Source organism: Orcinus orca, chromosome 21, assembly GCF_937001465.1.
Source record: "Orcinus orca chromosome 21, mOrcOrc1.1, whole genome shotgun sequence".
NCBI classification, from domain to species: Eukaryota; Metazoa; Chordata; class Mammalia; order Artiodactyla; family Delphinidae; genus Orcinus; species Orcinus orca.
In genome coordinates, this window is record NC_064579.1 from 18411145 (window position 1) to 18555323 (window position 144179).

At 39.1% G+C, this 144179-nt stretch overlaps 2 protein-coding genes and 1 long non-coding RNA gene across 5 annotated transcripts; 1 reads left to right on the plus strand and 2 right to left on the minus strand.

The window, feature by feature from the left end:
• Positions 1-6014: 6014 nt before the first annotated feature.
• ASAH1 (N-acylsphingosine amidohydrolase 1) lies at positions 6015-48423 on the minus strand. Of its 3 annotated transcripts, none has more exons than XM_049704141.1 (15): positions 48265-48423; positions 31579-31625; positions 23450-23540; positions 22954-23040; positions 19239-19317; positions 15935-16009; positions 15052-15097; positions 14337-14481; positions 13742-13796; positions 13529-13610; positions 9193-9339; positions 8461-8592; positions 8233-8356; positions 7745-7801; positions 6015-6571 (listed from the first exon to the last, which is right to left on the minus strand). In XM_049704141.1, exons 1-15 carry the CDS (start codon positions 48340-48342, stop codon positions 6482-6484), a joined length of 1335 nt encoding a protein of 444 aa, XP_049560098.1. In that variant the 5' UTR covers positions 48343-48423; the 3' UTR covers positions 6015-6481. The 3 variants fall into 3 exon arrangements, with proteins under 3 accessions (XP_049560098.1, XP_049560099.1, XP_004277233.1); XM_049704142.1 differs by lacking the exon at positions 48265-48423 and adding an exon at positions 43378-44093; XM_004277185.4 differs by lacking the exon at positions 9193-9339 and having other exon boundaries at positions 48265-48420.
• A 56-nt stretch (positions 48424-48479) lies between these two features.
• On the plus strand, positions 48480-56940 carry LOC117195648 (uncharacterized). Its single transcript, XR_004475415.2, has 3 exons — positions 48480-48933; positions 53576-53762; positions 56240-56940. It is a non-coding gene; the product is annotated as an uncharacterized LOC117195648 (long non-coding RNA).
• Positions 56941-65558: 8618 nt separating this feature from the next.
• Positions 65559-79279, minus strand: FRG1 (FSHD region gene 1). Its single transcript, XM_033400684.2, has 10 exons — positions 79129-79279; positions 78943-79020; positions 76849-76919; positions 72471-72596; positions 71615-71672; positions 70937-71051; positions 69569-69673; positions 67411-67502; positions 66798-66908; positions 65559-65661 (listed from the first exon to the last, which is right to left on the minus strand). The coding sequence occupies exons 2-10, from the start codon at positions 79002-79004 to the stop codon at positions 65625-65627; spliced, it is 777 nt and encodes a 258-aa protein (XP_033256575.1). The 5' UTR covers positions 79005-79020; positions 79129-79279; the 3' UTR covers positions 65559-65624.
• Positions 79280-144179: the final 64900 nt, after the last annotated feature.

Here is a 144179-nt window from a genome sequence, read left to right on the forward strand (position 1 = left end):
CTATACAATTTGCTAAGTTTTTACATAGGTATACACCCGTGATACCCTTACCACAGTCAAGATAATAAACGTACCCATCATCCCCCAAAGCTTCCTGAGGCCTCTTGGGAATCCTTCCATCTCACCTCTGCCCTACTTCACCTCATCTCCAGGTAACCACTGATTTGCTGTCACTATTGATTAGCTTGCATTTTCTAGAAATTTATATAAATGCAGCTGTACAGCGTATGTCTTTGGCTTTCTTTACTCAGCATATTGAGATTCATGTTGTAGCATGTATCCATAGTTCATTCCTTTGAATTGCTGAACAATGTTACATTGTATGGACATACTGAGACTGCTAGGTGGTGTTTCGGGGGGCTCCGAGGAGCTCCGGTTCTTTATGTCTCAGTGAAAAATTCAGCGAAGGCAAAGTGATACTACTAGAATAGGACGCTTGTGAGGCTTACAGGCAGGCGGGCAAGAGGGTGCCAGGCTCTGAGAACTTAGTGGGCTACGGCTTTATAATCAAAGGAAAAGTGGGGAGAGAGACCCCCCTTCTTCCTCACTCCCGAGTAGACGTCAGGCTTCCATCATCAGCTCCTCCTCCACGTTCGGGGGGGGGTGTCTTCCTGTCCCTGCCTGGTCAAGCCAAGCAAAAAGATATTAACATGTACTTAAATATGGCAGATCATCTTAGGTTTTGGTATAATGTCACCTTTTCCTCACATTTTGTTTTTAGTGTGCGCAGAAGAGCATGTGCTAGGCATCATTTAACTTACTGAGCTCACTGTATGGTGGATGGATGTGGGTCTCTTGCCACCATTGTTTTATTGTTTTGGGGCATGTCTCATGCTTCTATTGCATGGTTTTGTTGCTAAGCAACCCTGCTTTCTTGAGTGATCATTAACTTACAGGGGTCTCCCATACTTTTTTCTTTACTTACAGACCCTAGTGGGATTCACTCTTTAATTACCTAATTTGTCCCTTTACTCTGTCCCTATCAATAACACCATTGTTTATCCGTTAATCTGTTGATGCACACTGGATTGTTTCCGGTTTGGATTTCCCAGTGTAGCTGTACCATTTTTCATGACTCCTCCATTACACACTGAGGCTTCCACTTCACTTGCTCCACGTCCCAGCCAACACTTGGTATCATCAGTCTTTGTAATTTTTAGACATTCTAATACGTGTGTAGTGGTATCTCATTATGGTTTGACTTGCGCATCCCTAATAACTAATGATCTGGAACATCTCATGTACACACTTGCCGTCCATATGTTGTCTTTGAAGTGTCTTCAGATATTGTGCCTATTTTTAAAATTGGGTTGTTGGATTTCTTATTTTTGAGTTGTAAGAGTTGTTTATATATTCTAAAGTCTTTTATTAGATCAGTGATCTGCAAATCTTTCCTGAGGCTTTCTATTCTTTTTTCAGTGCTTATTAAAGAAGTTCTCAGTTTTGATGGAAGCTGATTTACTATTTTCTCTTATGCATCATGCATGTAGTATCATATCTAAGAAATTTTTCCATAACCCAAGGTCACATAGATTTTTCTTGTTTTCTCCTAGAGGTTTTATAGCTTTAGATTTTTACATTTAGGTCACTGATTATCATTTTGAATTAATTTTTGTATATGGAGATATGGATCAATGTTCCTTTATTTTCTGATTAGTATCCAGTTGTTCCAGTTCCATTTGTTAAAAATACTATCCCTTTTCTCCTGAACTGTACGTGCACCTACTGAATGAATGTTCGCTCAGTTCATTTCTTTGTCGAGCTGCAGGAAGTAAGAAGGATATAGAAAAGGGAGCCAGACCTGTTTGTACTTAGGATAAAATGTAATCATGACAAAAGCAGTACCTTGAAAGCCTTGCAAGCAGAGCACCACTTAAGTATTGCCTTTATGAATAAGGCCAAGGATCACTCCAGCCTGGTTCTATCCATCTCTGGGCAGACACTGTGGAAGGACAGAATAGAATCTTTTTCTTATTCCAGTGCTGGATAAGTTGTTGTCCCCAAAGGCTTCTGGAATTCAGTGACTCAGTAGCCAGAAGGGTTGAATGTTATGTAAGTTGGTATTTCCAGAATGACTTGATTTACGAAATGGTAACTGTAGAGCCCTGGATACACCACTCAGTGTTGAACTTGTTGACTTCAATGTGAAGTGCTTCAGTTACAAGCTGTTGATTCTGTCTAGGTGGAAAATACTGTCTTGGAACACAGGGCCAAGAGTCACAATTCCTAGATTTCTTCCCACCCTTTCAGATCAGATTTTCCAGGTTTAGAGGGTCCTCCATCGGGTTTTCCTTCTTTTTTTCAGTTGCCCTGACACAGGCACCTGTTACCAGTACTCATAGTGGACCCTTTGCCAAATTGGAGTTGTAGCCCACCTGACCCCGTCTCCCCAGGAATGTCTTTACAGGATGCCCCAGGGATTCTCTGAAAATGAATCTGGCAATGGAAATAGAGTAACTGTACTCACTCTTACAAATGTGTTCACCGATGTCATTTGACAACAATTACTGTCTTGGGAAAAGGCGTTCTCCCCACTGTTGGTGGAAGTGTATAAAGATTCCAGCATGGCAGGCGCTTCGGTAGTAGCGTACAAAGTAAGTGTGCACCTAAACACATCTTTATTATCTGCTCTGTAAACTTTCATATACTCGAAATATGTTCACTGTAGCATTACTTACAATTGCAAAACTATGAAAAACTAAATGTCCACAAAATGTATTTTAGAATCCTACAAAGCATTTTAAAAGTATGATGAAAATTGATAGTGACATGGAAGGAGATTAATACTGCTAAACGAAAAACAAAAATAAGCATAGGACATAGCACAGAGTATGTGTGAGGGGTTACCTCCCAGGAGAGGAGTGGAATTAGGGAGAGTGAAATAAAGAGACTTCTGTTTCTTTTCATTAAAAAAAATTTTTTTCTAACCAAAAGGAATAAATTACTATATTGTTTGTATATTCAAAAAAATATTAAAATAACCTAGCCCACTGGCTTCTGTACAGAAGCCATCAAGTAGCTTAGAGGTGTAACTGATAAAAAGTAGGTCTGACACAAATTTAATGTGGTATTCTCTGTACACAGACAAAATCCTTTATTTTACTATACCTAGTATAGTAGGTATAAACCCACACACCTATACCTAGGTTACATAACTTTATTAATAAAATTTTAAAATTACTGTTAAGTAAACCTTGTGGCAGTATCTAAAGCAGAACATGAAAAAAAATTCCTTCTAAATCAATGTCATAAATGTCACTTGATAAAAAAAATTGCACCTTCCTGTTTTTCTATGCTAAACTCTAAAATATTAACTCTAAAATACTGCTGCTCAGTGCTAGAAGTTTTAAATTTGTTTTAATTTGAAGGGCAAAAAAGTTGCTCTGTAGGAAAACTAATGGAATTGTCAAAAATAAAATTATAAAAAATTCTTCAGTAAAAGTTACACTTCTGTTTTCTAACTAACTTGGCAAAGCTGCAACTGGTTATTTAAAAATTTATTTCAAAGTATTTTACACAAAATGATACACCAAAGGATAATCGCTTTGATTAAAATTCTAATAAACAACTTGAAAATTTTATTAGCTCTTCTCTGTGTTTTTAGTGCTGAATTTGTCACTGTTTTAAGTAGCTTAGTTGAAAAAAAAAAGTTAAAAGCACTTGTACTCAACTCTTGAAATCTAGGATCTAGCTGGATAGCCTATCATCAATTCTATGATTTTAAAAAAAGAAAAAAAAATAGCTCTAATCTCTTCTCCTAAAAAGAACTTAACGATTTTTTAAAAATCCATCATATTAGCTCTTGGCATATTGAGAGCTTAAGGAGATGACAGAAAAATATTTTCAACATCAGATTATTTTGGCCATGGCAGATTTTCAACGTGAAAATGATTTGAAAAATATAAATTTTTACCTGGCTTCTAAGACAACGGTATTGTTCAGTACATACTGATTTGTTACAGATTCCCTTATTCCATCTAGCAACTGTAAATTAACAGGATAAAACACACAATACTGAAAATCTATTTTCTACAGTCAAGACGATAAACTTAATTCTCTACTGATAATGACAGGGCAAGCCAGTCATTAGGTGTTAGGTACACAAGGAAATATTTATTTTCAGTAACTAAGATGGAAAGTCTTACTTATTCCATTTGGCGATAATGGTTCATTGTACCTGAGTATGTGAATAACAGAAACTGTTATTAACATCAAGTTTTTTCTCCTTGGTCATTGCTCCTGGGGGTAATGAGATTTCACTCACCCACACATACATGGGTATGCATGGTCTTGCAAGTTGATGTGTTAGAACACCCATCTCTTATCATATTTTGAAATAATGCTCTCACCCCAGTCTCATATCTGTATGTGGGAGTTGAAATTGTTTGTTTAGCCCAGTGGGCTACTATAGAGCATAACTTGAATTGATTATGTTTTCCTGAGACTGAAATAGGGTTGGCATTGAACTCAGGTGCTACATGTTTTCAAAATGAAACAAATTTACTGTCAGTATGTAAGATATACATATGTATTATACAGATGTTATCTGTGTATAAAAATAACGTCCACTTCCAACTGACAGGCTATTTGGAGGCATCCGAGCTAGCTGCCCATGACTGCTTTAACAATGCACATGCTTTCTGCAAATTAGTGTGTCGTCATTATTTTGAAATACTTATTAAGAAAACTTTTGATTAGATTCACCCATGCATGTTTGTGAATAAAGAAAACTACGACGGTTCTGACGTCTCCAACAGCACCTGGCGGTCGGCTGCTACCTAACTGCCTCCTAACCTGAGATGCATTTTAAATCTGGATTCATAAAGCTAGAAGAAAACCCTGGAGAAAACTGGGGTTAAACCCTCACTTGACAAAGGCAGACCTGAGGGTGTAGGAAGGCTTGGTGGCTTGTCCCAGGGCACGCAGCTGCGATGAAAGGCCTCCGGGTTCACTTTCCACCCAGAGCTCTGTGATGGTGCTTTCCAACCTTTTCGCGTGCCATGGCGCACATAGAAAATGACAGTGTTTTAAGACACACTGAGGTAAACTGGAGGGGACAAGGGACTTCATGAAAAATTCATGACATTTTCTATTAAAAAGTTATGAAACGTGTACATTACAAAATATTTTTTAAAAAATTAATCGAATCTTGTTTTCAACACAAATCCTCTTGTAATTCTCCTTGCTTCACTAAGATAATACTAGCATCACTGCAGTCACACCACCTGTCGGGGAGAAGCTGCCTCTGGACACACACTCGGTTGATAGCACTGAGTTAGGGTTAGTCATGTAAGACTGTGACCATTTAGTCTTAAGTTGAATAACCCACTTCCATAACCCTTGTAATGTTAATTCAAATATTATATTCGGCTCAGATTTCTCCATATCCCCACCCTCAAACCAACACGTGAGGTACACACTCAGCCCACATGACTGCTGACTGACACTTCTTCCAATGACTGTTTACTGAATGTCACGAATACAGCTGACATTATACAGAAATGGAGTAGCTACAGTCTTGCCCAACTGTCATACATTTCAAAACTGAAGGTCTGAAAGGTTAACAAGTCCTATCAGCACTTCTCATAGATTTCTGAAAAACATTTTTAGTAACTATACTTAGTTAAAAAAATACATATTTATCAGGAAAAACTAAAAATCTATTTATTAAATGAATGATACTTAGGAGAGTTTAACAGTTCACCTCCCATTTTCCACTAGTCTTTGACCTGCTTATTTACTATTGATTCATAGAACCCAGGATTGTTTTTGAAATTTATTTAATAACTTCCTGGGGTTAGTGGGTGGTAGGTTAGTTATGAAAAAGCAAACACTTCAATGCTGAGTATAAAAGACTGCCTTGCAAAGCTGTTACTTCAAGAACCCCAGAAAATACTTCTGTTCAGTCAAAAGCCCATGTGCTGCCCATGAAGAGAAACATACAGCTGAATGCCTGTCTCATCCCCCTCCAATCAAAATTAGTGAAATACACTGCTGTCACAGACAGCAAAAACAATGGTATATTAATTTTAATAGTAAGAGCCAGGAAGAAAAGACAAAAACATACAAATATGTAAATAAAAGTGAAAAACTGAATAATATGGACTATTTAACTATTACACAGATGTACAGGATTCTGTGCTCACAGAGAATCTTGCTTTATTCCATGGGGGTGGGTCCCGCAATAGTTGTAATTACCCATCCCCATCCTCAAATGAATCAGACTGAAATGAACCACAGTAAGTTCTGGATGATTGTTGTACTTCACTAAAAGGAGTTAATTTGTATATAAGAAAAATCAACCATTACGGCAAAAACAGCCTGTGAATTGTAAACATACCAAGCAGGACAAGCTCACACCTCAGAGAACCCGTCCTCAGTCTCAGTCTTCTGAAGGAGATCAGACAGCTGTACTTCTCAGCCCCGTGTGAGCTCCCATCTTGATGTCATACAGGTCGCACCCTATAGGCCAGGTGTGTGCTCACCAACCTATACAGGGGTCTGGGCAGTCCCGCAGGTATGTTTCAAATTGACCTTTGGTAACGTCTATCAAGGCTGTGTATACCGTCAGCTGAAAGAAAAGTTATTTTTACTTTGAGGATGTTTTCAATTCTAAGATGACCTGCCTCATATTAGCATTTCTTGTGGAATTGCTTATGAAGTTTCTTAACATTAAATAATTAATATGTAATATATATGTGAAAAGATACAAAATAAGTATCATATAATACAAAGATCCCAAAAATTAATAAGTCAATAACAACTAAAATAGGTCATGATATAAACAGGCGTGGGAGAGAATCTTCAGTTCTTTACAAGGTCTTAATTCTGAGCAGTATACTGCTTCACCACCAAAGCTTTCAGGCTCACTTAACCCTCCTCAATGCATAATTTACAAAGACGAATGGTGTACTATGGAGTATAAACAGTTTAGCTTTGGCTATCCTTATCCTGAAAGCATTTCTCACGCAGTGAGGGAAACTCTGCAGACATGCAGAAGGCACACACCCAGCTCACACAGAATGTGTAAGTAACCCAACCGTGAGCTCACACGAAGATGGATGGGCAAAATGAGAAGTATGGCAGGGTCAGTGGGCATAAGGAAGGCTTCCCTCAGGGCCGGGTTCTCAGTCACATGCTAACGAACAGGACAGTTTGTTCTGGCAGAGGTGACGGAGGCACACTGATTTCAGGGAGGGTTTAGGAAAAGGACCAAGGAAAAGAAGAGAAGGAACAAATGGGGAAAATCAGAGGATCAGAAATACACAAGAAGGGGCTACTGGCAAATTGGATGATTAGGACACTTTTGCATATTTTAGCTATAGAGTAGGGATAAGATAAAAGGATGTAATAACGTTTAAGAGAAACCCTAATCCACTAAGCAAGCAAGTTGTCTGAAAAGATACTTCAGACTTTGTCAAGTATCAGGTGCAGCATACAACATTCGGTTCCCCACAGACGGAGAAGTCAAGACTGACATGCTAGACTCAGTCCAAATGCCATGTAAGAAAAGCTGGAAATAACACTCTGACCAAACTGCATTATCAAGCTGCAGTGACCAACTTCTTTGTCACATTCCAAGAGTTACGGCTTTGGTCACAAAAACATTTTAAAAAGCAGCCTTAAGCTGAACATGACTTGGGATTCTAGCTCTGATTAATCCAAGACAACAGGGAAAGATAAAACATGGGATCAAATTCTTTTCCTAAAAGCAAATTAATTAATTAATTATTTAAAAAAATACCTTGTTGAGGACAGGTTTTGTTGACAGGACATCGTACATGGTTGCAAATGAGATATTCTAAAACACAAAAATAGTTGTTTTCAGTACATTAAATACAGATGTTGGCAGCCTTATCCACACAAGTGGGTCATCAGACCAAGACATTCTTCAATCAACCTCCCTGCTCCTCCATAAAAGAATTTCCCTTGGGGTCACTGTTACAGGTGATGATTCTAATATATCACATTTTCTTTCTTTCTCTTCCTCCCCTCTTGAATTCTTGCCATTCAACTCCACAGAGTGGTGTCCGGCATTAACTAAGAAACGAAAAAGTACGGCAAAATTTTGCTCTTTACATTAAAAACAAAACAGAAACTCAGTTGGGACTGTCCAGAGACAATGACTAATGGGAGGTTTATAAATTCTTCAAAGGCCAATGAAAAATGCCAGAATGGACATAACCTTTAATAGTCACCATTTCTTTCTGTATAATGACACTGTGAACGTACCTCTTGGGTTGTCTGGTTTAGACACATCTTTGCAGGTGTTCTGCGATTATCAAGGAAGAAGGGATTTTTCCAACGGTCATAATTTGTTTGCACCACATACCATATACCCTGCTTGGGGTCGAGTCTAGATACAAAAACAGATTCCTCCTAGGTTTCATGCCTTAAACCTGTACACACGTCAGTCTATGCTTTACTGTCTGCTTATTTTGCTTTAACAAATGTACTTACTCATATATATCCAAAGACTGTTCTCTGTCTCGTGTAATCACACAACCCTCCCCAGACTTGTTGCCTCCCAGGATAAAGTATGCTGGGGCCAATACTTTGGTTTTGGTCAATATAGTCTTGGCTTCTTCATAACTATACAGAAACATTTGAAACAAAGGAAACATTTTTAGTCGACTTGGAATGGGAATTTTTTAGCTGTGGAAACTAAAGGGAAACAAATATCTGAGGAACACCTTTTTTTAAAAAGGATAGTGAACAATGGCTCAGGAAGAAACAATCGCTGACTCCTATGTGGTGAAACACTGAGATCTGAAATGTTCCCTCTAACCTGAAGGACAAAAAAAAAAACGGTCTCAAGAGATCACCTTTCACCCTTATAGTCTATACCTTTCACTCAACAATAGAACTAGGAAAAATAATATAAATTTATATATATATATATATATATATATATATATAATAGGTGGTAACAAAGCACCAAGCTGATCTCCCTGTGCTATGCAGCTGCTTCCCACTAGCTATTTTACATTTGGTATGTATATATGTCCATGCCACTCTCTCTCACTTCGTCCCAGCTTACCCTTCCCCCTCCCCGTGTCCTCAAGTCCATTCTCTATGTCTGCGTCTTTATTGCTGTCCTGCCCCTAGGTTTGTCAGCACCATTTAAAAAAAAATTTAGATTCCATATATATATGTTAGCATATGGTATTTATTATTCTCTTTCTGACTTACTTCACTCTGTATGACACTCTAGATCCATCCACCTCACTACAAATAACTTTGTTTCTTTGTATGGCTGAGTAATATTCCATTGTATATATGTGCCATATCTTCTTCATCCATTCATCTCTTGATGGACACTTAAGTTGCTTCCAAGTCCTGGCTATTGTAAATAGTGCTGCAATGAACATTGTGGTACATGGCTCTTTGAATTACGGTTTTCTCAGGGTATATGCCCAGTGGTATTGCTGGGTCATATGGCAGTTCTATTTTTAGTTTTTTAAGGAACCTCCACACTGTTCCCCATAGTGGCTGCACCAATTTACATTCCCACCAACAGTGGAGGGTTCCCACTTTTCTCCACACCCTCTCCAGTATTTTATTGTTTGTAGATTTTTTGATGATGGCCATTCTGACTGGTGTGAGGTGATACCTCATTGTAGTTTTGATTTGCATTTCTCTAATGATTAGTGATGTTGAGCATCCTTTCATGTGTTTGTTGGCAATCTGTGTATCTTCTTTGGAGAAATGTCTATTTAGGTCTTCTGCCCATTTTTAGATTGGGCTGTTTGTTTTTTTGATATTGAGCTGCATGAGCTGCTTGTATATTTTGGAGATTAACCCTTTGTCTGTTGATTCGTTTGCAAATATTTTCTCCCATTCTGAGGGTTGTCTTTTCATCTTGTTTATGGTTTCCTTTGCTGTGTAAAAGCTTTGAAGTTTCATTAGGTCCCATTTGTTTATTTTTGTTTTTATTTCCATTTCTCTAGGAGGTGGGTCAAAAAGGATCTTGCTGTGATTTATGTCATAGAGTATTCTGCCTATGTTTTCCTCGAAGAGTTTTATAGTGTCTGGCCTTACATTTAGGTCTTTAACCCATATTGAGTTTATTTTTGTGTATGGTGTTAGGGAGTGTTCTAATTTCATTCTTTTACATGTAGCTGTCCAGTTTTCCCAGCACCACTTACTGAAGAGGCTGTCTTTTCTCCACTGTATATTCTTGCTTCCTTTATCAAAGATAAGGTGACCATATGTGCATTGGGGTACTATGATCTAAATGAAGATTTTATTATACAAATTTTTATTTTCTGTATGGGTGGGGATTTTTTTTTACACCAAGAAAAATTCATAGATGCCCTTCATAGGGGCACTATCCCCAGAACTTTTTAAATAAATCATTTCATTTTCTTGCTATAAACATACACACACAAAACATGAAGAATTCCATGAGTGTCAAAGGTTCACCTAAGAAATTCTGAAATAGTTCCTCAGTGGAAGATAAAGCTGGGAAATAATATGAGTAATTTAAAATAAACTATATTAAAAGGATCATACAGCATGATGCAATGATGGTTCAACATCCACAAATCAATTTGATACACCCATTAACAAAATGAAGGATAAAAATATGATCTTAATAAATGCAGAAAAAGCATTTGACAAAATTCAACATCCATTTATTCAACATCTCAAAAAAGTGGGTATAAAGGAAACATACCTCAACATAATAAAGGCCATATATGACAAGCCCACAGTTAACATCATACTCAGCAGTGAAAAGCTAAAAGCTTTTTCTCTAAGATTAGGAACAAGACCAAGTTGCCCACTCTTGCCCTTTTTATTCAATACAGTATTGGCAGTATTAGCCAGAGTAATCAGGCAAGAAAAAGAAATAAAAGGTATCCAAATCAGAAAGGAAGAACTGAAATTGTCACTATCTGCAGATGACATAATACTCTATATAGAAATCCCTAAAGACTCTGCCAAAAAAACTGTTAGGAATAATAAATTCAGTAAAGTTGCAGGACACAAAATCAGTATACAAAAATCAGTTGTGGTTCCATACACTAATAACGAACTATCAGAAAGAGAAATTAAGAAAACAATCCCATTTACAATTACATTAAAAAGAATAAAATAGGGCTTCCCTGGTGGCACAGTGGTTAAGAATCCACCTGCCAATGCAGGGAACACAGGTTCGATCCCTGATCTGGGAAGATCCCACATGCCGCGGAGCAACTAAGCCCATATGTCACAACTACAACTACTGAGCCTGCGCTCTAGAGCCCACGAGCCACAACTACTGAGTCCACGAGCCACAACTACTGAAGCCTGTGCCTAGAGCCTGTGCTCCGCAACAAGAGAAGCCACTGCAATGAGAAGCCCGCTCACCGCAACTAGAGAAAGCCCACACACAGCAACGAAGACCCAATGCAGCCAAAAATAAAAAAAATAAATTTATATACATATATATAAATCTCTATAAAGAAGAATAAAATACATGGGAATAAATTTAACCAAGGAGGTGAAAGACCTGTACACTGAGAACTATAAGATACTGTTGAAAGAAGCAGAAGAAGACACAAACAGAAAGATATTCCACTGTCATGGACTGGAAGAATTAATGTTAAAATGTCCAAACTACCCCAAAACAAGCTACAGATTCACTGCAATCCCTATCAAAATTCCAAAGGCATTTTTCACAGAAATAGAACAATCCTAAAGTTTGTGTGGAATCACAAAAGGCCCTGAATAGCCAAAGCAATCTTGAAAAAGAAGAATAACTATATTCCACACTGTATTACAAAGCTATAGTAATCAAAACAATGGTACTGACATAAAAACAGACACATAGATCAATGGAACAGAATAGAGAGCCCATAATTAAGTTATGAAAAAAGAACCAAGAATACACATTGGAGAAGGACAGTCTCTTCAATAAATGGTGTTTGGGAAACTGCACAGCTACATGCAAAAGAATGAAACCAAACCACTATCTTACACCATACACAAAAATCAATATGGATTAAAGACTTAAATGTAAGACCTGAAATCATAAAACTCCTAAAGGACAACACAGGCAATAAGCTCCCTGACACTGGTCTTGGCAATGAGTTTTTGGATTTGACACCAAAACAAAGGCAACAAAGACAAAAATAAACAAGTGGGAATACCTCAAACTAAAAAGCTTCTAAACAAATAAAACCATCAACAAAATGAAAAGGCAACCTAGTGAATGGGAGAAAATATTTGCAAATCATTTATCTGAGGAGGGGTTAATATCCATAATATATCTGGAACTCATACCACTCAATAGCAAAAAAAAAGACAACCTGGTTAAAAAATGCACAGAGAATCCGAATAGACATTTTTCCAAAGATGGCCAACAGGTGCATGAGAAGGTGGGAAATGCAAGTCAAAGCCACAATAAGGTATCATCTCACATGTCAGACTGGCTATTATCAAAGAGACAAGCGGTAACAAGTGTTGGCCAGGGTGTGGAGAGAAGGGAACCCTTGTGCACTGTTTGTGGGAATGTAAATTGGTGCAGCCACTATGAAACCACCAGTATGGAGGTTCCTCAAAAAGCTAAAACCACCATTACCACCACCACCAATCCCACTTCCAAGTGTTTATCTGAAGGACATGAAAACATGAACTCAGAAAGATGTCTGCAGCCCCACATTTACCACAGCACTATTTACAATAAGCCAAGTTATGGAAACAACCTAAGTGTCCATCTAAGGACGAATGGATAAAGAAGATGTGGTACATATACAAGAGTATTACTTAGCCAAAAAAAAAGAATGAAATCTTGCCATTTGTGACAACATGGATGGACCTTGAGAGCATTTTGCTAAATGAAATAAATCAGACAGAGAAAGACAAATACCATGTGATCACACTTATAAGTGGAATCAAAAAACAAACAAAGGAATTCATAGATACAGAGAACAAACTGGTGGTTGACTGGGGGGGGTGGTGACAGGTGGGCAAAACGGGTGAAGTGTCAAAAAGGTACAAACTTCCAGTTATAAAATAAGTATAAGTCCTGGGGATGTAATGTATATCATAGTGTATACAGTTAATAATACTGTACTGCATATTTGAAAGTTGCAAAGAAAGGAAATCTTAAAAGTTCTCATCTAAAGGAAAAAGAGGGCTTCCCTGGTGGCGCAGTGGTTGAGAGTCCACCTGCCGATGCAGGGGACATGGGTTCATGCCCTGGTCCGGGAAGATCCCACATGCCGCGGAGCGGCTAGGCCCGTGAGCCATGGCCGCTGAGCCTGCGCGTCCGGAGCCTGTGCTCCGCAACGGGAGAGGCCACAGCGGTGAGAGGCCCGCACACCGCAAAAAAATAAAAAAAGAAAAGAAAAAAAAAAAAGGAAAAAGAAATGTGTAACTATGTGAGGTGATGGATGTTAACTAGACTTATTGTGGTAATCATTATGCCATATATACAAATATCTAAACATCTTGTAGTACATCTTAAACTAGTATGTCAACTGTATCTCAAGAAAAAAATAATAAATATTAAATCTGATAATAAAGCAACCAAACAGATTACCTTGTGCTATTTTCCAGAACTGATCTAATGATAAACCCTATCCACTTGGCATCTTTCTTTCCCAAAATCCATTCTATGACACCTGGAAGAGATCAAACACACACAGTGTCACAGGTCCTAGAAGACATTAAACTATTAACCAGAAGGCACAGTCTAGCCCTCCTCTTAAAACAGCTATGAAATTCCCATTTTATGTAAGAACTCTCTACTCACCCATAAAACCGCCATTTGTACTGAAACGTTCATTAAGCGTAAGACTAAGTAGTCCCTGAAAAGAAAACCAAGCAATGTCAGAAACCTCAGCCATCCTGTTTAAGGCCCCCTCACTGTGCTATTTTACACTGTTATATCAGGTCCTGGATTGGGAAATTGAGCCGGGGTGGGGGGAGAAAAATCAAAACCATGATACTCTCACCTTCTATTAACAGAGCTTTTTTAGAAGTTCAAAGCATTTTTCACATATACTGCGTGAGATAAGTAGGTGGGATGCTGTTGGCCACAATTTTCTGACCAGGAAACTTAAGTGCAGAGACTTAATGACTAACTTGCTTAAGGGGCAGACCCATGGCCAGATCCAGATTTACACTCCCAGCCCTTGAGACCCACCACATGCTTTATCTCCACAAAAGGCTCTGAAACCCCCGCTTCCTACTCTTCTCTACCATGTGAGCTCAAACCTAAGAAGGAAGGTAACAACAAGTACAATGCGATGAACTGGGGCTTCATATTCTTTTTAGGTCCTCATTTCCTTAGACTCCACCTTTCACAGAGAGCTACCTGTAAAATTATGTAACAACAGATTCCTTACTGGTTTGAATCCTGTTAACATGCCCACATAGCCAGCAAAGCCTGCCGCCTTGAAGACAGTTTTATTGTTTCTTTGGAAGTCCAAATTCACTGTTAAAGGTTTTAGTTCCTCAGTTACGACCCAGGTATTATTGTTTACATTCCACCTACAAAAGACAAATTTCAGTTGACATTTGATAACAATGATAATAATGATGAATATGATAATGATGGTCAGGCATTATACCATGTGCTTTATCTACCTAATCCCTAATGATCAATCCTCACAAGGATTTTTCAGTATGGGTAGTTTTAGCCTCCATTTTCCACATGATAAAACTGAGGCTCAGAGAAGTTAAGTAACTCCCCCAACATGGCACAGCCTATATTAGCAAACCCCAGGTTAGTATTTAGGTCTCTAATTACAAAGCCCTGTTATATTTTTTTCAGAAAGGTCAAGAAGACACATGAAATAGAATGCTACTCTTCCTTCTAAGCAATAAACTAGATGTGCATCTAGGGCCTTCAAGCATGCTCCAGATTTCTGTCCACTGGGTGCACCTCAGCTACAAACTCTCAAATAAATGAATAAGAGTGTGCCCACCTGGTCTCAAAACTACGGAATCTAGGATCTCTACTTCTGGTCATATTCTGGGAATGACTTGGGACTTACTTTTCATCAGTGTAATACAACCTACTCTTCTCAGGGACTGAGACACACCACATGTTTTACTTACCCAAGAAATACTCCAAAATCCATGTTTCGGGCATGTAGTAGATGACCTAATTCAAAGTAAGCAGAAGAGACATGTAACAGCAATTATGACAGTATGACTGATTCTAAACCAAAGCTGGACACTTAATTTTGTTTAAGTGATATTCCCAACTGTTCAATCCAACAATAAGAATTAAGCAGCATCTGATATCATAGGCTGTAACAAGATCAAACTGCTGTCCCTGTCACACTGGCCAGATTCCCCCCCAATACCTGAGAGCACAGGGTTCCAGAGAACTGAGACTGGAATATGGGACAAGGGTAGGTGGTCATTTTGTGGTTCACTATGACACAGTCCTACTCAGACACAGCTATCTCAGCCTCATCTAATGCAACTTACCAACATGCTTCCCTTCAGGGATTGTCACCTACAGCTATACCCAGAGAACAGGTCAAAACTAAGAGTGAATCAGGGTAAATCATCCTGTGCCTTGTACACTGGGCACTTGTCAGGAAAAACATGGAAAAGTGAGCACAGGGTCCCTTGGCTGGAAAATGATGGGAGAAAGTCTGTCCTGCCCCTGTGAGTACTTATATCAAATCATAAATAGGGGTATAAGTAGACTATGAAGAATAGTAAGAATGTTTATAATCCTGAAACACTTCTTCCAAGAGTTTTGCATACCTGAATTAAACTTTAACAGGCATTACAGTGGTCTTAAAATAAGAACAGCTTTCAATTCACTTTCAAAAACTTACCAAGATCTATAAAACCATATGCAACATGCACATGGTATTTACATAGCAAGCCTGTATTTTACAAGTTCTAATTTCATTTAGTTAAAGATTTTTCTTCTACTTTGTACCTTGTACCACCCACCTTCCCTCAGCACACATTTATTTACCTTCTTTGTCTTCTGTTATTATTGAAGTACAAATGGTAAAAAATTCATAGAAAATATTGAATGAAATAATCTCTCCTATGAGAAAAGACAGGAAACTTTTGGTCAATATATAGAACTATGACATTGTTAGAAAATTCTTTTTTTAAGAAAAGGTTGAGATATGGGGAGGGGGAAGGGTAAGCTGTGACAAAGCGAGAGACAGGCATGGACATATATCACTACCAAACGTAGGGTAGATAGCTAGTGGGAAGCAGCCGCAAAGCACAGGGAGACCAGCTCTGCTTTGTGACCGCCTGGAGGGGTGGGAAGGGGAGGGTGGGAGGGAGGGAGACGCAAGAGGGAGGAGATATGGGAACATGTGTATATGTATAACTGATTCACTTTGTTATAAAGCAGAAACTAACACACCATTGTAAAGCAATTATACTCCAAAAAAGATGTAAAAAAAAAAAAAAGAAAGAAAAGGTTGAAATATCATCGCCGTGTGAGTTTCTGCCTGGGCATACGTAAGTGTCCGCAGACAGTCTGAGTGAGTCTGAATGGCTGGTTGGGTGCAGGTGTCTCAGTAGCCTGTACTTTCTGCAGATTCAAGATAAAATGAGTCCCCAGAGAAGCAACTATTGGACAAGCTGAACATCTGGGCATGCTGGAATTATACGGCAACATAATGTCCATATTTTCGACAATATGCTTCATTTTAGTTTTCTCTGGAGGGCTCAAATATGATAATTTAATACATCTGGGTCTTGGTTGGATGCCGAAAATGTATTTTGCTCAGGTTTTTAGAGTGTGACTAATATTTCTAAGGTGAGAAAAGAGACAGTAAAATAAGTGCTGAGCTTATCAAGAAATTCCATTGTAAAACATTTTTAATTTTTGAACATTTTTCCTAACCTGTACAATAATAATACCACTCAGCTTTTAATTTGAAGGTATACAACACACTTTTTCTCTGTTCCATTTCATGTTAACATGTTAAGCTTAATATGTTTTTTTCCCACCCTAATGTTTATTTTATTTCCATTTGATTTCTATTTTGGTGAAATTCCACTCTTATTTTATTATGACTCATCTGTTAATCTTCTCAATCCATTTTTCTCTTGAGTTATACGTGGTATTCATTTGCTAGAGTCCTTTACATAATAAAGGAATTAAAGACATTTCTCATATAGACTGAAAAAACATATTTCTAGTATGTTAATTATCTTTTTAAAGAAGCAAAAACAAAAAAAATCTAGCCACTTTTGTTGATAAATACTATTGATTTTTAGAAATTCTCAGTCATCTGTTGTAAAACCAAGGTATATAGAGTTTACTTAAAATAACAACTCTATTGATTTGATGGCTTAAAAATAAAACTTTTGGGGCGACAGAAAAAGTCTTTTTCATTAAATTAAGTGCTATAAATTGGAAATGGAAAATTTAAAAACAGCTTCCAAAAACATCAATACTTAATTTAAGGATATGATGAATATGAAGAATATGATAAATGATATAACAAAGGATTTGATGAATGAATGATATGCAAGACCTCTTCCCTGAAAATAAAAAAATACTGCTCAGAGAAATCAATAACCTAAATAAATGCTGAAATCTCATATACCAAGTTTGTGGCTTGGAAAACTCAGGATTATAATCCCACTGAAAATATCAGTAGGTTCTTTTGTCAAGTTGATTCTAAAATTTATGTGGAAATGCAAAGGGTCTAGACTACCTAAGAGAATTTTAAAGAAAAAAAGAAAGTTAGAAAACTTACAGTACCTGATATTAAGACTTACTATAAAGCTTTAGTAATTGCAGTAGCATAGTATTGGTGTAAGAAAAGACAGACAAATGAAACTAGGTGGAAAGTCCCCAAATAGAATCAGATACACGCAATCATGTGATTTATATCAAAGGCACCACTGCAATTTACTGAGGGAATGAGAGTCTTTTTAATAAACGGTATTGTCAATTGGAGAAAACTTGAACCTTGATCCATAATTCATATCATATGCAAAAGTTAATTCAAGATACACAATGGGCCTATATGAAAAAAGTAAACAAAAACATACAGAAGAAAACACAGAAGAATATGTTTGGGGGTAGGCAAAGATCACTTAAATGGGCATAAAAAGCACTACCCATCAAAAAATTGAAAAATTGGACTGCATTAAAATTAAGAATTTCTGTTCATCAAAAGACACCAATAAGAAAATAAATGCAAGCTACAGTGTGGGAGAAGGTTTGGCATACATATATCTGACAAAGGACCTGTATCAGTATACATATAAAGAATTCCTTCAAACCAATAAAAATGGGCATTTGATTTAACAAGCACAATGAAGGAAGGAAGGAGGGAGGGAGGGAGGAAGGGAAGAAGAAAGCAAGGAAGAAAGGAAAAGGTCAAAAAACTGTTCAATCTCATTAGTCATCAGGGAAATGCAAATTAAACAATAATGGGCGAATATAACACACTCGACAAAGTGGACCAAATAAAAGACTGAGACTATCACGTGGAGAATTAGCAAGTGGAGAAAACGAAAACTCTTGTACCAGGTTGACTGTCAATGGGTACAATCACTTTGGAAAACTGGCTGGCAGAGTGTACAAGGCTAAACATATAGCTACCCTATGACCCAGGACATATCGCAGAGAAATGAGTGCGTATGCCCATCAAAGGACATGTACAAGAGTGTTCATAACTGCTTTATTCTTAATATCCCAAATCTGGAAACAAAAAATATCCTATTCATACAATAGCCTACTACCTATAATGATAAGTGCAAGAAACCAGACAACAGTTCATACTGTTCGGCTCTGTTTGTAAGACGTTCAAGAGGCAAAATTAATCTACAGTGAAGTCAGAACAGTGGTTAACAGGGGACTCAGAACTGTGCGAAAGTGCAGGATGGAGCATGCTGGATTGCTGGAATTTGTTTCTGTATCTTGTTCTGAGCTGTGATTACACGCATGTATGCATTTAAAAACCTCGATTGCGCTGTATACTTAATATCTGTGCACTTTATTGTATGTATACCATACCTCAATAAAAAAAATTTTAAGTACTTTATTCAATGTTTTAAAAGCTGCCAAGTGGGGGCTTCCCTGGTGGCGCAGTGGTTGAAAGTCCGCCTGCCGATGCAGGGGACACGGGTTCGCGCCCCGGTCCGGGAAGATCCCACATGCCGCGGAGCGGCTGGGCCCGTGAGCCATGGCCGCTGAGCCTGTGCGTCCGGAGCCTGTGCTCCGCAACGGGAGAGGCCACAGCAGTGAGAGGCCCGCGTACCGCAAAAAAAAAAAAAAGCTGCCAGGTGAACTTTACCTAAAGGTATTTCAGTAACTGCTGCAATCCCCTTCATTTCCTCCTCGAAAGGCCCGGGAAAGTTGCCAAGTAGACCAGGCTGAAAAACAAATACACTAACAGTCATTCAGCCTAAAGTGCGGCTTTGAGATTTGGTTCTTTTACATATAATTTGTACTAGCTATTGCTGCCATAATAGATGATCAAAGCTTACTTTTGAAAGCACTTTCACATCATGTATTTCTAAAAGATTCTATATAATACTCAATATTGGGCCCCTATAACTCTTGCTTGTGTACCCCATAAACTCATCTCAAGTACTAGGCAGAGACCTATGATTCTCAGATTGTTTTTTCCTGCCTTATAGTTCACCCTATTCTCTAGAGAGATGAACTAGAATAATTCCACTTGGATGTCCTACCATGGCTCACAACACAGGAACATCACAACAAGCATTCCTCATCTCTGCTCAAACTTGCCCTCTAGCCATTAACATCACACCCTCATTACTGCTGTCCTTCCTTGACCGTGGTCTTGCTGTCTGAGGTTTGTTACCCATGGTCAACCACAGCCCAAAAATATTAAATGGAAGATCCCAGAAGTAAACAATTCATGAGTACTAAACTGCATGCCATTCTGAGTAGCACGATGAAATCTCCTGCCATCCTACCCTGTCCCACCTGGGGTCCCCAACCACTGACACTGTCTGCTCCTGACATTCAACCATCAGCTTTGTCATGGCTTGATGATCCAGGATCACCAGAAGCAGATGCTCCTGCTTCTGAAGTAACGTCAGGTCACTAGTAGCCTAATGGTACGTCACAATGCCCACTTCATTCACCTCACTTCATCTCATCATGTAAGCATTTAATCATCTCACATTGTCACAAAGAAGAAGGGTGAGTACAGGACAGTATGATAGCTTGAGAGAGAGGGCACATTCACGTGACTTTTATTACACTGTACTGTTATAATTGTTCTATTTTATTATTAGTTGTTGTTAATCTCCTACTGTGCCTAGTTTAAAAATTAAACTTATAGGTATGTACTTATAGGAAAAAAACAAAGTACACATAGGGTTCAGTACTATCTACAGTTTCAGGCATCCACTGGGGGTCTTGGAATGTATCTCCCAAGGATGAGGGGTACTAATGTACTATTCCCTTCCCACACTCATAGCAACAAATCTGTATTCTAGTGATTCACAAAACACTTGTAAGGTTAACAGCCAATCTTAGGCTGAGATGCATTACCACATCCTGTTAGCAAACAACGGACACATGAGCAAATTCAATGGTGGACATACATACTTCTTTTGCATGGTCTGATTTATATATGTCATTTAGTGATTACCAAAATAAATTCAGTGAACATCCATCATCTCAAATAAATATAAAATTTAAAAAAAAAGAAAAAAATTTTTTTCTTGTGATGAGAACTCTTGAGATTTTCTCCTTTAACAACTTTCATATGTAACACACAGCAGCGTTAATTACAATCATCATGCTGTACATTACATCTCTAGTACTTATTTATCTTGTAACTGAAGTTTGTACCTTTTGACCACCTTCATCCAATCCACCTTCCCTAATCTGATCTCTTTTTCTATGAGTTACTTTGTTTTTGAAGTATAATTGACCTACTAACACTATGTTAGTTCCCAGTACACAACACGGCGATTCAATATTCTATACATTTAAAAATGATCAAGTCTAGTTATATCTGTCACCATAAAAAGACGTTAAATTATTATTATTAATTATATTCCCCACACTGTGCATTTTATACCCATGACTCTTTTATTTTGTAACTTTAAGTTTGTACCTCTTAATCTCCCTCACCTGTTCCTCTCCTCCCCCCCAACCCCTCTCCCCTCTGGCAACTACCTGTTTATTCTCTGTATGTATGACTGTTTCTGTTTTCTTAACGTTTGTTCAGTTTTTTAAATTCCACATGTAAGTGACAACATACAGTATCTGTCCTCCTCTGGCTTATTTCACTTAGCATAATACCGTCTAGGTCTTTCCATGTTGTCACAAATGGCAGGATTTCATTCTTTTTTATGGCTATTATTCCATTGTATGTATATATATGCCACATCCTCTTTACCCATTCATATATACTTTTATTCTCAACTGCAACTATTCACTAACAATTAGATAAAGAATTAAGCTTACAGCCTCTTGCTAAGATAATGTGTTTAAGATTTGCAAGTCTCATTTTTCACTAACTTGGTAATTATATGTAATGTTATCTAACTAGGCAAATCATTTTTTTGCCTAGGAATTCAAAGCATTGCACAAGTGGAACACTCCTGCCAATTTAACAAACGAAAATGACTTACTGAACAGTTGTTTACCATTTTTTACATGCAAGCACTGGGCTTTACATACAGTAAGTCGTTTAATCCTCACAACCACCATATGAAATATGTATTATTAGTAAATTCTCCCTGGTGAGAAATCTGAAGTTGCATATGTTAAGAAACTTGTCGAAGGACACACAGCTAGTGTGTGACTGATCTAACCTTAAAATCCAATGTTTAAAGAACAAACAAAACCCCTAATGTCTGATTGCAAAGTCTGGGCACTTAAACCTTCTGCATGCTGCCCTCCCTGCTGACACGCAGGTTAGGGGGATTAGGGCACCTGGGGCACCTGGGGGCCTCTTCTGCTACTGCTTCTGCCAACGTTTGTATTTTGGGGAAGTCTGGTGAGTATGAACATAAAGGATAGCCTTAATCAAAGGCTCTGAGAGCATAAACATGAGGAATAACAGGTTTGGTGGCTGGCAGGTACAAGTGTCATAGGAATGGTATGCCCGGAACGTCCAGCCTCTAGGACAATGATTCTCAACTGGGGATGGCTTTCCCCCCGGGAAGATCTGGTGAAGTCTAGAGACATTTTTGGTTGTCACAACTGAAGGGGTGCTACTGGCATCCAGTGAGTCGAGGCCAAGGACGCTGCTCAACACCCTACAATGCACAGACAGTGCCCACGACAAAGTATTATCCAATCCCACATGTCATCACTATTGAGGTTAAAACATCTGCCCTAGGGCCTTGGTTTCCTCCCCAATCCTTTCCCCAAAGCAAAGACTGAAAGAGGGTGATGAGGATCTCTCTGGGGGCTCTAGGGCCCAGGCCCTAGATTTTCTACTGGTTTCATTTAAATAAAAAAAGGGTCTGAGAAATGGAATCTTCCTGCAGGACCAAGAAATGAAATGGTCTGGTGAACGCACAAAGACACGAAACACACAACCCAAGTGCGTTTCAATGGCCACAGCTACTGAGGGGCAGGGCTGGGCTGAGCGTGTCAACTGGTCATATCTAGAACATCGCTCAGTGTCTTGACATGCTCAGGCAAAGTACTTAAGAAAAACCCAAATTTTCAATAGTGAACTTGCAAACCTAAGTACACATAACAGAAGGAAATGCTGTACTCCCAGATGAAACACGGATATTTGCCCAATGCTCTGTAAAACAGTTCATACTTTTAGAAAACATTAAAGAGCAGCTAACTGCCAAAATTTGCCATGCTATTTTATGTCCTATTACTGTAATATTACCAAGCCCCAGAATTTTAAGTCCCTCTGAAGTTTTGACAGTAGTCTGGAATAAAAGCACACTTGTCCAAATTATGCCTTTAAATAAATAACAGAGCCTTTGCTGAACTCGTGTGTGTATATGTGTACCTGTGTGTGTTTAACATTTACTGTAGGAAATAATATTTCTTACCAACTTTTGATCCACTAACTGCACAATTTTTCCACTTGGCTCAAATGCATTTATCATATTTTTCAGGGAATTCACTATAACTTTTAGCTGAAAAATAAATTTAAAAGTTGATAAGAGACATAAAGAAGTGTTGACATTTAAGATTAATACTGGTATAATGAAAACAGATCTAGACCTTTTGACTTACCCATATGCAGCTAAATAGAGGAGTACTATTTAAAAACGTGTAAGTAAACACATCTTTAACATGACATTTGATTAACCATTTAGATGATGCATATGATATGAGCTAAAGAAACAAAGGCAAATGCTAGTAAAAAGAGCAAGACGCTACAGAGAAATGACATCTTTCCTCTACTATCATTTATTGTAAATGGCAGAGAACCATGGAAAGCAGATTCTTAAAATACTTGGTACATAATATCATGACGTGTTCTTTCAAATGCAATTATATCCAGTAAAGTCAGAAACAAAAGATTTAAGAATCATAGCATACCGCTGGTGCCTTGTCAACCATCAATTCATGCCATCTTTTGTACGGTGGTAAATCGAGATTTATAGTGTACCACGGAACCGGACCCCTATAGCTGTAATGAGAGGTGTATCATCTTGAAATGTTAAAAGCAGTTTTTTGATGATGGTCAGACAGTTACATCTATATGGATATGTTAGAGACATATTCTTACTAACAATAGAGAAACTGGTACTCAAACCAAAACTCGTAGAAAAAGCTCATTTCCCACCCAGCACTTCTGCCCTATGTTGTATATACAATCACAAGACATTTTAGAAATCCTAGAATAGAATTATATGTTCTAGAAGGTTAATGTGTTGTGGTGATAGGCAAAAAAATCAACTTTGGCTCAAGAGCTATACGTAAGCTGAATATCACTGCTGGAAAATATCTGCCCTTTTTTCCCTCCTAAATCTCTACGAAGATTCAGTCTAGGCTCTGGGCACTTCCCCAGTTGGTTTCCCAGTCTCAGAATTCCCTCTTAGACGGTCTTAACACTACTGTCAAACCACTGACTCCAGCGCTGGCTTCAGTAAGGTCACTTTTTAAGCCCCCGGAGTGGCAACACAGTGTATGAGCTTCCCATGACTGACTTCAAGAAACTTTACCATTCCCTCGGTCATGCTACTCTTCCTACTGTATTTCCTCTCTTTCCTCTCTTCTCAGTTGTAGTGGAATAATTGAGGACATGGAAAGGAGATGTGACCCATGAGCTCCCCCGCCAGCAAACTGGGGGCTGGCGAATAAGCCAGAACTGCAAACAGTCCTGATTGCTTTGAGCCCCCCCGGCAAACCGGGGGCATGTGAGTAAGCCAGAACTGTAAACAGTCCTGGATGTTTTGAGCCCCCCCACCCCCACCCCGGCAAACCAGGGGCCTGCGAATAAGCATTGAGTGCTTTGGGCACTGATCCATGAGATGTCCTCAGTATAATCAGAATGGTGGGAACGCAAGGAAATGTCCTTGTGCTACTTCAGTATAATCAGAATGGTGGGAACGCAAGGAAATGTCCTTGTGCTGCTTCAGTATAATCAGAATGGTGGGAACGCAAGGAAATGTCCTTGTGCTGCTTCAGTATAATCAGAATGGTGGGAACGCAAGGAAATGTCCTTGTGCTACTTCAGTATAATCAGAATGGTGGGAACGCAAGGAAATGTCCTTGTGCTACTTCAGTATAATCAGAATGGTGGGAACGCAAGGAAATGTCCTTGTGCTACTTTTGCGCTCAAGGACGAAGCACGGCATGTTTTCAAGAAAGCCCATTATTGCTTGTATAATCAATAAAAGCATATGTCGCTGCTTTGACATTTCTGGAATGTTAAGAAAACAAGTCTTAAAATGTAAACATAGATAATACTTAAATAAAAGCTACCACAGCAGGACAGACGGCGCTGTTTTGCCTGAGCCAGCGGCAGCCCTCTACTGCTGTGTTTCGGCACAATTCATCTCGTGTGATGAGCTTGCTTTCGGAAACCCTGACATAAGAAAAACTACAACACTCAGTCTTCTGTAGTAAGTCCAAGCCCAAGCACTGTTTGATCATACCCATTCCTCAAAGTCCTACTCCTCAGTTTACACACAGCAATTTCTACTATGAGGATATAGCAACACCCACTCCCGTACCAGTGGACTTGGGCCTTATTCCTGATGGATGAACTCTACAACTATTCTCTGCCGCCACAGAAACATTATCTTCTGGCACTTGCTACTGAACTGAAATAGCCTCTAAGGGTGTGCCAGTCAGTGACTGATCAGCCTAAAGTGGCCTAAAAATAGCCAGCATTTGCTCCCTTACTGCCCTGCCTCAGAGAAGCAGAAGGTGGGGTCTGGTGGGTGCTACAATGTTACCAGGCTCTTAAATATACAGACATAAATCCAGACTTATGTGTACAGCGGGGATGGGTTAAGGGAGTATGAGTTCGTTCCTAAAAGTCAAGAGTTGCAGTCCTATTTATACTTCTAGAGTCATGAATAATTACTTGATTCACGTTGCTGAGCTTGGGGCCTGGGCGTATGTATACGGTTCTATGAAACTGTTAACCAGAAGCCACTCACGTTGTGATTTAGACAGAAAAGGAAAGCACAGGCAATTCTGGAAACATACATCTAAACCAAATCACAAGATTGAATTTTGTTTTTCTCAAAGCACTTTCAACCTCCCATTTCCTTAGTAGCTGATATCTATATTAAATACTGTAACACTTAAATCCCAGAAAAAAGCTTTATATAAAAACAAATGAATTCCGCTTCTAACCATAATTTCACACGTGAAATTCTGTCCCACAATTCAGTAAAATAATGACTGTTCCTCCTGTTATGGCAGGGGCTATAACTCCCTCGCCTCTCCGCCAGCACGCATTTGGATTTCCTCGTCTAGTAGCAATGATAAATCAGCAGCCCGCCGGACGCAGGCACGTTGGTGGCACCGTCATAAGACACGTGTTCTACCTGTGAACTCCAATCAGCTGCTTCTCCCCGCGTAACTTCCAACAAAACCCAAAACATGCCCCTATATCTGCGATGAACTCCTGATTCTTTTTCAGTATAGGATTCCAAAGTAAAAATGGAGAGGACAAACTCATTACAGCAGAGGATTATGATTAAGTGGGAGTGGGAAGACCCCAGAAGCCTCTCTACAGTAAAATCTCCACTCATCAGAATTCCTTGACAAAACTGTTATTAATCTGATTCAGAAAATTATTTTAATAGCTAAAGCCTACTATGATTTTGGCTAACTATAATCCCATGTTTCACTTCTCATTCAACACTTTTCTAAAGTATTTCAGTATTTAACATCTGCACCTCAATTTCCTAGAGAAATAAAGAGTATTTACCTTATGAGAGTAGTGAAGATTACATGAAATATGCAAAAAATACTTAGCAGCATCGGTATTTATTTATCTATTTAGGCTGTGCCGTGCAGCACGTGGGATCTTATTAGTTCCCCAACCAGGAACTGAACCTGTGCCCCCTGCATCAGGAGCTCGCATTCTTAACCACTGGACTGCCAGGGAAGTTCCATAGCATTGGTATTATTATTATTTTTTTGAATTTTACTTTTTTTTTTATACAGCAGGTTTTTATTAGTCACAGATTTTATACACATCAGCGGATACATGTCAATCGCAATCTCCCAATTCATCACACCACCATCCCCAGCCCCCCACGGCTTTCCCCCCTTGGTGTCCATACGTTTGTTCTCTACATCTGTGTCTCAACTTCCGCCCTGCAAACCGGTTCATCTGTACCATTTTTCTAGGTTCCACATACATGCATTAATATACAATATTTGTTTTTCTCTTTCTGACTTATTTTCCTCTGTATGACAGTCTCTAGATCCATCCACGTCTCAACAAATGACCCAATTTCGTTCCTTTTTATGGCGGAGTAATACTCCATTGTATATATATACCACAACTTCTTTATCCACTTGTCTGTCAATGGGCATTTAGGTTGCTTCAATGACCTGGATATTGTAAACAGTGCTGAAATGAACACTGGGGTGCATTTGTCTTTTTAAATTATGGTGTTCTCTGGGAATATGCCCAGTAGTGGGATTGCTGGATCATATGGTAATTCTATATTTAGTTTTTTTGTTTTTGCGGTACGCAGGCCAATCACTGTTGTGGCCTCCCCCGTTGTGGAGCATAGGCTCCGGATGCACAGGCTCAGCACCCATGGCTCACGGGCCCAGCCGCTCCGCGGCATGTGGGATCTTCCCGTACCGGGGCACGAACCTGTGTCCCCTGCATCAGCAGGCGGACTCTCAACCACTGCGCCACCAGGGAAGCCCACATTCTTTATTTTAAAGTCTATTTTATCTGATATGAGTAGCTGAAAGCTACTTCAGCTTTCTTTTGATTTCCATTTGCATGGAGTATCTTTTTCCATCCCCTCACTTTCAGTCTGTATTTGTCCCTAGGTCTGAAGTGGATCTCTTGTAGACAGCATATAGATGGGTCATGTTTTTGTATCCATTTAGCGAGCCTGTGTCTTTTGGTTGGAGCATTTAATCCACTCACGTTTAAGGTAATTATCGATATGTATGTTCCTATGACCATTTTCTTAATTGTTTTGGGTTTGTTTTTGTAGGTTCTTTGCTTCTCTTGTGTTTTCCACTTAGAGAAGTTCCCTTAGCATTTGTTGTAGAGCTGGTTTGGTGGTGCTGAATTCTCTTAGCTTTTGCTTGTCTGTAAAGCTTTTGATTTCTCCATCGAATCTGAATGAGATCCTTGCCAGGTAGAGTAATCTTGGCTGTAGGTTCTTCCCTTTCATCACTTTAGGTATATCATGCCACTCCCTTCTGGCTTTCTGCTGAGAAATTTCTGCTGAGAAATCAGCTGTTAACCTTATGGGAGTTCCCTTCTATGTTATTTGTCATTTTTCCCTTGCTGCTTTCAATAATTTTTCCTTGTCTTTAATTTTGGCCAATTTGATTACTATGTGTCTCGGCATGTTTCTCCTTGGGTTTATCCTGTATGGGACTCATTGCGCTTCCTGGACTTGGGTGGCTATTTCCTTTCCCATGTTAGCGAAGTTTTAAACTATAATCTCTTCAAATATTTTCTCAGGTCCTTTCTCTCTCTCTTCTCCTTCTGGGACTCCTATAATGCAAACGTTGTTGCGTTTAATGTTGTCCCAGAGGTCTCTTAGGCTGTCTTCATTCCTTTTCCTTCTTTTTTCTTTATTCTGTTCCGCAGCAGTGAATTCCACCATTCTGTCTTCCAGGTCATTTATCCGTTCTTCTGCCTCAGTTATTCTGCTATTGATTACTCTAGTGTAGTTTTCATTTCAGTTATTGTCTTGTTCATCTCTGTTTGTTTGTTCTTTAATTCTTCTAGGTCTTTGTTAAGCCTTTCTTGCATCTTCTCGATCTTTGCCTCCATTCTTTTTCCGAGGTCCTGGATCGTCTTCACTATCATTATTCTGAATTCTTTTTCTGGAAGGTTGCCTATCTCCACTTCATTTAGTTGTTTTTCTGGGGTTTTATGTTGTTCCTTCATCTGGTACATAGTCCTCTGCCTTTTCATCTTGTCTATCTGTGAATGTGGTTTTTGTTCCACAGGCTGCAGGACTTAGTTCTTCTTGCTCCTGCTGTCTGCCCTGTGGTGGATGATGCTATCTAAGAGGCTTGTGCAAGTTTCCTGATGGGAGGGACTGGTAGTGGGTAGAGCTGACTGTTGCTCTGGTCGGCAGAGCTCAGTAAAACTTTAATCTGCTTCACTGCTGATGGGTGGGGCTGGGTTCCCTCCCTGTTGGTTGTTTGGCCTGAGGCAACCCAACACTGGAGCCTACCTGGGCTCTTTGGTGGGGCTAATGGTGGACTCTGGGAGGGCTCACGCCAAGGTGTTCTTCCCAGAACTTCTGCTGCCAGTGTCCTTGTCCCCACGGTGAGCCACAGCCACCCCCCACCTCTGCAGAAGACCCTCCAACACTAGCATGTAGGTGTGGTTAAGTCTCCCCTGGGGTCACTGCTCCTTCCCCTGGGTCCCTATCCACACACTACTTTGTGTGTGCCCTCCAAGAGTGAAGTCTCTGTTTTCCCTAGTCCTGTCGAAGTCCTGCAGTGAAATCCCATTAGTCTTCAAAGTCTGATTCTCTAGGAATTCCTCCTCCTGTTGCCGGACCCCCAGGTGGGGAAGCCTGACGTGGGACTCAGAATCTTCACTCCAGTGGGTGGACTTCTGTGGTATAAGTGTTCTCCAGTCTGTGAGTCACCCACCCAGCAGTTATGGGATTTGATTTTATTGTGATTGCGCCCCTCCTACTGTCTTATTGTGGCTTCTCCTTTGTCTTTGGATGTGGGGTGTCTTTTTTGGTGAATTCCAGTGTCTTCCTATTGATGACCGTCCAGCAGCTAGTTGTTATTCTGGTGTTCTCACAAGAGGGAGTGAGAGCACATCCTTCTACTCCACCATCTTATTTCAGTAGCCTCACTGCATTGGTATTTAATCAGTAGTGATCACTATAGAATATTTTCCTCCTTTACTGTGAACAATAAACATCATGAAATTATTTTTGAAACTTATCATTTCCTGTGCCCTGGTCATCATAAGCAACATTAATCATTGACTGAACCCACCTGGTTGTTTGGTAACTAGTCCAAGTGACACAACACACACAGATACACAAATAAGATAGCAGATGCTAGCACCAGTGAGCAGTAGAAAAGAAATGATAATGGGATTCAGTTGGATACAGGAGTGCCCTTGTTGTCAGTCCCTTGACCTCCAGCACTGATTTGACCGGTCAGGCTGGATAAACAGGTATTTCTCTCCTCCCTCACAACTGCCAATGCATACATCCAGAATCTGTGCACTTGATTAAAAAGGATGGTCTTAAAGGTACAGGAGGGACTTCCCGGTGGCACAGTGGTTAAGAATCCACCTGCCAACGCAGGGGACATGGGTTCGATCCCTGGTCTGGGAAGATCCCACATGCAATGGAGCAACTAAGCCCGTGCGTCACAACTACCGAGCTTGCGAGATGCAACTACTGAAGCCCGCTCGCCTAGAGCCCGTGCTCTGCAACAAGAGAAGCTACTGCAATGAGAAGCCTGTGCACCACAACGAAAACTAGCCCCCGCTCGCTGCAACTAGAGAAAGCCCACGTGCAGCAATGAAGACCCAACACAGCCAAAAATTTTTAAAAATTAAAAAGGTACAGGAGGATGTGTTGTCATTCAAAGGTATACGAATACCACACTTCTCTCCGAGTCCTCAACATCCATTTATAATTCATAGAGAACAAAGATCAGAGCGGAGCTAAGGACTTTCGTCTTGCGAACAAGCCAGTGAGGTAGGAAGGAATCCAGCAGAAACACCAGGGCAAACATATTTATATTATGTAGATGTGTAAATATAAGAAAAATGTTTATTTGCATATGTGTGTATGTACGTGCATGCACACACACACACATGCTAACGTGGAACCAGTTAAATGCCCAAGCAGGGACAGTTTGCAGGGCAGTCAATTCACTGACACCTACACATAAAAGGGAGTAGGGACAAAAAAGCCTTAAATGTGGCAGGTACTCAGTAAATGTTCAATGAACTGGGGCAGAGAGAGCAGCCAAGAGACAGTCGCAATCAGTAAGGCACTGAAGATCAATACAATGCCAGTGGTGATGAAAAGGAAGAGCCTCACAGACCGAGCCATGCTAGAGGGCTGGAGTGTGCACTGGCTTCATAGCAACATAGAAACTGGTAACTTCTAAATACTTCCTGCCAAATATTTGCTTCTTTCTACAGAAAGGTGAGTAACTACCAAGAATTTAGTTTATTATGGTTTCACTGTATCTAGGACAGAGGCTATTTAGAAAACATAATCCAGACAAGTGTAGCACAATATATATATACTTGAAGTGCCATAAAAACTGAAATGTTATCTTGATATTACTGGTTAAAGTTGTACGTACTCTGCCTTCCCTTCCCTGCAGCAAGCTTTTAGCGAGAGGGAAGAGCAGGGATAGTACGTTACCCTTCCCGACACACCTCTTCCTTCTTTTTCACATTCTTTACCCTCTGGGCCAGTGAGCTGTTTTTATGTCTTTCCCACAGGCTTATTTAGCCACATAGGATATGAAAAGGTCAAAACCCTAAACTAAAAATATTAATGTAAACACACTAAAACACGATATTGGCCCATCCCTATGTTTTCCAATCCTGTTTTGTCCTCAATAGCTTTGATTATCATGCCAGGGTTAATTTTTTTAATGTTTCACGTGAGACCCTACACTTTTTTGTTTCAGTATGATCCAGTAGTTTATACTCAGGCACCACAGAAAATCACAGGTCACCTCTGCATTTGTCATGATGAGAAAAATACTCAGGGGTAGATAGAAGAATTTAGTGGAGAATGGAAATCGTTTTTTTTCTCCTATGATTTCAAAAGGCTAGAAATGGACATTTTCATCATGGGGTATTTTCATATTTGTTCAAAGTCTTAGCCAAATGCATAATACACAAACCTGAGGGAAGAAAAATTTGTCTCAGGATAAAAGAAGACATGACTTAAGTTTTTATTCACTGTCATTATTATTATGAGATCATCACATGGAGAAAAGTCTCCACGAAGGTCAGAGTGAGTCTTGATCATCTGATGTTTACTCACGTTGGTCCAGAGGGAGGATAGGTTGATTTTCTGCAGTCTTCTGTCCACTAAAAAACAAAGACAATTAAGTTTCAGAAAAACAAACTGAGTAGGCAATCTGCAAAAACAGTTGAAGCTTGTGAAGACAAAATCAAGTATGATCTGCCACTTTAGACCATTTCAATGCCTCTTAAAAGTCTTTTCCTCCCCTGAAAACTTCTAGAATCTCAAACCTAAGTGCACTTTCACTCAATGCAATTTGCACTATTTGCCAGGTATTGTAATTTCCCTTTTCTACTGCAAATATATTGAGTAAAGAGAAAATATAAGAACGTAGATGGACCGAGTTCCCTGGTGGCCCAGTGGTTAGGGTTCTGGGTGTTCACTGCTGTGGCTCGGATCCAATCCATGGTGGGGGAACTGAGATACCCCACAGTGATTTATCATTCTTTTATTACTAGTTCATGTCTCCTTTCTGCTGGAGACCCAATATTGTAAAAGACAAAAAAATTTTTTTTAAGAAGTATAAATCCACAATAAGAGGAAGGTGAAGTAGGGAAGGAAACTACTAGAACTGTAGTTTGAGCTCAGAAAATATATCTGCAGCAAATTTGTGTGGGAATGAGATCTCACATCCTGTTTTAACTTTTGATTGTATGGGAAGTATATAAGGTAGCTTGACATGACCTGAGATGCAAACACTCATTGTTGTCAAAATACTACAGTATGTTTCCCATATAAGTACTGTTTTGCCTTGTAATTTTAGGTGGACCTCATTAAGTAACAGCATCAAGTGTAAACTTAAATTATCAAACGATAATTTAATTAGCATTTAAATTCTGTTTCTAAATTATTAGAATACAAAAATTAGATATTAAATAATATCAATTTGATAATTCAGTATCAAATTAGCAAAAGCTAATTTCCAAAGCCATTCAGTGTTCGATAATAGTGACTGAGGGTGGTTCTTCTTATTCAGAAAAATTTCAGTCTCAACCTTGAGCTCAAAAGTTGTAGTAAAACTTCACTGCTGCCAACCTATCTAACTGTTAAGTGGTAGGGGCAGTCAGGATATTCAGCATCTATTTCTTACAAAATTCACTCAAGTGAAAATCTATGAGAGCAAAAGAACTTCATGGTTGAATAATAACAGAATGATCGATTTAAGTATTGTCCACAAAGTACCTGCCAATCAACAATATATTTGATAACCACAAGCTTTAAACATCTTGCATTTTCAGAAGTTTTGTACATTTGTCCAACTAAGCTTTTTTTTGCTCCACACAAATTTTTACCACTGTCAACTGTTACACATCATGGCAGATTCCACTTCAGGTTTTTCTGAATTACTCAATTCTCAACTTCTTTGAAAACGTCCCTGCCTGTCGTTGTTTTATGCAGACTATTCATAGAGACTAATTCTTTAGTCTCAAACTTGGCATCGGATGCTCTAATAAATATTGATAACTGATCAGTATCAAGAGTCAAGAAAAACAAGTAGGAATCATTTGCCTTGTTCTTTAATTGATGTTGATGTTGCTGCCAAAGTCCCAGGCAACCGTTCTCGGCTAAAAGCTTATAGTGTGAAACAAATTTTCTCAGGACACATTTCTTCAACTTCTACAAGCAAATGTGATTTCATCAACTCATCTTTGGCAAATGGCTTTTCTTGCTTTGCTAACAAATAAGCTACTTGGAGACTTACTTTGGCTGCAGCCTCATTTTACTTTGTAAAATGTGTAAATAAATTCTGCTGTGATGAGATACTCTAGATCTTGTTTTCCTAACCACTTTTTTCCCTAGGAGTTGGGAATACTGTGATGACTGCTCGGTCTCGTAATGTCAACATACACTGTATTCTTTTAGCACAACTCTAGCGTCACTGTGTAATAAACACAATGCTTTGCCAGCTAATTAACAAGATAATCCCTACTCCGCTAGGCCTGAAAGCAAGTCTGAAGTCCACTTTTCTCTTCTTTTCTTGTTTTGACGTGATAGGTTTAGACTAGTAATTTTCTTAAAGATTAAAAATAACCTGGTGCATTGATACATGCGGCACTTAAAATGCAGCTGAGTTACAATTGCATAAGTGTCATCTGAAGTGTGCAGAGCAGCAGTGAAAGCTACGAGCACACTGCATTCAGGCTCTGCTGCAACAACCCAACTGCTGTAGTGCTGAAGCAGCCAGACAAAATGCAAACGAACAAGTGTAGCTGTGCTCCAATACAACTCAGTTTATAGACCCTGACGTGTAAATTTTACAAAATTTTGACGTTACAAAATATTAATCTTCTTCTAAATTTCCCCCCAACTTTTAAAAGACGTAAAAACCATCCCTCACTCGCAGACTTTAAAAAAACAGGTGCCAGGCTGTAGTTTGCCAACCACCACTCAGGGTACTAACACCCATACAAGTTGCCTTTGCTCTTGCCAGATGATCTCTTCAGTTTCTGTCAAGGAAAACCCTTTGAGGTGGTATGTATGTGTGAAAAAAAGAGAGAAGAGGGGAAGAGAGTGTGTGGGTTTAGTCTTTTGCTTAGCTATAATGTTATATGCAGTTCTCTGTGCAGAGGTTGGGATGGGGGTTATTTTCTGTTTGCTGGCCCCTCAACTAAACTCTTTTCATCCTCATCTATTATTCTTACTCTCCAGAATAAATGCTACTCTGAGCCAGGAACCTCTCTGGGATCTCCTTTCCTCAAAACAGCTTTGTCCACTTTGTTTCATCGGTCAAAACTCCTCCACTTACTACCTAAATGCCGAGAAGTAACTAAAAATCTCTCGGACATACCGCGACTCAATTAAAATCATACGCTCGTGGACTGATATTAGACTTCGGTGGCACTTAGTTGTATTAGTTTCCTATTGCTGCTGTAACAAATTACTGCAAACTTAATGCTTAAAACAACACAAATTTATTATGTTACAGCTCTGAAGGTTGGAAGTCTAAAATGGTTCTGCACAGCTGAGTTTCCCCTGGGTCTCCAAGGCAGAATCTGTTTCCTTGACTTTTCCAGCTTCTAGGCATCACCTACATTCGTTGGTTTGTGCCCCCCTTCCTCCATCTGCAAAGTCAGCAGTATAGCATCTTCTCTCTTCTTTGGCCTCCTGCCTCCCTGTTATAAAGATGTCTGTGATTATATCGGCCCCCTTGGATAATCCAGTACAACATCCCCATCTCAAGATTCTTTACTAAATCACATTTGCCAAGTTCCTTTTGCCATAAAAAATAACATGTTCACAGGTTCTAGGAACTAGGACATGGACATCCTTGGGAAGCCATTATTCATCCTACCATATATCTATACAAAAAGACATTTTCAAAGATGAAATATGTAAAATCTCATTACAGATCAGGAATAACATAGAAACATTTGCAATCACTTTGGGACACTAACCCTAAGTCCCAAAAATCAAATGCCCAACCCACAAGAATTCAATTCTTCTCATTAGCAGAACTCTATTACAAAAAGTGTACTAACTTGTTATTAAAACATTTTCATCAATAAGAATTTTGTGGGAATTTGTCTTCTCTCTTGTCATATAAATATCTATATAACATCCTTGATTTTGCCTCTTGGCCCACAAAGCCTAAAAGATTTACTATCTGGCCCTGTGCAGGAAAAGTTTAACGACTCCTGCCTGAGAGTAAAGGCCTCCTATTCTAACATTTAGAAAAATACAAAGAAAACTGGGCTTCCCTGGTGGCGCAGTGGTTGAGAGTCCGCCTGCCGATGCAGGGGACATGGGTTTGTGCCCCGGTCCGGGAAGATCCCACATGCTGCGGAGTGGCTGGGCCCGTGAGCCATGGCCGCTGAGCCTGCGTGTCCGGAGCCTGTGCTCCGCAACAGGAGAGGCCACAACAGTGAGAGAAAAAAAAAAAAAAAAAGAAACAAAAAAAAAAACTAGCTCCAAAATATTCCAATACTTTAAGGAACAGAGGAAAATATAAAACAAAATAATATAAATTAATATCGGATTCAATACTCTAATAGTAACCTCAAGAGAAATTCAATATGCTGTTATATCTATAAAACAAAAACAAGATGTTATAAAAAATAAGTTCAACCAGGTAATTAAAAACATAACTGCTGGGCTTCCCTGGTGGCGCAGTGGTTGAGAGTCCGCCTGCCGATGCAGGGGACACGGGTTTGTGCCCCGGTCCGAGAGGATCCCACATGCCGCAGAGCGGCTGGGCCCGTGAGCCATGGCCACTGAGCCTGTGCGTCCGGAGCCTGTGCTCCGCAACAGGAGAGGCCACAACAGTGAGAGGCCTGTGTACTGCAAAAAAAAACCATAACTGCTCATCCATCAATAGATGAATGGATAAAGAAGGTATATAAACATAATGGAATACTACTCAACCACAAAAGGAAAGAAATTTTGCCATTTGCAGCAACATGGATGGACCTGGAGGGCCTTCTGCTTAGTGAAATAAGTCAGACAAAGAAAGACAAATACTGTATGATCTCACTTATACCTGGAATCTACAAAGTACAACAAACTATTGAATATAACGAAAGACAAGCAGACACAGATATAGAGAATAAACTAGTGGTTACCAGTGGAGAGAGGGAAGCGGGGAGGGACAATATAGGGGTAAGAAATTAAGAGGTACAAACTATTAGGTATAAAATAAGCTACAAGGATATACTGTACAACATGAGGACTACAGTTATAGTTATTTTATAATAACTATAAATGGAGTATAACCTTTAAAAATTGTAAGTCACTATATTGTACACCTGTAACTTAAATAATATTGTACATCAGTTATACTTCAATAAAAAATGTAACTGCTGAAATAAAAAGGATAGGAAAATAAAGGCGAGGAAATCTCTCCCAGAATACAGGGGAAACATTATATAGAAAACACAGGAGGGAAAAAAAAAAGAAGAGAATTAGAGAATCAGTGCATGGGGCCCAACATCCGATTAACTGGATTTCCAGAAAGAGAGCAGAGATAATAAAGAGGAGAAAATTATGAAAGAAATAATATAGGAAAATTTCCCACAGCTGAAAGGAGATGAGTCCTGAAAATGAAAAGACCTACTGATTATTTGAAATAATGACTGAATACAAGGGCTTTCAGTCAGACACATCACTGAGTTATTTCAAAACATAAAGGATAAAGAGAAAAACATAAAAGCTTCTAGCACCGCGTTTGGGCCAGGGGAAGTGGGTTTCCTACAAAAGAATAAGAATCACACTTCCACCAAACTTCTCAACAGCTATATAAATGCTAGAAGAGAGTGAAGCCTCCAAACTTGGCAGGAAATTGATTTAAAACTAGAATTTTATAGCTGGTAAAGGCATCGATCAATTTTGAGTTTATTTAAAGTCTTTACTATTAGGTCACTGCAAGGACTCAGAAAGTTCACCTCCCATACATTCTTTCTTAAATTACTTCAAGATGTACTCTAGCAAAACACTGGCATAAACCAAGAGAAAGATGGGACAGGATCCAGAAAAGAATGGCTCCCACTTAACATAGAGTGGTAAAGGGAGCCCTTAAGGTGACAGCTAGTCAACAGACCTAGAAAGCAATAGTGCAACATTATATCAAGGAGACAGGTGCCCTAAAAAGTGGGACTCTACAGAATAAACTGTACAGTTGAAAGGCTGGAAGAATTTGAGAATATGATAAGAGGCACACAGTGTAAGAAAAAAGAAAAACAACCAGAAACTATAGGGGGAAGCTACAGTCTTGGAAAAGAATGGTCCAAATAAAAAGAAAATGGTCTCAACTAGAAGCGGAATTCAGTAGGTTTCAAGAAGAATAGACAGAATATTGAGAAGATATGTCAGAAGCTGAAAAATATACAGGATACAGTGATGATGGCATAGGTTTGTTTTCTTCTTCTAATGAGAAAAAGGGAAAGAAATTAGAAACTCCAATGAAAAAGTTTGTACAAGGCATAATATAAATATGAAGCAAATTAAAATGAAGCAAATTAAAAGGAATATGAGCATTTGGCATGAATATGAGTATTTGATAGAAAATATATTTGAATACATATATTTTATATATATATAAAATATATATATTTTAGTGCCGTTAGAGTTACGGCTTTAGAATTATAGAGAAGGACATGTAATCACAGCACACTGAGCAATGACCAATGTTTTCAAGTCACACTTCTTTAAACATTGTTTACCGTCTTCATTCTTTGAAAGGAGACATACGAAGCATAGATGACTCAATTACAGTTACAATTATGTTACCAATGTTTACTAAACAAGACTGAAAGCACATAGAACTGAAGAAGAAAAGGGAGAAAAAGGTAGAGGGGTTAAGGAGTCCACTTGCCCCACTTCAATATTGTGCTTAAGTATTGAGCCATGGCAATTAGACAAGAAAATGAAATAAAAGGCATCCAAATTGGAAAAGAAGTAAAACGGTCTCATTTTCAGATGACACTATCTTCTACAGAAAACCCTAAGGAATCCATTAAAAACTTTTTAAAAATAATAAACAAGTTGGGCAAGGTTGCAGGATACAAGATGAATGTACAACAATCAAATGTATTTCTATACAGTAACAATGTGCAAACTGAAATGAAACTAAGAAACTACTCCACTTACAACAGCATCAGAAAGAATAGAATACTTAAGAATAAATTTAACCAAAGATGTGTAAGACTTGTACACTGAAAACTACAAAACACTAGAAAAAAAATTAAAGACCTAAATAAATGGAAAGATATACATTGTTCATAGATTGGAAGACTTAATATTGTTAAGATGGCAATGCTCCCTAAATTGATCTACAGATTCAATGCAATACCTATCAAAATCCTAGATGGCTTCTTTGCAGAAATAGACAAGTGATCCTAAAATTCACATTGAAATTCAAGGGACGCAGAACATCCAAAACGTTCTTAAAAAATAATAACAAAGTTAGAGGACTGACACTTCCTGATTTTAAAACATACTATCAAAGCTACAGTAATTAAGATAGTGCACTACCAGCATAAAGATATAAATCAATGGAATAGAACTGAGAGTGCAGAAATAAACCCTTACATTTATGCCAATTACAAAGCATATATTTGGTAAAAGATTTGTCTAGAATATATAAAAATCTTACAACTCAGTAATAAAAAGACAACTCAATTAATAAATGGGCAAAGGATCTGAACAGACATTTCTCCACATAAAATATAACTCAATAAGCAAATGAAAAGATGCTCAACATCATTTGCCAATAGGGAAATGCAAATCAAAAGCACAATGAGGGCTTCCCTGGTGGCGCAGTGGTTGAGAGTCCGCCTGCCAATGCAGGGGATGTGGGTTCGTGCCCTGGTCTGGGAGGATCCCACATGCTGCGGAGCGGCTGGGCCCATGAGCCATGGCTGCTGAGCCTGCGTGTCCAGAGCCTGTGCTCCACAACGGGAGAGGCCACAACAATGAGAGGCCAGCGTACAGCAAAAAAAAAAAAAAAAAAAAACCAGCACAATGAGATACCACTTCACACCCAATAGGTTGGCAGTTATAATAATAAAACAAGTGTTGGCATGGATGTAGAGAAACTGGAACCCTCATGTACTGCCAGTGGGAATATAAAATAGTGCAGCTGCTTTGGAAAACAGTCTGGCAGTTCCTCAAAGAGTTAAACACAGAGTTATGATGTGACCCAGCAAATTACTCTCCTAGGTATAAACCTAAGAGACATGAAAACATGTGTTCACACAAAAACACTGTACAGAAATGTTCACAGTAGCATTATTCATAATAGCCAAAAGCAGAAACAACCTAAGTGTCCATTAAGTGATGAATGAACAAAATATGGTATATCCGCAAATGGAATATTACTCAGTCATAAAAAGGAATGCACATTTACTGTACTGATGCTACAATGTGAATGAACCTTGTAAACATTATGATATGTGAAAGAAGCCAGTCACATGTATTGTATGATCCGCTTTATAGAAAATGTCCAGAATAGGTAAATCTATAGAGACAAAAAGTAGATTAGTGGCTGCCTAAGACTGAGAAGTGGGTTTCAGGGTTAAGGCTAAGTGGTGAGGGGTTTCTTGGGGGTGATGAAAATGTTCTAAAATTGATTGTAGTGATGGTTGTACAACTCTGTGAATATACTGAAGCCATTAAGTTGTACACTTTTAGTGGGTGATTTGTATGGTGTGAATTATATCTCAGTAACACTTAAAGAAAAAAGAAAGGTTCAGGGAAGATTGTTGAAAGTAAACTAAATTTTTATCCATCATTGAGATGGATACGTATGAGAGCAGACAATGCCTCAAGTGGATTCTGACAAATTCAGCATAAACACATTATCAGTAGCAGTATTCATAAAGCTAACCAGGGGTGATATTTGGATCTTTCGGCACCCAATTTGGCATGGGCACCAATTAATCAAAACAGAATGAGCTGCAAATAACTAGTAGGACAGTAGAGGTGGTATCTGGCTGAACATCACTTGAGTACAAACAGTTAAAAGTGTCTGCTTCCAAGATGAAAACTCTAATTTGAAAAGATACATGCACCTCAATGTTTACAGGAGCACATTTACAATAGCCAAGACGTGGAAGCAACTTAAGTGTCCATCAACAGATGAATGGATAAAGAAGATGTGATGTATATATACACAATGGAATACTACTCAGCCATAAAAAGGAATGAAATATTGCCATTTGCAGCAATACAGATGGACCTAGAGATGATCATACTAAGTGAAGTAAATCGGAAAGACAAAGTATCATGTGATATCACTTATATGTAGAATATAAAAAGTAATATCAATACAAATGAATCTACCTACAAAACAGAAACAGACTCACAGACATAGAAAACAAACTTATGGTTACAAAAGGGGAAAGAGAGGGAGGTAGGGAGGGATAAATTAGGAGTATGGGATTAACAGATACGTACTACTATATGTAAAATAGATAAGCAACAAGGATTTACTGTATAGCACAGGGAACTATATGCAGTATTTGTAATAACCTATAATGGAAAATAATTTGAAAAAATATACATAACTTAATCACTTTGCTGTACACCTGAAACTAACGCAATATTGTAAATCAACTATACTTCGAAAAACACGACAATTAACAACAAAAACAACAAAAAAGTGTTTGCTTCCAGAGAAGGGGGATGGGGTAGGAAGAATAAGCAGGGAGACGGCTGGGTTTTTTTTATCATAAGCCTCTCTATATTATTTGATTTTCTTTAACTATGTATACTTTGATACACATTTTAAAATATCAAATTAAAAAACTGCATGATTTCATTTACATTATGTTGAGGATTTTCAGAGTGAATCCCTGACATGATTTTTTAAGTTTTTTTAAAAAAAATATTTATTTATTTATTTTTGGCTGTGTTGGATCTTCGCTGATGCATGCGGGCTTTCTCTAGTTGCAGGGAGCAGGGGCTACTCTTCGTTGCAGTGCGCGGACTTCTCATTGTGGTGGCTTCTCTTGTTGCGGAGCACGGGCTTCAGTAGTTGTGGCACGCGGGCTCAGTAGTTGAGGCTCACGGGCTCTAGAGTGCAGGCTCAGTAGTTGAGGCGCACGGGCTTAGTTGCTCCGCGGCATGTGGGATCTTCCCATACCAGGGCTCAAACCCGTGTCCCCTGCGTTGGCAGGCGGATTCTTAACCACTGCGCCACCAGGCAAACCCTGATTTTAAGTATTTTTAGCTGCCAGTATCTAAAATTATTTTAAGATAACAACATATGACTGCGTTGGAGGGCAGGGTATTCTAAATTCACTAGTCCTTGCTTAGTGAAATTGGAAATGGACACCAAAAAGCAACACTCTACTTAAGAACATCTTGATTTAAAACTATGAATTTTCCAAACAGCACTTAATAAGAAGGGCAAGTATTAACTTTAGAAATACAACTCTTACTTCATTCTAACTTACTCACTATAAGATTCTTCTAAATATCAGAGCTTTTGGTGAGTTTAAAATGTGATTTGATTCACAAAAATCTAATTTATGCCCTTTTTACTGAATTTCAAGTTTTCAGGAACTTTAGGGTCATGGGGTCATGTTCTGGATGCAAGGCCCAGCTCCATTAGTGACAAGGTTACACAGCAGGTGACAGAGCCCCAGTTCAGGCTCCCCCTGATCTTTCTCATAGCTTCCCACAGAGATAACAAGAAGACCTCAATTTAATTCCTAATAGGGAACAATCTGCATTCCCTTCAGGGCTTTTGATGATCACTAGAATCAACTCAGTGAGTAAATGAAATGTAATGACGCTCGTCCTTCCCTAGTAATTTTATCTGCATGACCTGGGTTCCAAAGCCAATATAAAATTAATCTACAAGGCATATTTCTTACGACTGTGAGGGAAGTTACAAGTGCTCTATCAAATATTAGGAGAGAGTTCAACTGCCCCAGAGGTAACAGAGCAACCTAATCATATATGCAAGAGTCTGAGATTGATAAGACATTTTACTATGATAATGCTGACAGCAATAAATAAACATGAAATACAAAGACATGAAATCTGCATAGAAATTGGCTGTAAGAGTAAAGGGTAAATGTGATTGCAATTTTTAAAGCTAGCAGCCATAAGATCAGGGTACTTCAGGTGTTCATAAGGTACTGACACTGAAGTCATTTTTTTTGTTTTTAAAATTTTTTTAATTAATTTTTTTATTGAAGTAGAGTTGATTTACAATATTATATTAGTTTCAGGTATACAGCATAGTGATTCAAATTTTTATAGCTTATACTCCATTTAAAGTTATTATAAAATATTCACTATATTCCCTGGAGTGTACAATATATCCTTGTAGCTTATTTATTTTATATATAGTAGTTTGTATCTCTTAATCCCCTACTCCTTATTTGCCTCTCCCCCTTCCCCCTCTCCACTTGTAACCACTAGTTTGTTCTCCATATCTGTGAGTCTGTTTCTGTTTTGCTATATTCTTTTGTTTGTTTTATTTTTTAGATTCCTTGTATAAGCGATAACATACGGTATTTGTCTTTGACTTATTTCACTAAGCATAATAGCCTCTAACAACAGTCATTTTAAACAAAAAGATTAGATTTGGGGTAGAGTGGAGACAGGTACATCCTTACTTTCAAGGGAGACCTCAACAGGGAAAGACGGCTTCAAAAATCTATGTACAGACCTGAAATAAAATTACAGTGAGCTCATTTGTTATTTAAAGTTTCTTACTATCTCCAAATTTAACTATACATGGTTTTAATAATAGACAACCCTATCAAGGTAAGTAAAAATTTAAACAGATGATAGGTATAGAATGTAAATAGATGAAAGGGAGCGATATTAGGTAGTCTGCTTGGTATACTGCGCTGCCTTGTCAAAGGGTGAAAAAATACAACCAACTTAAAATCTCAATCTTTCACGTGTGTGCTCTCTCATTTTTGCTTCCTAAAGCCAAAGAAAGTGGTGAAAATCTCCGTAAAATGTTTTGTTAATACTTCCTGAGGCAGCGAATTCTCTAATTATTCTAGTTATTTGATAAGAACTTGAACGTCTTCAAAATTAATCATTCTTTACGTCCTCCCCACTCACTAAAAAAAAAAACTAACTACAGAGCTACTTGACAAAACTGTATTTAGGAAAATAAAATATAAAGTGAAAATTATTCCATTAGCAACCTGAACGCTCCATGCCTAAAAGAAATGAGATAATTCATCCAGCTCCCTAAAATATTTGAGTCCTCCGGAATGAGAACCTCAATGAAATGTATGCTTCTAAGACTGTACAAAAGAGTTCAGAAAGCCCTCATGTGCTTGTCTTATTCACATAACCAGAAAAAGGCAGTGAAAAGTAATTTAATTATATAGCTCACACCAGTGTTCTTACCATCGGAAAAGAAGCTGAACAATTTCAGCAAGACAACTTTCTTTCTTCCTTCCTTCCTTCCTCCCTGTCCTTCCTTCTTTCTTTCTTCCTTTTTTTCCTTCTTTTGTTTCCTTCCTTTCTTTTTTTATTCCTTTATTTATTTATGGCTGCGTTGGGTCTTTGTTGCTCTGCACGGGGGCTACTCTTCGTTGCAGTGCACGGGCTTCTCACTGCAGTGGCTTATCTTGTTGCGGAGCACAGGCTCTAGGCGCGCGGGCTTCAGTAGTTGCGGCACGCGGGCTCTAGAGTGCAGGCTCAGTAGTTGTGGCACGGGGGCTCAGTAGTTATGGCTCGCGGGCTCCAGAGTGCAGGCTCAGTAGTTGTGGCGCACAGGCTTAGTTGCTCCGCAGCATGTGGGATCTTCCCGGATCAAGGCTTGAACCCGTGTCCCCTGCATTGGCAGGTGGATTCTTAATCACTGCGCCACCAGGGAAGTCCAACAAGACAATTTCAATTCAATTCTTTAATTCACCGACAACTATTTTCTAAATAAGATTTATTTCTTAAAGTGTTCTCTATGTAAGACAGAACAGACACATATTCAAGACACACTTGAATAAGAAAAGGCATGTTTTCTTGCATATATAACAAATTCAAATGAGCATGCAAAGTTTTTCACTTGTTTTCTGACCTCTGATGGAATGGTACCCTATTAAATTGAGAATATTTAGGTAAAAGGAATGTGAACAAACTCTCCATAAGGGCAAAGACCTCTCTATCTTGTTCACTGACCTGTTCCCAGCATCTGTAACAGTCGGGCCCAGAGTAGGCGTGCAGTATTTGTTGACTAAGCAAACATATGGTATCTGTGTATTCCTTCCTTTAAAGTACTGGGTGGAAAACAAATGCAGTACAGTAAAACTGGCCAGGCCAGACGGGGTTTAAGTGATTTGGGAAAACGTTGTAAAAATCATTGCTAAAACCTGATTCAGTGGCTAATGTCAACAATGTTATCACTCACTTGAAAAGCTGATGCATAAAAATAAGTTCGATTCAGTAATTCACTACTGAGCCAGTGTGTTTAATTTTCACACATTTTAGGGATCTGCTTAGATTTATTACTGAGAACAGCCATCTCGCCTACTCTGATTCCTTTCCTTCTGATGACTACATAGGCTACTACAATCTGTTTTCTGCTCCCAACATGCTCTGGCCAAGGTGACCAATGACCTCTAGGTGCCAAGTGCAACAGATACTAGACATCTCAATGGCATTCAACACAGGTGACCTGTCCCTCTCTCCCCTGAGCGTCCCTAACACTTGCTCTCCAGTTCTGGCTGCTGCTTTAATTTTGCCAGTTCTTCCTGACCTGACACATGCATGTCCCCTGAGCCTTTCTCTAAGCCTCTTCTTCTCTTCTATCTGCTCATTGTTCACTCCAGTGGGCTTCAAAATAATATGCCTGCGACTTCCAATATCCTCTTCTGAGCTCCAGTCCCAAAGGTCTGCTGGATGTCTTGGTGCCATCTGAAATTCGACATAACCAGAGTGAAAAATGATCTTCATTCTTCCCTCCTCATATTCCTGTAGTGATGCCACTATTCTCCCAGCTAAGCACTTCAGAAAGGTGCCAGTCCCTCATCCCCATCCAACCCCTCCTTCTTCTCATTCTACCTCCGAATCTTCTCCGGAACCATCCACTTCTTTCCTTTTCCAATAGCACAACCGTCCTGTAAGTCAGGAGGCTTGTGCTATTGGACTAGTCTCCTCATATCCACCCTTGCTCCCTTCCAATCCAAATTGATCTTTTGAAAGTGAGAAATTTATCACATCTTTTTTAAAACCAGTCAACAGCTTCCAATTGTTTTTAGGATGAATTCCAAAATCCTTATCAAGGTCTACAGAGCCCTGGATGATGTCATCTCCATCTCCCTCTCCAGATTTTCTTGCACCACTTCTGTCACCACCATCTCTCTTTTTAAAATATTTTTTAAATTTATTTTTTATTGACATAATATTGGTTTATAACATAAGTTTCCAGTATACATTATATTTCTACTTCTGTATACACTACAGCGTGCTTACCACCAAAATTTTAGTTTCCATCCATCATGATACAATTGATCCCCTTTACTCATTTCACCCTCCCTCTGCCCCTTTCCCTCTGATAACCACTACGCTGCTGTTCTCTGTATCTACGTGTTTGTTTTTGTTTGGTTTGTTCATTTATTAGACAGATACGGTATCTGTCTTTCTCCGTCTGATTTATTTCACCCAGCATAATACTTTCAATATCCATACATGTTGTTACATATGGCGAGATTTCATCTTTTTTCATGGCTGACTAGTATTCCATTGTGTGTGGTGGGTGTGTGTGTGTGAGAGTGAGAATCACATCTTCTTTATCCGTTCATCCATTAATGGGCACTTAGGTTGTTTCCACGTCTTGGCTCTTGTAAATAATGCTGCAATGAACATGGCGGTGCAGGTATCTTTTCAAATTAGTGTTTTCATTTTCTTTGGATAAATACCCAGAAGTGGGATAGCTTGTCACCACCATCTCTTAATAGAATCAAATAACTCAAGAAGACCTTAAAATATGCCATAGTCTGAAGCGCCTCAAAAACAAAACAAAACAAAATCCACAGACATTCCAAATCCAATGATTTTTGTTTGTAATTTAAAGCCAGTTCCCACTATCATATTTATCAAAAGTAGTTTTGAAATATATTTTGTTACTATGTGTGGCTACAGTTTATCACAGAACAATTCAAAATGAAAAAAAAAATGCTTATTCTTGTCAAAGGATGAGGTCACTGAACTTCTGTGAAGTTCCCAAAATCCTGTCCGCCAGTGGCCCCCAGGTTTTCCAGATCAGTTAAAAAACTGAGAGGAGTCCCAGTTTTTGTTCTACAAAGTGAAGATGTTAAAACAAACAAAACAACTCACACACATAAAAGAACATTTTAACAACAAAAATTGGAAGGTCATAATCAGAATAAAAGCTAACATTCTAAATTATAATTTCAAGGCCTCATTTTTCTCATTTCATTAAAGACTTGTGGAAGCAGCTTCCCAAATTGACACCAGAGGCCAGACTAGAATTTGACAACCACTGTTCCAGATAAGAACTATGAAATTCATGGAGGGGCTGTTGATTTTTCCTGTTCTACAAATACCTTTTAAAGTACTTTTGCTTGAAAAAATAAAGTACTGACAACGAAAATAAAAGGCAGATATTGATATACGAAACTGTTCTGAGGTCCACAACTAGACCTCTCAGTATTAACTTGCTGCTCTGACACTCAAAAGCCAGGCCGTTTCTCTTCTCTTGTTAGACACAACTCACAGAATACCCACCTCAGTGAAGGTTAATCTGAGACATGATCAAATGAGACAAAGCAAGGCCACTTCATGACTCTAAGCACAGACAAAAACAAAGGTACGTGTAACACGCTAAACACCAAACACCTCCTTCTCTTGCTAAACAAATAACTGTTTCTTCTTTACCCATAGTGTTGCCTCACTTTCTAAAAGCAACCAATCTAGAGCAAATCCCCGATTCCTTAGACCTGCCCCTGAAACACACAAAGTCCAAATTATAAAACAGGTTTTCTCCTAATGCCCTTTTACTGAGAGGCCCCACGGTTGCCCATGGCATGCATTCTCACTCACTGCAAAATAATAAACCCAATTTCTTTAACTACAGGTGTGTTTCCTGGGGTCTTTGGCTGAAAGCATTGACAGTATCAAAGTATAAAATTCTTTAAAAATTCCCATAATCCCAACCACTTTAAAGTAAATTAACTCCCTACTCACACTAAAGCAGACTAATTTTATTTTTCCTTATACCCTTCCAATCCTCACCCACATATATATACTGTGTATTTTTCTGTTACTGAAATTGCTGTGTATACTATTTTGTATTCTACTTTTACTTGCTTTATCTTGTATCAGTTTTGAATGGCTGAGTAATATCTCACCATGATCTTACTCTTAAAGCTTTTCTCCGTAGAGAAATAAAATAAAAGAGGAGAATGCACATCTTGCTCCCAAAGTCAATGTTCTACCTAAACTATTCAAAAACATCCTCAGCTAGTCTTAGGTCACATGCACCCAAGTTCCTATTTATCTGATCTGTTGATAAGAAAAATGCAGTCTTATTGCTTTTAAAGAAGAGAATTATGCAAGACCACGAGACCAGATGTCCAGAAGCCTGAGTTCAGTCATGCTTCTAGACATTTTCTCACTCGGAATCAACTTCCTCCCTTGCAAAGTAAGAGTGAAACTGGTCCCTCATTGTCTCTTGTAGTTATCAAGTCTGTGTTCCTGCTACTTCCCTCAAGGGGAAATAGCCACAGGCCCAGTGTTCACTTGACTCGGATATAAAGGCCAGGCATCCACATCTAGGTTGGCCTGGGCTGCTCCCATTGCCCTGACTGGGGATGCCTCGCCCTTTCCCAGGGCCCTCAGGATCCTTAGCTAATACTTTTCCTTCAGCACCTCGTCACCAGGCAGAGGATGCCAAAGTCCTCAGGAAGTTCGTCACTTAATCATGTACACAAATCAACTGGAACTTTTTCTCTTACAGTTCTGGATGCTCGAGGCTGGTACTGGTAGAACAGATGCAATCCATCAAACGTGAGGGTATGCAAATCATAATCACCAATCCGCAGAGATCAGGATTTCCCCAAAAGGTTTCCTTGTTCCAGCTTGTACCGAATCGACCCGGGGTGAAATTCCCCAGCCCGCTCTGCACCCACACCTCTGCTCAGGAAAACACCGACCCCTGTAAAGATGCTGCCGGGACTAGGTGTCCCTCAAGCCCCGCCGGCCCCGCACCTGGGCACCCCACTTCCCCGTGCTACCGCGCGCCCCTCTCCGCGCCCTCGCCGCCAGCTCACCCACCGGTGGCACGTGCTGCGCCACCGAGCCGGTGACGGTCACGCTCAGTAAGACGAAGGTTAGGCGACTCCAACCCAGCATCGCTCCTGCTGCGAACGCCGCTACAAATGACGCCAGAAGAGGCCGCACAAGGTACCACCTGAGCTCAGAGCAGACCACGCCCCCGCCGCCGCGTGACCCGCGGGCTGGACCGCACCACGCGAGGCGGGGGGAGACGGACGCGCAGGAGATGGAGAGGGCCGGGATTTTCGGTGGCACGGCAGGACAAGGGAGCCTTCCGAGAGGAAGAACGAACCCACAGGATGGGGGTCAGCGCTTGCGTTAGGACCGTGGTGTTTGTCGGTCCCCTCCACCCCCCCACTGCTCCGCGAGCAATGGTTGCGCCGAGCCTGAGCTCCAGCCCCCAGCTTCGCGCCGGCGGGTGCGTCTGAGGAACTTATAGCCGATGAGTTGCCTCATGAAGGGCCGCGCCCACCTCCGAGCTTGGGGCTGGGCACCTTCTCCGACTCCGGTGCGGCCGTGCAGCGTCCGCAAACAGCCCAGGGCGAAGTCCGCCTTCGGGCAGCTCGATACCAAAAGCCCAGGAAACGGGCGCAAGCCACGAGAGTCTCAAAACGCGGCGTAGCACGCGAACGCGACCCGTCTTTGCGCTCTAAGGACGGCAGGGCCGAAGTGAGTGAGGTTTTTCGTCCTGACCGTGGGGTCCCCGAACAGGTGTCGAGGCGGGGGGATACCCCGGAGGGGGGATAATTAATTCTCACGGATAGTAAAGACTGGGAATTACCCATTTAGACTTTAGCAGCCGAGCTGACAAGGCACAGAATTTAGGCTTCAGTTCCTTGCACTTAAGACAACAGGTGGAATGACCAGGTAGAGCCGCGAACCTTCCTTCACTGATGGGAAGCAGCTGTGTGTTTTCACTTAACTGATGAAACGCTTCTGGTTGGCAGAGCCGGGGGTGAACCTGGGAGGAGGGTAGGCTTTCGCACCTGAAAAACAGCTTTACAGATGTATTTGCTTGGCATTCGTCCCTTGTATGGACGCCGTCGCCCTAGTAGGATGAGTTACTTAGAAGTCCAACAGGAAATCCTACCCTCTGGGTTCTACTTTCTGATTGAGCCTCTTTGAAATCCAGCTAGCTTTTTTTTTTTTTAAATGCTTCAGTAAAACTCAGAATACTATCACTAAAATCTTCATATATTCTTTTTTTTCTTGTGTGTGTTTGAAATTGCAATTTTACCCATTTGTATTACTTGGTTAGAAAAACCAAACAATCCTTTTGCTGGAGATTGGGAAACGAGAATTGATGTTTGAAGGCTGTTTTCCTAGGGTTTTTTGTTTGTTTGATTGGTTTTTGGTAAATGACAGGGTTCCTGTCTCTGAGGAGGAAGTTTGACTTTTGAAACATATCACATGATTCTGAAACATATCAGTGGTGCCTGATTGAACAGTGAGCAAGCAGATCATAGAAATGTTCATTAATTGAAAAATATTTACTGTCCACCTACAATGTGCTAATCATTTTTCCAAACATTGGGGATAAGCAGGGAACAAAAAAGACAGGAGGTTCCTCCCTCATGAGGCTTACATTCTAGATGAGAAATGGACAATAAACATCATACCCGAGAAAATTTATATAGGATGTTGGAAGGTAATAAATGTTATAGAGAAAAAGCAGAGTAAGGGGGATCAAGAGTAGGGAGAGTCACAATGTTAAGTAAGATGAACAGGACAAGCATTATTGAGAAAGTGATGTTTGAGCAGAGATTTGAAGGAGGTGAAGAAGTTAGTTTTGTGGATGCCTAGGGAAGAGTATTCCAGGCAGAGGGAGCAGCTGGGGCAAAGGGTTGACAGTGAGAATGTGCCTGGCATGTTTGGCTACAGTGAGGAAGTCAGTGTGTGTGGAGCAGAAGGAAGAGGGGGTAAAAAAAGTGGAAGAAGTCTGAGAGGTAAGGGGGGTAGGGCAGATTATATAGGGTATAAGGAGCTATTGTAAAGACCTGGGCTTCTCTGTGCAAATGTGTAAATAGGTTGAATTATCTTCGACCTTAAAATAAGTCTGAAAAAAAAGAAAAAAGAAGTAGAGGATTCCCATCTTTTGTATAAGTAGCTATTTGGTTTGAAGATCATTCATCTTTAAAAACATTTTTTTAATTGAATGAAAGATTCTTTAAATTCTATGGTGCTTTACAGTTTTCAAAAGTTTCATGCACATGATTTCATATAATCCCATTATTGCCTCTCCCCTTTCCCTTCTCCCCAGCTGGTAACCACTAGTTTGTTCTCTATATCTTTGAGTCTGCTTCTTTTTTGTTTTATTCCCTAGTTTGTTTTATTTTTTAGACTCCACATTAAGTGATATCATACAGTATATATATTTCTCTGTATTATTTCACTTAGCATTATGCCCTCAAAATCCATCCATATTACTACAAATGGCAAAATTTCCTTCTATTTTATGGCTGAGTAGTATTCCATTGTATATATATGCCACTACTTCTTTATCCGTTCATCTTGATGGATACTTAGGTTGCTTCCATACCTTGACCATTATAAATAATGCTGCTATAAACATAGGGGTGCATGTATCTTTTCAAATTAGTGTTTTTGGTTTTTTTTGGGTATATAGCCAGGAGTGGAATTGCTAGATTATATAGTAGTTCTATTCTTAGTTTTTGGAGAAACCTCCATACTCTTTTCCACAGTGGCTTCAGCAATTTACATTCCCACCAACAGTGTATGAGGGTTTCCTTTTCTCCACATCCTTGAAGATCATTCATCTTAAATACTACCGAGAGCACTTTAAACATGTCACCAAACACATTTTTTCCCTATGAGAGGATATTAATTGCTGGTTAGATGGTCTGGCAGAATCAGAATCTTTATACAGAAAATTTACATCAATTAGCATGATATTCTTAGGCATGAAAAATTCTAATTTTCATATAACTTTGCATTTAACTTTCAAAGCCCTATTATATACCATTGATTCTATTTTCAGGCAAATTAAAATTTAAACCTATTTCCCTAAAATTATACCATTTTATGCTTTTTTTTTTCCCGGTACGCGGGCCTCTCACTGCTGTGGCCTCTCCCGCCGAGGAGCACAGGCTCTGGTCGCGCAGGCTCAGCGGCCGTGGCTCACGGGCCCAGCCGCTCCGCGGCACGTGGGATCCTCCCGGACCAGGGCATGAACCCGTGTCCCCTGCATCGGCAGGCGGACCCTCAACCACTGCGCCACCAGGGAAGCCCTATGCATTTTTTTCTTACACCTACATCTTTTTTCTTAATCTACTCGATTCTTCAGTACTAGAAATGTACGGAAGGCCAAGGCAAAGCATGTGGCTATAGGAAACTTTGCTATGGTTTATGGCACACTGACATATTCATGGAAATGGTATTTAAGTGTACAAAGGAATGATTATGTCGGCAGGAAGGGTGGTTCAAATACTATCTTCACAGCAAGCATCAGGTGTAAGACTTGGATAACATATTTAATGTGCAAGAGTCAGCATCAGAATCGAATTGTTTATCAGAATAGCTGAAGTTCTTGGCAAGCTGTGGACCTTTTCTAATCTCCTACCTAACATTCCTGGGTTCCTGAGGTGATTTAAAATCATTGCAGTCTAATCACCCAACCCTTAATGAAATCTACCGCACATAACACATTACCTAGAACAGCTATGACTTGATTTAATAAAACTGAATGTTCAAAGGTTTGCACTAAAAAAGAAAGAAATATGGAAATAATGTTCCAGTTTAAAAAAAAAAAAAAAACATTTTAGGGAATTCCCTGGCAGTCCAGTGGTGAGGACTCCTGAGCTCTCACTACAGAGGACCTGGGTTCAATCCTTGGTCAGGGAACTAAGATCTTGCAAGCCACGCGGTGCGGCCAAAAAAATAAATAAAAAATTTTAAAAATAATAAATTAAAAAAATTTTACCAGAAGTATTTACCAATGAATTGTTTAATTAAGAAGAAAAGACTTAGTATATCTAAAATGTAATCTGAGTTTCAAAGCTTTGATTTTTATCCATATTTTCAGGAAGGAATCTAGAGAATGAAAGATGAAATAGATGGAAAATCAGAAATCTTGCAAAACTGTTACATGATTCTTTTCCTCCAGGAGCTTTATTTATCACACTAAGCAAGATTACTTGCTTTATGTTTTACTTTTATAAAGAAAAATATGTCAAATTATTACCTTTGGCTCAAGGTATAATGATATTTTATTCCATTACAAAACTATAAATTAATTGCTCACATTTAATCTAATTGCCCCCCATGTAATGTCAAAATCAAAAGGTTGGGCTTCCCTGGTGGCACAGTGGTTGAGAGTCCGGCTGCCGATGCGGGGGACACGGGTTCATGCCCCGGTCTGGGAGGATCCCACATGCCGCTGAGCGGCTGGGCCTGTGAGCCATGGCCACTGGGCCTGCGCATCTGGAGCCTGTGCTCCACAGCGGGAGAGGCCACAGCAGTGAGAGGCCCGCGTACTGCAAAAAAAAAAAAAAAAAAAAAAAAAAAATCAAAAGGTTATCTTAATTATCCTTATTTTGCACTTATCTTTCTGTTACTTTGTTAATCATTTTTGATGTCTTACTGAACCCCTGGTACCACAGACATGTAAGAATCTGAAGAGACACTTTACAAAAAAATCCTTTTGTCTATTTCTACTTTCTTTGATAAGACATATAGTTCTGACCTGAAAATTATTCGTCAATTCAGTTCAAATTCAATAATCTCTAAATCTTTTTTTCTTGTTCTGACTTCATATTCCTGCATAGTTCCATTTTACATAAACCATTATAATTACCTATTTAATGCTTCCCACCAGTTGTTTCTCATAAGTTTGTGGTAAATGCACTTTTCCCTCAGTAAGCTCTGAGTACTTACTCTAGGTGCTGGGTAACTAGCGAACAAATGATCCCTGCCCTGGGGCTTTGTCTTGTGGGAGAGAAAAATGAAGATGGAAGGGAAAATGTAAATCAAATGACTATTTTGTAAAATATCAATAGATTTAACTAATTCCATGCTCTACCCTCTTGTTTAATATTGTGGATGTTTTGCCAACCTCAGTTCCACTCCTCCATTATACAGCAGACATGCGATTTGGATGAACCATGTCCCCATCCTTAGCCTCATCTCTGGAGGTGGGCCCGGGTTGGCCTGATGTTTAAGGTTACCCTAGTCCGCTTGCCACCATGCTTGGCTTCGGCCTTAGTCACTCGGACTCTTGAATTCAGTAGGCCATGGTTTGAATCTCAGGGTTTTTGCTCTATGATTGAGGCAATTGTCCTTTCTCTTTTACCAGGAAAGAGTAAGCTATTAGTCTCCATTGCTGCTGGCATTCATGCTGTAAACTTGAAGGGAGCTGCCTAAGGATGAATAGGTACTGTGGACAGCACAGAGGAGAGAAGGAAAGAAACTGGGTCATTATGACATTAAGCTGATAGATGACCAAACACAGAGCCTGTCCAACAACTGGACTCTTAATTATGGTAAGCCACTACTCTTCTTTATTATTGAAGCCAGTTCAAGTTGGTTTGCTTGCAAGTTGAATTGTTGTATCTGATAGCATCCTAGGGGATGCACACATAAAAATAGATATGTCTACCTTCTGAAGAGCAGAGGAGAATTTTTAAAGCTATAACGCTTAAGTTTCAGGACCTTCACTTGCTCAGGTATCTTCCAAACCTTCTACCCAATTTTACACTTGTAATTTTGTATTCTTGTCTTTAAAGAGGACCATCCAAATTGTATAAGCTTTAGGCCTTACAAAACTGTCAGATGTTAAAAAAAAAAAACAAAACCATCAGATGTCTTGGGGGAGAAAATTTCCACCTTTCTCCCCAATACCTTTAATTCATGTTTCCCTAGGGGAAGAGTGACTTACCTAATTGGTAAATAGCTGGATGGGTCACTGCACATGTGTGGCCTGACTTCTCTAGCTCTCTCACTCAGATCTCTGTGCCCACAGTGGTAAGTCCTGGATGACAAGAGTGGAGGGGGAAGTAATTGCTGTCTTTGACTACATCTTCCAAAATTGGCACCTATCCAACAAATTTTTAAAATACTATGTTAATGTCATGGCTGTGAAGACTTTGAAGAAAGCATCATGAAAAGGTGGCTCTGGGAGACATTGAGAGAAGGTAGTAAAAAAAAATGGAGCCTTTTGTATGTACTTGCATCTGCTGCCCCCCAACCTGGCCTACTCTGCCCTCAGTTTACTCCCTGTCATGTTAGAAATTGGCTGTGCCCCTGGGAAGCAGTTTGCATTTGTCAAATGACTGAGTGCATAAATTCATTCCAGAGGAGAAGGAGTTGGCATCCCATCTTGGCCTCAGGTCCAAGTTGTTTTCTCTTTTCCAGCTTAATCAGCAGTAAAGCTGATGTTTATTGCCACCCAATGCCTGTGTATATTTCTCAATCATTTCCCAAACAGGAAAGGTGAGGCGAATGATTATTATCCTGAAATGACAACATACGTCAGCAGTAGCAATTATAGTAATATATATATATTAAAAGTACTAAATGACCTACTAAAAGTACCAAGCAGACCACTAGGTGCCATGAAAGACACACATGCAGTAAAATAGGAATTCCTAATCAAAGGGAGTTTACAACTGAAAAATACCACGAACATAAATATATATCAACTTATGAGGCCAACTGCAATTCAAATGTATGTTTTATATATTCAGTTATATTGGGTTGAACCATATGAGACTGCCGTTTTTGTAGGTTAATAAGTAGTTGACTACCGATACTTTCATATGGCCTACCTGATGTTACCGACACCCAAAACATTCACAGTCATTTGGCTTGACTTGGAAGCTGGTGCCATCATACTACGTCATCTGTAGACCTCTGATGGCTCCTGCTTTTCCTCACCCCTTGAAGATTTTTCACATCTGGCTCACTGCCACTCTTTTAAATTTGATACCTGTCAGTATTCTCAGTGATTGCAATTTCCACAAAGACAATTTTTCCAATATTCTGGTTTTTCTCGGTTTCTTGACCTCTTCCCTTGCAATGTTCTGTATTTTACCTCAAATGCCCAATTCCATTGTCATATCTTAGACATTGGAACACTTACTTGATTTTGCTTCTGGAATAACACTCTTTTTTGATTCTTATATTCCTCACTGGACACGTCTTCAATATCCTCCGTTGGTTTCTACTCATCAACTGACCTTTTTATGTGGGGTGCCCCAGAGCCTGGTCTTCAGATGTCTTTTCTTCTTCACGCATGTTCTCACTTCCCCACTTAATATCTTTCAGTGATTTCCCATTACTCTTACAGTCAAGTCCCGCATTCTCAACCATAGCTCAGAAGGCTCTGCTTAGAAGCTGGATTGCTTCTGACTTCCTCTCTGGAAGGAATTATTGCTTATCACACCCGCTCGCTCATTCCCTTAAAGCAATTTTTCCAAAATACTATGCTTTTTCCCACCTTAGTGTACCTACTCACTGGCTTTCTATGCATGGAATATTCTTTCTCACGCCGCCTTCACACATATAACTCCTGAGAGTTCTGCTTAAGTTATATCTTCCTTAGCAAAGGCTTCCCTGACTTACATCTTTCCAAACCAAGTTTTGATACCCTGTTAATCAATTCTCAGATATCCTGTACTTTTCCTTGTCCTTTGCACACGTAGTTATTTGATTAATTACTATTTGTTTAAAGTCTGCCTTCCTTAATCTATAAACCCTTTCAAGACAGGGGTCATGTCTATGTTGTTATCATGGTATCTGCAATATCCAGCACAATTCCTGACATAATGATGGTGTAGAATAAATATATGATGATTAAGTGACTTATTACTTACAGAGCTCAGGATCCTAACTTCCGTAAGTAACAATACTTTGTGGGGAATGCATTCAAGTGCTAACTGGGGTTCTACAAGCCTATCCTTCCCTTCTCCTCCCTCAATCACATTTCTTTCATTTTCTCTCTCTCTCTTTCTCTCTCAAGTCTCCAATTTGTGATGGACTTTGGAAGAAGTGTGAGTTCTAGAAAAAGGACTGGGTCAAGGACCTAGGGTAAGACACCTTGGCTTTTATCTCAGAATGTCTCAGAGATAAGCTTTCTTTCTATTCTTCAGGCTCTAAAATAAAGCTTTAGGGATCTTGTTGTTGTTCTATTAAAGATACAAGAAGCACAACCAAACCAACCATAATCCTATACTTCATTTTATCAGGATCATGTAGGAAAAGACCAAATCTAATCCTGGATGTTAATATTGCATCTGTACCTAAAATACAAAGATCTGAAGGAGTGGTATCTGTGAGTTGTAGGATATGCATATATTCAGCCAAAGCGATTAACCCTATTTACTACCACAAACAGTGGATTAGAGTTCCTAGTGTTTCATATATTTGCCAACTCTGGTATTGACTGACTTTTAAATTTTTACTAGTCTGGTGGCTGCAAATGCTGTCTCACTGTAGTTTTATTTTGCAGTGTTGGGGTGGGCTCTCATGAGCCAGTGACATCACAGTGTGATTGTGTTCAGTGACATCATGTTGGTCGTTTGATTCATCATATGATATTTACCCCATGGAAATCAGCAAACATTACAAATCAGGGCTTTCCCCTCTGGAGAGCCAAGTGTTAAAGATTACCTACCTATATACCATTGTTGATAAGGTTAAATATTTTCTCATGTATTTATGGGCTTTTGTAATTCTTTGAATTATTTATCTTGAGTGGCTTGGGCTGTTATTACAAACTACCATAGACTTGGTGGCTTATAAACAACGGAAATTTGTTTCTTGCAGTTCTAGAGGCTGAAAAGTGCAAGATCAAGGTGCTGGCACATTTGCTATCTGGTCTGGGCCTGCTACCTGGTTCATAGACCACCGTCTTTTCTCTATAACCTCACCTACGAATACCATCACATTGGCAATTAGGTTTCAACATATGAATTTTGGGGGAACATAAACATTCAATCCATGTCATATCTGTTTGTGTCTTTTGCCTATTTAAAAATTTTTTGGCTATCTTTTTTTTTTGATTCATTCACAGTTGTTTTTCATATCTTATAAATACTTTACTCATTATTATCTTCAGTATATTTGCTTCACATTTCTTATTATACCTCTGACCTTCCCTCTGGGATCATTTTTGTTCTACCTAGACTTCTCTTAATGGTCATCTAATGGTGATAAATGCTCTCAATTTTTATGTTGACAGTGTCTTTATTCTGCTTTAGTGCTTTTCTCTTATTCTTGAAAGATAGTTTCATAGATTATAGTATTCTAGGTTGACAATTTTTTTTTCTCAGCTCATGGAAAATACTCCTCTGCTGTTTTCTGGCTTCATATCTGCTAGTGAGAAGCTAGCCATCAGCTGAATTGCTGAAGTTTTGGAGTGATCACTCTTTTCTTTCCAGCTGCTTTTAAGATGAAACTTTTTTCTCTGTAATTCTGTAGTTTCACCGTAATGTGTTTAGGTGTGTATCTTTATTTATCATGTTTGGGATTCACTGGTATGCCAAGATCTGATGTCTGAAAAGTTCTCAGTTGTATGTCTATTATCTCTTTCTCATTCTTTTTATTACCTCCTTTTTGTACCTGAGGTAGGCATATATTAGACATTCTCATCATGTTCTGTGTCTCTCGATCTTTATTTCATTGTATATTCTATCTCCTTGTCTCTGTGAGCTGTATTTGGGATCAATTACTCAGTTATATTCTGGCTCATTATTTTTTTCTTTGCTTTTGTTTAATCTGATGTTTAATCCATCCACTGAATTTTTAATTATGTTTTTAATTTTTTTAAGTTCTTATTTTTATTAAGTTCTTGTTTCAAATCTTCTTAGTCTTTTTATAATCTTTTTTAATGAGGGTTTTTTTTAAATTAATTTATTTTTTGGCTGTGTTGGGTCTTTGTTGCTGCGCACAGGCTTTCTCTAGTTGTGGCGAGCAGGGGCTACTCTTCGTTGCACTGCATGGGCTTCTCGTTGTGGTGGTTTCTCTTGTTGTGGAGCATGGGCTCTAGGCACATGGGCTTCAGTAGCCGTGGCACAGGGGCTCAGTAGTTATGGCTCGCGGGCTGTAGAGCGCAGGCTCAGTAGTTGTGGCGTACGGGCTTAGTTGCTCCGCAGTATGTGGGTTCTTCCCGGACCAGGGATTGAACTCGTGTCCCTGCATTGGCAGGCGGATTCTCAACTACTGCGCCACCAGGGACGTCCCATAATCTCTTATTTCCTGCTTATATCCCAGAAATAAGTTTTATTTCTTTAAACATGTCAAGTATAGTTATTTAATATTATACATTTGATGATTAATTTTTGTTTTTGCTTCTCCTGATTCTCATGAATGGTTCTTTGTTTCTCTGTGTATTTTTATTTTTTTCCTTTCCTTCTACTCAGTGCCAAACAAAAGAAAAACTTTCTTTGTCACCCACCTCTGTGCAATAAGATTTATTTCTCATGCACTGTTACCCTTGAAGGCATAGCCCTTTATAGTCATAGATTCCCTGCTGGGTGAGTCCAGGCTCCTACCTCCCATATCTTGGACGCTTGTCAAAGCAAAAGCTCAGTCTCCAGGATTTGGAAGAAACTTCCAGGTGAGAGTGAGGTTTGGTCCTCATTCATCTCTGTGGGTTCCTGTTTTCCCTTTGTTTGATATCTGTAGATTCCTTTCTTTTGTGTGGATGAGTGGTGTTTTAAAAGATATTTAAAATATTTCACCCAGTGTATTAGTTGTTTTAATAAGGAGTGCCATTCATGGTGTCTAATCTGCTATATTACTGAAAATGCAAGCCCTGGTTTTGTAAAATCATGGTGAAACTACCCCACTTCTCCTGGGTTTGATATGAGTGAGATGAGAAATCCCAAGAAAGAAGAAAGAAGTCAGTGCGTTTAGTACTTATTATTTTGTGACTCTGTGTAGTTAATGGTAGGTCTATTAGCACCATACCCCCCCAACTCCTGAGTATGCATTAGAATAGTGGGGGGAGGCAGAAAGCAGAAGGAAAAATAGTAAATGTGTTCTTAGACCTATAAAATGACTTTTTATTCACTTCTTATTTACACATGGTGAATTGATCAGTAATTTTCTAATATTAAAGAGAAAACTGAGGGTCCTGATTACAGTTGGAATTGGGCAAGATGTGGAATTTCTTAGAGGTAATATATTTGTTATATGTTTCTTTGTTATAAGAAAATATTAGTATTGGATTGAAAAATGATACTTTATAGTCTATGAATTCAGTAACTATAAAATAATGTATTAAAAAGCAAATCATTTATTAGGTTTAGAAATAAAACACTAACTGCAAGAAAATTAAATCTAATAGTAAGAGAGGGCTTGGAACTGAGAAGGTATATTTCAAAACTTTTAAAATTGAAAAGTGTACTTGGTAAAAGAATGGACAGTCATGCTCCTGGAGGGTCGTTCAGAGTTAGAGATAAGGATTTCCAATGCAGGATGAAGGTGTAGTAGAAGCAGTGTTTAACCTTGCTGGTCTGTAGATAATTTAAGGTGGAGCAAAAGATCAGCTGAGCTGAGTCGACAGAATCTTTGGAATGAATCGTCACGAGAGTGTCAATGCTGAAGTCAGTGAAACAGAGGATGGGAGGCTCAGTGAAGAGAAAGACCAGGAACTAGGTTCCGTGTGGGTCGAGGACCCTGATGTACAGCAGTGTAGAACTGCATTGGTAATGGGTGTGGATGGTATGTGCTACAAGGCCTGAGTTGATGGGCAGGGGTAATGAGAAGCTTCAAAACTGGTACTTGGGCTCTAGTATATGATTCTCTAACTCTGGGTGCACTGGGATGAGAGCTGAATTCAGCATGGAAAAAGTCAGAAGGGGCATTTTCATGGGAGAGTCAAGAGGAAATTTGTCTATTAGAAATTTTTGTTTACCTTCTGCTAAATGCTTAAGTTTTCGTCCATTTTTCTACATTATGGAAAGGGCACACTGGTGTGAAATGAGGCTATGGCAGTAAAAGGAACATGGAAAAAGAAGAGTTGGTAATCATAGGTGGAGAGGTGGGAGAGGCTGAAGAGGCAGTGATGGATATACAGAAGGTCTTCTAGAGGGGATTTTTGGGCTAAAAATGAAAAACAAGGGAGCATACAAGAAGGTTCTGTATCTGTAGGAATTTGGGGAAAAATTATTTTCCTGAACAACAGTAGGAAGGGATATATTTAAACAATTCCTGCTGCTCTGCTTTAAAGCTGATCTATACTAGGATTTAGGGCTGAGGAGCTGCACAACAGCCTAGATTGGTCTGAGGTCCACTGGCGATTTCCAAACAAGTCACCACACTTTAGAAAGCCATTTTGCATACACAGGTAGCATCAGACTGTATGAATGCTGGTGGCCTGCTAAACTATTATCTTAAGTTTTCCCTGGTTTTTTTCTGGTACCAGGTTACAAAACAAACAAAACAAACAAACAAAAAGCCTTGGGGGATTATATTTAGCAGGATAAAGAAAAAACAAACAGGGAATAGTACTTACACAAGCATAAGGGATAATAAAGAAAAAATAAGACATGAGAAGACATTGCCTATTTTCCCCCCATGTGAATGACTACAGCTATACAACTTAATTTTGTCAGGTGGTGTGGTTAGGGAACTAAGGTTAGAAGTCATGACTTGATTCCTTACCTTGGAGTCTATTTATATTTACGTTTACACCTTTCTAAAGGAGTAAAGAGACATGCTCTGTTTTCTTTGTTCTCTTCCTTACGATTCCACTTAGTATCTAACGACCAGTATTAGGAAATAGCATGATGGAAAAATAAACACTAATAAGTAGTGCTATGCCCCTTTTTCTCTACTAGCAGCACTAACAGGATTGCAGAACCTCATTAGGTTTGCAGAACACTGTAAGAAGAACACCTGCAGATTTTAATTTATAAGTCCTTGCTGTGCAGTCTGAAAAGAAAATCTATTTTTTTTTAATGAAATACAAAGGCAGGGTTGAAATACAAGGCCAAATGGAAAGAAGGCTTGTTTTTTCTCCATCTTGGAAAATAAGCCTCAGTAATGTTTTAAGTAGCCCAGTGGCAGAAATACATCAAATAGTGCCAGAGATTTTCCTGGGGTAAAGTACACAGGAAATGTCATAAAGCAAAACCTGCCTTAACACCATCCAGTTCACTTAATAAAATATGCATTAAAAAAAAGCCTGTAAACTAATAGGTGGGTGAGAAAAGGGAAGTAAAGGTATGAAATTGTTCTTTTTCTCATTTTGTTTCTAATCTTTTAATTAAATGAAATGGATTTCAAGATGAGTGAGCTTGAAAAAATTATCACAGAGGTTACCTGCATTAATCTCCTTAGGCTAATATTGATGATAATAATACCATAAAAGAACAATATCTTGAAAAGTAATTTTTGATGTTTTTCACCCATTATGAAAGCTATCATGTCATAATAATTTGGTTAATAAAATATGATGTTAAGCTAGCATATTTTAATATATTCTTCTGTGTTATAAGAGTTTAGAATAACTGAGTAAATATAATTCCTACAATAAGGAGTTGAACCCATGCCCTGATTAGCTCTACACTAGAGCTGACCCAGGGACTCCGTAGCATTTGGGTGGGTACTGGGTCATCTGGTATGCTGAGTCCATTTTAGGAATTCAGGCCTATTTTAAGATGTATGAATGTATTCATTGATTTTAATGATTTCTTTATTAACATTTCTGTAGGATGTTGGTGAGTTTTGTATCTGTATCTAGGAAAGTCCAGACAGGTCCTTAATTTGGGAAGAGGGAAAGGAAAAAATAAGAGTTTGAGCATGTCACGGTGGAGTAGCTTGACTAGACTAACCCTCTCACACACGCAGAAATTAAACTTTGGACAAAATATTAAAAATTATCTAAAGGTAATGGAAAGTGACCAAAAGTACACAGAAACTTGAGGGGAGTTAATTCTAGTAAGAAGGGAATCATATTTTTTTTTTTTTTTTTTTTTTGTGGTACGCGGGCCTCTCACTGCTGTGGCCTCTCCCATTGCAGAGCACAGGCTCCGGACCCACAGGCTCAGCAGCCATGGCTCACGGGCCCAGCCGCTCCGCGGCATGTGGGATCTTCCCGGACCGGGGCACGAACCCGTGTCCCCTGCATCGGCAGGCAGACTCTCAACCACTGCGCCACCAGGGAAGCCCGGGAATCATATTTTCAACATTTTTTCAACTTAGGGCAGGCCCCAAGCAGTGCCATTAAAACTCATATAGAAACTTTTAGTCTTAGTAGTTGAGGAATCTGAGGACAGAGTTCAGAGTAACCAGAGTCTAGAAAGTGAGGAGGAAATCCTGAAAAAAGAAGAAAGCCATGGAGAGTAACCATACTGCCCAAATCTCTCACTGATCTCAGAACTCCAAATCTTTGGGGCAGACTTCAAGCAGCCCAGCTAAAACTGAAAGAACTGAAAGGATATTTCAGCTGTAGCCCACTGTGGGGAGATAGAATTTGGAGCTTGAGGTCAACCATATTAACTGCCTACTAAACAACAAAGATTCTTCAGAAGGACAAAACAGAATCCACAGTTTCTATAATGTATTATTCACAATGTCCAGGATACAGTCTAATTATATCAGACATATGAAGAAACATACTAAAAAGAAAAGGCAATCAGTGGTGACTGATCCTGAGATGACCCAGATGTTGGAATTAGAAGACAAGGATTTTTAAGGTAGCTATTATAATTCTGCCTAAAAAACAAAACAAAAACACCAATAAAAGACTTTTAATGAATGGATAAGAAATTTCAGCAGAGAAAAAGAAATTATAACAACAGTAGCAATAACCACAAGATCAAATGGATTCTAGAAGTGAAAAATAGTGTCTGAGATTAAAAAATCATCAGTTGGGTTTAGTAGCAGTTTAGAGATAAGAGAAAGTCAGTGAACTTGAAGATAAAAAATCAAAATGATCTAATCTGAAAATGTGTGAGCAGTCAAAATTGGGTGTGGGGAGCTTTTTGTTTGTGCTATTATTGTATATAACCTTCCTTTTGATAAGGTTACTAAACTAGTAAATCAGGGGAATGTTTGATCAGAATGTATCTTGATTTTGATAGTGCTTTAAACAAAATTTCTCATGATAACGGCTCATGCACGAGATGGAAAAATGTGCACCACATGACTATATGTAGAAACATTCATTCTTGATCTCTGCCACTCTCCCAGACTAACTTCATTGCATAATGGGGGTTCTATAAAGTGCAATGCTGGAAACAGGGAAGGAACACTCACCTATTACCTGCAATTTTTATTCATTTGTTGTCCTCCTTCACTAGTGTATAAACTCCATGAGGGCAGGCGATGCCTATTTTTAATCTGTATCCTCCAGTTGCCAGGACCTGTAATTAGTCCTGCTCTCTCAAATGGGGGCAAGAACTGGGTGAACATGAGGGTGAGCATGGTGACAAGGAGTACAGGAATATACTACGTTCAAAAGTTCAGGCAGACAGAATGTTTGTTCCAGGGAAATCAGTTGGCCGGCAGATGGTCTTTGGTACCAGGCTACCGTTGGAAATAAGACTTCAGTCTCTTGAGGGTAGTGTTTCTCAAAGTGTGGTTCAGATCACTTGCTTCCGAATTACCTGGAGTGCTTGTTAAATGTCAGTTTTGGGGACTAATCCTAGATATGCTAAGCCTGTACCTCTAAGGATGGGTCTTGGAAATCTACAGGTACCCTAGGCGATTCTTTTTTTTTTTGTGTGGTACGTGGGCCTCTCACTGTTGTGGCCTCTCCCGTTGCGGAGCACAGGCTCTGGACGCGCAGGCTCAGCGGCCATGGCTCACGGGCCCAGCCGCTCCGCGGCATGTGGGATCCTCCCGGACCGGGGCACGAACCTGTGTCCCCTGCATCGGCAGGTGGACTCTCAACCACTGCGCCACCAGGGAAGCCCCCTAGGCAATTCTTATGTATATAAATTTGAACTGTTTCTTTTTAGAGGTTGGGGAGCTGACAAAAGCAAGGACTAGACTAAGTCCTAGGGCAGGTTTCACAATCTTGGCACCATTGACAGTTTGGCTGGATAATTCTTTGTTGTAAGGGAGTGCTGTCCTGTGCATTGTAGGATGTTTAGCAGCATCCCTAGTTTCTAACCCTCTAAATGCCAGAGTACCCCCTGTTCTCCCAGTTGAGACATCCAAAAATGCCTCCAGAAATTCCAAAATGTCCCCTGGAGGGCAGAATAGGCCCTGCTTGAGAACTGCTGCTTTGGGGGGATCAGAGCAGTAAGTATCCAAGGATCAGAAGAAGGAGAAAGCAATATGGGGGAATGTCCACCTATTGGAATTGGAATGCCAAGTTAGGGCCAGAGCTACAGCAAGAGCTTCTCCTTTATAAGGCTGATGTTGGTAGCTTAGCTACCTCGCTGTAGAGGGGCCATGTAAGTCTAGAGTTGGTGACAGATGGAATATAAATATAAAAGCTGAGAATTAGACAAGGTGTGGCACCAGGTCTCAGTCATGGCTGTGCATTGGAATCAATGTGGAATTGTAAAAACAAAAATGCCTCAGCCAGCCTTAGCTCTTCTGAAGCAGAATTTCCAGTGGTGAAGTCCAGGCAACTGGTACACAAGCTGGTTTGGGAACACTCACAGAGTTAGATGACATCCTGAATACAGTTTTCAGGAACTCAGAAAGAGACAGGCTAGGAATAAAACTGTCTCAGCATAGCAGACCTCAGCAATGCTTAGTGTCTGAGCCTCTTTAATAGCTCCCATCCCATCCCACACGTGAGGATGAAAGCATTATATAAATACATATCCACTGTGGCTAAACTGTCCTAAGTAGGGAATTTCCCTAATTTTACTCTTATCCTCTGTTCTGAACCTACTTGCTCTTTTGTAAAATGTTTCCTGTTCCCATCCCACTGCTTAATACCCGATTTCTTTCTCTCTGTGCAGTCCCCTTGTCCTGATATTTGTTTGGCTTGTGTGTGATTTGGGCAATATTTAAGAGGTAGAATCAAAGCCTTGCTGACTGATTGGATTGGGAGTTTCTAATTTCCTTTTAAAGGTACTGATTAGGCACCTATTGTACTGAGTAATGCAAAGTAAGACTGTAAAGCAATAAGACAGCTTCCACAAGCTGCACAAGAAGCATCAGTTTCACAGAGTAGCACTTCATGCTTTATGACAGGAAATCCAGAAGAGAATTCTGTGGTACTTTAAGTGTGTACTCTAAGTTTCATTTCCATGTGAAACACTGCGGTTGACTAAAAAAGTACATCCATGGAGAATCTCAATTAAACTTGATTAATCTTGGTTAAATCTAGCAACTGGTTCAGCAGTAATTCCATAACAGCCCAATAATTCTGTTAAAACACTTCCACTGATTTTTTTATTCAGAAAAAAAGAAGACAGAAACAAAAATCCTGGTCATTTGCAATATCTATCAGCTTTCAATTTGGCTCTCCTGTTTAAACAAAAACAAATAATAAAAATTAATCTATGCAGAAACATGTCATATATAGCCAACTGCTACTAAACATAAACTCATGCTCAGAAATTGTGCTCTCAATTTTGGTTATTATATTACCACACTGCCTATATTAAAATAGTTTAATTAAAATTTTACTTTTCAATTTTATGTTTCATACTACATGGATTTTATTCTTACAAAAAAAATCTTTTCCTGATCTTTAACTCATGTTGCTTAAGGGCTTTTTAAATCCATAACAGCGATTTTAATTGCCTCTGAATTTAAGCATGTCCTAAGCTTCTATTTAACAAGGTGGCAATGTTGTATTTTCATAAGTGATAAAAGTTAGAGGACACAGGCCTTACTCTTTTTTTTTCTTTTTTTGTGATACGCGGGCCTCTCACTGTTGTGGCCTCTCCCGTTGCGGAGCACAGGCTCCGGACACGCAGGCCCAGCGGCCATGGCTCACGGGCCCAGCCACTCCGCAGCATGTGGGATCCTCCCGGACCGGGGCGCGAACCCGTGTCCCCTGCATCGGCAGGCGGACTCTCAACCACTGCGCCACCAGGGAAGCCCTAAGCATTTTTTAAATGTTGTAAATCTAGGACACTACTTACCTAAATAGGAATACTAATAAATAAATATTAATAATGTGCTATGATAAATATCCTGCACACATCTGAATTCAACTTAATAAAAGTGCTTCAATTTTGTTATTCAATTTTATACTTAGAAATTTTTAAACTGATTTTTATCTCATTTTTGGAAAGCTGTACTACTTTAACAGAACTCACTGAATTTTGAAATTAGTCAAAGAACTTCTTTCTAGCCCTGGTTCTAATAGTTATAAAAAGTTGATGGTAAATAAATTTATGAAACAGTTTCAGTCAGACCTGAATTTCTTGCAATAAAATATATAAGCACTTGGAATCTGGCTATTTCCAGATATTCTTTCTTGGTGATCTTTTCCCAGCCTTATGATGTCCTTTTAAGGTAATACCACCACATTCAAAAATTAAAAATAAAGACAAAAATTTGAAAATTACAGTAATTAAAAAAGAACATGGGTTTATATACACTACTTCTATTGGCCACTGAAAATAGTTGGAAATGATTAAAAATATGCCTACCTGTCCAGAAGTGTTTCATGCAAAAATCCGTCTTTCCGGGCCTTTTTAAGAATTTTACTGTCTTCTTTACTTATTTTAAGTTTGTGGTCTTGGAAGCTCTGGAATTTCTTTCTGTTAAGAAAATATCTTTCTTGAAAAATATCTCAAACTTTGATTATACATGTTTACTGATGAGCTTAAAATATTTTTAAAAGTTTTTTGTTTATTTAAAAAAAACTTTTTCTTAAATAATATACAACTTTTCAACAACAAAAATGACTTTAGTACCCCACCATCAAAGAGGCAGTTGTTTGGACAGCTCTACAAATTCAAGATTTGGAATACTGGCTGGAGTCTCCTGTGTCCTGGAAGCATTTGGTTGGCATTATGTACTGACAATGACAGACACTCTATAGAGTAGGGGGAATAAATTAACTCAAGTGATTTGAGCATTGAAAGCTAGCAGGATGATAATTCCAAAATTGAAGCCTTAAGAGAAGCATTCGGTTTAGTGCTCTGTCCTAGAGTCTACATTATGTTGTCTCTGCTTGTCCTTCAGGTTATTTTATTTTAGGTGCCTTGAGAAGCATCTCACTGCCAAATCTACAGTTCTAAAAGGAAAAAATATACGTACACATAATTGATTTCACACTGTTTAACATTTCCTTTGTCTTCTTCTGGAATATCATCTTTTTTCTTAGTTTCTCTTTCAGCACAGGATCTAATCTGGATATTGGAGATGAGAACCCAACAGGTTACACATTTATCTTCCCCCTGCTCCACCTTACTTATTACAGAAGAACATTCTAGGTGATTTCTTATGCAAAAGAAGAAAACAGTTAACTTAGCAATTAGATTCAGAAAAAGACAGATTCTAGATATGTGTTTTTATTTATATATATAATTTATCTAAATAATTGCTATTATACGTTTCTTTAGAGCCCTTACATCAGAAACACTGAAGAGAAACTTATTTGAAAAGCATTTTACAGATCAGATCCCACTAAGCCAATTAGGCAATAATTTAACTAATTTAATTTTGGCTGCAAAAGTAAATACAGTAGGATCAAATTATCCTGCAATTTAGTGTTCATTTTATAACACTGAAAGGTTAAGATAGTAGCTATTTTACTATGCATAAGATAATTACCAACACATTAAAACTTTTAACATAACACAATTTGTTTTCATCTAATTGGAATCTATCCCTTTTAAATCCTCCTTATACTTTCATCAGTTTTGACAGATACTTACTATCACATTCCATAAATTAATTGATACAGATACAGCAATTAGGATCAACTGAGGGGGGTAAGAAGAGGACAGAATTCAGGGCCATGAAACTGGCAATTTGCAACCCAAAGGACCCACATTGGAAAGGGATCTCTGTGCCTTAGAGCACAATTCCAAGATTGCTTAGAAACTGGTGAGCAATAGGCATGTGCAAATAATATGTGTGTGACGGTTTTGGCTGGAGGAGTCCTAGAAGACCTGGGGAAATTCTGGGCCAGGTCTGTGACACAATACTGCTTTTGGCAGGAGGGAATGTGTTCTGGTAGATAAGGCTAGGCTATAAAGGTGGATGCTGACACAGACTAGCAGAGCCTGCAATGTAAAAGGCAAGGTGGAAAGAGTCCTGGATTATCACTGCTCAGAGCTTTCAGGTACCTGACTAACCAGACAGACCCAGGGAAATCTGACAGGTACTTCATATAAAAACGGTTGTAATTATTGATAAATATAGGACAGTGTTTTTTTATTTCTGTAGATGTGCAAAGTACTGCACATACATTTGTACTGCTTGTCTTCAATAATCATACTTTTATAATGTAATCCAGATGAAAAACAATTCAAGCACGATACAATAATATTAAATATAAATAAAATTAAAAATAGGTGAGTCAGAAATCCACCAGCATTTTTCTAATGACTGCTTCCTGAGAAGCAGTGTGGTGTGGAACGTAATTTCTAGAGTCAGTTGGGCCTGGGTACACATCCTGTCTCCACTTTATCTGTGTGACTTCATGAAGTGACTGATCAAAACAGTGAGGATGTAGGGAAGGTCAAAGGTTGTTTCCTCCTCTGTAAAGTTAAGAAAACCTCACAGGAACACTATGAAGATAAAAGACAACTATGCATGTGCCTCACTCAGCAGAGTACCTGCAGCTACTTGCTGTAGTTTTGTTTATATAATTGAAAAATATTACGACTAATACTTTTTAAAATATAACAAGAATATCTAGGTTTTAGATTTAAATTTTTTGAGATTTTGGCAGTGAAAATGGCTTTTGAGAAAACTATGGAAGATAGACCGAAACTTCTAATTCCTGAGCTGTCTAGAATGGTATTTTTTTCTCCATCAGTCAACTCCAAATAATGAAATGAAGAGTTACTGGTATTAATATTCTTGTTTAAAAAGATTAGTGATATTTTTCAAGGTAAAAAGAATACTGTAAGACTGTAAAACTGAGGATTATGAAAATCGAGAACATTTTAACAATAAAATCAAATATATGACACAGAATTTAAAACAAAACATAGCAGATACTTGATAGATGTGTTTAAATTATGCTGATAGTAGAGAAAATGTAACATGGATTTTTATGCTTTATTTATAAGGATTAAAGCCACCTTACAAAAGGCTTTTTTCCCTCGTTTCTTTAAGCCTTCCACTCTGGCCCTCACTAATGCATTACACACAGCGAATCTGGATCAGATTACAACATTTTAAAGAGAAGCAGTCACATCATACATGTGACATGTATTAGTCTATAGAAAAGTCTCATGATTACCTTTATCATTTCTTCTTCTCCTGCCGTTTTACTTTTTGCTTCTATATCACCTGCTTCATTGCATCTAATAAAGCAGCTATTTGAGGCCAGTAAAGCCATTTTCCCCTAAATGAGCAAAATAATAAGAAATAAGTTATGAGAATACCTGTGAAAAAAATTCTTAAGTCTTGAGACTAAACTGAATTCTTCCCATGTCTAAAAGTAATCAGGAAAAATAATGTGAAGAAAACCTGGAAAAATAAAAAAACATACAGAAAAGAAAACCAAAATCACCTATAATCTTACTACTCAAAGATAACCACATTAAATATTTTCAGTATATTCTATTAGTAGGACTAAATTCTAACTGTATGGAATAGAATTATTTCCCTTGGCCTCAGAGATTTATTGAGGATATAACTGATTTAGTGTTTTAAAAAGTTAGCTTTAAAGACAAAAAAAATTATAATAGTAGTGTTTTAAATTTTTCTCCATAATTAGAAAATATAAAAACATATCATAGTTGATTGAAGTATAATCAACTATACTTCAATAAAATAAAAAAAAATGCAGAGAAAATATATCTCATAAAAGCTAGCCTTCGATGCCTTTGAATTTATTGCTCAGAACTTTAAGAATCAATATCTGAGGGACTTCTGGGTGTAGGAAGAATTAAATCTTCTATCATATCCAGTTACAAAAGTGCTAATAACATGGATTTGACTTAATTTCTTATTTGAGGTGGTAAGGGCTGGGTTTTCTGTCACCTGGATGACTTTTGGTAAGCTTGGATGTGGCTGTATAGTCTAAGGTGATTTAAATATGTGCTGCTGATCTTTCTGCTGAGTACCTTTTTGTAACGAAGTTTTACTTGTTACATCAGGGACTTTTAAGTCTTTCTTTCATTTAAATTTAAAATTTTAAAACTTAAGTGTTTTTCCCAAAAATAAAGTGAAATGAACATCCCTCAAATTCTGTATAACTGGTAGTATCTGACTTATCATCCTGGCCTTATCATATGTTGGTGTTTTCTGTTGATATAATGAAAAATATCTATTCAGTTTCTTTGCCCATTTTTTAATTTTTCTTTCTTTTGCTATTGAATGAGTTTCTTATATAATTTGGACATTAACACCTTGTCAGATATATGGTTTGCAAATACTTTTCCCAATCCATAGCTTGTCTTTTCACTTTGTTGATTTTTTCTTCCCCTGTGTTGCACTATTTTTTTAGCTCTTTTTAAGGTTATGAACTCATGTTGGTTTTAAAAAATTTAATGCATTATTGCAGTCTACTTTTTTTGGTTTTTTTGAACATATGTTCTCAATGAATTTTAGAGACTTTCCCATTCACTGACAAGGAACTTTTATAAACAATAAGAGTACTTACATCTTGAAAGACTGGTTCCCATTGTTCTCTTGGTCCAATTGCATCTGAACGCCCAACAACAAGTCCATCTGAATTTATACCTAGGTATTTTCCATAGCCAGATTTCAGGGCAATTCTTCAGATCAATAAAATAGATCAATGTTAAAAATGGAGAGAAAGGAAATTAAATATGGAACATAAAAATAGTATGTGTGTGTATAAAAATTCAAGACTAACCATAGTCCAAATGTTCAAAAGCCATGTGTGGCTAGTGGCTACCGTATTGGACAATGTAGTTCTATGTATACAATTTAATATTCTACTTTCTTAATACAAGTATTATATAATACCTTATATAGCAAACATTTTCCAAATTCATTATTCTTCAAAAACACTACTTTTTTTTTTTTTTTTTGCGGTACGCGGCCCTCTCACTGTTGTGGCCTCTCCCGTTGCAGAGCACAGGCTCCAGACGCGCAGGCTCAGCGGCCATGGCTCATGGGCCCAGCTGCTCCGCGGCATGTGGGATCTTCCCGGACCGGGGCATGAACCCGTGTCCCCTGCATCGGCAGGTGGACTCTCAACCACTGTGCCACCAGGGAAACCCCAAAAACACTACTTTTAATCGATATATAATATTCCATTACAATGTATCATATTGTATTACAATGTATTAATTATAGTTCAACTCAAGCTTACCTGGAATCAGATAATTTGACAGCTGTAAACTGCTCTGGAGGACTAGGACCCTCATCAACTACAGGAGAAAAAACAATCTGAAATAAATTTGACATTTCTTATAAATATAAAGATACTCTTTAGCTTGAAGGAAGTAGCTCTTTTAAAAACAAACATAAGAATATTATATTATGATGTAATTATAATACAGTATTCATAGTATCAAGAGTTACTTTATCTTCTATATAACTCATGTTTAGTTTTACATACTTAACAAGATAGGTCAGCATGATGCTTATTTAGTCACTTCCAAGATACTATCTCTTTGTATTTTAAAATGCAGTCAGCACATAGACAAATAAGCACTTAATATTTAAAAAGCTAAATGCTTTAAGTTATTCAAGGGATGGCCATTCAGACAAAAAGCTACTGCTTTTTAATCTTCTAATTTCTTCGTATCTCATTAGTGCTTCTTCCCATGGGCTAAAAGGAATGAGAAAACTTTAAATTATTAACAGTTATTTAATGCTCCAGATTAGTTTTGGCAAAAGGTCTAAAGAATAAAGGAATTCAAACCTTTGACTCAACCAGGTTTTCTTTTTCTTTCTACTTATTATTTCAATTATTCATATTGTTTTTGATTCCCATGGATACTCTTCTGGAACTATACAGAATGTTTTCAAATGCTTATACTGGAAAGAGGGAGTTGCCAATAACTGGTAAATAGTGAAGAAGGAAAAAAAATGGAAGAGTCAAATCAATGGATTCATTCCTTTGGAATATATTCGAGATTTGTTAGAATTTGGCCTAAGTGAATGAATGTTATAAAATATATACTGTAGCCTTTTCCCTTCCATTGCTTCTACCAGACACAAACCTTCTTTATGTGGAGCTCCCAGTGTAAAAAGTCCATTGTCAAGTGCATGTATGTAGGTTCCTTTATCCATTTCAATCGCTATGGTTCCTGAAATTTCACCAAAGTTTGTTACTGTCCACCAGATTCCTAAAAAATAAAATCAGTAATTTAAATTTATATTCTGGATTTGACAGAAGGTTCTTACTTGTTGCTGTTGTCATTATAACATATTTAAAATTTTTATTTTGTAGTTGTAAGAATAATACAGGGAGATCTCATATACCTTTTAATCACTTTCTCCCAATGGCTAACATCTTGCATAACTATAGTCAGTATCAAAACCAAATCCATGAAACTGATACAATCCATGAAACTTATTCAGATTTCATCACTTTTACACACACTTACTTGTATGTTTCTATGCAGGTATGTAGATCTAGGTTACTACCACCACAGTCAAGATTAGGTTCTTTTAAAATGTAAAATAGCAGTACACATGAAGGGACAAAATGATATATAGAGAACAGACTCTCTCATATCAGCCTCCAGTCATCCACGACTGGTTTCCAGAGGCAATGACTACTGCAAGCTGTTTCTTATGTATCCCTCCAGATTATAATTACAATTGCTAAGACTGAGGTCAGAGAGCTTATTACGTATTTTTTCTTTCTAGTTTTATGGTTTCAGGTCTTACATTTAAACATTTAATTCATTTTGAGTTAATTTTTGTGTATGGTACAAGATAGCAGTCCAGTTTTCCCAACATCATTTATTGAAAAGACTGTCCTTTCCTCATTGTATATTCCTGGAATATGCATGGGTTTATTTCTGGGCTCTCTATCTGGCTCCATTGATCTATGTGTTTGTTTTTATGTCAGTACCATACTGTTTTGATTACTTTAGCTTTATAATATACTTTGAAATCAGGAAGTGTGATACCACCAGGCTTGTTCTTCTTTCTCTATATCGCTTTGATTATTTGGGGTCTTTTGTGGTACATATAAATTTTAGGACTGTTTGTTCTACTTCTGTGAAAAATGCCACTGGAATTTTGATAGGAATTTCACTGAATCTGTAGATTGCTTTGGGGTTAGTTTAGACATTTTAACAATATTAATTCTTCCAATCCATGACCATGGCATATCTTTTCTACATGTCTTCTTCAATTTCTGTCATTAATGTCTTATAGTTTTCAGTGTACAGGCCTTTCACCTCCTTTGTTAATTTATTCCTAGGTATTTTATTCTTTTTGATGCAGTTGTAAATGGGACTGTGAATTTCGCTTTCTGATAGTTCATTATTAATGCATAGTAAATGCAACAAATTTTTGTACATTCATTTTGTATTCTGCAACTTTACTGAATTCGTTGATCAGTTCTAACAGTTTTTTGGTGGCGTCTTTAGGGTTTTCTATATATAATATCCTGTCATCTGCAAATAGTGACATTTTTACTTCTTCCTTTCTGATTTGGACTTCTTTTTCTTGCCTAATTGCTCTGTAGGACTTCCAATACTATGTTGAATAAAAGTGGCAAGTGTGGGCATCCTTGTCTTGTTCCTGATCTTAGAGGAAAAGCTTTTCACTGTTGAGTACAAACCTAAATTGTATCCAATTTTTGTTGGGTCTGATAATGAGATAGTGTTATGTATTAAAAGAAAGAGCAAAACAGAAGGAAGAAAAGAGAGAAAGAGAGAGACTGATCTTGTAAGAAATGCACATTTATAATGACTTAGTATCTGTTATTTATTTTAAAATTCTCCAGAAAAATGTATGAGAGATTATCTCACAGTGGGCATGTGTGTAAATGAAACAAGACTGTTAAAATATTGATTATTACTAAAGCTCAGTGATTCATTATATTCCTGGAAGATTCATTACATTTTTTTCTCTACTTATGTATTAGTTTGAAAATTTTCCATAATAAAATATTTTTAAAATTGAGTTAATCACACTGTACAAAATTATCTATTCAGCTAAACAGGTCAGGCTTTTCATAACTAATAAAAAAATTAGTAAAAGTTTAGCTTAAATGAAGCTGGACCTTACCTAATATAATATACACATACTAACTCAAAATGCATCAAAGACCTACATGTAAGAGCTGAAACTATCAAGATAAAACTCTAAGAAGAAAGCATATGGGAGAAGCCTCATGACACTGGATTTGGCAATGATTTCTTGGATATGACATCAAAGGTACAAACAACAAAAGAATAAACAGACAAACTGGACTTCATCAAAATGAAAAATTTTTGTGCATTAAAGGACACTATCAATAGAGTAAAAAGACAACCAGAAAATATTTGTACATCACGTATTTGATAAGGAATAAATATCCAGGATATGTAGAGAACTCTTAAAACTCAGCAACCACAAGAAAAGCAACCCAATTCAAATGATGGGCAAAGGACTTGAATAGGCATTTCTCCAAAGAAGATATGCAGATGGCCAATAACCACATGAAAAGATGCTCAACATTACTAATCATTAGGAAAATGCAAACCAAAACCATAATGGGATACCACTTCATACCCATTAGGATGGCTATTATCAAAAAACCCAGAAAATAACAAGTGTTCATGAGGATGTGGAGAAACTGGAACTCCTGTGTACTGCTGGTGGGAATGTAAGATGGTACGGTGGTTTCTCACAAAATTTCAAATAGAATTACTGTATATGATCCAGCAATTCCATTTCTGGGTCTATACCAAGAAGAAATGAAAGCAGAGTCTTGAAGAGATATCTATACAACCATGTTCACAGGCAAAAGGTAGAAGCAACCCATGTTTTCATTGATAGATGAATGGATAAACAAATGTGGTATATACGTACAAAGGAATATTATTCAGCCTTAAAAAGGAAGGCAATTCTGACACATGCTACAACATGGATGAACCCTGAAGACATTATGCAAAGTAAGACAGTCATAAAAGGACAAATACTGTATGATTCCACCCTTCTGAGGTACTTAGAGTAGTTGAATTCATAGAGACAGAAAATAGACAGAAAATAGAATGGAGGTTGCCAGGGACTAGGGGGGAGTAAGGAATGGGCATTTATAATTTAATGGGTGCAAAGTTTCAGTTTTGCAAGATGAAAAAAATTCTGGAGATGGATGGTGGTGATGGCTGTATAACAATGTGAATGCACTTAATGACATTGAATTGTACACTTAAAAATGGCTAAAGTGATAAATTTTGTTATGTATATTTTACCACAATTAAAATAATTTAGTGAGAGCTTTACATAATTTATTTCTGACTTATAGCTATAACTGTTTTCAGTAAAAAAAAAAGCTTTACTCAGAATCATTATCAGCATCCTATGATCATTAAAACTTTCTTAAAAATGTAATAGTTAATGATTTTAAATTATTTGTATTTTATATGTTCTGTGCCATTTTGACCAGGTACACTTAATGTTGATTCTCCCCAAATGACCTAGATTCAATATAATTCTCCCAGAAAATACAACAGGATTTATGGTAGAAAATAATAAATTGTAAAATTTATATGGAAACGCAAAGGATCTAGAAGAGTATAAAGAAGTATATTAGTATAAAGAAGAAGTATAAGTTGGGAGATTCACACAACCTAATTTCAAGACTTTATGAAATGACAGTAATCAAGACAAATATATCACTAGAACAGTAGACAAATCGATGGAACAGAGTCCAGAAATAGACTTAACACATATAAAGTCAATTGATTTTTGACAAAGATACCAAAGCACTTTAATGGTGAAAGGAAAGTCTATTTATCAGTAATGCTGGGACAACTGGATATCAATATGAAAAAAAAAGAGAGAAAGAGAAAATAATTTGTAAAATGTATTTGGTTAAATAATATTTATTGGGCTTCCCTGGTGGCGCAGTGGTTGAGAGTCCGCCTGTCGATGCAGGGGACACGGGTTCGTGCCCCGGTCCGGGAGGTTCCCACATGCCGCAGAGCGGCTGGGCCCGTGAGCCATGGCCGCTAAGCCTGCGCGTCCAGAGCCTGTGCTCCGCAACGGGAGAGGCCAAAACAGTGAGAGGCCCGCATACCACAAAAAATAAAATAAAATAAAAAATAATATTTATCTATATTAGGCCTTTTTTAAAATGATATATCAGAATCTCTGGGTTATTAAGCAGTGTAATGATTCAGAGAACCATGTTTCCTCTCTCCTGTGCTTTGTCCTGATGATGAAGAAAAGGCCTCAGCAGTGACATCTACTGTGCTAGAGCATAAAAGCAATCTATAACTATAAGTAATATTTGAGCACTTTAAGACAAATATGAGTCGGTCATAAATTCCTTCTACTTCCTTTTTACTACTTATCCGTACTAGGAAAATAGCTTTAAAGGGATCTCAACCAATGTTAACTTTTCTCAGAATAAGGTATACAAAACTGACTCACCAACAATATCAAGTTGAATTTCTTCATCTTCTTCTCTTTTTCTCTTCTTCTCTTTACTCTTTTTCTTCTTACTATAGGAGATAATTTATATAGATGAGTTTAAATATATTGATTTGCATACTGTCATATGATGGAATCTTAGAAGACTTTTAAGATGTACATTGATATATAAATTATTGATTTACAATGATATACATTGATATGCCCCCTTACTTCTAATCCTGAGAAGTCACTTCTGATCCTGTACATACTGTGTTACAGTTAAGAGAACAGACTCTGGAGCCAGACTGCCTTTTAAAAGCCTGATTCCGTCATTTCTTAGCTCTGTGATTTTTGGAAAATAAGTCAGTTTCCCCACCTACACAGTGAGGATAATAATTTAACCCAACTCTTAAGGCTGTTGTGAGGATTAAGAAAATGCGTATCTTCATACCTTGCTCATGAAAACGTAAAATGGTGCAGCCACTTTAGAAAAGAGTTTGGAGTTCTCAAAAAGTTAAACGCAGAGTTACCATAGGACTTAACAATTCTACTCCTAGGTATACACCCAAGAGAAAAGAAAACATATGTCTGCACAGAAACTTGTATTAAGAATATTCATAGCAGCATCATTCACAAGTGCCAAAAAGTGGAAACCCAAATGTCCATGAACTGATGAATGGATAAACAAAATGTATTGTATCCATACAATGGAATATTACTCAGCCATAAAAGGAATGAGTACTAATATAACATAGATGAACCTTGAGAATGTTATCCTAAGGAAAAGAAGCCAGGTACAAAAGGCCACATTTTATGATTCCATTTATATGAAATATTTAGAAGAGGCAAACTGATACAGACAAGTGGATTAGTGGTTGCCTGGGATTAGGGGATGAGCAGAATGGGGAGTGACTGCTAATGATTGTGGGGTTTCTTTTTGAGATGATGAAAATGTTCAGCAACTTGACAGTGGTGAACCTTGTGAATATCCTAAAAGGCACTGAATTCTACTTTAAAAGGGTGAATTTTATAGTATATGTATTATATCTCAATAATTAAAAGAAAACCCAGAGTGACTTTAAAAAAAAGTTAATATGTAGTACTTAGAACAGTTCTTGGCACATAGGAAGTGCTATGTATGTGTTAATTATATTGATAGTTATAATGATTATAAGACACACTTGTTTGTATTTTCATCACAAAATAAGCTTTCAGAAGCTAACTCTCCCCTCCCTCCTATGAATTCAGACAGTAACAGTTTCACATGTATTCAGGATAAATTCTTGATGCCAGACCCCTAGGCAGAGTTCTCAAGTGCAGTGGCTTCAGTTTGCTCCTTGACACTTTCTTTCCATCTCTCATAAACGTACCTAAAACTCTATCAGACCAGGATGAAATGCTCAACATTTTTGTGAATAATCAACCCCGAGCAAATATAGCAGTTAAAAACGAGGTGGAGGTATGAGTGGGCAGATATCTTCTCCTAAAAATCTAATACTCATAAATCACCACTGTAACTTCTTCCTTGTATTTGGCTCTAGTTACTTACTGTACATATTATCTCACTTAATCCTCATAATAATCCTTTTAGAGTATCATTAATCTCTCCCAATAAACGAATAAATGGAAGCTCAAAGATATTAACGTACCTGCCACAAATCACAAAATTAGTATTTAGTGGAGTCCAGGTTCAAACCCATATCCTTTTCAAAATCCACATCTACATATTGCATTAAAAGCTAATTTTTTCTAGGTGGGAGGGAGACAATGTTGAAAATAATTATTCCTAATAAAGGAAGCTACTGTTATAACCTACACTATCACACTAATACAGACCCACCAAGCATAGATCTGGAGGTGGGGGGGGGGGCTCATCAAGAGACCCGAACTTGTGGCTCCTTGGCTATCGGTCCGCCCAGCTAGGGCGAGACTCTGGCGGTGCGTCTCCGCACCCGCGCCGGGAACTGAGTCCATCTCGGCAGGAGGCCAGGCCCAAGGGCTGGGAGCCTGAATGACAGCTCCCGGCGGCTTCCACAGCCTAGCCGCAGGGAGAGGAGAGCGGAGGGTTGTCGGAAAAGAGGGGCAGATTCTCCCGCACAAACTCGCGTTTACCTCTTGGCCTTGGTTCCCTTGAGCACGAGTTTGGTGGGCTTCACGTAGGAATATTCGGCCATGGTCGCGGTGACGCTTCTGTATTAAGACAGGGAGCTGGCTCAGGGCAAGATACGTTAACCGGGGCAGAAGCGGGCGAGGGAGGCACAAGAGTGGGTATGGAGTCCAAACTCCCTGAGAACTTACGCAGCAGCGGAGTGGGCGTGTTTCCCCCGAATCCCTGGCCTTTCTCTCCCGAATAATGAGCCCCAAATAGAATTCTACTTCCTGTTGACAGGCTGGGGCTACGGCGACCGCAGAGGGCCTAAATATACCAGCGTTCATTTGCTCCGTCCTGAGAACGGGAACCTTAGGGCCTTTCTAAGCGAGGAAACTGGGGAGACGCGCCCTCTGGTGAATGTGGCGGGTCTCACAGCCCTGCTCGGCGTCTTGAGCCACTCTGGAGAGAGCCGCCTGCTAGGTCTCGGGAGGAGGCGATAGTTAGATCAGAGGATGAAATAAATGACTCCGTCAACCCTCCGGACTCTGCGCAGCAGACGGGTCCTGACTGCGCCCCGCGGCCGAGGGCTGAGCCAGCATGTGGGAGCGGGGCGGCGGAGGCGCTGGGTAACACAGAACGCGTTACCTGGCCTTGGACGACGTCACGAGCCATCTCAATTACGTAAACGTTTATTGTACTGTTTTAATTAGGGAGTCTCGAGTAATGTACAGGAAACAAATAGGGAATAAAATAAAAGACAATTAAGTGCCAACATTTGGGCCTAAGATTTCACTAGTGCTGCAGGAATTTGGGCGGAGGTAGAGTGGGAGGGTGACTGTGGAAACTAATGTAATCAGAGAGGTCTTTCCATATAGGGGGGGTCTTGAGAGGCTTTCACAACTTCAATCACCTGTTCCGATCTCATCAGTTTGATAATCCACCTCCCTGATTGCATTTTCTCCACCTTCCAAACCGTCCTCTGTAGTGCTGAGTGATCTCTAAATAAATCACTGATCATTATTCCCCTACCTAAAATCTATTAAAGGGAAGCCTGTTGCTTTCTGGAGGGAAAATTCTAGCATCACTTAGTAAACTGGTGATCGTGACCTCTTTACCCACCACTGAACCCCTGCCACCTTAATTCCAGTCACACAAAATTATTGGAAATGTTGGAGAGCTCTGTGTTTGCTTCTGCTGCCTAGAATGCTGCTTTAGACTCTTACCCACCCTCTTCATGCGACCCTTTTTTTTCAGGCTTTAAGACAAACTCAGGCTTCATTTTCTTCAAAAAGCCATCTTTGAATGACTTCCTCTATTTCCCCAAACAGTCTTCGTTTCTCACTCTGTAGTTTAATACTGTGCTTTTTAAACGCAGGAGCCATGGCTTATTTATCCTTGTTTCACCTACACCTGTACCCAATGCCTGCTTCACAGTAGACCTTGCCTAAATGTCAGTTAAAATAGTAAGAGTCTAAATCCTGGTGTGGGATAATGAAGAGAGTGGAACAGAGTGTGACTTGACTAGATAGGATGGGTTATGATAGAAAAACACAAGTAGACATATTGGATGGGTAAGGAATAGCAGGCCATTGGAAGCCAATTCCTTATTTATTTATCACCTGTCTCTGCAAAGACACTGCTTGGTGATAGGAGAATACAAAAGATGCTTAGACTCAGGGCCTGATCTTAAGGGCCTTCATCTAAATAAATAATGTGCAGTGAGAGGCAGTATAACACATAATTAAGAGTGTAGCTTCTGGAGACAGACTGCTTGGGTGGACAAACCTTGCTGTCTTCATAAGTTAGATGACATAGTCATTTAACCTCCACATAACTGTGTTTTTTCAGCTATAAAATGGGATGATACCTCCTAGGGTTATGATGAATATTAAGAGAGTTAATATAGGAAAATACTTTTAAAAGTTCCTGATAAATAGTACATCATAAATGTTAGCTATTATTATTAGATATCAAAGTGTCCTGAGAAAGATATAAACAAAACGTTGTAGCAGGATGTGGTGGTGACATGTTATAGGAGTTTGTGCTTCTGTCTTGCTCTAGGGATCAGGAGAAGATTAATAGTCAAAGTGGCATCTGAGAAGGGTCTTGAACAATGGGTAGGGTTTTGATAACTGGAGATGGGGGAGGATAGGCATGTCTGATAGTGGCAGCAGTATTAGCAAAGGCATGGAGATAGACGAGTAAAGGGCTTGTGTACGGAGCAGTGGGCAGCCCTGTTGTTTGGAGTACAGGGCATGTAGATTAGAGTGGTGGGAACTAGGATTGAGAAGGCAAGTTGGGGTCATTTTTTTTAACTTATTTAAGATTTTATTTTCATAAATACATTTATTTTTGGCTGCTTTGGGTCTTCATTGCTACGCACAGGCTTTCTCTAGTTGTGGTGAGCAGGGGCAACTCTTCCTTGCGGTGCATGGGCTTCTCATTGCGGTGGCTTCTCTTATTGCAGAGCACGGTCTGTAGGCGTGTGGGCTTCAGCAGTTGTGGCGCGCGGGCTCCGTAGTTGTGGCTCGCGGGCTCTAGAGCACAGGCTCAATAGTTGTGGCGCACAGGCTTAGGTGTTCCGCAGCATGTGGGATCTTCCCAGACCAGAGCTTGAACCCGTGTCCCCTGCATTGGGAGGCGGATTCTTAACCACCGTGCCACCAGGGAAGTCCTTGGGGTCATTGTTTGGCTGAAGAAATTTTTTTTTTTTTTTTTTTTTTTTTGGTACGCGGGCCTCCCACTGCTGTGGCCTCTCCTGTTGCGGAGCACAGGCTCCGGACGTGCAGGCTCAGCGGCCATGGCTCACGGGCCCAGCCGCGCCGCGGCACGTGGGATCTTCCCAGACCGGGGCATGAACCCGTGTCCCCTGCATCGGCAGGTGGACTCTCAACCACTGCACCACCAGGGAAGTCCCTTGGCTGAAGAATTTGCATGAAATCAGTAAGCACTTTAGAGTGATTAAATAGTAGTGGGGTGAGATGAACAAAGTGGTATTCCAGGACACTTATTCTGCAGCAGTGGGTATGATGGGTTGTGTAAGTGATGCCAGGATTCTCCCACTCAAGCCATAGCTCTTTGTGACATAGAAAAAAAATGGAAACCAGTTTGAATATTAAAGAATCTTTGGCAATATTAAACTCTTGATTCCTGGTGGCACCACAGAATCAAGATGGGCCCAATTCAAACCTAACTCAAAGCAAAACCATGACAAATGGTTTAGTAGATTAGTATCCAGTCTAGTTTGTAGAATCTAAGACGATGCTTTGTACTGGAATAGAGATAAATTCATGACTCTCCCTTCTAGTCCCACCCTCTGTTTTGAAGTTAAACAGCCGCTTTTTTTTTATTATTATTAATTTTATTTTCAACTCCTCCAGGTTTCTGTGTGTTTCAGGAGTCACATAAGTCCTCTAGGATCTTGATGAATTGAGGAGGTGTGAGTAAACATGTTTTTAGCAAGGGGAGAAATTGGAAATTCTGTTAACATATTTTCCATTAACATTGCCAAGTTTTCAAGGTTATTCAATGAGAGGGATCCTTGTGCAATTTTCCAAACTTTACTGACCTTAAGAATCATTGCAGGGAATTCCCTAGTGGTTCAGTGGTTAGGACTTGGTGCTTTCACTGCTGTGGGCCCGAGTTTGATCGCTGGTCGGGGAGCTAAGATCCCACGAGCTGCGTGGTGCGGACAAAAAAAGAAGAATCACTGAAGATATTTTTTAGAAACACTTACCCCCAGGCCCCTTATCTAGAGATTTTTATTCAAGAAGATCATTGATGGGACCCAGGAATATGTGTTTTTGGTAAGTGTCACAAATGATTCTTAGTGGTCAGGCAAATTTGGGAAACATTGACCTAGAATTTATGTTTTCATGACTGGCAGCTGGAGAAGGTTGTTCCCCAAACTTCTATATTTTCTGAAAATTAAATATTTAGTTTTTAAAAGGAAAATTTTTATAACTAGATACAATGTTTATACACATACTATATGTATTGTACTATACTGTATCTTTTGTCATTTGTATACTTAAAGATGGGTAAGAATACTATGAGAAAAATTAGATATTAAATGAAAAGAGAAGTGTATGGAGGTAGAGAATAATAGGAGACGTGTGTTTATTGCTGTGCAAAAGTAAAGTCCAAAATGATAGAAGTCTGAGGTTGCAAATAGCACTTAGTAAGGTGCAAGAGCTTCAAAATCATTTCTGAAATCTTTGATGTTCAGTTGTAAATGGTGGCTTGGGATTAGATTTAGGGGAGAAACCAATTATGCTTTAAAGTGTTCTTGTAAAAAGGGCTTTAAATGAAGGAAAATCCTTATATTTACTTGAGTTAATTTAAATGGGAAGTTTTTAACAAATTACTAACCCTCCCCTTCTTAAAAATTTTCATTTGAAATGAAAATTTGAAAAACTGATGTTTATGCTCTATTAGCATCCTTATGCAAAGACTTAACAACATATTTTACATTTCCAAGTTTTTATTTCTTAATTTTTCTGGAAGGAATTGTTTTACCTTGAGTTTTTAAAAGCAAGGTAAAACAATTTATTTTGACAAGTGCATATGGTACATTCTTCTCCAGTGTTTTTGTGGCAAAAGATTAGGTTTAACAGTGATTGCAGTATGAGAGCAGTGGGTCCAGACTAATTTCACTAACTACTAAAATTGTGTTCTGTTGTTTGGACTAAAAGAAAATGGAGGCAAAACATATAGATCTGACATGAAAACATCGACTGTTCTACTCTCTGTTTCTATGAGACAGTACACACACACACACACACACACACACACACACACAGACACATATATATACCACATCTTATTTGTCCATTCATTCATAGACAGACATTTAGGTTGTTTCCATCTTTGCTATTGTGAATAATGCTGCATCGTACATGGAAGTGCAGATATCTCTTCGAGATACCGATTTCCTTTCCTTTGGATATATACCCAGAAGTGGGATTACTGGGTCATATGGAAGTCCTATTTTCACTTTTTTAAGGAACCTCCATGCTATTTTCTACAGTGGCTGCTCCAATTTACATTCCTACCAACAGTGCGTAAGGGTTCCCTTTTCTCCACATCTTTGCCAGTACTTATTATCTCGTCTTCCTGCTAATAGTCATTCTAACAGGTGTGAGGTGATATTTCATTGTGGTTTTGATTTGCATTTCCCTGATGATCAGTGACATTGAGTGTCTTTTCATATACCTGTTGGCCTTTGGAAAAATATCTATTCCGTTCCTTTGTCCATTTTTAATAGGTTTTTTTCTAATGAATGAATTTCTTATATGTTTTGGATATTAATCCCTTATCACATATATGATTTGCAAATATTTTCTCCCACTCTGTAGATTGCCTTTTTAATTTTTTGATTGTTTCTTTTGCTGTGCAGAAGCTTTTTGGTCTGTTGTAGTCCTACTTGTTTATTTTGCTTTTGTTGCTTGTGCCTTTGGTGTCACATCCAAAAAATTATTTCCATGACCAATGTTGAGGAACTTTTTCTCTATGTTTTTGTTTAGGAGTTTTATGTTTTCAGGTCTTATATTTAAGTCTTTAATCATTTTCAGTAGAAATATTTAATATTTCAAGAGTGTTATGTAGGCTATCATGAGCACATCTTCTAAGGACCTAAGCTGGGACATTCTGGACTATACTCTTTATGGATTTACCCCTTCAACATGTAACATTGGCTAATATACACAGAAGATATATAGAGTACAAGATGACAGGACAGGAGATATATGACATTCTGCCACATTCTATCATTATTTTCTCACTTATCAAAGCCTCAAAGCATCTTCTTTTTTCTTTTTTTCTGTTGACACATTACTAAGCAGAGCCCTATTTACTTGTGCTGGAGAGAAGGAACATTTAAAATACATGTCTTAGAGAGAGAGGGTATGAAGAAAGTGGTTTCAAATAGGTTGATGACATTGAAGGGTGCTCTTTGTAGAGAAGTTAATAAATAATTCCCACAATATGGAGCACTTCCCCATATGAGGGAGGCCTGGAGTAGAGAAATAGTTTCTGGATTTTGCAACACAGCTTGGGTGAGGGGGATGGGAGATGATCAATCAAGTATTGTCCTTAAGAAATGGAGTAGGTGGAAGCTACTTCAGAGAGTATGTGCTTTAAAGCGTCAGGTCTCAAACTTTTTGGTGTCAAAAAGTTTATACTCTTAAAAATTATTGAGGACCCTATAGAAGTTTTTTAAAATATGGATTATATCTATCTATATTTACCATACTAAAAATTAAAACTGAGGAATTTTAAAAATTATTAGAAAATAGACCTATTACGTGTTAACATAAATAACATTTTATTAAAATTGATGAGAAGAGTGGCATTGTTTTATATTTTTGCATATATATCTTTAGTGTCTGGCTTAACAGAAGAGATTTTGGTTCTCCTATCTGCTTCCACATTCAATTTCTTGTGATATCACATACCGGGCAGCTTATGGGAGACTCCAGTGTACCCTGGGGAGAAGATGGGGGTGGGAGAGGCAAGTAACACCTAAGTACTGTCACGGAAAGCCTTTTGACCTTGCAGGCTTCCTGAAAGGGACTCAGGGCCTCCCAGCGTCCCCTGGACCACGTGAGCACAGAGTAGAGGGTAAGTTCAGATGAGAAAGCAGACTTTGTGGAGCGTTTTGTTGACTGGCAGGGAGAGCGGGGTTAGGGAGTGTGGAAATGAAGGTTGTGCTCTTCTTTCCTTTCATTTTCCTTTACACTCTTGTTAGAATTTACTTTTTAGATTACAGTATTGCCAGAAATTAGGAATTGTGTGAATGGACATCATTGATACTGCTTGATTAAAGACTTATTTTGTCCATCTTCTAAGTTTTTGGTGCATTCAAAGAAGCTTTCTGTCTCATTTTTTCCCACACCCCAATTTGGAATTTAGAAAGTGCCCTTGAAGGTGTATTTAGATGATGTGTCTCCCTGAATACACTTTGAGATCATTTATAAATCTCTATAAGCAATGCTATGCTGTCCTTAAAATACAAATATGACACTATTCCTCATGTAGGAAGGACTACAGAAACCTAAAAAAATTATACTTTTAATACAACCTGATGCTACTTGAACAAAATGTGTCTACTTTCTTATGTGTCCACAAGGTGCTGCTGTTTCCCTTCTAATAACACAAGGCAGCTGCTCCCAAGAACACAAGGTACTCAAAAAATTACTGTCGTTCCTCTTCCATAATTATTAAGTTTTCAGGGTGCAATTAGGTTTGTCCCATAGAAGAAACGTGTAGGGTTTTTCTTATAGAAACATAATTTATGAGTTAGTCTAAAATTTGGCATTGTTAGAGTGAAGATTTCTCTTTTTTCCTTATAATTTCATTTATAATAATTATATTTTTAGTGATATTAACGGCTTCTTAAAAACATCATTATATTATACACCCAATGACTGTGAAATCATCTGCCTTGAAGCACAGCGAAATCATTAATCAGCAAACTGGGTCTGAAATGGGGCCATTTTAAGAAAGCTATTTACACTCTGATTTTCAAGTTGGTTTTCTTTTTTTTTTTTTTTGAAATTAAAACATTTCGAAAATGTACTAACTCTGTTTTAAAAAAGTAATGGTTCCTTTTATGGTAAGGAGATAAATTGAACCGCTATGTTGGAAAGTGCAGAAAACAAATCAGCATTCTTTATAAATAGATTTTACTGCTGGTTTAGAAATTACCTAAAGTGCTTTTTAGATGATGGAAAAATGAAATCAGCCTCTGTTTGCACTGTGCATGCAGCATATTTGCTGTGTCCCTTTCAAGAGGATTACGGAATGTTGGGGGTCAGGATTCTCAAAAAAGAGAATTCTAAGAAGTGGCAAAATGAGAAAATGAAAATAAAGCAAGCCTGGTTGTTTAATATATATACTGATGGAGTTGAGGGAAGACCCTGGACTGGGAGCCAGCAGATCATGTTCTGACTTGGATGGAGTCATAGGTGGACCCAGCAGGCCTGATATTCGGTGAAGGCCAAGGCTGACTGGGAGTCAGGCTGATGGGCATTGAAACAGGGAGAGAGGCCACTGGCCAGAGGTAATGGCCAAATGTTCACTGTTCAGTGCTCAAAGCTAAGCAGGGCATTAATATGCATTCTGAGGGCAAAGTTGATACCAGAATCTAGACTTCCCAGCTGAATCCAAGACCTCAGTCTGATGGGCAGGATTAAGTAGTCTCAGCAGTCCAACAGAACCCACAGAGGTGTGCTCTGCAGATGTTGGCTGGCGAGCAGCATGGAGATGTTTCATTCCACTTAGTAAACATTCTTTGAGAGTCTAAGTTTGACAGAAACATCCTTCAGGAGCAGAGACAAACTCTTCAGATTTGGGTTAGAGGTCTGGCTCCTTGGAGCTGTAGCCCTAGAGCTTATATTTCAAGGGAGGAGAGAGGAGACAGCATCTCAGGATGGTAGGTGACTGCAATTAAACTGGATTTTTTAAAAAAAGAGAATTCTTATGTCTTAGTCTGCTTGAGCTGCATAACCTATTATCATAAACAAAAAAACATTTATTTCTTTCAGTTCTAGAGGCTGGGAAGTCCAAAATAAAGGCAGATCTCATGTCTCGTCAGGACCTCTTCCTGATCTGCCAATGGCCAGCTTCTCGTATCCTCATATGGCAGAGAGAGCTCTCTTTCTCTTCTTATAAGAACATTAATCCCATTATGAGTTCCTCACCCTCATGACCTCACCTAAACTAAATTACCTTTCTAAAACCCAGTCTCCTAATATCATCCCATTGTAGGTTAGGGCTTTCACATATGAATTTGGGGAGGACACAAATACGTAGTCCATAGCACCTTAGCTAATGAAATCTAGTCCCTAAAAGAGACGTAAAATTATGACTTGATTTTTGTCCAAACTGTCAGTCTGGATTTCTTAAAAACAAACCATACTTTACTATTTCATCTAAAGATTTATTCATTCTTAATCCATTATATTTACAGAATTTTTAAAGAGTTGCATACATGAGACTTCTAATAGCTTTATCATAGGAGGCTTTATAATATTGTAGGTAAAAGCATGTGCTTTGAAATCATACAGTAGGATTTATGAACAAATCCACACAAAACCCTATTATTGGCTACTCTTACTGTTCTAATTGTGCTGAGGAACTAAATTTTTTTTTTTGTGTGTGGTACGCGGGCCTCTCACTGTTGTGGCCTCTCCCGTTGCGGAGCACAGGCTCCGGGCACGCAGGCTCAGCAGCCATGGCTCACGGGCCCAGCCGCTCCGCGACATGTGGGATCTTCCCGGACTGGGGCATGAACCCCTGTCCCCTGCATCAGCAGGCGGACTCTCAACCACTGCACCACCAGGGAAGCCCATGAGGAACTAAATTTGAGAGACTTGCCCAAGGTCACACAATTAATAAGTGGTATGGCTGGAATGTGAATCTAAGTCTATTTGATTCCAGGACCTATTTACCGTTCTCCTACAATGCTTTTTAAGACCCAGAGAATGCTAACATTCTTTCTTTTGAAATCTCACTTCTTTCTGGGTAGGAGCTTTATTGATCTGTGAATAGGGTACCATAATACAGACAAAAAATTCTTTGAAATCTTTAATATTTGTGGTGAGATAAGGAACAGTTCTGTGGTATTTTCAGTGGGTAAGCATCACTTGAACGCTCTCTGTGCACCAGCTCTGTAAGAAGTAGAGACATTTCTGTTGGCCTGTGGAGGACAGAAAGCCCACAGCTTCTATTATACCTTCCCTTTTACTTCATCTCCATGAAGATGGACTTCTATAGTTGGTCAAATTCAAGGATCTTTTATGAGCCACAGCTAGAGGTAGAACTTTCCTAACTCTAGGTTAAGATTTATGAGCAAGGTGGAGAGCTAACTTAGCTTGCGACTACTCCTTTTGGGAGAAAGTCTGGTCATTTCTTTTTTGGGGGCCCCCTTTGCTCCCCCAAATGCTGCATAAGACAAGTCTGCATTCTAATCCTTTGGCAGTAGAGGATATCCGCTCTCTTTCACTGAACGCACAACCAAAAACAAACAAGAAAAACTAAAACAAAACCTAAGCAAGCTCCCCTGGCTTCCTTGGGACTACACTCTCTCTGGCTGCTTTCCTCATCCTCCTCTCCGACAGGTGTTCTGTCCCTTTCTCATAAGAGAGTGTCCAGATCTAAGACTTGGGCCTGGGCTTTGGGAGAAGTAGGCGGGAGGGGTCTCTGGCTTGCTTTGGCACCAGACCAAGTTAGTAACAGAGTCCTTCCAGCTTTAAGGTCAGCTCAGTAGACCTCTCTCTGTGTTTGGGGAGAATCTCCAGGTAGTAATAAAGTGTTATTTTCCTGTGCTTTGTTTTCTGTACATATGTATCTATCTTAGGGACATCATGTGGAGATTTGTTCCTTGGCCAAATACCATCCTCATCACTTCCATTATGGCAAATTGTATTACCGTGTGGAACTGAAATCTAAATGGAGATTCAGCAAACAAGTATAGTGAGAGAATTATGTTATGGGGTAAATCCTTTAGTGTCTTCTTAGGGACATTGATTGTTTTCTCCCTTATTCACCAAGTTCTAGGCTTGCATAAAAGTGATGTTTTGGTCTGAGGCAAACTTCCTGATTGGTTAGCAATAAATTTGACTGCCTCCCATAGGACTGCTGGGAACTATCTCTTGTCTCAATCAGAAATTCCACTATTTGGAGATGTGAATTGGGAAGGCTATTCATATTTATTGAGTACCTGTTGTATGCTTAGCACTATGTTAAACATTGGACATATTAAATAATTTTGAATATCTTCACATTCAACCCTCACAACAATACTCTGATATACATGTTATTAGTCCCATTTTAGAGATTATAAAACTGAGGGTCAGAGAGACTAAGAATCACACAGCTAGAAAGAAATGGTGCTGAGATTTGCAGCAAGTCTAATTCTGAACCACCACGTTTATGCTGTCTCTTCACTAGTGAGTTCTTTGGTTCCTCAAAGTCATTAGTCTTCAGGAATTAATCCTCAGCTGTAGGTTTCACAGGGAGGAGCTGCCACTTTAAACTTTGTGGCTAAAAGTGCAGATTTGGAACCTGGGGAGAGGCACAGGGGAGAGTTATGTTGATAAACTTCATGTATTGGGTTGGCCAAAAGTTTCTGCAACAGCTTATGGAAAACCCGAATGAACATTTTGGCCAACCCAATACCTTGTGGGGCTCTGAAAGACTGACTCCAAATTCTCTGTCCTGTTGGCTCTTCCATATTAGTTCAAATGTCATAAGTCTCTCTTTTAGATTAAATTAAGGAAAATTTCTAAAACACTAAAAAAAAACCAAAATAAAGGACTGAGAGAGAGATAAAAAGCCAACTCAGATCTCATACTTAAGTCCCAGAGTTTTGTTCAACCTAAAACAGACCTTGGTTCAATTTGAAGAAGGCAGAATTGAGCTTGGAAATCTTTAGTGAACCCGTCAGGGAGCAGGCGGGGTCTGGGGGAGGGTGGCACTGGTCATCTAGGGAACTGGGCACCTTTGGATTGGCCAAAGATCACAGAACTCAACTCTGCTTTCTTCAGGTGTTGCTCGGGTTTGCTGGAGCTAACAGAGCTCTGAGAAGGACTGCTCCATGGCCTGAGCATGGGTCCTGAGCTGCCTTCCCTCATCAACATCTTGGCTGGTGGCTCTGCCCTCAGGGGCAACTGGCCTGGCTTTCTTGATCCATGCCAGAAAACTTGCTTTGAAGTAGTTTGGAAAGCTCCAAAAGAGACGTGCTTCATGGTATTGGTACTGCTGCCAAAGAGAAAAGGTTCTGCTTTTCATCAGCTGTTTACTCCAGCAATCTGTATCTCTCTGACACCTACTGCTGATGGCCCTGTTATGCTGACATACAGATAGTGTAGTTGAGGGTGAACGACAGCCAAGGGTCCTGTTCCTCTCAATTCCAGCCTGGGCTAGAAACAGACTTAGGATGTTCTGATGCTTGAATGCAGGTAAGCTGGAGATCTGCGGCGGCTCTTATAACATGAGGCTGGACATTCTTTATCGTTTCTCCAGATACAGGAATTGGCAGGGCTTGAAAAAGAATCACTGGCAGGAAGTTCATTTTCTTTACTGCTACCTCCCCAGCCATAAAACTAAAAGCTTTTTACCTAAATCATGTTTGATATCTCATGGGAGTGGGAGATATTTCCTTCAGAGTTTTTCCCAATTGGAGTTTAGTCCTAGGGATTTGCTAGTTTTAATAGTCTGTTTGAATTTGAAAAGCTTTTCTAATTGATGTTTCTCATATTCTCTCCCTGCCCCAGAAGGCTTCTGATTTTGTGTCTTTAGGTTTACCCCACTCCCCCCTGCCAAATCTCAGATTCCTGAAAGTAAAATCCTTTCATTTTGAACTTCATCATCTTTCACTTAATTAGAACTTCATTCACCTATTGTGCTAGGTTTAATTTCATCCCTTCAGAATAATCTTCCTCTATTTGAGTTTTCTCTATTTGACCCAGAGCTATTTCTTTCTTGCAAATAAGCAGAAAAGGGAACCTCTCCTTGTATCTGGTGATTTGTGTAACAAAACATTTTGAGGTGCTGACTCCCTGATTTGTACTTTGTTAATGAATAAAAATCTTACTAAGAAGCTTCTAATTTTCAAGATTTAAAAGTATAGTAACTGACATTGTATCTATCTAATTCAGTCTACATTTCCAGTGTGAAATAGTGTCAGGAGCCCTGTGACCTAAAGCTGACAGTGGGACTAACCCGCTGCGTGACCTCAAGCAAAACACTTCATCTTGCGGCTCCTTTCTTCATGTGTAAAATGTAGATAACTTGTCTGCCCCACTTAATTCACAGGGTGACTGTATTAGATCATGGGTAGCCAGGTTTATTGAAAATCATAAAGCTTTACAATTAGGTACGATATTATCTGTAATTTATAAGTTTCTGCAATCCTATGACCCTAGAGGAAGTCCCTCTTCCGGTAAAAGAACCCTCTACGGAATTTCTACAGGATCCCTGGGTCTCTTCTTTCCTTGGCTTTCAGGGATTCTGTTGTTTATCACTTTTCCATTTCTCATCTGCATCTTCAGTCTTTCTCCTCCTTGATGTTTTCTGTCAGCATTTAAATATAAATCATAGAGAATGAACTTATGGTTACCGGGGGGGAAGGGTGGAGGGAAGGGATAGTTAGGGAGTTTGGGACTGACATGTACACACTGGTATATTTAAAAGGAAAACCAACAAGGACCTACTGTATAGCACAGGGAACTCTGCTCAATGTTATGTGGCAGCCTGGATGGGAGGGGGGTCTGGAAGAGAATGTATATATGTATGGCCGAGTCGCTTTGCTGTGCACCTGAAACTATCACAACACTGTTAATCGGCTATACTCCAACATCAAATAAAAAGTGAAAAAAATGGGATCAATTTGTTGGAGTTATTCAACAAAGTGTTGGCAGAGCTGTCATTTTAAAGTATAATCCCACACGATCCTTGAGCATTACAGCTGCTCCTTGTTTGTTTAATAGAGCTGATGAGTACTTAATTTCAGAGGAAAGCTGGGCGCAGGTGTAGTGCTATTTAGAGGTAATGGAGGACACATTTGACATCTGTTCCATGATTTATAGGTAAAGCAAAGCAGAAGTTAAAATCAGCCCTATGTCAAATCTACATAGTTTAAAACTTCACAGAGTTTTTCTGGACATTGAAGGAGGAAGTTTAGTGGAAATCTAAGGGAATGAGAGAGAGACCAACATTTGTTGATTTGTTGATTACCTTCTATGGGGTACTCATTTAATCATCACATCCACCCTTTGAGATGAGGCTTATTTATTCCATTTTACCCAAATGAAAAATTGAGCCCCAGATGCATGCTTTCCCCTCACCCCACCGTTACACATTAAAATCATAGGAGTGTCATTAAAAAAACACATTGTACACTCATTAGGATGGCTATTAGAAAATGGAAAATAACAAGTGTTGGAGGACTTCCCTCGTGGCACAGTGGTTAAGAGTCCGCCTGCCAGTGCAGGGGACATGGGTTCGTGCCCTGGACCGGGAAGATCCCACATGCCGCGGAGCAACCAAGCCCGTGCGCCACAGCTACTGAGCCTGCGCTCTAGAGCCCGCGAGCCACAACTATGGAGCCTGTGTGCCACAACTACTGAAGCCCATGTGCCTAGAGCCCGTGCTTCACAATAAGAGAAGCCACCACAATGGGAAGCCCATGCACCGCAACGAAGAGTAGCCCCCACTCACAGCAACTAGAGAAAGCCCTCATGCAACAATGAAGACCCAATGCAGCCAAAAATAAATAAATAAAATAAGTTTATAAACAAAAAAAAGTGTTGGCAAGGATGTGGCGAAATTGGAACCCTTATGAATGGCTGGTGGGAATGTAAAGCGGTACAGCTGATGTGGAAAACATTATGCCAATTCCTCAAAAATTTAAACAGAATTACCATATGAGCCAGTGATTCCACTTATAGATTGGTATATATCCAGAATAACTGAAAGCAGGGACTCAAAGAGATACTTGTACATCCATGTTCATAACTGCATTATTCACAAATTCCAAAAGGTGGAAATAACCTAAAAGTCCATTTATGGATAAATGAATAAACAAAAGGTGGTATATACACATAATGGAATATTATTCAGCCATAAAAACAAATGAAATTCTGATTCTTGCTACAACATGGATATGAAAACGTATGCTAAGTGAAGTAAGCCAGACACAAAAAGACAAATATTGTATGATTCCACTTACAGGAGGTGCCTAGAATAGATAAATTCATAGAGACAGAAAGTAGAATAAAGGTTACCAGGGACTGGGGGAACGTGGGAATGGGAAGTTATTGTTTAATGGGTACAGGGTCTCTATTTGGCACGATGAAAGAGTTCTGGAGGTGGATAGTGGTGATGGTTGCAAAGCGTTTTGAATGCACTTAATGCCACCGAAATATTCACTTACAAATGGTTAAAATGATAAATTTTATGCTATTTATATTTATCACAATAAAATTTAACACATTGCTTGGGCTCCACTACCAGCTGAGTCTTGGGCATCAGTGTCCCCCAGGTACTTTCTTCTGCTTTCAAGCTGTCATTTCAGAGCTGTTCCAAAATCCCTCTTGGTTTCCAGTTTATGCCTGATTGCTTCTGAAGAGCTCCACGCATCAAAGCCAGCTCTGTTTCTTCCTCTTCTCACTTCAACCCTCTACCTACCTCAGCTAGGCATTAAGAGAAAATCAAAATTTGCTGTAGGATACCAAATAATCTCCAGGATTATTGGCTATTAACCCATATGACTCCCTGGAGAGTGGAGGATCCCTAAAATCCCACCATTCAGTCAGGCATTTGTATGTCAAAAATGTCTTTATTTTTGCTAAAGCTGGGGATGGGGAAAGAGTAATGAATAGAGCCAGAAGCTACTCTGAGGCCCAGTGAAGATCTCAAGCTCATAACTCCAGCGGCCAGGAGCAGTGAGGGAAATTGATGGCTTCACATCCTTTCTCCACCTCTACTATTCTGTTTCTCCCCTTTGCCCCCTGCAGCTTCCCCTGGGGTCCGGATGCTTAACCATCCTCCACTTCAGTCATCTACCTTCCACCCACTTTAATGAAGGAGCATGGTTTAAGTGAGGGTGCTGAGTTGCATTAAATTACATTAATTCAGGAATCTTGATTAGTTCCATACTGGCTTCTTACACCAGAGAAAGAATGTGGAATGCTCTTCTCTATAACAGAAATGTCCCTATGTTCCATATTGATCATGTTTTTCCTAGGACATAATACAGATATGATGTCTATTCAAGCCATCTTGAATTTGGATCTTGCTTCTGGATATACATTTCACTTTCCTCTAGTATGAAATATCGTGTTGGACTAAACAGTCTCTCTGCTCTCTTAAAACTCTAAGATTGAATACTTCCATGGCAGAGTTACTTTTTCTCCTGGTGCCTCCTAAGTCTAGCTTCATTTACTGGCTTGGCCAAGCCTGCCTTCTTCTTTCCTCTCCATCTACTTTTTCCCCTCTGTTTGATCCAATGTATATTAAAACTTTTTATTTTTTTTACCCAATAGCTCCTTTTATGAAGCTGGCCTCTGATACTGTTTCTGTGAAAAATAGGCAAGACTGAATATAGTTCAGTATGTCTTCTGTTTGTTTAATGGCAACATTCTGATAAGAAAGTAAGAGTGCTTCTTTTTAACTCATCGTTTAATATGAGGCAGAGCAGGTAAAGAGAAATTAGATTCCAAAATCTTGCATTTGTCAAACTTGGGTATCTTCTCACTGATTCTTTTTTCTTTTTTTTTTTAAAGGGATGGGCAGAGGGGGCAGTTTCTGCTGTCAGAAAATTAAAGTGGCATCTCTTGGTTACTATGTAATTCTAAACATTAGTGAAGATCTAGTATGTAGATATTTTTGCTCTGTCTTAATAATTTTGATTTCTTAAATGTACTCATGCTATTGTTATTGCTAATGATAACAATCATATCTTAACAGTTGCTGTAAAAAAAGGTAACTCTCCAGATAATCGATTATTATTATTGTTAATAAAATTATTAAGTGTTTAAACTAGGCCTGGCATGTTGAATGCTTAACTCTTTTTTCTCTATTAATTGCCACAATAATCAGACAAAATAGGTATTATTGTTTTTCACTTTTTTTAAAGATGGGGAACCTGAAGTGTAGCTATTAACTGGAGGATCAAAGATTGTAATCCAGTCCATTCATGTTTTAAAAATGTAAGAGTTGTTAAATATGGAAAAGTACACAGATTTAAAGTAACACTCAATGAATTTTCACAAAATAAATACACTTTTGTAACCAGAACCCCAGAAGCCTGCTTGCGCTTCTTTCTAGACAATCTCACCCCTCTTCTAAGGGTAAATACTATTCTGACTTCCATCACCCATTCAGTTTCTTTTTTAATTTTTGAATTTTACTTTATTTTTTTATACAGCAGGTTCTTATTGGTCATCAATTTTATACACATCCGTGTGTATGTGTCAATCCCAATCTCCCAATTCATCCCACCACCACCACCACCACCACCACCACCCCTGCCCCACGCCGCTTTCCCCCCTTGGTGTCCATACGTTTGTTCTCTACATCTGTGTCTCAACTTCTGCTCTGCAAACCAGTTCATCTGTACCATTTTTCTAGGTTCCACATATATGCGCTAACATACAATATTTGTTTTTCTCTTTCTGACTTACTTCACTCTGTATGACAGTCTCTAGATGCATCCACATCTCTACAAATGACCCAATTTTGTTCCTTTTTATGGCTGAGTGATATTCCATTGTATGTATGTACCACATCTTCTTTATCCATTCATCTGTCAATGGGCATTTAGGTTGCTTCCATGACCTGGATATTGTAAATAGTGCTGCAATGAACATTGGGGTGCATGTGTCTTTTTGAATGATGGTTTTCTCTGGGTATATGCCCAGTAGTGGGATTGCTGGGTCATATGGTAATTCTATTTTTAGTTTTGTAAGGAACCTCCATACTGTTCTCCATAGTGGTTGTATCAATTTACATTCCCACCAACAGTGTAAGAGGGTTCCCTTTTCTCCACACCCTTTCCAGTATTTGTGGTTTGTACATTTTCTGAGGATGCCCATTCTAACTGGTGTGAGGTGATACCTCATTGTAGTTTTGATTTGCATTTCTCTAAAAATTAATGATGTTGTACAGCTTTTCATGTGCTTCTTGGCCATCTGTATGTCCTCTTTGGAGAAATGTCTATTTAGGTCTTCTGCCCATTTATGGATTGGGTTGTTTTTTTTTTAATGTTGAGCTGCATGAGCTGTTTATATATTAAGGAGATTAATCCTTTGTCCGTTGATTCGTTTGCAAATATTTTCTGAGGGTTGTCTTTTCGCCCTGTTTATGGTTTCCTTTGCTGTGCAGAAGCTTTGAAGTTTCATTAGGTCCCATGTGTTTATTTTTGTTTTTATTTCCATTACTCTAGGAGGTGGATCAAAAAAGATCTTGCTGTGATTTATGTCAAAGAGTATTCTTCCTATGTTTTCCTCTAAGAGTTTTATAGTGTCTGGTCTTACATTTAGGTCTCTAATCCATTTTGAGTTTTTTTTGTATATGGTGTTAGGGAGTGTTCTAATTTCATTCTTTTACATGTAGCTGTCCAGTTTTCCTAGCACCACTTATTGAAGAGACTGCCTTTTCTCCATCGCATATCCTTGCCTCCTTTGTCATAGATTAGTTGACCATAGGTTTGTGGGTTTATCTCTGGGCTTTCTATCTTGTTCCATTGATCTATATTTCTGTTTTTGTGCCAGTACCATATTGTCTTGATTACTGTAACTTAGTAGTATAGTCTGAAGTCAGGGAGTTTGATTCCTCCAGCTCCGTTTTCTTCCCTCAAGACTTCTTTGGCTATGTGGGGTCTTTTGTGTCTCCAAAGAAATTTTAAGATTTTTTTGTTCTTGTTCCATAGAAAATCCCATTGGTAATTTGATAGGGATTGCACTGAATCTGTAGATTGCTTTGGGTAGTATAGTCATTTTCATAATATTGATTCTTCCAATCCAAGAACATGGTATATCTCTCCATCTGTTGGTATCATCTTTAATTTCTTTCATCAGTGTCTTTTTTTTTTTTTTTTTTTTACTTTAAAATTTTTTTTTAACATCTTTATTGGAGTATAATTGCTTTACAATGGTATGTTAGTTTCAGCTTCACAACAAAATGAATCAGTTATATATATACATATATTCCCATATCTCTTCCCGCTTGCGTCTCCCTCCCTCCCACCCTCCCTATCCCACCCCTCCAGGCGGTCACAAAGCACCGAGCTGATCTCCCTGTGCTATGCGGCTGCTTCCCACTAGCTATCTACCTTACGTTTGGTAGTGTATATATGTCCATGCCTCTTTATCGCTTTGTCACCGTTTACCCTTCCCCCTCCCCATAGCCTCAAGTCCATTCTCTAGTAAGTCTGTGTCTTTATTCCTGTTTCACCCCTAGGTTTTTCATGACATTTTTTTTTTTAAATTCCATATATATGTGTTAGCATACGGTATTTGTCTCTCTCTTTCTGACTTACTTCACTCTGTATGACAGACTCTAGGTCTATCCACCTCATTACAAATAGCTCAATTTCATCTCTTTTTATGGCTGAGTAATATTCCGTTGTATATATGTGCCACATCTTCTTTATCCATTCATCTGTTGATGGACACTTAGGTTGTTTCCATCTCTGGGCTATTGTAAATAGAGCTGCAATGAACATTTTGGTACATGACTCTTTTTGAATTATGGTTTTCTCAGGGTATATGCCCAGTAGTGGGATTGCTGGGTCATATGGTAGTTCTATTTGTAGCTTTTTAAGGAACCTCCATACTGTTCTCCACAGTGGCTGTATCAATTTACATTCCCACCAACAGTGTAAGAGGGTTCCCTTTTCTCCACACCCTCTCCAGCATTTATTGTTTGTAGATTTTTTGATGATGGCCATTCTGACCGGTGTGAGATGATATCTCATTGTAGTTTTGATTTGCATTTCTCTAATGATTAATGATGTTGAGCATTGTTTCATGTGTTTGTTGGCAATCTGTATATCTTCTTTGGAGAAATGTCTATTTAGGTCTTCTGCCCATTTTTGGATTGGGTTGTTTGTTTTTCTGTTATTAAGCTGCATGAGCTGCTTATAAATTTTGGAGATTAATCCTTTGTCAGTTGCTTCATTTGCAAATATTTTCTCCCATTCTGAGGGTTGTCTTTTGGTCTTCTTTATGGTTTCCTTTGCTGTGCAAAAGCTTTTAAGTTTCATTAGGTCCCATTTGTTTACTTTTGTTTTTATTTCCATTTCTCTAGGAGGTGGGTCAAAAAGGACCTTGCTGTGATTTATGTCATAGAGTGTTCTGCCTATGTTTTCCTCTAAGAGTTTGATAGTTTCTGGCCTTACATTTAGGTCTTTAATCCATTTTGAGCTTATTTTTGTGTATGGTGTTAGGGAGTGATCTAATCTCATACTTTTACATGTAGCTGTCCAGTTTTCCCAGCACCACTTATTGAATAGGCTGTCCTTTCTCCACTGTACATTTCTGCCTCCTTTGTCAAAGATAAGGTGACCATATGTGCGTGGGTTTATCTCTGGGCTTTCTATCCTGTTCCATTGATCTATCTTTCTGTTTTTGTGCCAGTACCATACCGTCTTGATAACTGTAGCTTTGTAGTATAGTCTGAAGTCAGGGAGCCTGATTCCTCCAGTTCCTTCTTTCGTTCTCAAGATTGCTTTGGCTATTCGGGGTCTTTTGTGTTTCCATACAAATTGTGAAATTTTTTGTTCTAGTTCTGTGAAAAATGCCAGTGGTAGTTTGATAGGGATTGCATTGAATCTATAGATTGCTTTGGGTAGTAGAGTCATTTTCACAATGTTGATTCTTCCAATCCAAGAACATGGTATATCTCTCCATCTATTTGTATCATCTTTAATTTCTTTCATCAGTGTCTTATAATTTTCTGCATACAGATCTTTTGTCTCCTTAGGTAGGTTTATTCCTAGATGTTTTATTCTTTTTGTTGCAATGGTAAATGGGAGTGTTTTCTTGATTTCACTTTCAGATTTTTCATCATTAGTATATAGGAATGCCAGAGATTTCTGTGCATTAATTTTGTATCCTTCCACTTTACCAAATTCATTGATTAGCTCTAGTATTCTGGTAGCATCTTTAGGGTTCTCTATGTATAGGATCATGTCATCTGCAAACAGTGACAGCTTTACTTCTTCTTTTCCGATTTGGATTCCTTTTATTTCCTTTTCTTCTCTGATTGCTGTGGCTAAAACTTCCAAAACTATGTTGAGTAAGAGTGGTGAGAGTGGGCAACCTTGTCTTGTTCCTGATCTTAGTGGAAATGCTTTCAGTTTTTCACCATTGAGGATGATGTTTGCTGTGGGCTTGTCTTATGGCCTTTATTATGTTGAGGAAAGTTCCCTCTATGCCTACTTTCTGCAGGGTTTTTTATCATAAATGGGTGTTGAATTTTGTCAAAAGCTTTCTCTGCATCTATTGAGATGATCATATGGTTTTTCTCCTTCAGTTTGTTAATATGGTTTATCACATTGATAGATTTGCTTATATTGAAGAATCCTTGCATTCCTGGAATAAACCCCACTTGATCATGGTGTATGATCCTTTTAATGTGCTGTTGGATTCTGTTTGCTAGTATTTTGTTGAGGATTTTTGCATCTATGTTCATCAGTGATATTGGCCTGTAGTTTTCTTTCTTTGTGACATCCTTGTCTGGTTTTGGTATCAAGGTGATGGTGGCCTCGTAGAAGGAGTTTGGGAGTGTTCCTCCCTCTGCTATATTTTGGAAGAGTTTGAGAAGGATAGGTGTTAGCTCTTCTCTAAATGTTTGATAGAATTCGCCTGTGAAGCCATCTGGTCCTGGGCTTTTCTTTGTTGGAAGATTTTTAATCACAGTTTCAATTTCAGTGCTTGTGATTGGTCTGTTCATATTTTCTATTTCTTCCTGATTCAGTCTTGGCAGGTTGTGCATTTCTAAGAATTTGTCCATTTCTTCCAGATTGTCCATTTTATTGGCATAGAGTTGCTTGTAGTAATCTCTCATGATCTCTTTTATTTCTGCAGTGTCAGTTGTTACCTCTCCTTTTTCATTTCTAATTCTATTGATTTGAGTCTTCTCCCTTTTTTTCTTGATCAGTCTGGCTAGTGGTTTATCTATTTTGTTTATCTTCTCAAAGAACCAGCTTTTAGTTTTATTGATCTTTGCTATTGTTTCCTTCATTTCTTTTTCATTTATTTCTGATCTGATTTTTATGATTTCTTTCCTTCTGCTAGCTTTGGGGTTTTTTTGTTCTTCTTTCTCTAATTGCTTGAGGTGCAAGGTTAGGTTGTTTATTCGAGATGTTTCCTGCTTCTTAAGGTGGGCTTGTATTGCTATAAACTTCCCCCTTAGAACTGCTTTTGCTGCATCCCACAGGTTTTGGGTCGTTGTGTCTCCATTGTCATTTGTTTCTAGGTATTTTTTGATTTCCTCTTTGATTTCTTCAGTGATCACTTCATTATTAAGTAGTGTATTGTTTAGCCTCCATGTGTTTGTATTTTTTACACATCTTTTCCTGTAATTGATATCTAGTCTCATGGCGTTGTGGTCAGAAAAGATACTTGATACAATTTCAATTTTCTTAAATTTACCAAGGCTTGATTTGTGACCCAAGATATGATCTATCCTGGAGAATGTTCCATGAGCACTAGAGAAAAATGTGTATTCTGTTGTTTTTGGATGGAATGTCCTATAAATATCAATTAACTCCATCTCGTTTAATGTATCATTTAGAGCTTGTGTTTCCTTATTTATTTTCATTTTGGATGATCTGTCCATTGGTGAAAGTTGGGTGTTAAAGTCCCGTACTATGAATGTGTTACTGTCGATTTCCCCTTTTATGGTTGTCAGTATTTGCCTTATGTATTGAGGTGCACCTATGTTGGGTGCATAAATATTTACAATTGTTATATCTTCCTCTTGGATCGATCCCTTGATCATTATGTACTGTCCTTCTTTGTCTCTTCTAATAGTCTTTGTTTTAAAGTCTATTTTGTCTGATATGAGAATTGCTACTCCAGCTTTCTTTTGGTTTCCATTTGCATGAAATACCTTTTTCCATCCCCTTACTTTCAGTCTGTATGTGTCTCTAGGTCTGAAGTGGGTCTCTTGTAGACAGCAAATATATGGGTCTTGTTTTTGTATCCATTCAGCCAATCTGTGTCTTTTGGTGGGAGCATTTAGTCCATTTACATTTAAGGTAATTATCGATATGTGTGTTCCTATTCCCATTTTCTTAATTGTTTTGGGTTCGTTATTGTAGGTCCTGTCCTTCTTTTGTGTTTCTTGCCTAGAGAAGTTCCTTTAGCAGTTGTTGTAGAGCTGGTTTGGTGGTGCTGAACTCTCTCAGCTTTTGCTTGTCTGTAAAGGTTTTAATTTCTCCATCATATCTGAATGAGATCCTTGCTGGGTAGAGTAATCTTGGTTGCAGGTTTTTCTCCTTCAACACTTTCAATATGTCCTGCCACTCCCTTCTGGCTTGCAGAGTTTCTGCTGAAAGATCAGCTGTTAACCTTATGGGGATTCCCTTGTGTGTTATTTGTTGTTTTTCCCTTGCTGCTTTTAATACGTTTTCTTTGTATTTAATTTTTGACAGTTTGATTAATATGTGTCTTGGCGTATTTCTCCTTGGATTTATCCTGTATGGGACTCTCTGTGCTTCCTGGACTTGATTAACTATTTCCTTTCCCATATTAGGGAAGTTTTCAACTATAATCTCTTCAAATATTTTCTCAGTCCCTTTCTTTTTCTCTTCTTCTTCTGGAACCCCTATAATTCGAATGTTGGTGCGTTTAATGTTGTCCCAGAGGTCTCTGAGACTGTCCTCAGTTCTTTTCATTCTTTTTTCTTTATTCTGCTCTGCAGTAGTTATTTCCACTATTTTATCTTCCAGGTCACTTATCCGTTCTTCTGCCTCAGTTATTCTGCTATTGATCCCATCTAGAGTACTTTTAATTTCATTTATTGTGTTGTTCATCGTTGCTTGTTTCATCTTTAGTTCTTCTAGGTCCTTGTTAACTGATTCTTGCAATTTGTCCATTCTATTGTCCATTCTATCTCCAAGATTTCGGATCAACCTTACTATCATTATTCTGAATTCTTTTTCAGGTAGACTGCCTATTTCCTCTTCATTTGTTAGGTCTGGTGGGTTTTTATCTTGCTCCTTCATCTGCTGTGTGTTTTTCTGTCTTTTCATTTTGCTTATCTTACTGTGTTTGGGGTCTCCTTTTTTGCAGGCTGAAGGTTCGTAGTTCCTGTTGTTTTTTGTGTCTGTCCCCAGTGGCTAAGGTTGGTTCGGTGGGTTGTGTAGGCTTCCTGGTGGAGGGTGCTAGTGCCTGTGTTCTGGTGGATGAGGCTGGATCTTGTCTTTCTGGTGGGCAGGTCCACGTCTGGTGGTGTGTTTTGGGGTGTCTGTAGACTTATTATGATTTTGGGCAGCCTCTCTGCTAATGGGTGGGGTTGTGTTTGTGTCTTGCTAGTTGTTTGGCATAGGATGTCCAGCACTGTAGCTTGCTGGTCGTTGAGTGAAGCTGGGTGCTGGCGTTGAGATGGAGATCTCTCGGAGATTTTTGCTGTTGGATATTATGTGCAGCTGGGGGGCCTCTTGTGGACCAGTGTCCTGAAGTTGGCTCTCCCACCTCAGAGGCACAGCACTGACTCCTGGCTGCAGCACCAAGAGCCTTTCATCCACAGGGCTCCTTAATTTGGGATGATTCGTTGTCTATTCAGGTATTCCACAGATGCAGGGTATATCAAGTTGATTGTGGAGCTTTAATCCGCTGCTTCTGAGGCTGCTGGGAGAGATTTCCCTTTCTCTTCTTTGTTCTCACAGTTCCCAGGGGCTCAGCTTTGGATTTGGCCCCGCCTGTGCGTGTAGGTCGCCGGAGGGCGTCTGTTCTTTGCTCAGACAGGACGGGGTTAAAGGAGCCGCTGATTCGGAGGCTCTGGCTCACCCAGGCCGGGGGGGTAGGGAGGGGCACGGAGTGCGGGGCGGGCCTGCAGCGGCAGAGGCCGGCGTGACGTTGCAGCCTGAGGCGCGCCGTGCGTTCTCCCGGGGGAGCCGTCCCTGGATCCCGGGACCCTGGCAGTGGTGGGCTGCACAGGCTCCCCGGAAGGGCGCGTGGCCAGTGACCTGCGTTCGCACACAGGCCTCCTGGCGGCGGCAGCAGCGGCCCCAGCGTCCCATGCCCGTCTCTGGGCTCCGCACCCCCAGCCGCGGCTCGCGCCCGTCCCTGGAGCTCTCCCAAGCAGCGCTCCCAATACCGTCTCCTCGTGCACCAGGAAACAAAGAGGGACGCAAAAGTCTCCTGCCTCTTCGGCAGGTCCAGACCCCTCCCCGGACTCTCTCCCGGCCAGCCGCGGCGCACCAACACCCTGCAGGCTGTGTCCACGCCGCCAACCTCAGTCCTCTCCCGGCGCTCCGACAAAAGCCGGAGCCTCAGCTCCCAGTCCCGCCCGCCCCAGCGGGCGAGCAGACAAGCCTCTCGGCTGGCGAGTGCCGGTCGGCCCGATCCTCCGCGCTGGAATCCGTCCGCTTTGCCCCCCGCACCCCTGTTGCTGTGCTCTCCTCCGCGGCTCCCAAGCTCCCCCACTCCGCCTCCCGAAGTCTCCACCCGCGAAGGGGCTTCCTAGTGTGTGGACACTTTTCCTCCTTCACAGCTCTCTCCCGCTGGTACAGGACCCGTCCCTATCCTTTTGTCTCTGTTTAGTTTTTTCTTTTGCCCTAACCAGGTACGTGGGGGGTTCCTTGCCTTTGGGAGGTCTGAGGTCTTCTGCCAGCGTTCAGCAGGTGCTCCGTAGGAGTTGTTCCACGCGTAGATGTATTTCTGGTGTATCTGTGGAGAGGAAGGTGATCTCCGCGTCTTACTCTTCCGCCATCTTCCCGGAAGTCCATCAGTGTCTTATAGTTTTCTGCATACAGGTCTTTTGTCTCCCGAGGTAGGTTTATTCCTAGGTATTTTATCCTTTTTGTTGCAGTGGTAAATGGGACTGTTTCCTTAATCTCTCTTTCAGATTTTTCATTAGTGTATAGGAATGCAAGAGACTTCTGTGCATTAATTTTGTGTCCTGCAACTTTACCAAATTCATTGATTAGCCCTAGTATTTTTCTGGTGGCATCACTAGGATACTCTATGTATAGTATCATGTCATCTGCAAACAGTGACAGTTTTACTTCTTTTCCAATTTGTATTCGTTTTATATATTTTACTTCTCTGATTGCCGTGGCTAGGACTTCCAAAACTATGTTGAATCATAGTGGTGAGAGTGGACATCCTTGTATTGTTCCTGATCTTAGAGGAAATGCTTTCAGTTTTTCACCATTGAGAATGGTGTTTGCTGTGGGTTTGTCACATATGGCCTTTATTATGTTGAGGTAGGTTCGCTCTATGCCCACTTTCTGGAGAGTTTTTATCATAAATGGGTGTTGAATTTTGTCAAAAGCTTTTTCTGCATCTATTGAGATGATCATATGGTTTTTATTCTTCTATTTGTTAATATGGTGTATCACATTGATTGATTTGCGTATATTGAAGAATCCTTGCATCCCTGGGATAAATCCCATTTGATCATGGTGTATGATCCTTTTAATGTGTTGTCAGATTCTGTTTGCTAGTATTTTGTTCAGGATTTTTGCATCTACATTCATCAGTGATATTGGTCTGTAATTTTCTTTTTTTGTAGTATCTTTGTCTGGTTTTGGTATCAGGGTGATGGTGGCCTCATAGAATGAGTTTGGGAGTGTTCCTTCCTCTGCAGTTTTTTGGAAGAGTTTGAGAAGGATGGGTGTTAGCTCTTCTCTAAATGTTTGATAGAATTCACCTGTGAAGCCATCTGGTCCTGGACTTTTGTTTGTTGGAAGATTTTTAATCACAGTTTCAATTTCACTGCTTGTGATTGGTCTGTTCATATTTTCTGTTTCTTTCTGGTTCAGTCTTAGAAAGTTATATCTTTCTAAGCATTTGTCCTTTTCTTCCAGGTTGTCCATTTTATTGGCATAGAGTTGCTTGTAGTAGTCTCTTAGGATGCTTTGTATTTCTGCAGTGTCTGCTGTAACTTCTCCTTTTTCATTTCTAATTTTATTGATTTGAATTCTCTTCCTCTTTTTCTTGATGAGTCTGGCTAATGGTTTATCAATTTTGTTTATCTTCTCAAAGAACCAGCTTTTAGTTTTATTGATCCTTGCTATTGTTTTCTTTGTTTCTATTTAATTTATTTCTGCTGTGATCTTTATGATTTCTTTCCTTCTGCTAACTTTGGGTTTTGTTTGTTCTTCTTTCTCTAGTTCCTTTAGGTGCAAGGTTAGATTGTTTATTTGAGATTTTTCTTGTTTCTTGAGGTAGGCTTGTATAGCTATAAATTTCCCTCTTAGAACAGATTTTTCTGCATCCTATAGGTTTTGAATCATCGTGTTTTCATTGTCATTTGTCTCTAGGTATTTTTTGATTTCCTCTTTGATTTCTTCAGTGATCTCTTGGTTATTTAGTAACGTATTGTTTAGCCTCCATGTGTTTGTGTTTTTTACGTTTTTTTCCCTGTAATTCATTTCTAATCTCATAGTGTTGTGGTCAGAAAACATGCTTGATATGATTTCAGTTTTCTTAAATTTACTGAGGATTGATTTGTGACCCACGATGTGATCTATCCTGGGGAATGTTCTGTGCTCACTTGAGAAAAAAGTGTAATCTGCTGTTTTTGGATGGAATGTCCTATAAATATCAATTAAATCTATGTGGTCTATTGTGTCATTTAAAGCTTCTCTTTCCTTATTTATTTTCATTTTGGATGATCTGTCCATTGGTATAAGTGAGGTGTTCAAGTCCCCCAGTATTACTGTGTTACTGTCGATTTCCTCTTTTATAGCTGTTAGCTGTTGCCTTATGTATTGAGGTGGTCCTATGTTGGGTGTATATATATTTATAATTGTTATATCTTCTTCTTGGATTGATCCCTTGATCATTATGTAGTGTCCTTCCTTATCTCTTGTAACATCCTTTATTTTAAAGTCTATTTTATCTGATATTAGTATAGCTACTCCAGCTTTCTTTTGATTTCCATTTGCATGGAGTATCTTTTTCCATCCCCTCACTTTCAGTTGGTATGTGTCCCTAGGTCTGAAGTGGATCTCTTGTAGACAGCATATATATGGGTCTTGTTTTGTATCCATTTAGCGAGCCTGCGTCTTTTGGTGGGAGCATTTAATCCATTCACATTTAAGGTAGTTATTGATAGGTATGTTCCTGTGACCATTTTCTTAATTGCTATGGGTTTGTTTTTGTAGGTCCTTTTCTTCTCTTGTGTTTCCCACTCAGAGAAGTTCCTTTAGCATTTGCTGTAGACCTGGTTTGGTGGTGCTGAATTCTCTTAGCTTTTGCTTGTCTGTAAAGCTTTTGATTTCTCCATCGAATCTGAAAGAGATCCTTGCCGGGTAGAGTAATCTTGGTTGTAGGTTCTTCCCTTTCATCACTTTAAGTATATCATGCCACTCACTCCCTTCTGGCTTGTAGAGTTTCTGCTGCAAAATCAGCTGTTAACCTTATGGGAGTTCCCTTGTATGTTATTTGTCATTTTTCCTTTGCTGCTTTCAATAATTTTTCTTTGTCTTTAATTTTGGCCAATTTGACTGTGTGTCTCGGCGTGTTTCTCCTTGGATTTATCCTGTATGGGACTCTCTGCGCTTCTTGGACTTAGGTGGCTATTTCCTTTCCCATGTTAGGGAAGTTTTCGACTATAATCTCTTCAAATTTTTTCTCAGGTCCTTTCTCTCTCTCTTCTCCTTCTGGGACTCCTATAATGCAAATGTTGTTGCGTTTAATGTTGTCCCAGAGGTCTCTTAGGTTGTCTTCATTTCTTTTCCTTCTTTTTTCTTTATTTTTTTCCACAGCAGTGAATTCCATCATTCTGTCTTCCAGGTCACTTATCCATTCTTCTGCCTCAGTTATTCTGCTATTGATTCCTTCTTGTGTAGTTTTCATTTCAGTTATTGTATTATTCATCTCTGTTCATTTGTTCTTTTATTCTTCTAGGTCTTTGTTAAACATTTCTTGCATCTTCTCCATCTTTGCCTCCTTTGTTTTTCCAAGGTCCTGGATCATGTTCACTATCATTATTCTGAATTCTTTTTCTGTAAGGTTGCCTATCTCCACTTCATTTAGTTGTTTTTCTGGGGTTTTATGTTGTTCCTTCATCTGGTACATAGCCCTCTGCCTTTTCATCTTGTCTATCTTTCTGTGAATGTTTTTTTTCCCACAGGCTGCAGGATTGTAGTTCTTCTTGCTTCTGCTGTCTGCCCTCTCGTGGATGAGGCTATCTAAGAGGCTTGTGCAAGTTCCCTGATGGGAGGGACTGGTGGTGGGTAGAGCTGACTGTTGCTCTGGTGGGCAGAGCTCAGTAAAACTTTAATCCGCTTGACTGCTGATGGGTGGGGCTGGGTTCCCTCCCTTTTGGTTGTTTGGCCTGAGGTAACCAACACTGGAGCCTACCTGGGCTCTTTGGTGAGGCTAATGGTGGCCTCTGGGAGGGATCACGCCAAGGAGTTCTTCCCAGAGCTTCTGCTGCCTGTGTCCTTGTCCCCACGGTGAGCCACAGCCACCCCCCGCCTCTGCAGAAGACGCTCCAACATTAGCAGGTAGGTCTGGTTAAGTCTCCCCTGGGGTCACTGCTCCTTCCCCTGGGTCCCAATGTGCACACTGCTTTGTGTGTTCCCTCCAAGAGTGGAGTCTCTGTTTCCCCCAGTCCTGTCGAAATCCTGCAATCAAATCCCATTAGCCTTGAAAGTCTGATTCTCTAGGAATTCCTCCTCCCATTGCCGGACCCCCACATTGGGAAGCCTGACGTGGGGTTCAGAATCTTCACTCCAGTGGGTGGACTTCTGTGGTATAAGTGTTCCCCAGTCTGTGAGCCATCTACCCAGCTGTTATGGAATTGATTTTACTGTGATTGCGCCCCTCCTACCATCTCATTGTGGCTTTTCCTTTGTCTTCGGATGTGCGGTATCTTTTTTGGTGGGTATCCAGTGTCTTCCTGTTGATGATTGTCCCGCAGCTAGTTGTTATTCTGGTGTTCTCGCGAGAGAGAGTGAGAGCATGTCCTTCTACTCTGCCATCTTGGTTCCTAATCTCTCACTGATTCTTATTGAGGCCTTTCTTATATATTTTGCCACCAGGTGACTCATAAACTGCTTGGTCCAAGTGGCAGGTAATGTGGGACTGTCAAGTGGGGATCACGTGCATGATGCCACGCCCAGGTGGATAATTAAATATTCGAGAATTTTGTGAGTTGGTTGTTAAACACCTGGTAGCTTGAAATCAACCATGGTGGGAGTATTTACACCATGGAAATTAGCAAATGCTACAAATGGTTTACCAGCACACCACTTTTATTCTTTTTGTAAACATTCAGAATTCCTGTAAGTATTCCTAGCCCCTCCTACACTCCGTGTCTCACTCAGAATAAGCCGAAGTGCCTTCAGTGGCCAATAAAGCCCTAAATGAGCTGACCCACCCCACACTCTGACCTGCCTCATCCTATTCGCCTGACTCCCAGCATTGCTCTGCTTCTCCACGTGGAGAGCCCTGTTTGCAATCAGGCCCTTGCCCGCTGTTTGCCTTTTTTCCTGGAGCACCCTTCCCCCAGATATCTGTAGACCTGGTTCCTTACCTCCTTCAAGTCTTTGCTCAAATGTCACCTTCTCAGTGAGATCATCTATATTAGTTTCTTATTACTGCTGTAATCAATTAATACAAATTCAGTGGTTTAAAAGAACATATATTCTCTCTCAGCAAGAATCTATTTCCTTACCTTTTCCAACTTCTAGGGGATGCTCGCATTCTGTGTCCTGTGGCCCCCTTCCAGGCAATGGTTGTATCACTCCAACCTCTATCTTCACATCCCCTGCCTCTGACTCTGTGACCTGCCTCTTTCCCTTTTAGGAACCCTTGCGATTACATTGAGCCCACCTGGATAACACATGATAATCTCCTCATCTCATGATTCTTCACTTAATCACATCTGGAAAGCCCTTTTGCTGTATAAGGACATGGATATGTTTGGGGACCATTATTCTGCCACTGTACCTTCCTTGAGCATCCTATTTGACTTTGTACCTATTCTCTCTCAGCACTCCTAATCTCTCTTCCCTGATTAATTTTTCTCTGTACACATTATCACCTGCTAGGATATTATATATTTTACATGTTTATTTTGTTGGTCGTCTGCCTTCACCCACTAGACTGTAATCTGAATGAGGGTAAATATTTTTGTTTTATGTCATTGTTGCGTTTTCATTGCTTATAACAGTGCCTAACTCCTAGTGAGCATTTTATACACACACACACGCACGCACACACACATGTACACATAGAGATATTTGTTTAAATGAATTAGGTGGAGGACTTTGGGAAAAGAAACTGACATGACATGGGGGGGTTCTCCAGTGATGGAGAACCAAGTGGTAGAACTTCTAGAGGATGTTGAAAAGCTCCAGAGATCTCCCAAGTCAGAACTGCTTTGTCTACGTAGAAATATTTGCCCAAGTTCTGGTTTCTCATCTGTTCTCTCATGTTTGTTTTTGCTCTTTCTTTGGAATATTCTCAAACATTTTGTATTAGCTTCTGACTCTAGATTATAAGCTCCTGAAGGAAAGAAACCATTTTCCTCCTCATTTGTTCTCTAATCCTTTTACTCTGTTTGCATAGTACAAGAGGTAAGTTTTACTTCAAAAATTTCAGTTTGTTTATGTGAAGGGTAGAGGGATTTACTTTCCAATGATCTGTATTTTAAGATGTCAAGATAGTTTTCTTCATGCTTGTTTTAATCTGTTTAGGCTATTTTAACAAAAATACCATAAACTGGGTGGCTTATAAATGATACATATTTATTTCTCATAATTCTGGAGGCTGCAAAGTCCAGGATCATGGTGCTGGCAGACTGTCTGGTGAGGGCCTGCTTCCTCAGAGATGGCCATCTCACTGTAACCTCCCGTGGTGGAAGAGGTGAGAGATCTGTCTGGGGCCTCTTTCAGAAGGACACTGATTACATTCATGAGGGCTCCACCTAATCGTCTTCAAAAGGCCCCACCTCAAAGTACTATTACGTCACATTAGGGATTATGTTTTCAACATATGAATTTTTGGGGGGGCACAAACATTGAGACCATAACAATACTTATGGAGAAAATAGAATTCTTATTAGCATTCTCAGCTCCATATTGAAAATAGATATTTTGATACTTGTCCTGCTGTGGTCTGATACTTGGAGCCATGGATCTTCCTGTGGTCTACCTACCGGTTAGCGTACACACATAAGCATCAACATGAAATCCTCATTGGGCATTTCTGGTAGTTACATTTACTTATTCCGGAGCAAAGTTAATATATGATGAGAAGCAGAGTATTTTCTGTTGCCCTCTCAGGTATTATGAGAAGAACCTTCCTTAGAAAAGCATTAGTGAGCTGTGAGGACACTGGATGCTATAACATCCTTTGCCTTCAAGGCACTGTGAACAACTTGAATCAATCCAATAACCTTATCAAATACAAGCAAACTGTAAAATGAAAACCATTTATCTGAAGCAGAAGATTGGAAACTTCATTGGTACACATTGACGTTGTCTCACTACCACTGCCAAAGCTTTGCAGAGCAGGGCATGAATTTTTCATTGCCTCAATAATCAAGGTCTTTAGAGTTTCATGGTGTTTTCTCTCTAATAGAGCTAATATGTTGAGCATTGTTAACATTCTGCTTGTGGTTGCCAAGGATAACGTAAAAAACTTGCTTTGAATGATACTACAAAAATATTGAAAGAAATAATTTTGGTATAGGAACTAAAGTTGAATTATGTGCTGTCTATAAAGTCACTAAGGTGGGAGGGGGAACACATTTCAAATTGATTTTAGATAGTAGATATAGACAACTTTATTGGATTTATCTGGAAAAAAGGAAGAAAAATCCCCAAATTATCTGTTAGGGTTCACTTGTGTAAGCCTTAGCCCTATTGGCCCCTACCCCCCCACCCCTTCCCGCCCCTTCCTCTTTAGATTCTTTTTCCTCACTCTGACTTTATGTATAGAGAAGAAACTCAAATGAGTCCCAAGTAGTAACCCTGGATGCTACCATTGCTGATAAAGCATTTTGAAGATTCTTCTATTGGATTGGTCTTCAGAGCTAGTGATAAGACTTGTGATGAAGTCAGTCTTACTGGTTTAAGCTACATTTAACTGTTCAGAATCCAGGCTCTGTTCTCAGTAGAGATGTGAAGTTTCAGACAAATTATTTAAGCTCTTTGAGTCTCCATTTTCTGGGTACAACAACACATACCTTATAGGGTTGGTATGTGGATTAAATGTGGTCATGTGTGTAAATCCAGTACAGTGCCTTCTTTCCCTCCTTCTCTTTAACTGCCCCTGATTTTCCATCAAGGCTTATGCTGAGGTTTGACTTCTGAGAGGTTAGGTACACAATCAAGCTTGGTGCTTGCTAGGAAATGAGGAGCTGGACTTGGGTGTTAGGAAACTAGGGAATGGTATCTGTGATGCTGGAGGCCCCTGCAAGTCCTAGGAGGAAAGTGAGGCAGGTCAGGAGAGTGGGAAATGATGCTCTGCAGGCTCCTTAGGCAGTCCCTGGGATCTCTGGTCAAGGCATTATTAGTGCTGAGTTATTTGGAGCCTAAGGTCGTGGCAGATATAAGAGATGGATGGTAGTTATTGCCTTGTCGAGAGTCTAGTAGCTTTAAGTCCAGAGTCCAGTTTAATCTCTTCTGTCCCAGTCAAATTCATGGACAAAGTTCCTCCTACATTTATGATCAGGTCTCTGTACCATTATTTCTCATCTGCAAGGGCATCTTCTTTGGGCAAATGGAAAAGTCTTAGTGCACGTGGGGCAGGTAGGGACCCAGGGCTCTTTCCTCTTCATTGTCAAAGCTGTAAGTTGCCAAGGTCAGGACAGAGCCTAGTTATAGCAGTTTGGCAATCATATCCCTCATTTAAAAAAATATCTCATTAATTTTATTTTATTTATTTATTTTTTAAATTTTTTGGCCGTACCATGTGGCATGTGGGATCTTAGTTCTCTGACCAGGGATTGGACCTGTGCCCCCTGCATTGCAAGCTCAGAGTCTTAACCACTGGGCAGCCAGGGAAGTCCAATATCCCTCATATTTGAATAAATAAACCCTTATACAATTTCATATCCCATTTACTTCACTTATTCACTTGTTCGTTCATCCAACACATTTATTTTTGGAGCAGCTGACGTGGGAAGAAGAGGCCATTCCTTAGCATCAAGGGGGAAAGAAGAAAGAATGTTCAGAGATATAAGCGTGATTTTGTATGACTTTTGACAGTTTCTAAAATAAAATAAAATAAGATCTAACCTGGAAGGGCAAGACCTGCTATCACGGGAAATATTAAGGCATCAAAAAAGTCAGCACCAAAAGAACTTCCAAAATGTTATTAAAAATGATTACCCTTATTGGAACGACTGTGTAGCATTCCAAGGTTTCAAAGTGTTCAACCAATGTGAGTGTCTTCTGTGTGCCTGATGCAGGACAATTGTAGTGGGAGTCACAAATGAATTGGAAAGTCCCTGACCATAGGTACTCAGTTACCATGTAAGGGTAAATACCTCAGAGACAGTACCTCGTGTTCTGGGCAAGAGGACGCAGTCAGCAAGTGTATCTGGTGAGAGGAACAGAGCTGGTATCAAGGAGAAGGTGCTAACTGAGTTAGTCCTGAAGAATGAGTAGGATTTTATAAGGCAGATATGAGAGGCATTTTGTTAGTCACATGTCCTACTTTGGTACTTGTTCGGAATTTCTATTTCATTTGCTTTTTAGAGATACAAAACTCACATTTTATACCTCAGGATAAGAAGAGAGGATCGATTCTTTTTGTGCAATATTTTTTCACAGAATTTCTTTGTGTTGCCAAGCTTACTCTGATGAGCTGAAGCTTGTCAGAGTTCTCATAACACATGCATGATTGAACTAAATTACAACCTCACCTCTGGCACTGGAGCCTTGCTACCCTAATGCTTCCAGGGGGGATGGTCTGCCTTCTGCAATTTATTTACAGACCAAATGATAACCAATACCAATTGCCGGGCTTAAACCTATAGCAGGGGTCAGAAATAAACTTTGTGATTTGCATTAATAAATGCAGTCTTCCAAAACTGTTGTTTTCTAATATGCATAAATATACTGAGCCAGTTGTAGAGTTCTCTTAAATATAGGGAGGTAATGAAAGTGCTTTATAAACTAAGTTCTAATATTTTTATTATTATAGGTATGGTTTATTAAATGTTGGGTGATTTTAGAAAGTACAGGGATTTTAATTGTGAAATTAGTCTAAAGCATGCAGAAGAATTTTGGAATAATCTTTCCCTTTAGAACACCATGTCTGGTTTTTAAATTCCCTTGATTTATACTTTTAGTGTAGTGTAGATTAGCAATGGAGTGTATTAGTGTCCTTGAGATGTATTAAGATTTTTGTATAAATTTTTAATTTATCAAGGAGAAGGCTAGATAAATAAATAGGATCACATTTGTCCCATCATTTTGAAGGATGATTTAAGACCATAGGAAATACTGACTTACCTTTTCCAGAGAGGCAACTAATTTTTTGTATTTTTAGTTTTATCCAAATTCATGCTGCCTACCTTTGATTAATTGAAACAATATGTTATCATAAACCTTAACAGAAAAATTCTTCTTCTTTTTTTTACCAGAAGAGAAACGTGAAATGTTTTGCTTTCTTGGGCCTGCTTTCTATACTTCAACATCATAAAACATTCTTGACACTTCTATAATGTTTAGCTTCAATTTTTTCTTTTTTTTGGCTTAAACAATCAAAATGAATTACTTGAATTTTCTCCTCCTCCTCCTGTTCAAAATGGAACCTAATATATCCTTCTACCCCACCGCCCCCAACCCCTGGGACTATTTCTTTTACTCCTGTAGTCCCTATTATTTCCACCTTGTTCAGGTCAGAAAGCTGTGAGTCTCCTTACCCTCCACCCCTTCCATATTCCCCCTTCTAGTTTCTGTTTATTTTGCCTTCTAAAAATCTCTTGTCCACTTTATTTCCATTTCCACAGCCACTGTGAGTTTAGACCCTTATCATTTTTAAGAAATTCCTCCCGCCCCTCCCGAATTTATATTCTTTCTGAAATGTGATGTGATGATGTCATCATTTCCTCACTAAGAAACCTTGCATGGGTCCCCAACACATACAGAATCAAGCGCCAACTCCTTAATATGTTTAGATAGTCTTCCATGTTCTGGCTTCCACTTATTTTCTCAACACCTCATTCTCCAAAGTAATCAAATAACCTGCACCCTCCTGTCTCCTGTTGCAGACCTCCATGCCTTTCCCTCTACCCCTCGGCTACCTACCTCTTGTTTAAACTTCAGTTGATTGACTGGTACCTGACTGGTGTCTCAACTGTGTGGACCTCCCATCTGTTGTGTTCTCTGGTATTTGTACACTCCTGGTTTTTGGTCTTCCTACCTGGCTTCACCTGCCACTTGTACTGCCTCTGGCTTATCTGCCTGATTCTGGTTGATTGTGTTACTTGTAAGCTTCATATCTACTTGTTCTCAATTATTTTTTAGCCTCCCTGGATCACGGTCCTTGTTTTGAATCTATGAACTGCTGTTGGCTTGAGAGTGACAGTGTATTTCTAATCAAACTGTTTTGTTGCTATAGGTCCATGACAATGGTACAGTAGATGAAATGGATCTGTCTTTGAGTATATTATGACATTACCTTGTGATCCATAAATATATTTTTTGTTATTATTGATGTGGTTATTCCCTAATGGGAGGATCAAGGAAGGCAGAGTCTTGGCCAGTGATCTGAGTTTAGACTTTAACCTTTCTTAGAAGGTTTGTGATCCCTGCTAAAATTCTGAACTTTAAGTGCCATTTGGTGACCTGAAAAATAGGAATTTTGTTTTATTATGAACTGAGCAGAGTTTCAGCATTTGACTATTGTATCATAATTCTTATAGATTCAAAATGTAAAAGAAACCTTCATTTTTTAACACAAGAGCATCCCAGGTCTCAATCCTTAGCCCTCTTGCTGTCTACGCTCATCCCTGGTGAAGCCCAATGGCATTAAATGCCATCTACGTGCTAAAGCTGCACAAATATGAATCTCTAGTTCCAGCTGCACCCTGAACTCCAGGCTCGTATCTCTAACTGCCTGCTAATTCTTGCTGCTTGGAATAGTAATAGACAACTCAAACCACACAAACACAGGAGAATTCTTGCTCCCTCACTCCCATTCTTCGGCCCCCACCCCTGCTCTGTTCTCAGTCTTCCCGATCTCAGTAAGTGGCAGCTCCACTGTACCAGTTACTAGGTCAGAAGGTTCACCCTGACTCCTCTTTGTTTCTTACACCCCAACCAGCAAACACTGTTGAACTATATTCAGAATCTCACCTTTTCTCACCACATCTATTGAGTTCACTCTAGTTCACTTTGTAATCATTTTCCTAGATTATTGAAACAGCTTCTTAACTCATTTCTGATTTATTCACTCTTGTCCGCTGCATTTTATTCTTCACTGAGCAGCCAGAGTAAGCCTTTAAAAACATGAGACAGGTCATGTTTTCATCTGCTTAAAACCTCGCAATCGTTTTTCAGATCAAAGTAAAAGCCACTATCTCACCACAGTGAACAAGGCCTTAAATCATCTTGTTCCCTGACACTTTCCTGTTCTCAAGTCCAACATGTTCCCCTCTTCCTCGGTAATCCTCGAAGGTGTCAGGCAGGGTTGCTTCTTCTGCCTCAGGGCCTTTGCACTTGTGACACCCTTTGCCCGGGAAGCTCTTCCACCAAATATCACCATGGCTCACTTCCTCTCTTTATCCAAACCTCAGCTTAACATTACCCTATCATTAGAGGAGTCTTTTCTGACCACTTCATTTAAAATGGTCCCCCCACCATTCTCTAGTCCCTTATTTTACTTTATTCTTCTTCATAGCACCTCTTACAACCTGACATATTTTATATACACATTTAAAAATTTCTGTACTGGTTGCTCCCCCTCTCCCTTATGTAAACCCCATGAGATCAGGGGCTTTAATTTTGTTTTTTGCTCTATCTCCGGTTTTAAAAATAGTACTTGGTATATGGTAGGCATACAGGTTAAGTACTGCACGCATGAATGCATGTATTCAAGAGGTACAGTTAAACTATTTTAAAGGTTGTTTCAGTAGGCTAGGTGCTGAATATTTATTTGTGGGAAAAAAACCCAAACAAATGATAGGGAGCCCAAATCCTTTCAGAAAGTTTTCCCTCAATATTTGGGCTAGCTTCATACCCCCAAGTCTCTCTGTGTCTTGACTCTTAATGACACTTACTGTGTCTCTGTCCCATTTATTTGATGATTGTTTTCTACCTTGTATTGGGGAGTTGTTTTTTACGTACATATCCACTCTTTCTAAGAAGACTACAAATTTCTTGAGGGTGGGGACTGGGTCCTAAACTTGTATTAGGTACAAAATGAGATTTTAACTTACAAATTAAACGTGGTTTCATTAGAATCTATTTTAGTTATATTGTTAGTGTATACAAATGGTTAAAGATTAGGGCATATTGTACATTGTGTGGCTTTGGGCCCAAAAGTTAGGGTAAAACAGAATTCAAAGAAAAACCCTGGAAAATAGCACCTGTACCCCTAGCCTGAGTGTTCTTTGTTCTGTACAGTAAATTCTACATATGACAGAGTAACCGCCTGGCTTGTTGGAAGGTGATTGTAATAATATCAACGCCAACCTTGGCATCAACACTTGAGTAAGTCCCAACTGACAAATATTTGTGCAGAAGTGTTGAATATTCCATTTTAAGAGTATGAACGGAGGTTTAAATATTTTCCACACATTTTCAACACACATTGGGTAACACAGGTGTTTAGCCCAAGAAGAAAGGATGGGGAAAAGGTGCCCTCAGATATTAATGAAAAACAAAGAATCTATGATTTTCTTTTGTACCATAAAATATCCCCAAATCACATAATGAAAAACTTTAGATTTGGCCATGGTGGAGTTTGCTTGATGTCTGTTGAAAGACTAGTACCACATCCAAGTAAAGACATCATAAATTTTTCCCCTCAGTTTCATTCTATCTCTTTATTGTCATTACTTTTCTGTAGCTTTCTAAGTAATTTTATGTTTTCTTAAATATTTACTCTCTATAGACATCTGTAGATAGTTGTATCTCTCCAAAGTCATTATTTAGGCAAACCACACAGATCTGACCTTTCAAATCTTTTCATATAAATTATTCATTGAGGTGTTTAATTCTTACTATTTTCTGTTTTCTAAATTTACTTTAATTTTCTGTATTTTTCTCACCAGAAGTCCTGAGAACTAAGCATAACACTGTGGTGCTGATTCACGAGGTCCTTTTTGAGACAACCGTATCACTTCTCAGTGGGACAAGATACCTGTGTTAGTACCACCCACACCTTAGTCACTGTTCTTTTTTCAGCTGTCATCACTCATAGTAAATCCTGTTTTAGTTTCTTATAACAGTTCTATGTCTCTTCTACTATTATACTTTTACAAGGACCTTCCTTCCATTAAAGAAAGGTGTTTTATAACTTTCCCCACAGAGATATTACCTTATAGGCTGGATCTTATTTTTATTGCCTGCCTCCATTTCTAATCTGACTGTATTACTTGGTTTCATTTCTCAGCTCTGAATGTTAACAACACTGCACAGATGGATGTTGTGATTTGCTTGCAGAGGTTATTAAGATGCTGTTTGCTTCTCCTCCCCAAAGTCATTAATAAAGATGGGGAAAGTCAGTTCAAAAAAAAATCCCTGTGTTATAGCATTATAAATTCTCCCCCCACCCCAAAACAAATTTAATATGCAATTACTTAACCTTTCCTTTTGTTTTCTTTCAGTCAGTTGAATCCCTTTCACTGTGCTCATGGCAAAAGGAATGTAGCCCAATTTTGTGAGTTGAATTAGATGAGTCCCTGAACTTTCGTCATTGTTAAAGTCAGGATTTAGGACATTTTCTTTTATGAATTAGTATTAACTGCAGCAAAAGAGCTTAATGAGATTCACCTGGCATGATTTGTAAGATGATTATTTTTCAGAATTTAGTGAAAAAGAGAAGTCCTTTGATTTGTTATGCTTTCAAGGAGTAGAAAACAGCAGCTGGGAAAAGATATTGAAAAGGGTCAAAGTGTGTTAAGGCATGGTTGAGTTCCTTTGCAACAGATCAGTGGGGATAATTTTGTGTTCAAGTTATACTGGTGTCAGCAGTCTGAACAGACAACATGCAGAAAGGGCAAACAGAAAATGACCTATGGTCATTCATTTAACAACTGAATACCCGAATATCCACCCCAGATGCTGGGATGGCAATGATGAATAAGAGGGACATATTCATTACTTCGTGGACGTGTTATACTGAGGTTAGCTGACAAGCCGAAAGACCATTTCAGTACGATGCTCTTACCCAGGAAGTTCAAGGTGCTGTAGAAGCCCACTGAGGGAGCACCTACCTTCTTTAGAACTAACTGAAAACAGACACATCTCAAGTTTGGAACTGTTAGCAGTTCCAGTGGAACTGGAATTAAAAAGTTGGATGAATCAACATAGAATACATATTTACTTGGGTTAGTTAGCATTGACTAATAATTTAGTTGTATTAGTTAAAATAAAAAGAATTTGTAAGGCCAAAGGAGGAAGAGATATGGGAAGTTTTTAGCAATGCTATTGAAAACCCATATGCTATACTATATAATTCTCATAAAAATGTGATAAGAACATGCATAAATGCAATGCAGTAGGAAGCTGTAGAAAGAATACTATTGAATATTATTCACTGATTACTCTTCACAGCACAACCATAGGTACTTAGTAGACTTTCCTTTAGTTGGTGAGTAGAATTAAGGAGATGCCAAAGGGTAGAATTAGTTGAAACTGCAATGAAGCATGACTACATCACAGGGCAAACTTCACTTGGGTGATGTCTAATGACTGAGGGGTAGGAGCTGCCCCACGATTGTATCCTGTGTGAGGTCCAAGTCAGGGGGTCTCTGGCGGGACCAGCCAGCCCCTTCCCTACCAGGGAAATAGGTATATCTCTCCAGTGAACTTCAGAAAGTGCCCTAAATTTAGATGGGTGCTTTTGGTAAATCAGCAGTAGAATTTATTATGAAATCCTCAAAGATGGCTTTACCTTCCAGTAAGGGCACTGGCTGAGATAAACGAGGTAGTGCAACTGTCCTGACATGGCTATCCTGTCCTTGAAACTCGTAGAAATGCCCTCAGTACAGAGACAGAGCAGCCCCCTCTCTGGACTCAGCTTTGCCTATAAAAGCAGAGCCCTCTGCAATTGTAAGCTTGAGAATCTTAGCTATGGGCGCCAACACATGAACGTCCTTATGTTCTTAAATTCTATTTTCCATACCTATTCAGTTCTGTTCTGTTTTCCCCATGTTCTCTATTTTAAAATTTGCTGCTGTGCCAGAACCTTCCTGGCTCCATGAAGGTGGAATTACTTGAATGGCTATTTATAACATTGCACTTTCTCTATCCTCCTGTCTTCTGCTCTTTTGGATTACCTGTGTCTTCTACTCTGTATCAACTTCTGGTCTTGACTTCAAATTCTTCCGATATTAGGAGTTCAAAATAGAAAATTTTCCTTTCTGTTACTTCCTTTAGTTGTCAATATCTCCTTAAAAAATAAGCAAGGATGAGAATAGAATAACACAGATTATAGAAGTAGAGAGAGTGAGACAGCAACAGGGCCAAAAGCAAAGGAGCATGTGGGCTCTGGTTATCCACTTTGCTGGGGACTCTAACATTTATCAGCCTTGGGACTATGATGGTTTCTGCCATCTTAAAAATGTTCCTGTTCTCTCTCTTCTGACAGTGATGTGCTGCTGAAAATAAGGCTTGATTTAAACAAATGGCAGCTGTAATCTGGATCCTTTTGAGATGGCAGATTATGAAAAATGAATTTGAAAAATGGACAGCTATTGTGAAAGATCACATTTGGGTGAAACCTGAATACACGAAAACCAGGCAAGACTTTGGTGTCTTTCATTTACCACAGTGTAGCTGCGTGCCAAGTGAAAAATAATAAATTACAAGGGATTCTTGCGGCAATGGAACTGTCCAGTACATTGACTGTGGTGGTAGATACAGAAACCTACTCTGGTGATAAAATTGTACCAAACTTAATAAACACACTCACTCACACAAATGAGGACAAATACAGCTGGGGGAATCTAAATAAGATTATTGGATTGTACAACGTCAGTTTTCTGGTTGTGGTATTGTACTGTAGTTTTGCAAAATGTTACCATTGGAACAAACTGGGAAAAGTATACAGAGCATCTCTCTCTATTATTTCTTATAACTGGATGTGACTCCATGATTATCTCAATAAACATTTCAAGTAAAAAAAGACTTACAGTGAAATCTGTCTGGTTTTAGTATTATATCATGATGATTTTGCTTCTGAAAAAATAAATCAGAGCAAATTCCTTTAAAAATTAGTGTGTAAGGATATAGTTGTAAAAGAAAACCATTTCTGGAAATTTTAGCTAACTAATTTGCTTATAAGAAGAATGATAATCTTGATCTAACAATTTATTTATTTATTTATTTTTGCGGTACGCGGGCCTCTCACTGTTGTGGCCTCTCCCGTTGAGAAGCACAGGCTCCGGACGCGCAGGCTCAGCGGCCATGGCTCATGAGCCCAGCCGCTCCGCGGCATGTGGGATCTTCCCAGACTGGGGCACGAATCGATGTCCCCTGCATCGGCAGGCGGACCCTCAACCACTGCGCCACCAGGGAAGCCCTAACAATTTCCTGGGAGGAGGTTTAGTTTAAAAGTTTCAGAGTAATATAAGCAATTTGGGAATATTGCATAAGGATTCACTTTTGGTGAATTTTTAAATGACGTGCTGCATTTTGATATGTGAGAATTTAAATGAAAACAGTTAAATAGTAGGCACTGTGATATAATTACACAGTTATTTAGAGAGCAGAATCTGTACTCACTGTTTCACAATCTGTAAAAGATGAGTTCTTTTCCTACACATCCGGAATGTAACCTATACATATAAAATCAAGCAGTAAGTCAAGTAATAAAAACACTAATTTTACCCTTCCAGGTCATCGTTTGCCATTTGGATGTCTGTGTTTGTGTGACCTTGGGAGGCCACATACTTAGTCCAACTGTTCTCTTCGTCAAAGCATTCTCTGAACTTTCCTTTTGAAAATGCCTTTGGACTCTATGACACATTAATTTGGATATCATCGGGGAAGGAGTGTTTGTTTTTTGAGGAGAGTGAAATAGTCAAAATCTATCAAGTTAAGTCTGGTAGATAAAATGGTAAATGAGATTGAATCATATTCTCTTGGGTCAAAAACGAGGGGTAACTGTAAAGCAATGCATTTGCTTTTCTTGTGTGGTTTATTTATTGGCTCTGAAACAAACAAGAAATGTTTAGAGCTCAAAGGGGTAAGCCTTTAGGACACTCATTTATGTGAGTATGTTTATCATGGGGCCAGTTTTATGACTCTGTGGGCAAATCTTATGCATAATGTGGTTTGATACACTGGGAATAAACCAATCAACCAAGACATATTTGCTGATACCTTTCTATATTCCAGTGATGAAGGAATAAAAATAGTATTGGATATATTTTCAACCCCATGAGATAATCCCATTCCATATATTTCATATACTCCCTATACTTAATTTTTAATTGACAGACCTGCTACTCTTGACCTATTTTATTGAGAGATTGGTGATTACTGCATCCTGGACTGTGTATCTAGAATGGAATACCTAGCAGGTGTGTGTGAAACTGGATCCTTGTGGGCCAGAGCTGCTGAGTGTGAGAAACCCTGGTGCACACTGAGCAGAAGCCATCCTCAAACTCCTGGGATGAGTTGATAAAGAATTTGGGAGGATGCTTGCTCTGAACATTCCGGGGAGAGTTCCGTGTTCACAGAGAGTCGAGAAGTGCTTCTTGAGTCCTTTACCCTAGGAAGGTAATGTTCTCCTATTTCTCCTCTGAGGGTGTCCAAGCAAATGCTCTGTTCCCTATAGTTCAGTTGCAGTTCTATTCCAAGGTCAAGAAATCAGGGAATTCTCTGGGTGTTAAGGGTTGTGCTTGAGAATGAACCTGTAGACTCTGTGTAAACAGGAATTAAAGCTCCATTACATAGGGCCCTGTGAATTACTCAAAGGCTCCGCTCTGGGCCCACAAATTGTGGGTTGTGATCAAGTTACTGAATATCCACGTTGCTTCCCCGATCGGCCTTGTTTCTGAATGTCGATATCTTTGATCAAGGATGCAAAGTTATTTTAATCTGCTTGCTTACCTGTTGAAGAATGACTTCTTTTCCATCTCGAGTCATCTAAAATTTTAATTTAATGACCTACTGAGATCTACAGACTATAAAAATAAACATTATATCAATATAAAACAATGCATATGTAGAAAAAAATTCCTAACAGAAATATTTGAGTTACACGTATCACAAAAGGAAGGCTCGCTTTTAGAGGGTGAGAATACATAATGTAGACAGCTAGGTGTGTTAAAAAAGAGAAGGGAATTCAAAAAAAGGAGAATTGGAATAATTGTATTTTTCAATTTTTACGTTTCTTTATATCTAGGTTTTGTGGGATCCAGTTCCATGACAGAATTCTTCCTATTATTATTCTCCTGGTGAGCCTTATAATTAGGGAAAAACTAAAAATGGATCCTCCCTTGCTATATACATTTGGGTTGAGTAACCTTATTTTTGGATTCAGTTAGCATGAATATAAGGCTTATACTCAATTAAGCTTATAAAATAAAATACTGTTTCTTTCAAATTTGCCTCTGTAGCCTTCATTCCTCATCAGATGTCAAGATTAATTCAGTCATAGTGGATACAAGGCTTATTCTTTACACAAGAAAGGAAGCACTGTTTTCCTACAAGTGAGTAGAAACTGCTGAAAGATGGGGCCTCAGCATCGTGCTTTTATCTCAAGTTCCTGGGAGAGTCAATGTGCTAAGAGATATTATCCATTCTCCTCCAAGATATTATTAAAGATCCCTAGGCCTCCCATGTGCTAGAAGGTGAGAGAGGATTTAAAGTCTTTCTAGAATGATTCCTCACATTACTGTGGTTTTCTGTTACTAATACAATACTTTCCCAACATCTGTGACACATTTTTTTTCCCCCCAAGGTAATGAACACAGGTAACTTCTCTTAAGAAACAGAATAGTTTAAGTATAAGTACCAGATTGTTTACACTTAGCTTCAAGTGGTTCAAATTATTCATCCTCTGATATACTTTCTGTTCTTCTAAGAAAAGTACAGCTATATGTTTATGAAGACTAAAGAAATTCCAGGAATTCCCTGGCGGTCCAGTGGTTAGGACTCTGAGCTTTCACTGCTGAGGGCCTGCAAGCCACTAGGCATGGCCAAAAGGAAAAAGAAAATCAGCTTTGGAGAAGGAATGTAACATTTCAGCTGCTATAGCCTTTTTATTAGTTATTACTTATAATCAGGAGCTCCAATTTTCTCTCCTGGGTCTATCTATTTTAAAGGGTGCAGCAGTGCCTCTTTGGATGCTGAAGAAGCAGGAATAAATCCCTTTTGGCAGTGGAGGCCTTCCAAAATGTGGGATATAGGTTCCATGAGGAAAGAGATTTTTGCCTCTTTTGTTCAATGTTCTATCCTGACAGCTAGAATAGTGCTTGGTACATAGTAGACCCTCAGTAAATATTTGTGGAATGAATGAATGAATCCTCAAGAAAAACTGTGGGATGTGGGTTTGTTGGAGCTTGATTTCCAATAACCTTCACATGGGGAGAAAAATGTTATCAGTGAGTTGCACTGATGTCTTGGTCCTCTTTTATCCTAAGAAAAACTTGCCTCTCCTCCTTCCAGGCTCGGTACCTGAGGGAGCAGAACTCTGTGGCCTAGGTTACCAAACTCTGCAGCTCTTCAAGGGGCCATAGTTGAGAATTTGAAAGGCCTCAGCGTGGCTGCATCAACCTTGTAGAGAAATGCCAGTCAGCAGAGGGGTTGTTCCCAGGATCACATGACTAGCTGCGCTGGGTGCCGGCCAGGTGTGGAAGCCTTTCTCAGACTTATCAAATGCATGCCATAGACCTGGTTAATAAAGTATAAACCAGCAACCAATGATTATATTTTAGAGTTCTTACTTCATCACAAAAAACTCAAAGTATGTGAAGATAGATTGGAATGTGTAAAGAAAAGCTAAGAGAGCAGGTTTCTGATAAGATCAGCATGTGACTTGTGTAACAGCTCTGATTTACAGTCTGAAGGATGGAATGCTGACAGTTCTTTTTTTCGTGAGACCGCTAGGATTTTATTTCCCCCTGTAACAGGTCCCTTTTGAGCCGATCTTAAGATGAGAAAATACTTTGAAGAATTATGCATGATGTGGAATATATCTTCCTTGTTATCACTGGGGGTTCCACTGCTTACAGGGTGGATGGAGATGATGCGCATGTCTTTGGACATAATAGCTTTTGACAGACAGACCAAAATAATTCCTTTTTAGCCATGCAGTTGTCTGTAAATCTGCTTAGTTGATCATCCAAAGTGATGACATTTAAGATATAGTTGATACACTGTTTATCTTAAAGAAACATTTTAAAATTAGTTTGTCAGAACTGTGCAATATTTTATCTTTTCAGTTTAATAATATCCAAATGTGCTTTTGGTTGCTTTTGTGAAGCAGAAAACACATGTGTGTTTCTTCATAAATCAGTCAGTTAGGTTTGAAAATATAGTATGTTTCAAGTATGTAGCAAAGGCCCTCAGAACACAATTATTAAAGCAGAATGAGGAGTTGAGTTTGCTTCAGTTTTGGATTTTTAATAGATTTCACTGTTATGTCGTGAAGATGGAATTATACCATAGGAGTCTCTGGCTAAGGGCCAAGACTTTTTCTTTTCTATTATTTTAAAGCCTTTTGTTTCTTTTCTCAGAAGGGAACATATACATTTATACTGCTGGGTAAAATTATTAGAAAATATAATTCCCATAAACCTACTCTTTTGACTCTTTAGGTAAATATGCTGGCACATGAACTCGAAATTTCAAGTTATGACTTTGTAAGAAATTTTCATGTACTTCCAGTGAAGGTGTTATTGTGCTTGTGTTCTTTGCTTGATTTATCATAACATTATGAGACCTTTATGTTTGTCAAAATATAATGTATGTCAATGTAACTTGAAAGTTATTTTAAAGTACACATCCAATTCATCACTTTATTTTGTCAGTTTTGTCTCTAAACAATTCTGTCTTCATTTATTTTAATCCTACCTCCTATCCTCCCAGTCCAGATCATTGTCATCTCTTTGTTATCTGAACTACTAGAATAGAATCCCCTCCCAATGCCCCACGATAGTTAATGACACAGAAAAACACTTTATGGTTTTTATGTAGAAAAGCAAAGTCCTAACTGAATATTCAAATAAATCATGATGGAAACACACTAAAAATACTAAATTAGATGCAGTTTCACTATGTGTCTAGATGTGGATTTCTTTTTTTTTTTTAATTTTTTATCTATTCTACTTTGGAATATTCAACTTTCCTTATTTTCTCTCTTCTCCCCTTCTGGATCATAAATAGAACGTCATTAAACCTTAGCATGTTACTCTTTATTCTGCATTTCATTATGTCTCTGAACTTTATTCTGGAACTCATTATTTCCTCAAGTCTGTGTAATTGTTTGTAATTGTTTAGTGATTGCATTTTTCATTTGAGAGGTTTTTTTGGTTCTTTTTCAAATTATCCTGTTTTTTAAAAATAGCATTTTATTCCTAGTTCGTGATTTCAATTTATTTTTTGAATAATTAAAAATACTTATTTTGTATCCCATATTCCTAGTATATGAAGTCTTTGGTAGTTTAATTGTACTGTTGATTGTTTCTGCTAACTCTTAAATACAGGTTTTCATGTTTTGGATTGAGCTCACGTTTAAATGCCTGGGCTTTACGTGCAAGAATCTTGTAAAGTTTATGTTGATGGTGCATCCTTCCGCAGAGAATTTGTGTCGCTTGGGCATTCCAAGGTATAACCAACCCAGGGCTACTTAAAATAGTTTCTTGTTTGAGCTTCCTTGGGCCTACTAGCTAGTATCATTTAAAACCCAGTTTTGGAGTATGTCAACCCTGTGGTTATTGTCATGGAAAACTTCTATTTATTTTTATTCACCCTGAGTCTAGGCCAAGAATGACATTTTTATTTGTCATCTCTTTTTGTCAGTTGGTGAACATTTTTTTTTTTTTTTTTTTTTTTTTGCGGTATGTGGGCCTCTCACTGTTGTGGCCTCTCCCATTGCGGAGCACAGGCTCCGGACGCGTAGGCTCAGCAGCCATGGCTCACGGGCCCAGCCGCTCCGCGGCATGTGGGATCTTCCCGGACCGGGGCACGAACCCGTGTCCCCTGCATCGGCAGGCAGACTCTCAACCTCTGCGCCACCAGGGAAGCCCTGAACATACTTTTTGAATTGACTGTGTGGACCCTGGCTTTGTTTGTAGATCTTAATTTTAACTACTCCTTTGGGTTGATATCCTGCTTTGCCTACTGTCTCCTATAAACCAGATATCTCAAGCTTCCAGATCCAGACGTTGTTGAAAATACCTGATTGCACCCCTGCTGCAGTGACAGCTTGCCACTCTGGACTGAAGTCCTCATTTTAGTTTCTGCCTTTGAAAAGTTCTACCCCCTTTAAAGTTAATTATATTATTATTTCTAGCTAATTATATATTTAAAATAGTTTAAAAATATTCTTTAGTATTTCTATATGTTTTATATGAGAATTTTCCAGAACATTTATTCTACTATATTATTAAAAATGGAACACACAATACCCTCTTAACTGGTTTCCCCCTTCTGCTTTAGCCTCTTTCCAATCCATTCTGTACCTAATAGGCAATGTGATGTTAAAAATGCAAAATGATCATGTCACTTCCTTGGTAAAATTCCTCAGTAGCTTCCTGTTGTGTGCTGAACCTTCCTGGTAGTATCTGTGACTGTGACCTTATTTGGAAATAGGGTCTTTGCAGGTGTATCAAGGTAAAATGAGATCATACTGGATTAGTGTGGGCCCTAATCCTTGGATTGGTGTCTTCAGTAAAAGGGAAATTTGAAGACAGAGTCAGACACACAGGGAGAAGCCATGTGGTGCTTGGAGTTATGCTGCCACAAGCCAGGGAGTGCCAAGGATTGCTGGCAGCCACAGGAAGCTGGAAGAGGAACTTAGAATAGTTTCTCCCTGTGAGCCTCTAGGTAGGAAGCAACCATGTGATAAACTTGATTTCAGACTTCTGGCCTCCAGAACAGTGAGAGAAATAATTTCTTTTTTTTTAAGCCACCCACTTTATGGTACTACTGGTCACCCTAGGAAACTAACACTGGTAAACAGATGAATAAGTGAAAACTAGTAGAGCAGACCGGAGAAAACTGAAAACAAGTGTTTTCAGAAGTGAGGCCTGGTAACAAGCTGTTTGACATTGCAGAACGAACAACTCTTCCTCGTGTAATTAGTGTAAAATAAAAGAGTCTCAGTATGGCCTGTTATGCCTTTTTGATCTTTCTTGCTTTACTTTTTCCAGCTTCACGTTGCCTCTGCTGCTTTCACTGGCCTGTTATGGTTCCTTGAATAAGCCAAGCTCTTGTCTGACTCAGGGATTTTGTACATGCTGATCTCTCTGCCTAGGAAACTCTTTCTCCTATGTTCTGCTTGGATAACTACTACTCATCATTCATGTCTGGTGAAATGTCACTCCTCGAAGACCCCCTCTATAATATTTTTCCTCCATCAGCCACATGAATTAGGTCCCTTAGTTATACCTTCTCGTGCATGTCCCCGCTTCCTAGCATTTATCATGGATTGTGACTAGACTATGTATGTTATTTGTATGATTGTTTTTTTAATGTCTGTCTTCCCCACTAGACTGTATGCTCCATTAGGCAGCAACTGTATCTGTTTTAATCTTCTCTGTTTCCCTAGCTACCAGCATAGTGACGGGTATGCAACAAATATTTTTGAATGAATGAAAGCACATTTTAAAGCTTACAATTAGATGGGTGGGCACAAAGAGAAAAACATCCATTTTTCAAATTTTTTTTTATTAGGGCCAGAGTATTAGGTGAATTGTTTCAATCATTTTTACTTATGTAGCTATTCTAACAGGTTAATTATAAATGTCATTATAGTAAAAGAGCAACCACTCTGAGCATTCACTCAGAGTCATATTTTGAAATATATTTGAAATGCCATATATTAGTATAATTAGTATTTTTCACTGGTTGCTTAGAATAGATACCATTTAGATATTTAAACTAAGTTGGTTCAGTGTCCAAACTCAGTACTCTGTATATACCAAGATAGCAGAAACTACTCAGTGAAGATAGTATAAAACATGTGCTTTCTCTAAAAAATTCTTATAAACTTGTCAATTTGTGCTTAATTATAGGTAATATTTAAGATCACCGAGGAGTTTCTGTATAATAATTCTCAAAGTTCTTCTTAGAATGTGGCTCTTGAGGCCCACATGATGGAATTCTTCACCTGCCTTGGTTTGGCAGAAGGCCAGCTTACTGACCCTCACAGCAGGCTGTGAACTCACCTTTTAAATGATGTATATTTCTTGAGTGTTTTCTCTGTACTTGTGCCCTGAGACAGGTAAATTATGGAAGGCACAATTCTATAAATCGAAATGTATCACAAATAATTGTGGCCCTAGGACCCAAGGAATTCTGAGAAAATACAACTGAAGGGACAACTACCATGGTCGGCCCCAGCTACTCCATTAAAGAACAATCTGCTCTAGCTGGCCTCAGTTAGTAAGTAAATTTTGAGGCTGTTGAAAAACATAAGCAAACACATAGGAGAACCACATATGGAAATGCCACTTTGCTGAAATCCCCCCTTGATCTATTCCAGCCCTTAAACCTGGGGACATATGGGTTTAATAGTGTTACATGTTCTTCAAATTCTAGAAATGTTATTAAGGCCTGAATTTATATTGAACAAAATTGATTATTGCTTTTAATATAGAAATGATGATAATGGTTTGGGTTGCACCTTGAAAATATGCTATTGAAAGACAGTAGAGGTGTGTATCTACCTTTAGCTGGTATGTCAAAAGTTTACTAATGGTTGTGGTAGCCATGTATATGGTAGCAGGAAGTACCCATTCAGAAGAACTCCTTCCAGATAAGTAGGTGTGATTTGTGTTGTATCTTTTTCTCTAGAGATGTCCTGCTTGATGTGGTTGTCAAATGAGATTCAGAAATATGGAGTCCCTTGTTGTGAGTCCATATATGACCTGAACAGGTCTGGTTCCCTTCTGTATCTGTAGGAAATTTAGAAGGCCAGGTGATGTCTGGAATCCTTTGCTGGCTTTGACATATAGAATCATAGGTTTTTAGAGTTAGAAGGGATCTTTCCTTATGTTTTGTCCATCCCTTTCCCCTCATCTAAGAGATGAGGCCTAAGGAGGTTCCTTTTTTGCCTGAAGCAATGCCTCTAGTTAAAGGTGAACCAGCATTAGAACCCAAGTCTCCCAATGATCAGTCAGCTCAATGCTTTCGCACTGAACTGTGCTACATCTGAAAGATGTCTTGTACCCTACGCTCATTGAAAATTGGCCTATAGCTTGGAAAAAATTGACCCATTTAAAATAAAAAGATAAACACAACAAAAACATTTTTCTACCCAGAGACAGGTGGGTCCTGTTAGTGCTTTTTGGTTTAGGGTACTTTGGGTTTGTCCTAGAAGTGAAGTACATCATCCTCCAACAGGAGCAAGACCTCTTGAGCTGTCAGTCTTTAAGGGGTATTGCTGGTCAGATCTACCAGCCTGGCTGCCAGAGCTTTATTGCCATTATCAGGTGGGTTCACCTGGTCTAGATATTCATAATAGGAGTTCTTACTGCAGACCTTAAAAGGCAATCGAAGGATTGGTTGAGACAGAATGAATGAACTTAACATACATAAGGAGAACTACATACACTTTTTTAAACACAGGAAACAAACAAATTCATAATAAACCAACTAAATATACTTACATTATGGATATGGTGCTAACTTTGAATCCCTCTTTTTTTTTGTAATTCATGAAAATCAGATCCAGAACTGATAAAGAGAGTTTGTTATCTAGATTATGTGTTACAGGATGACCTTCTGTTTGTGCTGGGTTGAGCTATGTAAGATTGGTTGCCTATGTGTATTCCAGTGTTGAATACTAATTGTAGAGATTTTATGGTTTTCTGAAAGTTCTCAAAGTTTATATTTAAATAAAGACAGTTTCTTTTTATCAACTTAGTAGAGATATAATTTATATACAATAAAATGTATATATTTTAGAGGTAGTTTTGATGTGTTTTGATAGTGCATGTGACCTAACCAACATGTAGAACATTTATGTCGCCCCCAAAGTTCCCTCTTGCCCTTTGTCAGTCAGTCTCCCTCCCCAGTCATCTCCCAGCCCCAGGCAACCACTGATTTACTTTCTGTCACTATAGGTTAGCTTTGCTTATTCTCAAACTTCATATGCGTGTAATCATACAATATGTACACATTTGTCTGGCTTCTTTTGTTCAGCATAAAAATATCACATATTTTATCAAATATTTCTAAGGAGGATGATTTCATTTACTATATCATACAAAATACCAGCTGACTATTTTATCTTGAAAATACGTTGAACAAGGCTGTCCGCTTGGTCTCCTCTCCAGTCATCCTCTGACAGCGTCTGCTGCAGCTCTATGGGTTGTTGATTACAGTGAGAAGTTCAGAGGTCAAGGTCAGTTCTGAACTAAAAAAGATTCCCCACCAGAAAATGTTCCAGCACTTCCCATATATGATGGTTAAATACCCCCATGGCTGGGACTCTTTACTTTTAATGCTCCACATTTCATGGTTGTTCGTAGCGCTGGAAGCAACCAGGTCTCTTTCTAACTTGGTTACTATAAGTCTGCCTAGGGAGATACCTGGTAAAAACTGTAAAGCAGGAGAAATCAGGTTTTGGTGCCTTTCTAATGACCCTGCTTCTTTACTCTCTTTCCCATGTCGCCTGTACCTATCTCTCATACCCCAGCAATCTCCCCCTATCATTCCCACCCAGGCCTGTCTTCCACATCTTTCCCTGCCAACAGAACCTTCCTCTTCAGGGTCTCATTTCACCTGGCACTGCTGTCAGCTAGCTCCCATTTCTACAAGATGGGCTAATCAACTGCATCTTAAGTTATGGGATGCAGCTGTAGTGCCCAGCACTACGAAGGAACTGCAGGTGAGTAAGACATGGTCCTCGTTCTCAGTGAGTCCGGAGTGTGGTGGGGATGTTCAGACAACAGCTCTAATCCCCAAACAATCTTTTCTCCTCTTCTCAAGGGTCCTTGTTGTGTATTTGGGAAAGCGAGGCGATTTTGTGGGTCGCCATTCCTCAGTTACTCATGTGGCCAGCACTCCTCCACGTCTTGTGTTTGTCACTGCATGGCTGTGGGCACCATTCACTTTGTTCTTAGTTGTGGCTTCGAATCCAAGGATATGAACCCTCTCACAGCCATTGTGATACCACTGCATGAAAGGGAAGTGGGGGAGTTGTGTGTAAGTAAGGGGTCGGTCTCACTTCTTATGGACCCCAGAGTCCTGTTCTGTCAAAACCATTCAAAGTCATGTGGATAAATCAAGGAAATCGAAGTGCACATGGGAAGATTTAAAAACCATCTCCTAATTATTATTTCTTTTACCATCCAAGAGAATAGCGCCCAGGAGGTTAAATGTGTGTGTGTGTTCCTCCTATTATTAGTTAAAATAGTCTATTCAGAAAAATACCTTCCTAAGAGGATTTTCCAAGACCATGGGACATTAAACTTCTAACTCATTGTATAAAAATTTGTTTCAAAATTAAAATTTTAAATAAGTTTCTCCCAGTAGTAGGTTTTTAAAAAATTTTTTTTTTATTTTATAAATTTTTATTTATTTATTTATTTATGGCTGCGTTGGGTCTTCATTGCTGTGTGCAGGCTTTCTCTAGTTGTGGTGAGCGGGGGCTACTCTTCATTGTGGTGTGCGGGCTTCTCATTGCGGTGGCTTCTCTTTGTTGCAGAACGTGGGCTCCAGGGCACGTGGGCTCCTTAGTAGTTGTGGCGTATGGGCTCAGTTGCTCCGTGGCATGTGGGACTTTCCAGACCAGGGCTTGAACCTGTGTCCCCTGCATTGGCAGGTGGATTCTTAACCACTGCGCCACCAGAGAAGTCCCCAGAAGTAAGCTTTTAAAAGTGTGCTTTTGGAAATTCTAAAAAGGTATATTAAAAAAAATTTTAAGTATGCCACTTTTATTTCTGGGGCCCACAAATTAATATAACACTATCATTGTCAACTATAATAGGAGAGAGTTAAGGAGCATAGCAGAGAGCCATAGTTCAAGTGATTTGAAGTTACCTTAATATGACTTTAAACTCCTGGAATAGGGAAAGATTTGGAACTTCAGAATATATAAGGATATATTAACCTTTTCTCAGAGGTTATATAGCAGATAAGAAGAGCTCTTAAAAAATTTCTGGCCCTAATGCAATATATTCAGACAAAGGTATCTGAATGAATGGATGGGCCAGGAAATTAAGGTTGAGAATGAACACTGCTGGAAATGATGAGTTTGGAAAATGAATGTGTTTTCACTGAAATGTGAAGTGGAAGAAAAAGGAAAAGGGAATATGATTTATGAAGATTTTTTGATCTGGTACTAAACAAGGTGGACTAGTAATGGTGATTCGGCCTCCAGATAGATAGTGTCATATCATGATTTACAGCCGGGGATCTGAGAGTGGGTAAATGATGCTCTCTGCATTGATCGTATAGTCTTATTTCACCAGAATTTAGATCTTTAAAATAAATGGAAGTCATTTGATAACATTTGTATAGTAAATTGCAAAGAATTGATTACAAGTGATAAAATAAGAAGATGTTAAGAATGAACTGGTGAAAAAGATTTAAAAACTATAATCGCATGTGAAAGTAAAACTGGCCTATTCAGCTCTGGGTACAGGCTCTATTTTCTTATGGTTTGACAGGCAATTTAAACTGCAAAATTAAACAGTAAAGGATATGGCTTTAAAAGCAAATGAATTTAAATCTCAGTAGAAATCCAAACTTCTTACAACGTACTTTGTTGTTCCAGTGTTCCTTTTATTTAGCAAAAGCTTTCGTTTGCAGGAGTTTATAGTGAGTGACCAACATGGATTTATTGTAAGATTTTGCCACTGAAGAACAGCTTTAGTGAAATATCAGAAGACAGTATTTTTTGCCCCAGATCTACCATCACAAAGTTGTTCAAGTGATTGCCATTTACAAAATCTTTGAAATCTGTTTTTGGTATGTTTTATTTGTGTTTTTTTTGCGGTACGCGGGCCTCTCGCTGTTGTGGCCTCTCCCATTGCGGAGCACAAGCTCCAGACACGCAGGCCCAGTGGCCATGGCTCACGGGCCCAGCCGCTCCGCGGCATGTGGGATCCTCCAGGACCGGGACACGAACCCGTGTTCCCTGCATCGGCAGGCGGACTCTCAACCACTGCGCCACTAGGGAAGCCCTTTATTTGTATTTTTGATGTGCTGGCTCTTTTTCTTGCTTGTGTCCCCTCTCCCAGAGGCAAACAAAGGATGAGTTTCCAAGGCTTTTTCACAATAATCACCCAAAACAGTTCCTAGATCAAGGGTCAGGAATGTGGTTTTGCCTTAGACCTAGACTTAAGTCAGGTCTGACTTAGTGTGCATCTGCCCTGTACACTTACCTAGGACCCTATGCTCAGAAGGGTCCTGCACTTGATTTAAAGGTCTGCTGTCGAGGTCTTGAAATTCTTAATAATTTTTGAACAAGGATACTGCATTTTCATTTTGTACCAGGTCCCACAAATTATAGCACCATTCTTGCTGATAGTAACATGATAGCTGACATTTATTGCATTCTTACTGTGTACCAGACATTGTTTTAAATTTCTCATATATATCAGCACATTTAATATTTATAGCAACCCTCTGAGTTAGGTGTTATGGTTCCCAGAGGAGAAACTGAGCCCAGAGAGGATAAATAGGCGAAACTAGTCAGCAGAGATCCTGGCCCCAGTTGCCTGCTTCTAGAATGGGTGCCCCTAACCAATAACCTTACTGCCTCTGCCCCACACATATTTTCTCTTCTAGTTCTCATACAAAATTCTTATTTCCTGTGATGTGCAAAAATGGGCAACACCAATGGAACCCTGTGTAAGGTTTGCTTGCTGAGAATGCATGTGACAAATGCAACTTTGTGACCTGAAGAAGCCAAGCATAATTCCTTAATCTCATCTAAATGAACTAGCTTTTACGATGGCCAGGTTTCTGAGGGAATAGAAGAAAGAAAGGAAATGAGTGAGGGAAAGAACTTAAAAGTAAAAAAGGCGAGAGCATGGGCTGCGGACACGCAGGGCCCCGGGCAGCCAGCTTGGGAGGAGCGAGGTACCCCGAACAGGCTGGTAGAGGAAGGAGAACATAAAGAAGGACAATCCGTGCTGCCTACTTAGCAGTTTGTTTGCGGCAGACGCTGGAGACAAATGCATATGGTTTTAGATTGCTTTAGGGGGACTGAGTGAGAACAGCATTTTTTCTGATTTGCAGGTGGCTGGGTCTATGAATGCTGGTGGGCGTGTGGCTAGGTGTGGCTAGATGTGGCTAATGGAGACCAACGGCGGGGAAATGCAGCAAGAGGCCTTCCTGCAGCTGGGGCTGGGCAGGAGATTTGCAAGCTAAGTGGTTTCAGGCTACCCAAGGAGACCTTCTTGCTGCCCCTCAGATCATATTACCTAGGACATGGCACCTAGTAGGCACTCAGTAATACGTGAGCAATGATGGATGAATCTAGCCGCTACCCACTGTGCTAGTGTTTAAGGCAGGCTCAATAGTGAACAACTATTTTTCTGACTGATTGGGTCTACCGAGTTACAGTTTGTCATGCTTCTCCACTCCAGCCTTCCCGTTATTCTTGGTGCACCAAGCAGGGCAGGGACCCGGAACACTTGTGTCTTCTTGGATGTTGCATTCCCAGTGCCCAGCCTGGCCCATGCTAGGGGCTTAAATATTTCCTGAAAAAAATGAGTGTTGTTAATGGGGGATAAAAATCAAAGTTAATCTTTGAGGTCTTAGGTTCCATATTTTCCCTCCTACACTAAGTATGGTGATCCAGCTCACTGTATTTTGATATCCTGGTGCAGGTTGTCCATTACTGATAGACCTGGATGAAGCCTCCTTGCTTTGAGTTAGCTAGAGTGTTATAGGCTGGTAAACTCATTTGCTCTGCAGGCTTCAGCTATGAGGAGGCTCTGAAGTATCTACCTTCTAGACAATGTCATCTTTGGAAGAGTATTTTTCTTTACTACTATTAGATGTAGAGCCCAAAGACCTGGCAGCCATGTGATAACAGTTACCTACCTAGGTTAGGTGTCTGTGCCATGCGTAAAATCTCTATTGTGAGCCTGGCCCCACAGTGTGCGTCACAGCACTCCTAAGTCTGTATTTGTAACGAGGCGGTCCTAGATGGGTGCCTTCTTTCTGGAGATTTTACCATCTCCCTTCTCCCTCCCTTTTTCAAACCAGACCTATATTTCTGATCAGAGAGGTTAGGGACTATTGCTCATGTCACTTCTGATTATTTTCATAGCCAGTTTCAGGAATTTTCTATCACTAGAATATCTCATAAATATTCTAGCATTTAAGATGGCTGATGACTCATTGCTGGTGAGAAAGTGTCCTCTTAAATTTCAGTATTGATATAAAAGGCATGCTACATTAAATGAAAGGAAGTAACAAAATATTCGAAAATACTAAGCATTTTTGGATCTTAATTATCTGAAAATTGATTAATTTGTTTAAACATCTGCGCACTCTGAAAATTCAGACATCTGGGCTCTGAGCAGGAACTCTGATCATCTTGCTTGCAGATCACACCTACTGCTAGGATTGTGCCTGGAAAACACTAGAAACTCAGCATTTGTTGGCTGACTTCTCAGCATTCTGAAATCATTTTTGTATTAAAAAGCTTTGATCTTGATTTTTGAAGATAATAAAAATTAAAAATGGATAATTAATAAATTGATATATTTATTATTATCCATTTCCTACTGTGTGTACTTTGGAGTGATGGATTATACCCCTAGATGTGAGCAGGGCTGCTGGATGCATTGAGGACAGACAAAAGGATAGAACTGAGAGGATAAGAATTACTGTCACCATTAGTTATCCCCCTTTTCCCTGTGGAATATGGGGCTAGTGGAAGACCTAGGGACTTAGCATTTGCCAGGGGAATGCGTAGGATGACAGGGCACGTACCATTTAGGCCCGGTGTGACTTATCTACCATCTAGTTGTTTATCTCCTTCTTAGCCTAAGCATAAGGGGAAAGCGTGTTGTCTGAAAGAACATCTTAGGAATGTAATGCAAACAAAGGATGTGCATCTGGCCCACATGGGAATGTTCTCTGCTAATTGGTTGGGCAGATGGGAGTGCTTTTGAAAAAACAGAATCCTGAGTCCTAGGAAATCATTTTCTCTTTCTGTAAGAAAACTCAAGAGGCTGTACACTTATCTTCCTGTTATTCAGCGGTATATTTCTAGGTTTCTGTTAAAGGTTTAAAACCGATCAGGTGCAAAATATCCATGTGGTGTCAGGGCACCAGGGAGTGAGGCATCTGTAGCCTCTATCATTTCTAACAGTGCTGGCATCTGCTGTCTCTATAGGAAGCAAAGACTTTTACAAGCAGTGCTTCACTTCTTCAAGCATGCTAGAAAGGTAGAAATCCCTAAGAGAAACTCCAGATTTCGGGTGAGTTTGAAATTGTGTTATAAATTGCTTCCGCTAACTCCTTGTTGCCTGTAAGCCACAGACTTTGAAAAGGAGCACATTTTACAAATTGGGCTTTCCCATCATTTCTTGCAGGGAAGCAGCTGTCCTATTTCCTCTAATAAGGTAGTAAGCCTAAAAATGCAGCGTAAGCCTTCAGGGTGTGTGATTAGAGAGGCTTGCCCACACAGACTGAATGCCTGGGAGCAATGGAAGGACTCCTCCCCACAATCAGACAGCTCCTTCACTGTGGTAGAGAGGGGTCTCTGGCCAATTCTGTTGTTATATTTATGTGGAAGAAAGAAACCAGCAGACCAGGTGTGAGGAATGTTGACTTCTAAGAACAGAACCAGACTTCAGAGAACTATTTTAGAATCTGCAAGAATGTCATATTAAAATATGTATTTCTGACCACAGAGAGCAAATTCTAGAATGGAATTATAGAAGAAGCTCTATACAGTCAGCCCTCTGTATCCGTGGATTCCATATCTGTGGATTCAACCAACCTTGGATTCAAACCAACCTTGGATTGAAAATATTTGGAAAAAAATGCCAGAAAGTTCCAAAAAGCAAAACTTGAATTTGCCGCACACTGGCAACTATTTATATAGCATTTACATTGTATTTACAACTATTTACATAGTGTTTATATTGTATTAGGTATTATAAGTAGTCTAGAGGAGATTTAAAGTAGATGGGAGGATTTGCATAGGTTATATGCAAATACTGTGCCATTTTATATAAGGGACTTGAGCGTCTTTGGATTTTGGTATCCGAGGGGTTTCTGGAAACAATCCCCCATGGATACCAAGGGACAACCATACTTGGAGACCAGATGGACTCTCATTGCTTCTGTCCATTGGAGTGGGGAGGAATTCAGCCCAGAGAGCTTCGAAAACGAGCCAGCATAAGGAAGGCGAAATGGCTCTGAGAGGAACTTGACTTTCCCTGGGCTCCTGACTTTTTTCATATTCAGTGTTCATGCAGAGCCAGATATTCTGCAGATTACAAGTGACTGCTGGCTCTTCTCACTTACACCCCAGCAAACTCTGTTCTAGATAACCCAGGGTAGAAGATCTTTTGTGACTGTGATTGCCAGGGAGCTTTATCTTTGGTTAATGGGTATGGTAAAAACAATTTGCACAATGTGATAAGAATAATAACATTCAATTAGCAAGGAAGGGCTTCCTGTGTGTCAGGTAATGTCCAAAGTGCTTTAAAAAGAGGATGTAACTCTTTTAATGCTTACCCTTGCCATATGAGGGGGTATCATCGCTTTAATTTTAAATTTGAAAAAGGGGAGGCTTAGGGGATGTTTAGTATCTGGTCTAGGATCAAACAGCTGGTAAGTGATAGAGCTGTGGTTCAAACTTAGGTCGGTCTCACTGTCCTTGTGCTTATAACCACTGACTCTAAGACGAAAATAAAAACAGGAAAGTACTACATAATATTTATACAGCGTAGTGGTTTCAATCTTAGGGAAAATATTTCTCAATGATTCCAGTTCGTTCTTCTCTCTTCCCTGCCACGACCCATTGAGAACTACCGGTATTACACTTTATAAAGTGATAAAGGGCTTTGGTGAACATTTTCTCATTCACAAATTGGGACTTTTCCAGCTTTTCTATCCCTGTCGGCTCTCTTATTACCTTTTAATGATGGAGTAAGTTCTAAAATAACAAATGTAAATTGTAAGGGCATATAGAGTAAGGTTGCCAGATAGAATATGGGAACGTAGTTAAATTTGAATTTCAAGTAAACAATGAATAATTTAAAAATTTTTACGTATATACCAAATATTGCATGAGATATACTAAATATTATTGCTTGCTTTTTAAAATGCAAATTTATCTAGGCATTCTGTATGTTTATTTGCTATATCCAGCAGCCCTAAATTAAGTCAGAGAGGCTTGTGTACAAAGAGTGAAACTGAGTTTGCTTTTGCACACCACCGGCTCAGCGGCCAAGGGAAGACTCAAATGAAATGGGTAAAAGAGAAACCTTGGGGCAACTATACTGAGTGCTTAGATCTACTTGCCTCGTATAATTAGTCTTTTCAGCAAATCTTGCTAATATCAAATAGTGTTCTCAGTCATTGATATTTTGTGTAGTGTGGAAGTGACTAGAAGCTTTACCAGGGTTATTTTACCTTTATCAGTAGTTCAGTTGAAGCTCCACCAAGGCAAGAGCCTCAATGCAAACCTTGTTTTAATGTTTTCATGTTTTTACTTTTTATCTGAATGTACTGCAGGGCCCTTGAGGTCTTCTGGAAAAAAGTCCTTCTATCAGCCAGGACATGAACTTATTCATTTAAGATCAGCATTTCTGCTTTTGAAAGCTGGCAGCACACAGAGAGCTAAGGTTGTCCCTTTATCCACTGATCCTCAGTGGTTGACTGGACACCCTGAGCTCTGGACTTATTCCCCTAATCACTTTGAGTCAGAAAAGCTACCTCTTTTTTTTTTTTTTTTAAACATCTTTATTGGAGTATAATTGCTTTACAATGGTGTGTTAGTTTCTGCTTTATAGCAAAGTGAATCAGTTATACATATACATATGTCCCCATATCTCTTCCCTCTTGCGTCTTCCTCCCTCCCACCCTCCCTAACCCACCCCTCCAGGCGATCACAAAGCACCGAGCTGATCTCCCTGTGCTATGCAGCTGCTTCCCACTAGCTAGCTACCATACGTTTGGTAGTGTATATATGTCCATGCCTCTCTCTCGCTTTGTGATAGCTCACCCTTCCCCCTCCCCATATCCTCAAGTCCGTTCTCTAGTAGGTCTGTATCTTTATTCCTGTCTTACCCCTAGGTTCTTCATGACATTTTTTTTTCTTAAATTCCATATATATGTGTTAGCATATGGTATTTGTCTTTCTCTTTCTGACTTACTTCACTCTGTATGACAGACTCTAGGTCTATCCACCTCATTACAAATAGCTCAATTTCGTTTCTTTTTATGGCTGAGTAATATTGCGTTGTATATATGTGCCACATCTTCTTTATCCATTCATCCGATGATGGACACTTAGGTTGTTTCCATCTCCGGGCTATTGTAAATAGAGCTGCAATGAACATTTTGGTACATGACTCTTTTTGAATTATGGTTTTCTCAGGGTATATGCCCAGTAGTGGGATTGCTGGATCATATGGTAGTTCTATTTGTAGTTTTTTAAGGAACCTCCATACTGTTCTCCATCGTGGCTGTACCAATTCACATTCCCACCAGCAGTGCAAGAGTGTTCCCTTTTCTCCATACCCTCTCCAGCATTTATTGTTTTGATGATGGCCATTCTGACTGGTGTGAGATGATATCTCATTGTAGTTTTGATTTGCATTTCTCTAATGATTAATGATGTTGAGCATTCTTTCATGTGTTTGTTGGCAGTCTGTGTATCTTCTTTGGAGAAATGTCTATTTAGGTCTTCTGCCCATTTGGGGATTGGGTTGTTTGTTTTTTTGTTATTGAGCTGCATGAGCTGCTTGTAAATTTTGGAGATTAATCCTTTGTCAGTTGCTTCATTTGCAAATATTTTCACCTATTCTGAGGGTTGTCTTCTGGTCTTGTTTATGGTTTCCTTTGCTGTGCAAAAGCTTTTAAGTTTCATTAGGTCCCATTTGTTTGTTTTTGTTTTTATTTCCATTTCTCTAGGAGGTGGGTCAAAAAGGATCTTGCTGTGATTTATGTCATAGAGTGTTCTGCCTATATTTTCCTCTAAGAGTTTGATAGTGTCTGGCCTTACATTTAGGTCTTTAATCCATTTTGAGCTTATTATGTGTATAGTGTTAGGGAGTGATCTAATCTCATACTTTTACATGCACCTGTCCAGTCCTCTTTTTTAATGGAATGAAACCATTAATGTTTCAGGGATGCCTGGTTTTCTGGGCAAAGGAAGCTTCTTTGGTAATAATATCTTAGCAGGAATCGTGGTGGTAGTGATCGTGGTATGTGTGCGTATCTGGAGGGATGGATGAAATGAGTGTGCGTTTCTTTTCTAGAGTGACTTTGACGGAAAACACTTCTTGTCTCTGGAAGTTTACTTGAAGAATATTTTAGAAATATATCTGTTTGTTGAGCACTACATAATTTAAGCGACAAACCAAGTTGTAAAACTGCATTGCAGCAACATTTATTAAAAAAAAGTTGCACATGGTATAAGTAGTGAAACATAAGTAGGGCTTTGTGAAAGAAATAAAGAAAAGTTTTATTTTTCTGACAGTACTTATATGTTTTTAAGACCCTGATTGCCATTGCTTTCTTTCTGAGTTGCCTTCTCTCTGATTGATCATGTGTCTCAGATTTGGTTACTTTTCACCACATGTTAATTTCAGATGTTTTTTCACTGGGTGAATATGGATTGATAATATACAGGAAAGTAAAAACACACAGGAGGATTTTAATATATAATAAAAAGGAATTCCATTGTAAGTGATCTGAGAGCTCAGTTCTTTTACCCACTCTCTGTTTCATTTAACAACTCCCGGTCTATTAAGACTTTGCTTCACTCAACGATTTCATGTTAATCATCTTTTGCTTTATAGCCTCTTATTTTCCTGCTGCAATCATTATCCCATCAACTTCACCGACCATCTACTCTGTGATCTATGAGATGGCTCTGGTATGGGGCTGAATTTATACTAGAGCAGTTTGCTTTAAATGTTCCCAACATTTTATCCAAAACATTTCTTCCAGTTTATTCTCATAATTTTACTACTTTTCACAAAGTTGCTTCCCTGCTTTTAGAGAATAGGGAGTGATAAGTAAAATACAAAATGCCTATATAGAGTGTATAGAAGTCGGGCTTGGAAACACAAAAGTTAAGTCCATGAAGTGATGTTAAGTGTGGGCTCGGTTTTCTTACTGTGTGGAGGCAGCAACACAAGCTTGATGAATTCATTTCCACCTTGCTGGTAAAACTGGATCTTTTCAGTGAGACCATATTTTAAAGCATTTCTGGATCCTGCTGATATGTTCAGATTGCCTTGACTCAAGCAAAATCAATCAATTTTGGCACCCTGTAGATGCATCGTACTGATAACCTCAGATCCCTTTCCTTCTCTCTATTTGCCTGCATTTGGCTGGTGCCAGCTGTCCTTTATATCATTAGTAGAAATCCAAGTCGCACACCACAGGGGGCTCTGAGTTCTTTGTAAAGATTAATTTAGAAATTAAAAGTGCATTATCCCCCTGTAAAAATACATTATCCAGACTGTGATGCCAGCATTTTTAATAAAATAAATGATTAAGTACCTCATTTAATCTTAGCACCAAATGTAATTTTTTCCTTATCCCTCAGAAGTGGGCAATTAATCCTTTTTTGATGTCTGTTAGGACATTTTATTTCACAGAAGGATTTTAATGGTAGTGATGACACCTTGTACTTTTCAATGATTATTATATTCATTTTAGAAGATACTATTTTCTTCTTAAATCTTAAATCTAATTCCCAGTGTCCACATGAGGCAAATATATTTTAATTTGTTCCAAGATATCTTTTTGCATTTGGTTTTGAGTGTACAATAAAACAGTGAAAAAGCAAATTCAGTATATGTGTAAGTTCTCTCTCGCTGAAATCGCTTAGATGTGGTCCTTTAAGGGGAAGTTCCAACAGAAACTTATTTTAGTGGCCTAATTCTAAGAAGTTAATAATTCTTGCCCAGATATCCTCTCAGGGCTGCTTGAGGAAAATGCTTAAAAAATAATATTAGTACACAAAGTCAGACTTATTTTAAAGAGAGTGAGATATACGAGGATTAAACAAGATAGAGTACTTGTCAATATACATAATGTCCAGTTCCATTGTTGAAAATTATTTTAAGAGTATGTTAGTCATACTTTTACTAATAATGTCTTCTTCTAACTTCTCTCTCTCTGTATATGTGTAACTCTTTTTACATTTTGTCTCTAGATAAGAAAATCCCTTTTGTAGTTGCTGTCATCCTCTTTTATTAAAAAAAAATTTTTTTTTTTTTGGCCACACTGCATAGCATGCAAGATCTTAGTTCCCTGACCAGGGATCGAACCCGTGCCCCCTGCAATGGAAGCATGGAGTCCTAACCACTGGACTGCCAGGGAATTCCTACTATCACCCTCTTAACTCTGGAATTTTTAATCACCTTTTACAGCTTGTTGTGTCTGGTGCCCCAAGCAGACATTGCTCAAAGTAGTAAATAACATCAAATTTTTCTCTGGGCATCGGAGCACTCTAGGTGACCGGCATGGCTCTACTGGGGGATAATCCCTTTCACCGGAAGAGAAGGTTGCATCATAAGAGGTTTTCTTTTTCCTTGGTGCATCATCTGGAGCTAGACCAGGCCCAGCCCATAGGGTCCCTGCCACATTCATTCAGTTCTGATCTTGTACCAAGCTATGTCCTCACAGACGTATGCTAAGAACGACTACCATCTACAAATGAATATATTTGCTGAGGATTTTGTCCTCACTAATAAAAAATGGAGAAAGTTAGAGCTGTTTACTTGGCAGCAATTACTCAAAGGCAGTGTCATGCATTTATGGGAAAACTCTTGTAAATCTAAAGGAAAGTGATTTACTCATGGTGGGAATAGATTTAACACAGATTAGAAATATCTTTTCCTCCTTTTCTGCCTTATCTTTTGTATTTTATGAGGTTAAGACCAGCTCTGAAGTATTATTAACGTGTTTTATTTTTACTGACAAAAAGTAGTTTTAGCCGTGTAATGAAATTCCACCATTTGCTAATGATGTCTGCCTTTGAAGTATAACTCTTTCATTGCAGGCACAAATTATGTTATGGATGTGATATTGTGCCATATA

What these genes read in the sequence shown, in the direction of transcription:
- FRG1 (XM_033400684.2), bottom strand. Translation starts at nt 79,004, where the DNA reads ATGGCCGAATATTCCTACGTGAAGCCCACCAAACTCGTGCTCAAGGGA. An exon ending in AAGGGAACCAAGGCCAAGAG is followed by an intron (nt 76,920 to 78,942) that starts GTAAACGCGAGT and finishes TATCTCCTATAG; the next exon opens with TAAGAAGAAAAAGAGTAAAG. An exon ending in GGGAACCAGTCTTTCAAGAT is followed by an intron (nt 69,674 to 70,936) that starts GTAAGTACTCTT and finishes TTGCTCATTTAG; the next exon opens with GGGAAAATGGCTTTACTGGC.
- ASAH1 (XM_049704141.1), bottom strand. Translation starts at nt 48,342, where the DNA reads ATGCTGGGTTGGAGTCGCCTAACCTTCGTCTTACTGAGCGTGACCGTC. An exon ending in GTTCTGGAAAATAGCACAAG is followed by an intron (nt 9,340 to 13,528) that starts GTAATCTGTTTG and finishes TACAATAGCCAG; the next exon opens with GACTTGGAAGCAACTTAAGT. An exon ending in CAGTCTTTGGATATATATGA is followed by an intron (nt 8,357 to 8,460) that starts GTAAGTACATTT and finishes TTTTGTATCTAG; the next exon opens with ACTCGACCCCAAGCAGGGTA.